Here is a 141,439-nt window from a genome sequence, read left to right on the forward strand (position 1 = left end):
GTCTGGCATTCTGAGCAACTCTCCCTTAGCACTATTATGTTTCGTATCAAGTCCTCTCAAGAATGCATGAACCCGCTCAAGTTCCTTCTCTTCCTGGTACCATGTAATATCATCCTGATTCTTGATCTTGTAAGGACGCTTCTGATCAATCTCAGCCCATACATTCTTCAGCTTGGTAAAAAACACTGACACTGGTTGCCCATTCTGTTGCATTCCTGCAGCTTTGCACATCAGCTCATGAACCTGTATAAAATCAGACTCATTTGTATAGAGATCTCCCAATGTCTTCCATATTGCCTCAGCAGTTTCACATTCCTCTACCATCTGTAGCACATCATCAGTCATGGCTCTAAATAAAATTGACATTACAAACCCATCATCATCTTCCCGCTTAGCATAGGCCTCCACGTCATCTTCACTAGGAACCTTGATTGTTCCGGTCACATGCCCCATCTTGTGTATCCCACGAAGATAAACGAACATAATCTTCTTCCATGTTAGGAAATTGGTACTAGTGAGTTTGGTACCTCCAAAAGAACCACCTTCTGAGCTCTTGACAGAGACCTCAACTTTCTGAACCTCATTGGCCTTAGAACCCTGACCTTCACTTTTCTCACCACCCATCACAACAATATAGTAGCAAAAATCACAGAGTATGCAGCGGAAAAAGAAAGGAAATTCCAATAATAAGAAAGGAAATTCCAACAGTTGTAGCGATTTTTTTTTTTTTTGGTAACCTGTTGGGATTGACCGAGTGAGGTGGGCTGACCGAGTTGACCGAGTTGCTCGACTTTGGCTGGTCTGACCAGTGAAAGGAGCGACCGGAAGCGGGGTGACGCCGGACTGACGAAGGCAGACGAAGAGATCAATCTAGGTTTCGTAGAGGACGGCGGTATCTGGTAATCAAGGAATGACGCCAGACTGGAGCGGACGACGCAGGACTGGTATGCAAGAGAGAGACGACGCCGGCCTGGATTGATGACGCACGAACTGATTGCTGGGGCTTGGATCAATTCGTGAAGACGACGTGACCGGAGATGAACGTGACCCGACCAGAGAAGACGACCTGAGCGAGGCAAGCGACCAATATGAACAAGGGCGATGCCGGAAACTGGGTAGCAGCACTACGAATCCGATCAGGAGCCTTGGACTAGTTACGACCTGGAGTTATGGAGGATTAAGGATGACGCCGAATCTGATCTAGAGCAGATGAAGGATGATGCTGCCGATCTTGAAGGATGAAGGCTGATGTCAAGTTGGAGATAACACCCAAACAGATGGGGTTTTAAAACTATTCTCCTCTAATTAAGAGAAAATTGGAGAAAAACAAAGAGACAAAGTCCTTTTCGGATCTTTGCTCTGATACCAAGTTAAATATAACGAGATTTAGAGAATGAATTGTCTGATATTTTATTCATCTCACAGTGGAGGTATATAAAGAAGATTACAGGAATACAATAGGTAAGCACTAACTATGCAATAATTACTATATATTCTATTCCTAACGTTAAGCCATGACTCACGCTAACACTAATAGCCTAATGGTGCCATGACAACCATCATCACCTAAAAAACTAATGTCAGATGTTAAATCAAATTTGGCACCATTCTTACGGTGTCAAAATGTGATTATTCTAAATTAGAAAAAATATTTATAAATAATGCCAAATTTGGCACCCTTCTTATCCACCTACATGCCATGCAATGCTTACAATCAATAGAAAGCTAGTGGAACCAATTCTCAAATAACTCGAATAGTATACATTCATTGCAAAACTGGTTTACATCTAGTTTCATTGTTACCGAATAACTGGAAAGACATCAATAAATTCCTATAGGAAAGGAAACAAACAAAAAAAATGAAACAAATGTGTGTTATCCAGCAACCTTTGCACAATTGCTTGATCACACAACTCTTGCTGTTCCGATTTCCAATATCTGCCAAGAAAACAAAGGGTGCAATTAATACAGAGGTCATCTTCACCATGTGTACTTAACTGTTCTAAATATGAAGTTACTAACAATATGGTCATTAAAATTAACACAATTTGTTAACAAATCAAAGATACAAAATCAATTACTCCATCTAAACCCACAAATCATTCTACATCTAAGCAAAACTACACCTCCCAAATAGAATGATTGATTATAATAGTTAAGATACCCAAATATTAGATCAATTCCAATCCCTTCTCACTACAAAAATTAGAAATATCACAATCTCTTATGCTTTTCATTTGGCAATGCAATCTGATCTGATTAAATATAGCATATCATAACATGATGCTTTGTTATCATCGATATTCTTATATATTGCAATTTCCAACCCATATGATCAAGTGAAAAGTGAAGCAAAATATTTTACTTATACAAAATATGAGAATAAAGTTAACTACCTGTATTTAGAGGCATGTCAGCGACAACCCATATATTTATATACACATCAGAATATTATATGCATACCCTTATGCATGCTTAACAAAATAGTGCTTCAAACTTGCTGTTATTATTTCTACCTGACAAGAAAAAATATGTGCACAATATAAGCATGATAAGAGCTTGTTGATAAGTTCTCCTAGTTTAGTTATCATTAACCAACCTACAAAATGAGTCTATGGTCAGTAAAATTACCGCACTTGTTTGCAGGCCTAAAGGTAACTCATGACACCATCTAAGAATGCAACTCATTCTACATGTAAGCAACCCTACAAAAGCAAAACAGAAAAATATAGTTGAAACTTGTCCAGACGATAGCTCAAAATTAGCACCCTAATACTTTATTTACTAAAAAATACAAAAGATTCAAATCTTTTCCTTTAAGCAATAAGTATAAAGTAAGTTAAGAGTAACAATTAGTATATACTTAATTTGTGGCAAATTCTTATCTGATCAACCAAATACATATATAGCAAAACAATTATAACATACTGACTCTTTATCTCCAAAATTATTCATTAGGTAGCCATATGTATTAACATTCTCAATCCATACAATAAATTAAATGAGGAGTTCATACCTTAGTTTGGGAAACCTGAGACATGATACAATATCAGAATATTTTTGATGAAAAATCTTGTACAAACATGATGCCCAAGACCTGTTAAGTCAAAAAAGTAAACTCAAAGTTAAGAGTGGCTTGAACTAATTAAACAAACTAAACTGCAGAGACGAATTAAACTGAGCTATATTCTAGTTCTAATTTTGATTGACAAATACACATAGGACCTGAACCTGATATAGGTTGGGGAACAAATTAGGCTGATAGCATAGTAGAGGAGTAGAACAATATGATGTGTATATCTCATTAATAATTGCACTAACCCTTAAAGATAGGAACTTTTAGAAAAGAAAGTCACATCTCCTCAGAATGAGAAATAAATATTTTGATGGATGTGATTGATTCAAGGAGATTGTTCAGAGCGTATCACACCTGTAAAGAAATCCATCAGAAGTTGGAGAAAATTTGCGAGGGCAAATTCAAATGTCAAGAAGCAACAAAACCCACTGTGAATCTGTGATATAGCTTTCTGAGATAAAGCAAGCTAGCTATTAAATAAGAATGGAGCCACTACAAATTATAGAAATAACAAAAAATTAAATGGGGACAATACTTCAAAAATATATTTTTCTTAAAGAGAGTTCACGAATGATCTCAAAAATCAAATTTGGCAAGAACTGCTATATTGAGTAGCAACCGGGGCAGCTTTTATTTCAAGTGCCACTAATTTGAAAATTCAATTCCTTTAACAAACTTCTTTGCAAGGTGCACTGGATTGCCAAAGAAGTTTATGTGACAAAAAAGTACCCAAATGGAAGTTCATATCAAACCCATTTTCTTAGCAATAAAAGCATGCTGATTTATTGAAACTCCACATAGGAACTAACCCATCTTGCAAGTGAAGTGGCAACCATGATTGAAGTTGCAATAGAAAGGAAACATGAACAGTTTTACTCATGCAGTCACACATTACAATTTCAGGGCTTGCCCAGAAAAAAAAAAAAGTAAATAAATCTCAACATTTGCAGCTAAAGAATTCTACCATGAATTAAAAATAAAAATTACCTAAATAGAAGCAAGCTTGATTGTGCTTCCCTGACCGATCACCACTGTCAATCAGACTCAGGACCAGTAGCACCTGCCTGCGTGTGAGTTTGTCATTTCTCTAACTTAGAGTTTGAGGGGTATAATAGATCGTAGCCTCCGAATTTTTCATAGAGCGAGAGAGAGATGAGAAAGACCTACTCCCCTTTGCTCAATATATTAAAAGTCTCCAATCACACCTTAAAATGGCGATGGTGGGTTGTGGCCCAATTCTATATTACAACAAAATTATGGAGACCGTTGTTCGGTGACTGGGCCATGAAAACTCACCAATCCAAGGCAACGGTGGCATACTACTGAGAATGGAGACCAAAATTAAATAGTTGCCCAGATCGGTGCTCTATGGCCCATATTGTAGTAGTGACGGTCGACAAAAGTCTTGAATCGATCATAGCTATAGCATCCTTTCTTGACAGTAATAAAATCTTCTGTGTTATCGAAGTTTAAATTGGGAACCGAGGTCCATGTGTCCTTCCATCTGGTGGACAAAATGGTAGTCCTCACAGCATATTTAGTTTGAAGGAATGAAAGTATATGACAAATAAGTGCATCCGGTAATGCACCGATCCTATCTTTTGCAACTACTTGACGCTTTGACTTCAAAACCATTTATCCCTGTACATTTCAGTTACGAAAACAAAAATACAATAAGCTCTTCTTCTTTTTTTTGAAGGGGTTTGGAACCCAGCCTTACTAGGAGGCTCAGCCCCACGCCCGAATATTATTGATAATAGAAGGATGATTGTACACCGAGGGGGAAATATAACCTTCATCTCTAGTACTAGTACAAGAATCCTCATAGAGTACATCCTGAATAATGACAGGTGCCCCCTTTAACCAATACTCATCTAAAACAGATAAACTAGCAAGGTGCGTCAATCTATGGGTTACACCATTTGCTTCACGGTAAATGGACTGTAAATGAAAAGGTGAAAGAGCCTGTATATAGGCCTTACAATCCTCTACAATACTGCCAATCACTGAAAGATCCTCCATCTCACCATTAAGTGCAGTAACAACAGCACCACAATCAGTTTCAATGTCAACATTAGTCATGCCCTGATGTATAGCCAATAGAAGTCCTGCTCTCATAGCCTCAATCTCCATATGCAAAGCAGAACGTACAAGAGAAAAGGGACGTGCAATAGTAGCTAAAAACGTACCATTTTCATCTCTGATAACTACCCCAATGCCTCCTTGTCCTGTGTCCGTATGGAAAGCTCCATCTACATCCAGTTTCAGTCTCCCACTTAGAGGGTGCTGCCATTGGGTCTTAGGCCTTGGCTGTCTCTTTTTCTCTTTGCCAGTATGCACTTTCCGGTAATCTTCTAGATGCTTGAAATATTGAAATAAGTATTTAAGCTGTGTTTGGTCACTCATTAGATCGAAACCCTAGAAAATGAAAATGCATTCGAATTCAAGCATATCGTAATTCAATATTTCAATTGAAGAAATTCTAAAACAACTTACACAAAAAGTAATATCTCTTCATTTATTCTTTTATTGCATCTAGATTCTAGACATAAAATTTCTACTTTCTCGAGAAAGTATTCAAAAAACAATATTCGATTTAGAAGTATAAACAATAATTAAGTATCATGTTTTCCCAGAAATAAAGAACAAAATGCCAAGACTTAAATATTTGAAAGATAATCAACTAGTTTGTTAAGAAGAGATCGAGATACGTACCCGTAACAGCTTCTAGATGACCCAAGGAAAAACTGGTGCCGCACAGCCAGAGAAGAATGAAAGCTCTTCTAGCTAGCTAGATTCTTAGGAATTGGGTGGGAAAATCTAAGAAAATAAGAACCATAAGAACACTTGGAGCGACAACGTTTATGCATCGTTTGGTTCATTGAAGAGAAATCAATTCTCTTGTCTTTCTCATGGGGATGAGAAATTAAAATTCCTATCTGGTTTCCTTTCCTATGTTTGGTAAATCGGGGAAAGCATTCAAGAAAGAATATTTCATTTTCCTTCTAGTGTTTGGTTGTTACGCAGGAAATAAAAGCAAAAATATATCACTGTTTCAATAATACCCTTGTATTTTAAAATAAAAATAACATCATGGTAATTCAAAAGTACACCAATCTTGGAGATACAACATTTGAGCAGGGATAGTGTTGTCCAAAATTTTTGTAATAAATGCAGGGAAATGAGAAGGGTAAATCAATCTCATGAGGTCTGAAAGGAATAATCTTATTCCCCCCTATTTTCCCCCTATCACGAAAATTAGGGGTGGGCATAAATGACCGAAAGACCGAAAAACCTAGAGGAACCTATCGGAACCGGCCGGTTCGGGTCGGGTTTTAGACTGAAAATAGTTACTTTCGGGCCGGTTCTGTCCCAAACTCATTCTTGCCGGTCCAGTCCCGGTCCCTGACTTTTGCTGACCTTTTGGACCGAAGAACCCGAACTTCACTACACAAGTAATATATTTTTTTATCTTTTGTACTTATCTTCTCCCTCTTTTGACGTATCCTTCTACTTTTCACTCTTCTCAAGACTACTTATCACTATCATTCTTCTTTATTCTCTCTCCTCTGCGTCTTCTTTATTCTTTCTCCTTCTTCTTCTTTTTTTATATTTCTTTTATTCTTCTTTATTCTCTCTCCTCTACGTCTTCTTTCTTCTTTCTCCTTCTTCTTCTTTTTTTATATTTCTTTTATCATTCTTCTCTCTCCTTCTTCTTCTTTCTTTCACGATTCGCCTCCTCTCCTCTGCTTCTTTCTTCTTCTCTCTTCTTCAGTTCTTCTTCTTCCTTAGCCAGTCAACCCCAAGCCCCCAACTTTGCTCCTCCTCCAAAAACTAGAGATCAGCCAGTCCATTATTCCTCATTTCCTCTACCTCTCGCTCTTCAAGTTCAACTCCGGCGCCGTCATCGTGCTACTTCTCTTCGTCCTCCTCCGTTGCCGTCGCCACAGTCACCGCAAGTCGTGCACGACATCAGGAACTAAAAGAACCCACGACCTTTCTTCTCTTTTCCCAGCAATCCAAATCTCTTCTCACTTCGATTTTTCAAAGCCAAAAACCTTTCTGGCTTTCTTTTCTTATCAATCTTTTTTTTTTTTTTTCAAAGACGGGTTGGGCCCGAAAGCCCGAAAAAACTGGCCCGCTTGTCCCGGTCCGGGTTTAGCCCGGTCCCCATTCTCTGGAACTGCAAGCCCGGCCCAAAAAAAAATAGCCGGTCCCGGTCCCAGCAAATCCAGTGCCTGTCTGGGATCGTGCCCAGCCCTAACGAAAATACTTCCAAAACTTGTGCCTACCAAACAAAGGAAATGAATACCTGATTCCTCAAATCCTTGAACCAAACATGGCCTTATAGTTTATGAAGTGTGATTGCATAGTCTTAAACGTACCGTCTTTAAAAGTTTGAAGTGTGACCGCATGGTCTTAAACGTACCGTCTCTTACACGTATTAGTATTAGAAAAGAACTAATTAAATAGCCCATGGTTTGTGCCATAAGCCCAAATAAGTCCATTCCAAAAGGAAGTGATTTCATATTTCTCTATAGTCTTCTTCTCAAAAAAAAAAAAAAAAAAACACAAAAACAACCCTCTATAGTCTACGTTCAGCTGCTGACGAATCGAATCTAAATTAAGCACCAAATCCTGCTACTGATGGTATCGAACATTTCATCTTTTTTTGGTTAAGCAGTTTATGTTGGGTTGGTGAGGTAAACCAATAGGTGTCTCTTTTCTTTGGTCCAAAATATAGGTGTCTAATTGGTATCATTGTTTAGTGGATGAAACCAATTGATGACTAATTCTGTACTTATTCTGACTACACACTGTTGTATCAGAAATTCAGGATGCACGATTCACCTCCTACAAAAGGCAATGAAAAACAATGAATCAGAATTGAAATATAGATCAAACAAAAGGAAGGCACAAAGACGACCAGAATGAAAATCTGATATAATTTGGAGTTTTGGATTGGAAGAGTCTACTGGCCACTACAAAGGCATGAAGTAATGAAGCTAGAAGGAATTCACTACTAGAAATTTCCCCATTTCACACTGATCTAAATTAGTCCCCTTTGTCCCTATAACACCCTGACCCCGAAGCCTCGTCTCTCTCTTTCTACATCTATCCTCTATAGATGGTTGGTACGGAGTTGGGTAGCCATCAGGACCAAGATGGATGGTTCTCCCCTCCTGTGGACAAAGATCCCTTTGATCACCCCCGTAATATATGTGAGAGAGAGAGAGAGAGAGTCAGTAACTCCCCCATCCTTCCTGCCCTCTCCTCTTTTCCTCTCTATCTTTCTCTTTTTGCCTCCTCGAAGTCTCTCGACTCTTCCCCTTTCCTCCAGATTTGCTATGTGGTAGCAAGAAATATACTACCACGTGTAGGCTTAGAGACCTACACATATATAGTTATAAAGATATAATTCCTTTCACTTTCTTTGAATACACACTGAGTGCTCAATTTCCTGATTTACTACCAGTAACTAATGTATATTTCACTTATATTTGATTTGTTTTAGTGAACTTCTCAATACTGGGTATTACAAATTCCCCCCATTTAAAAATTTCGTCCTCGAAATTAAAAAAACCTCATTGCAAACAATTAATTTGTCAAGTTCAGGACTTAACCTGGCTATTAAAAAAAATTATCCTAAATTTTCAGCATTGTGCACTTGCACATCAACCGTCAATTGCATATTCAATACTCGGTTTCTCCCCCATTTCCCCAATACAAATTTTAAACACTCTGGACGTGTGAACCCGATGTGAAATTTTGCGTAGCACTCTGTGAGCTTTGGCAAGGTGGGGAAGAAAAGGGAAAAGATAATTAAAAAGTGACACTCTCTTTTATGATAGCTCATAGATTAATTCGGAACTCATACCAGACGAGTATCTTCTTGTTGGTACCAGCAATAATGTACCCAGGAAACTCCAGTATGCCATTATCAAGAACAGGTAACCTCATATTCATGAAATCGTTAGCTCATGCAAAATAGTGTAGATTCAGTTCTACTTTAGTTTTGCTGATGCCCTTCCAACCATCATCCCAAACTATAAGTGGCCACAAAAATATGCAATGAGTTTGCATTTACGATTATCTTCTCGTATCAAAATTCCACTCTTTCTTGGACAATTTCATTGTCCTAAATCACAAACAATTCGTTCATCCACATTCTAAAAAGAGAAAAATTCAGCCACCGTCCCCAAACTATGCTGCCAAGGCCAAATTGATACCCAAACTCTCAAAAATATCAATGTGATACCCAAAGACATATTTTGACATCAACGTGATACTTCCGTCAAAAATTTCTAACGGCGCCGTCTGTTTGTTGACTTGTCAAGCACGTGGGCCCCAAAATAAAGTGAAATGACCAATTTACCCTCTTTTTTTTTTTTTTCTATTAATTCATTTTTTTTTCTTTTCATTTTTTTTTTCCTTCTTCTTCTAGGATTTTGTTCTAGTCAAACCACAGCAAGCTCCGCCACCACATTTCCTGGGCTATGGTCTCTACGGCGACAAGTCCACCGAGCTGCCTCCCTCTACCAAGAGTCCAAGACACAACCACAACCAATGCTATACCATACTCAACCACCCCCACCAATAGTGAACATTACACCACCATCGCCACCAACGGTGAACCATACACCACCACCACAAGAACTACCACCAACAACGAAAACAACATTCCATACACACACTATAATTCCAACAAGAACAGCAACTACTACAACAACTACGAGACCAACCAAAACAGGATGAGTGACACAAGATTTACAGTAGAGAGGCTACAACACTCCCACCACCACCCCAACCACCCAAAACAGCAACAGCTACTACAACATTGAGAGGCAAGGCATGAACGACACAAGGTTCTTGGAGAATGGTAGAACAACTACAATCAGAACCAATACAAGAACTCGTTTGCAACCTGCACCAAATTCTCCACCCTCATTCGCAACGTCTGCTGGACGACCAAGGGTCACAACGTCTTCCTCTCTGATCTCATCTTCGCCGCCTCCTCCGATCCCCCCGACGGCTGGTGACTCTCTCCCAAGAAATCAAAGAAAAATGGCTTCGGCTTCTTCTTCAACTTCACTCTCCTCCTCTCTCTCCTCTCCTTCTCCTCCTCCCAAACCATCACCAACGCCTCCAAGATCCTCTAAAATTCCTGCTACAAATCCATGTCCCATCAATCTTCTCAAGCGGCCCAACCACTTTGTACCCAATACCTGCCGCCTCCGCCTCTATCTCCTCCGCGGTGTACTCCTTTTTCAACCCACCACCTTTCGATAAACTCCCATCGTCACTATAATACCCAATTTCATCGTTGTCGCCGACGCCATCTTCTTCACTGTCGCCGATCATCTTCAGCACCAGCAGGTTCGATTGGGAGATTCAGCCCCAAGAATCTCGGCTACTTGGCGCCGGGAAACCCTTACCTTTGGCGGTCGAGATCATCTGGCAAAACCCAGCAAAATGAAAGACTATTGGGAGGCGGTGTTGGGAAGAAGAAGAAGAAGAAGAATCAGAGGGGAGGGGGGAGAAAGCAATCTATTCATGTATTTTTTTTTTTTTAATTTTTTAGTAGTGAAAGACTATTATGCCCTTGATAAAAATACCACATCTCTGACACGTGCTTGCCACGTCAGCAAACAAATGACACCGTCAGAGATTTTGAACGGAGATATCACGTTGATGTCAAAATATATCTTTGGGTATCACATTGATACTTTTGAGAGTTTGGGTATCAACTTAGCATTGGCAGCATAGTTTGAGGACGGTGACTAAATTTTTCTCTTCTAAAAATGCTTAAATCAGATAAGCAACATTCCACAACTTGACATTTGTAACATTCACTTCACCAAGTTACAAATTACTGGCAGTGACTAGGCCATCTGCATTTTCTAAATAATAACTTGATTGACAAGCTGCCTCGATATCAATGTATTCAAGCTTTGAGGCATTAATAGAAAAATTGCAGTTCCCATCAAGATCATGCACACCTATTCTCAACTTCTTCAATTCAGGCGCAAATACGTTGATATCACAAACAGCGCCAAACTCAATTGATCCAAATATAGCCAACTCTTCAAGCATAGGGCAGCGAGTAGACAAAATATTCAGTGAGTCCGGATCCGGATAATCAAATTCAACATGGAGGAACTTAAGGTTTGGAAAACACCCTGGAAGAGGAGGAGGCTACTTAATGGTCCTAAGATTTGAATACAATTTAAAAACCTTCAGAGTTTTACACATGAAATGGCTCTGGGGGAACTGAAAATCCTCTTCTTGACAAGGGAGACAAAGATCAATTTCAACAACATTACGCCAAACGGCTGTGCAAATCCAATCATTGATACGAGAAAAATCTTCAGAATACAATATTTTAAGACCAAGCTTTTTAATGTCGGATGAATCACAGTATAGAAAAACACGATCAACAAACGTTGTAAAAGTACTCTTGCCATTGGGACCTATCGGGACAGCAAATGAATCTTTTACGTCATCAAAGTCTAGATTGGGAAGAGAAGTCGACATGTTCCTCCATCTTACAGACAAAATGCTGGTCCTCACAGCACATGGTGTTGGCAGGAAAGAGAGAATGTGAGAAAGAAGTGCGTCTGGTAATACACTTATCCTATCTCTCATTCCTGCTCGAGGTTTTGACATTGAAACCATTTCTACCTTGATGCTTCAAACCTCAATATCTGTGCATGCATTTCAATGAAAAAAAAGAAAGAAAAAAAAGAAGAAAGAACAATCAGAATAAAATCTCCTTATATAAGGCTCTGTTTCGATAACTACTTGGTAAGGATATAAATGAAAGAAAGAGAGATACCTGCTAAGATCTAGCTTCTGAGTTGGTCCAGGAAACTAAGGAGCCTTGCTAATCAACGAGAGCATTACACCATGTCCGCAACTCTGCAAGAGTGAACTTTCAAGGGCACTGTCCACAAATTACACGAGTATTTTCTTTTATAAATAAAAGCAAATTGCACGGAAGCCAGAAAGACGATTGCATAATTAGTTTGTATCTGTGAATTGTGCCTAGCTAATAACGAAGGGACGCTCTAGCTGAAACCATACAATGAACCTAATACGAGTCAAGCTTAAGGGTCTGTTCAGCTGATTATAATTACTTGTTTACTAAATGCCATTTATGACCAAAATTGGACCTTTCCAAGCCTCTATAATTTTCTGGGTTACCATTTATGATTTCAATAAGCCATATTTAACCATGTGTATGCACTTTCATTTCAGTTATTTCTGTAAAATCTATAATCGGTAGGAGCATTCCATCATCTCAGCGACTCTATAATGAAAACTGAGTGACCTTCTAGGACTTTGAGAATTTGAACAGAGTATTTACTTTATAACTAAAAGCGGATAGTGCACAGAAGCCAAACAGACAATTGTTGGGTGTATTAAAATCTGGGTTTAGTAGATTGAGAAACCATTTATTCAGTTTACATTCTGATTTAGAGTGTAAAAAGAAAAAAAATGAAATTCTTGAACTTTTATGTGTCTTCAAGCAGAGGAAATACTGAAAGAAAAAAAAAATTACTGAATTTAATTGGCATTCCCTATCTTTGATTCTTGCTCGCGGGTTTGAAATCGAACCCATTTCTAGCAAACCCAAATTACCAGAATTGTTAACGATTAACACAGTAGTAAAATGGAAATCACTATTTTAACTTGGATTCCATGGTTAATAATAAATGTAGTGTATGTAGAATGCGATATTTGGAGCTGGTGTATGTAATTGTAGCATATATATACCTTATAATCGGATATCAGGCGTGCAAGGATTTCTCAACTATTGACTGCCGGAACGGTCCAATCAACTCGGAAACCCTAAACCCCTAAATTACAATGCCAGTGAAGAAGAAGACGGCAGCGTTTCAACACATTTGAACTTGGGCTGTGACTACAGTAATTAGTATTTACCCAAAAAAATCTAAACGCACATTCAGCCGTCGTTTTGGGTTTGGGACGACCTTTTTTTTTCTTCCCACTTCTTCATATACAAGGTCCTATTTGTTCATGTTCATTTTGCCCGATAATGAAGCACCTTCAATTGCATCAAAGTTATCAAAATGTGGCAGACAACAAGCCTAGATCAAACATAATGCGATAGAAATTGGAGATGGACTGCGGATGGACTCAACTTTTATCCCCAAAGAGGATATTTTTTACAACTTTTCTAGAAAAATCCTTCCAAAATCTTGAATTACAGTTGAACATAGAATCCTGTTAAAACCAAGAAGGGCATCCTAGTTATATATTTCAACTTGACAAGTCTTTGAACCCCGTTCGAACATTAAAAATTCTTTGTACAATGCCTTCTCTTCTGCATTCGGAAGACCTTCTGAAATGGTAAAAATCATCTTATTCAAAACTTCACTGTACTTTAGCAAATACTGAGCTACTCTCATATTATCCTGACTTCCCCTGAAGCTTGCTATGGTAATAGTCTTGAGATGTGACAACATACAAACAGGCACAAACTCTAGAGGAGTAAAGTCCTCATGCTTGAATCCGCAATCCTGACAATTAATAAAAAATAAATGAAAATCCTCAAAAGCTGCATGCCGGTAATAAGAAGTGAAAATACACCTTACATGTTTGATAACAAGATGTTCTAGATTCGGTGATCTCTTGAGAAACTCTATTAGATATCGCCAACAGGTAGAACCACCAAGAATCAGTTCCAAATGGTTCAGATTATCAAAAGCAGGTACACCACCCTTCATCAAAAGAAGTATTGATTAAATAGAAAATCATGAAGACACTGATAATTGTTCATGCATAATTCTACTGCAAACTGTGAAACACCCGAGATGAAAAAGATACAAGAAATGCAATCAATACTAATGGTAAAAGGAAAGAAAAACCAGAACCATCGGCAAGAAAGAAGAATGAAAAGTGGAGGTACGAAGGGATGTGTTGCACAAGTCCCTCAATACCGGTTTCGCACATAAAGGGGGTAATGGCAGATAAGGATTTTCTTACAAAAATGGAGCTATTTATTTTAGTGTTTCCTTCCCAAAAAAACAAAAAGAAGAAGAAGAAGAAGAAGAAGGAAAGAACAATCAATGTATCGTTTAACTTCTATGATTTCAATCTGTCCAACATCAAAGGCATTTAAAACTTAGGACCTACATGCATGCTTCAACCTTCGCACTTATTCAATAGAATCACTGCCAAACAGAAAGTCTAATGTCCTGCACTAGACACACTACACTAGCTATGAAGAAAATGAACCGACATGTATGTACGTAGATATGTGGTATATCTCACAAAATTGTTACTGAATCTCAGTGTATTAGAAGCTGTGCAAAGAAGAATCTACCAAACAGGAGATCGCGCGCCTATCTTTCAATCTAATCTTGAATTAGTAGTTTCTATAATCTTGTCTAACATATATAGTGTAAAAGAGTAAGTTGCAGACATGCTTACCTCCAAATTACGAGTTGAAAGAGACAACTGTTTGACATTGGAGATGGCTTCCAGAAGTCCATTTGTACTGTCAAAATGTATACAACAGCTAGAAAGATTGATATTGGCTTTGAAGAGGGATTTTGCATTGATCTCAAATGAAAACACTGACGAATCACCCGCAGGGAGGTTAAAGACTTCTAGTTTTGGAGCATTAATATAAAAATTATACTTCTCATCATCAAAACTGTCAATGTCCAATCCTATTGTTAATCTTTTCAGTTCAGGTGCAGAGATTTTGAAATCCAAAACATCACAACACTCCCCAAGAGATCCTTCAATTCTCAAATCCTCGAGCACAGGACAGTAAGCGAAAATCTGTTCTAATGACGAGTTATCAAGGTCAGGATAACGAACTAGAACTTCGAGTACCTTGAGACTTGGGAAACACCCAGATTTTGGAGGATTTGCAATAAAATTTGACTTCAGGCTCAACACCTCTAGTGTTTTGCAAGTGAAAAGACTTCGAGGCAATTCAAAAGTCTTATAGTCTGGATATAAATTGACAGAAAGATCAAGTTCAACAACATTCCGCCTAATGGCTGTACATATCCAACTTTCAATACGACAGAAATTTTCCTCCTTGGGTTCGTCGAAGTCAAGACAGAATTTTTTGATGTCTGAGGAGTCGCGAAAGAAAAGAACACGATCCACAAACGTCATGAAAGCATCATCATCAATGAAATAATCATTGCAAAAGCATAAGTTGGGAAGAGAGGTCCATAGGTTGTTCCATCTCGGGGACAAAACGGTGGTCCTCACAGCATATCGTATATCAAGGCAGGAAAGAACCTTACAAAGAACTTCATCAGGTAATGCACTAATCCTATCTTTAACTCTTGCTTTACTCTTTGACATTGAAACCCTGATTCAAAAATACAACACCATTCATTTAGTTGGTACTTAGTTACATAGAAACTTAATCGAAGTCCACATGAAACTTTATAAACCTCTGTCTCATGAAAAACGTAAAAACAAAGATAAAAAGGTTGAAATTCTTTACTGACTCTCACTCCTTTTGGTTACACATGCATGAAACTAAAGCTATATGAATCAGAATCAGGTCAATCCTGGAATGCCAATTTGCCTTAGCGGAATTCTATCTAACAGATTATACTTTCCAGAAAAGTTTTCGCAGGAAACTTACACAACCATGCTGAAAACGTTAAACAGAGTTTTTAAGGGTTCACCATATTCACTACAGACATAGAAATAAAAGTGAACATATACATTTTTCTGTAGAAGAGAACACAGAGCCAAAGACTTGAACTTTGAATTTTGAATTCCTTCTTTTAATTTCTTTAACTCTTACTTGACTCTTTGACATTGAAACCCTGATCCAAAATACAAAACCATTCATTTATATCTGACTTAGTTACACAGAAACTGAATCAAAGCCCCACTTGAAATGAAACATACAAAACAAAGAAAAAAAGTTGAATTCTTTACTGACTCTCACTTTTTTCGGTAAGAAAACAGATTGAGGTTTTACCTTCCAAAATCTGGAGACGACGCTGCTCTATCAACTGTATGATGAGGATGATTGATGCCTGAACCGTTCAATGATAGTAAAGAGGGAAGGAGGCGAAGACAATCAGAAATAGAGGTCCTCTCTCGAGTTTCTGATGAGAACGATGATACTCCTCATAGATAGAAGGAGGAGAAATAGAGGGCCCTCTCTCCCCATTTGTTCCGATGAGGATGAATGACGGCGAAGAGAGGAGGAGGAGGAGGAGGATGCTGTCTCCCTCGCCCCGATGAAGATAAAAACATGGAAAAAACTGGTCAGCAAGTGCAGCCCATGATTCCCTAATAACCAATTACAACTTTACACATAGGATACGATACCTTTTGTCTCTTCCTCTAAGTTCCCCATTACTTTTTTTGAAGTTAGCTGTTAGTAAATTCCCTATTACTTTCATGTTTTACTTACAGAAAAAAAGAAAATTGATAGAGCGTAGTGCATTCATATTACTGAATTTGTTTATTCATTACATGTTACAACTATAAACCTATCTTCCATACTCGAAGGTAAACAGTTAATTCATCAAAATTTATAATTACACATTTAGATCGTATTTTGTCCATATTAGATTTACTTGCCAATTGTCAAAAATTTAGTAAAGAGTTAGCAGAAGAGTAAGAAAATTTGAGAAAAGCAAAAGACTACCGAGCTAGACTCAGTAGAAAAACTCCAGAACACTGGGATAAAATTTTTCTAGTACAAAAAAACATTTATAGAATTGAGAAAAATAGCTTCCTCACTAGCTTCCCAAACTCAATTATGAGTAACTAAGTGAAGCTCTAGGTTTTTAGTTTGCATCTATGTTTGCATAAATAAATTCTATTGTGGGCCAAGTACACTGTCACAAAAAATTGTTTGTTTTAAAATTTCTGCTAAAATATCTGTTTATCCTATCATTTATCAAGCCAATAATACTTTCTAATCTTAGAACAGTAGTGATTCAGCCCTGTTAAGTAATCGTTTAGACAAGATGTCGTTAGGTGAATTTGTGGCATGTTGAAGACTAGATCTTTGCTTTAGAAAGTCATTTTTTGCTTGATATTTGAAAAAGAAAAAAGTAGAAGAACAAGAAGAGACACGTGTAAGTTTCCTAGAGGTTTATCCCAAAATCTGGTCAAGAGGTGCTAACCACACCTGGTCAGCCAAGTACTATCCTAAAAACATAAGGTTAACTGGTTCAATGTAATTTTTGGAAAAGAACAAGGATGGAATCGGTAATTTGAGAGAGCTCTTAACTAAGTAATGTGGATCATTAAAATGGGTACTTCCTAGACAACTAAACGTGAGACTCATTTTTCGATTACGTTACGGCAAATCAACGGTTATATATTTATGTATTTATGAGTAGATCAGTTCTGAAAAATTTCATCTGAATTGCTAATCTTTTTCTTTTAGAAGAGAAGAAAATTGCATTATACAATTGAGATAGTTACAACAGATATAAGTACGTGAGAAAAACCATTGTGGTTCTTCCTCTACCAAAACTTGAAATACAAGAAACAAAAGCGCGATGCTAACTAAAATATGCACTTCTTGAATACATTTTCTAGAGGTAATATGTACATATAACTAGGGTTGGATTCGGTACTAAACCGACCCAGTTTTTCCCAAACCGCTGCCGAACGGACCTCCGTCGGTATTAGGATTTTCAAACCACCACCGATCCAATATAGTCAGTCTACTGACTGTCGGCAAGCCTAATTTTTGGTTGGTCTTGTTCGGTTTTGGGTAGATTTTCCGAGAGAGATTCACTGATGTTGGAGATGAAGATGATCTGATGATGTTGATTCGATAATGGAATATGTTGTAATTAGAAGATCTAGTGATGGAATTTATTGTAACTAGATGATCTGATGTTGATCTGTGTTGATTTGGTGGGGACTGGGAGGAAGAAAAAAGAAAACAAGATGAGAGGAAGATCAGATGCACCAGAACTAAACGCAAAAGGAGAAGAAGAAGAAAGGTCGAAGCCCAGAAAAGAGAGAGAGAGAGAGAGAGAGAGAGAGAGAGAGAGAGAGAGAGAGAGAGAGAGAGAGAGAGAGAGAGAGAGAGAGAGAGAGAGAGAGAGAGGGAAAAGATTATGTTTTCTTTAATCTATTACCAAAGAATGTACAAATATAAAGTTTGTACACATTATATTGAGAGCAGCTTGTGCTCCAGTGGTGGGGAGTTGAGCTGTTGTGAAAGAGGTGCGCGGTTCGAATCTTACCTCTATCAAGGTTTTATACATTTTGTAATTTATATAATTATTCGGTATGAGGTATTGTATATGGTTGGCACGGTATACCAACAGAATGCAATATCTCATACTGTAGCCGAGTCAAAGACGAGCCATCGGTCTCAATCGAGCCGAATTGTCGATAAGCAGAGATTTTGGCCCAACTCAGTTCAGGTCGGTTCGAAACTCGGCCGTTTAAGCCCATTTGGCCCAAAATGCAGTCCTACATATAACTGTGAAGAAGAAGCGAAAATAAGGTCCTCACTTTCTCTATCAATGCACTTTCTACTAAACAAAATAGGTTTAACACTACATAACATTATAACTCATGCGAAGAAGAAGCGAAAATAAGGTCCTCACTTTCTCTATCAATGCACTTTCTACTAAACAAAATAGGTTTAACACTACGTAACATTATAACTCACACTGAGCATCCATCTCTAATTCAATTCTTCACCAGTTGAACTCTAACGAACAAAAAAACATGCTCAAAAACAAAATAGGTATAACACTATATAACATTATAACTCACACTGAGCATCCATCTCTAATTCAATTCTTCATGAGTTGAACTCCAACGAACAAAAAAACATGCCCAAAAAGTTCCACAGTCCGCCAAACACTTTAGTATCTCCGATATATCATTCTCATCAATGAGTCCATTTGAAGAGGTCTTGAAAGGGCACCCAACTAGTACCAACAATAATATATCTATAATTTTAAGTTCAAACACTTTAGTATCTCTGATATATCATTCCCATCAATGAGTCCATTTAAAGAGGTCTTGAAAGGGCACCCAACTAGTGCCAGCAATAATATATCTATAATAATAGTGACTAAATTACTTTTTGTTAAGGTTTCAAACTTAGACGCACATTTAGCCGTCGTTTTGGATCGGGGACCACTTTTTTTTTTTTAACTTCCCACATCTATATATACTAATGTCCTATTTGTTCAACTTCATTTGCCCGATAGTAATAATACAACCTTGAGCTCCATTCAGGGTCATCCGATAAAATTGGAATGATCTAGAGAATATTGCATGCTGTGCAAGGGTGACTTTCGATTTAGTAGTACAGCCTCGGGAAATCTTCTCTCCAAGCGCCCTCTACTCGAAAACTTCAAAAACAGGTGTTGAATCCCCTCATTTCTTCAAGGGGAGTGAAATTTGCACTCCCCTTTTTCAAACCACACTCTCATTTTTATTACACAACAACAAAATCAGTTTTTCACGGCACACATTTTACGGCGCACACTAAGTGTGAGCTTAGTGTGTGCCGTTAAAGACAGTCATTTACAACGCATTCAAATTTGTTTTTAGGTCAGAATGTGTTTATTTAGGTCATTCACGGCGTGCATCTCATGTGTGTCGTAAATTTAGTTATCTATTAACAGCGTGTATAAATATGTGTGCCGTAAATGAGATTTTTGCTAGTCTTGTAAATGAGATTTTTTTTTTTTTAATAAAAGTATACTAAATTTTTTTTATTGAAAAAAGAAAAGAAAAACGTTTTGATTTGAAACCCTCAGCTCATTTACTATATAATTATATTCCTTCTCTGAAGATTTGAGCTAATCTCTGAAAATTTCCAACTGTTGATTTCGGAGCAAAGTCCCCAAAATCCTCCGCATTGCAATCGATTTGGAGCCGACCATCCCTCGTTTCGCTCCATTTGGGGCAACGGTTTGCCTCCGGTAGAAGTTTCCGTTCACCTCCGATTTGGGGCACTGGTCACTCTTTCGCGCCATTTGGAGCACCGGTTTTACTCTCTCTCTCTCTCTCTCTCTCTCTCTCTCTCTCGCGTTTTTACTTCTCTGCATCTTCGATTTCCTTCTTTAAATTCTCACTAGCTCTTCTCTCCTGCATTTGATTGATTCACCTTTTCGTTTCACCTTTTCTTGTTGATTTTGCGTTTCGATTAGGGTTTGCGTGTGTGGAATGATTGGTAGAACTAAGTGAGAGCCAATTTATCGCTTCGGGTTTCAGTTTTCGGTTTCAGTTTTGCAGTTAATTGAGGAAATTTAATCTGAAAATTTATTTTCAAGTTGAAATTGATTTTGAGTGTGATGAAATTCATATTTGTGGTTATGTATTAAGAGTTCGGGAGTAGTTAGTTCATCAATGGTTAGAGTTTTGGACGAAGGTTCATGTATGTTGAAGATCATAAACCAAATGTTGGGTTTTAGCCTGATATTTTGGAGTTACATGGTTTTGCATTGTGAATTCTTAGAGTAACTATAAGCTTTTCGCCAAATTATTAGTTGATGTAACGAGCTTGTAATGGATGTGTGTTTCAGATTGAATGATTACAACAGTTCTTTAAAGGCACTAAAGAGTCGTCGAGATTCCTTGTATCTTCTGCCTCCCTTGGAAGGACTTTGGTTGCTCTTTCTTTTCTGCTGTTTCACTTCTTGTACATTGCACTGCAGTGGAATAGTATATTGAGGTAGAATCCTATGTGTTGAGTATATAAAATATGTCTTCCACAAGATACTATCAATTAATCTGTAATATAAAAGTTTGCAAATGGCTGTGGAATCTGACATGATTTGATAGTGTTTCAATGAGGTGTTAATTTTGATTGAAATTGACAGTGTTTCGCTGAGGAATATGGTTAGCACCATGAAATTATTACAATAGTGTTTATACATTCATTTTCATTTAATTGCTTTATCTTGAATGAATCTTTGATGACCAAGTATAGTAGTCTATGGTTATCGTTTTGGATTCAACACTCAACTATTTTGTAATTGGTTACTTTCATTTGCTGTTTAATCTTAGTAGCAGAGATGGTGGACTTGATCTTTCTGTAATTTGGTAAATTTGCTTTGTTTGTTAGCTATTGAAATTTTGAATTAGGCGATACCATGATGAACCCTAATCATATGCTTTGCAATTCTGCTTTAATTTAGTATGATTTGCTTGTGAAATACCAGTCAGCTAGTACAGTCCGATCTGTGTTAAGTTCTCGGCTAGATGATTGAAGCTATGATTAAATAAGGTTATGGATTTAATCACTGTTGGGGGAGTAAGCATTTCTATTAAACATTATGAAACATAGTTGGATGGAAATGTTTGCGGCATCTACTTGGAAATTTTTTACCCAGCAATGCTTCGAAACATAGTTTGAAATTTAGTAATAGTCGGTGCCTTGGGTGAATTTTTATTAGTTCATTGTCCATGACTTTATCATGTATATGTATGTATATAATTGCGAGTTCTATTTCTAGAAACCATATGGTGAGCTAATATTGGGATTTGCTTACATTGAAACAGGCAACATCTGGAACTGGTTCAATTTTGCTCAAATTTGAAAGTTGGTTTTGGGCTCGTTTGATGCAACATCTCTCTGTTCTCAGGTACTCCATTACTCATCTAGCTCTATTATTTCTGTTGAATTTCTTTCTTCTCAGTTTTGTTCTTGAGTTCTTCACTTGCTTCATGCTTGAAATTATAACAATTGGAATGAAAGAAAAACTAGAAATCAGATATCATGGTTGGAATTTGAAATTTTATTTGGCATACAAGATTAAGTTCCTCTGTTTCTGTTTTTTTTTTTTTTTTTTGTTGTTTTTTAAAGGATTAAATTCTGTTTACTACCCTGTACTTTCAAGGGTTCGTCAATTCAGTCCCTGCACTTTTAATTTAATCAGAAAAGTCCTTGCACTCTCCAATTTCATCAAATCGATCCATTCCGTCACTATTCCGTCAATTTTCTTTGTTAAGGTGCTGACGTGGCACTTTTTCACAGGGAAATTCCCAAAATACCCCTACAAGTATAAACACAAACTCTCCTTCTTCTTCCAACTCTTCTCCTTTGAGCTCACTTCCTCTTCTGACAAACCCTCTCTGCCACCCTCAGACCCAAGTCCCTCAAATCCCCCTCTCTGGATTCCTCACTTCCCTCCAAGCCCACCTCCCAATTAATTTCACAGTAAACATACTGAGACCAAGATAACAATATCACCTTCCAGCACAACAAGTTTTGCCTTTAATCAATTTGTTCTAACCTCTTTGCTATACAGAGTTCAAAGTCTAATTAACAAACTTGACCCGAACTCAAAGTTCAAATGTAAATCACCCACTTCAGTAGCAAAATTCAAGATTTCACTGCCAAGAACAATCATAACATATTTAGAATTCCAAAGCCAATTCAATGTAATTACATATCAGTCCGTACTCAATTTTCCAATCAGTTTCCATCCAACCAAACTTTCAACAAGAAATCTCTTGAAGAACAGTTTCATTCCAAGAACTTAGATTTACCTTTGACAATCAATTTGAATATCAATTCCTGTTCTGTGACTAAGCCAGCACCATAATCGAACCAAAAATCCGGAGATGCCGCCGTGAATAGTAACCTCGGAGGAGACCAACAATACCCAACTCCTCATTTCAGCAACTCTTCTCTTCTTCTTCTCCTTCTTCCAACTCTTCTCCTTCTTCACCTCCTTACTTCCTCTTCCAACAAATCCTCTCTGCCACCCTCAGACCTAATTCCCTCAAATCCTCCTCTCCGGATTTCTCACTTCCCTCCAAGCCCAACTCCTCATTTCGGCAACTCTTCTCCAAACCTCATCACACCCATCATCAACACACAATTACAATGAACCCAGAACCTTGTGAATCGGATTCTCCAACTTCGTCCGGTCCAACAACGCCAAACCCAAAACGGAGTCGGCGACAGAGTGCTCTAAGGTGGAGCAGCTCTCTGGAGCTCAGATTCGAACCCAAAATCGAGGCCAAGAAAGAAGATGATCCAATCCAGGGAGAAGCTGATCCGATCTAGGGAGAAGACAACGAACGAGCTCCGATGGGCTTGGGGATGTTCTTCGGTGGCGGCTGAGCGAAGACGACGTCGGCGGCGGTGGTGTTGTCAATGGCGGATTAGAAAAGGGCGCGGGAGGCTAAGTTGGAGAAATGAGTTTTGGAGAGAGAGGCGGTGGGCTTGTTCTGATTTGGGTGGTTACTAAGGGTGAGGGAAGGACGGAGAAGAAGTGGGAGAGAGAGGTAGAGAGAGGTGCTTCTGCAGGAAGAGGCTTTGAGTAAGGGTATTTTGGGAATTTCCCTGTGAAAAAGTGCCACGTCAGCACCTTAACAGAGAAAATTGACGGAATAGTGACGGAATGGATCGATTTGATGAAATTGGAGAGTGCGAGGATTTTTCTGATTAAATTAAAAGTGCAGGGACTGAATTGAGGAACCCTTGAAAGTACAGGGTAGTAAACAGAATTTAATCCTTTTTTAAATTCTGTTTTGCTAGTGAGATATGAGCTTTCTTGTCATGATTTGGTGCTAAACAATTCTGTGGACTCCTGCAGTATCTTACTTTACTTGAATAGTTCTGCAGTCTGCTGAACATTTCTTGGTAATTAAGGAATGCATGCCTCATTTTGGAATGTCTAGGATGGCTGAGAAGTTAATATAAGTGAGAATCACTTGGATGAGAATTAACTAGGTTATGACATTGCATGGATGCTAGGGTTTGTAGGTTTTGATTCTATAGTTCAAGAATGCGTTGTCCAAATGATTTTTTTGAAATTTGAGATGCTTGTTTGTTTTTGTTTGATTTTTTGTTTGTTCAAAGACCTTGAAAGTATTCTAGTGTGCCATGAACTTTTATGCATGAATGTAGTAGGAGTTATTTACTTGGCAGCTTGCTTATCAATGGTACTCATGTAAGCATTTTTTTTGTTTGGTTCTTTTGCCCGTGTGTGTAAGTTGCTTCTGTAGAAAATGACCCAGGTGGTGGAAGTGAGGTTGAAACATCAGGACCTGTACCCTCCTCCTTAAGCAAGGTTTTTCTTCCATGCTCAAACCTTGAGGTTGTGAATAGAGCATTACAGAGCAAGGATGATCTAGCTAGCATGTTTTATTTGAAAACCAGTTTAATTATACTATGATTTTGTAATATGAAATTATATAATTGATAAAATTTACTATATGAATGCTTTTGTTTACTGTGCTTGAATGAAAGGGTTTAATTGAAAGTACTGCCTATTAGAAAAGTGAATGATGACATCTTTTACAACATGCATAATGGTCTTTTACGACACTTAAAATGATCTTTTACTGCACACAATCAAAGTTGTAAAACATCTTTTAAGGCCCGCAAAAGAGTGTTTTACGACGCGCAAAAAATGTTTTTTATGGCGCACATTTTGTGTGCCAAACGTCTTTTACGACACGCTTCTTTGTGCCATAAAATTGTCTTGTGTGCCGTAAAAGATCAATTTTGTTGTAGTGTTATAATATAATTTTTTTCCACAATTACCCTTCTGACTAGTCTCCTCTCTTATTTGCATCTGGTTCTCGAGAACGTCTTCCATGCTCGGAGCTTTGCATGCTCGTCTTGTTTGGGCTCGGACACGTGCCGCTCACATGTCAAAATACAAAGGGCAAATGTTGATGAGAAAGGCTTAGCCTGTTCCCGGTTGACGTTGGGTGAAAAATTTTCTACGCACGACTGGACAACTCCATTCTCTTAAGCCGACTGTTACTCTGCTAGGTTCCTCTGAAATCTGAAGACCCATACTTCCGTTCATCTCCTCTTCCTTACAAGAGGAAGGACATGGCCTGTGGTAGATTAGGAATTCACCAGTAGCTCGATCTGGTTTCGAGGTCTGACCTGTGGCAATCGATTAGCTACTGGCGCAGGAAAGTGCTTGACTTCGTTTGGTGCAGCTGGATCAGATAGGCCTCATTGGAGGAACGCAAGCAACAATACCGAGAAATAGCTATCGGAGGCGAATCAAAAACTCCGGAATTGCTGCCTTAAACCGGAATCACAGTGAAATCCGATGTCACCCAAAAACATACTTTCGTCAGAACCCAATCGAATTCAAAAACTATTTATACTATCATGTAGAGCGTGACGAGAGGATTAAGTTTCATACCATATGCAGCTCAATCCGTAGTTGGAGTCGCCGGAAAACGTTGGAGAACCACCAGGGATGCCTTAAGCTGTCCAGCTTCGTACCTTCGCCATCCGTCTATGAATGGACAATTTGAGATCAGGAATGCGTCGGCGTCAAGGATTCAAAGCTAACGCCGGTAGATGGCCTGACGGCGAGAATACGACCTGGTCTCGCCCTCGGGTAATCGGGTCGCAATACCGAGTCAGAGACACTGGATCTCTCTCGATCCCTCTACATCGTTGATCTGATCGAAGGCTGATATATAGTCTCTCTTTAATTAATTTTGAACGGTCCTAATAAAGAGGTGGCATTTCAACGGTACAGATTGCCACCACGTGATTTTTGATTTTTTTAATAATTTCTCAAAATACTAAAACTTTGGAAAATCACAATAAATAGATCGGGTATCCGAAAAATTTCCCCAAAATACCGACGGACTCGTGACGTCGTGTACTTTATTACCAAACCCTTAAATTAAGGAATTCGCTGCATGAGAATTTTCAAAAAATATTTTCGAGCGCCTTTACAATTTCTAAGATCAATAAATAATTTTCGCACTATCTCACTTAAACTCAATAAATTTTTCGCAACTCACAGATTGGGAATCCTTGTTCCCATTCGCCCCCTCCCCTAAAAAAATTAAAATAAAGAAATGACTACAAAAATTGATCATTTTATAATATTTTCATAGAAAAAATGAAATCGCAACGAATTAATCTTTCCAACAAAAGGGCGATGAGAAATGTAGGCATATTTTTTCATATATTATGCAATTATGCAATCCAAAGAAAAAAGAAGTTAAAAGTCAATAAATTTTAAATTCTCTAAGTGTTTATTGTATGGTAATAGGTATACTATAAACAAATTGACCATCATTGAAAGTGTGATGCCCCGGAAATTCATAATTATTTTCCGAGGATTTTCCGGAATTAATTTTATAACTATTGGACGGTTTCGTGGCTCGTGGATGGAGCGGAAGTATTTCGGGCGAATAATTAATTGAAGAATATGGTTTTAGGGGGGTTGCCAAAGGTTGACTTTTTATTCGTTGGGATTCTCCGAAAACTTCCTTCACGAAAGTTGTAGTGCGCGTCGATACGAGTTCGTGGACATGTGGAACGCGAGAATCGGAGTTCGTATGAGAAAGTTATGGCCATTGGAAGGAATTTCCATTTTGGTATAAATAGAAGTTTCCCAAGTTGGAAACTTACTATTTTCATTATTTCCGTTTCCGGAAATCCTTTCTCTCTCTCTTCTCTCTCGTTCGCACCCTCAGAATCGAAGAAACCCGCCTGACCCGACCCGAACCCGGCCGATCCGACCCGGCTTTTCCGGCCAACTGCGGCGGTCTCCGGCCGTGAAACTTGGCCAGCAGGGTCGTCTCCTCCGTCTGGTCGTCCCTCTGGTGTTCTCTTACGGCGATTCTCCGTCTCGGTGGCAGTTCAAGGCGGTGCAGCCTTGTGTTTTCGGACCCGGCCGGAAAACACAACTCCGGCGACCTCATGACTTCAGGCTTCTTGGGTTGAGTTCAGAACAAGCTCGCTGATCGATCCTTGGTGTTTGTTTCAACCGGCTTACGTGAAAATTCGATCAACTCAGTTGGGATTACTGTTCACGGCTTGTGAGGTAGTTTTCGATCCCTTAAGCTTGTTTTCTGACTTCGAGCTAGTTATGAGAATTCACAAGCATGCTTAGATGAAGCTTTTTGATGTTGGGAGTTTTGTGAAATAATGAGTTTTTGGCCGGCGGCGGTGCACCACCGTCTGTGGCGGTGTTCCGGCCACTTAAGGAACTGTTTTTGGTATTATATATGTTCTACTCGTTGATACGAGCGTTTCGATATATAATATGCAAATTTTGGAGTTCGTATGGAATTGTTAGGATTTTTACCGTTTCATATCGGTGAATTTATTCGATCCGTGAGGATTTGAGCGTCCGATCGACTTGTGGTTTGGTCACATCGATCGTGGGCGTATTCCGGAGACTTTGGGAGGTCTCGGATGTGGTTTTGCCTCGATTGGCGCCACTTTGGGGATTTTAGTTCAAAACAAGGGTTTCGGACTTAAATCGTTTGTGAATTGTTACTGATTTGAGATCATTGGTGAATAGGTGCTTCTAAAAGGTGAATTGGACGAGTTGTTGGTGATAGTGTTAGTTCGGTTCTGTATTGAAGACGCAGCGGGATCCTGAGGTGAGTAATCTCACGAAGTTCATATCACGAACGGGTTCACCATACTGTTTTGAGAGTTATTTAGTTAACTGCAAACTATAGATGGTATTAGTGGCACTTTTGAGTAGATGATTACGTGTGTATATATGTATATTATGGGATGTATATATATACATACGTATTCATGTATTAGTAGATATATGTTTACGTGAAATATATATGTTTTGGGTGGTTTGTGGATTTGTGAAAACAATATGCATGAAATGATGCTTTTTATTGTTTTGGGGTGTGGCTTTTGGAAAACAAATGATTTGTGGAAATGATTGATTTCGATTTGTTTTGAAAAGCATTGAGATTTGAGAAAAGTGTTGAGATTTGGGTATGAAAACAATGGGCATGAATTGATGCTTTTTATTGTTTTGTGTTATGGCTTTTTCGGAAAACAATGATTATGGAAATGTTGATTTCGATTGTTTTCAAAAGCGTTGCGATTTGTGTAACATTTTGGGTCAGATGCGACTCCTTTAATGTTTTGCTCCAAGGGACATTGCGGCCCGAGGATCGAAGGTCTAAGACCTTGGGCAGAATCTCAGGTGACCACGTCTTTGGCCGGACGAGTGGTTACGTTTTTCAGTTAGAGCTCTAATCTGTCTGCCATATAGGTAATTCATGGGGTAACGGGAATTGGTTATTTACAACTCATGACATTACGTATTTTTAGGGAACAAGGTGTGAGTTGCTTCCTTATTAATGGTTTTTAAGGGGACAAGGTGTGAGTTGTTTTCCTTATTAACGTTTTGATAGAAATCAAGGTGTGAGTTGCTTTCTATGGTACGATAATGGTACATTTGATAGAAAACAAGGTGTGAGTTGTTTTCTATGTTTTACTGATAGAAATCAAGGAGTGAGTTGCTTTCTATGTTTTACTGATAGAAATCAAGGTGTGAGTTGCTTTCTATGGTACGCTTATGGTACAACTGATAGAATTCAAGGTGTGCGTTGTTTTCTATGTTTTATTGATAGAATTCAAGTGTGGGTTGTTTTCTATGTTTCGTTTTAAAAGGAAACAAGGTGTGAGTTGCTTTCTTTTATTTCGATTTGAAAGGAAATTAAAGTGTGAGTTATTCTCCTTTATTTCGTGTTTTAAGGAAATCAAAGCGTGAGTTGTTTTCCTTATTTTTGGCGTGAGTTGTGTGTGGTTTGAGTTACTCATACGGGCTTGCAAAAGCTTACCGGGGTGTTGTGTGGCAACCCGGTGCACCATTCCAACGGTGTAGGGGTTAATCCTGCAGGTTAGGATAATCGAGGTTGAGGCAGCGAGCTAGCAGCTTTACGGTAGGAAGCCAATTTTGTGACTTTACCGTTATTTGGACTTCCGTTGTAGTGAGCTCTGAGGAGCATTACGTTTATCTTGTTGTTGACAATTTAATTCGTAAGCTTATGTAATATATAACTCTTTGGAGTGAGTGTATATTAACTTTGAGGGTTCAGGGCATCAATAAGTGTGTAAGTTTAAGGGAAAAAGATTTCAGGTATTTTGTATTGATGACTGGACGTTCACGCATATATAATTATGGGGTTATATATATCGATTTTCATGTGTGTAAAATCAGGGGCGTGACAGTTTGGTATCAGAGCGTAAGGTGCATATTTGGTGACAATCAATACTCCTCGAGTGATGGCCCGTCTGCAGCGGATCCCCATCTGATGCTCTTCGGTATTGATATAGTCATTGGGTATGCAATGAGTGTTGGAATGTGAGTCTTCAGGGTAGTGTTGGCTCAGTGAATAAGTTGTAGGAGCTTAAGGTAGCTTCTAGGAGTTATAGTCTTTTGAGGAACGAGGACCTTTAGATTTAACTCTTGTTTACGTAGGGGATAGAATTGTATCTTCTAACGTAGTAAGGTGGTTGATGTAGTCTTGTAGTTGACTTATACTTGTGATTGGGAGAGTACCTTATGGTTACGCTATGTTCTTTAGGTAATGGATCTTCAGGGAGACAGTGCTAAGGATAGAGGCAGATTTTTCCCTCTGAAGGAGTCTTATCGGAAAGATGATGTGCAAGCACCGCTTTTGATGCAGCCTGTTCTGCCTGTTTTTGAGGGCATCAATACTACTCGCCTATCATGGTTGACTGGGGAAGTTACTAGATTGGGAGCAGTCGCATTTCATGGTGGTACAGATTACATGTTAGCCGAATGCTGGATCGAGAATATGGAGACCTATTTTAAGATGATTATCTGTACTGACGTTGAGAGGTGGATAGTAGCTACATTTCTCCTCCAGGATGAGGCAAAGCAGTGGTGGGATTTTGTAGTGAAGACAAAGGATGTGGCCACCTTGACCTGGAGATGTTTTGTTGGACTCTTTCGAGATATGTATTTTCCGGCTTCTGCTAGAGAGCAATTGGGGATCGACTTTATCTCACTAGTTCAAGGAACTATGAGTGTCAGAGACTATGAGGCTCGATTTTCACAACTGTATCGGTTTGTCTGGCCGATGGATGCAGAAAAGTTGGCTCGTAGGTTCGAACAAGGATTGAACTATGAGATCAGGGAGAGGATGATTATCCTTCGACTGCCTACTGTGGCAATGATATTGGATAGGGCTATAGCAATCGAGCGGGAACTCCAGGCTTCTCGTGAGGAGTCATCAATCGTAGGAGATTTCCGAGGAAAGGGAAAGGCAATTGCGGAAGGCAGTAATGCACCAGGTACTCAAGATGGGTCTCGGAAAAGACAGAAGACTTGTCAGCAGGCTCCTGTTGGTGTAGCCGCTGAACCTACTTGGATTGCACCTGTTGGGCAAGCTGTGCCTTTGAGATGTTTTAACTGCAACGAGTTGGGGCATGTGGCTAGGAATTGTGTGAAGCCGAAGTGCAGGAAATGTTACAAGTGTGGGCTGAAGGGACATGTTGTTCGGGAGTGTACCCAACCTAAAGTTATGAGAGAGAGGACTCATCAGCAGGCGCCAGCTAGGGCTGCAGCTGCACCTGTTAGGGTTGCACCTGTGGGGCAGGTGGCAAACCATAAGTGTTTCAATTGCAACGAGATGGGCCATGTTGCTCGAGTTTGCACGAAACCGAAGAATTTGGTATGTTTCACATGTGGCCAGACAGGGCATTTCTCAAGGGATTGTACCCAGCAGCAGGGTAGGGGACAAGGGAACCAGCAGAGGCAACTGCCTCAGGGGCAAACTAGGGTGTTTGCTATTGATCAACAGAATACCGAGGAAGAAGGTACTTTATCTATTTCTACTTGGGTTGTTAGAACGATGTGTGATAGTTGCGTACTTCTTTCCGTATGTTGTGTTGTGATAGGTTTTACTTGTTGATTTTAGTTTGACCTATGAGTGTGGCATGTTGAGATGCATAGGCTTTGGTCGAATTGGATTGAATTGACGGTTTCATTTTCAATTCTTGTAACGTAAGGGTTACATCGTCGTTGAGTGGTGCAGATACTGTTGTGATAACAGGATTCTGGACTTTTGTGTGATCTGTGTGTAGTGTTGCAGTCACAAGAGTTTTAGTGGGTAGGGTACGAGGACGGGAATTCATGAAATTATTGGGTTACCACCAAGTGGTGTGGTAACGATTCTTATTGTTGTGATACTAGGTGAGGTACCTATATCCACTATTGATCGAGGAAGTTGTACTTTGAAATGAAGGAATTCTTGCTGAGAATGAAAATTGGAATTGAGCTTGGTTTATGCGTACTTGTGGGATTGGTGCGTGTAAATTTCGGGACGAAATTTCTTTAAGGGGGGTAGAATGTGATGCCCCGGAAATTCATAATTATTTTCCGAGGATTTTCCGGAATTAATTTTATAACTATTGGACGGTTTCGTGGCTCGTGGATGGAGCGGAAGTATTTCGGGCGAATAATTAATTGAAGAATATGGTTTTAGGGGGGTTGCCAAAGGTTGACTTTTTATTCGTTGGGATTCTCCGAAAACTTCCTTCACGAAAGTTGTAGTGCGCGTCGATACGAGTTCGTGGACATGTGGAACGCGAGAATCGGAGTTCGTATGAGAAAGTTATGGCCATTGGAAGGAATTTCCATTTTGGTATAAATAGAAGTTTCCCAAGTTGGAAACTTACTATTTTCATTATTTCCGTTTCCGGAAATCCTTTCTCTCTCTCTTCTCTCTCGTTCGCACCCTCAGAATCGAAGAAACCCGCCTGACCCGACCCGAACCCGGCCGATCCGACCCGGCTTTTCCGGCCAACTGCGGCGGTCTCCGGCCGTGAAACTTGGCCAGCAGGGTCGTCTCCTCCGTCTGGTCGTCCCTCTGGTGTTCTCTTACGGCGATTCTCCGTCTCGGTGGCAGTTCAAGGCGGTGCAGCCTTGTGTTTTCGGACCCGGCCGGAAAACACAACTCCGGCGACCTCATGACTTCAGGCTTCTTGGGTTGAGTTCAGAACAAGCTCGCTGATCGATCCTTGGTGTTTGTTTCAACCGGCTTACGTGAAAATTCGATCAACTCAGTTGGGATTACTGTTCACGGCTTGTGAGGTAGTTTTCGATCCCTTAAGCTTGTTTTCTGACTTCGAGCTAGTTATGAGAATTCACAAGCATGCTTAGATGAAGCTTTTTGATGTTGGGAGTTTTGTGAAATAATGAGTTTTTGGCCGGCGGCGGTGCACCACCGTCTGTGGCGGTGTTCCGGCCACTTAAGGAACTGTTTTTGGTATTATATATGTTCTACTCGTTGATACGAGCGTTTCGATATATAATATGCAAATTTTGGAGTTCGTATGGAATTGTTAGGATTTTTACCGTTTCATATCGGTGAATTTATTCGATCCGTGAGGATTTGAGCGTCCGATCGACTTGTGGTTTGGTCACATCGATCGTGGGCGTATTCCGGAGACTTTGGGAGGTCTCGGATGTGGTTTTGCCTCGATTGGCGCCACTTTGGGGATTTTAGTTCAAAACAAGGGTTTCGGACTTAAATCGTTTGTGAATTGTTACTGATTTGAGATCATTGGTGAATAGGTGCTTCTAAAAGGTGAATTGGACGAGTTGTTGGTGATAGTGTTAGTTCGGTTCTGTATTGAAGACGCAGCGGGATCCTGAGGTGAGTAATCTCACGAAGTTCATATCACGAACGGGTTCACCATACTGTTTTGAGAGTTATTTAGTTAACTGCAAACTATAGATGGTATTAGTGGCACTTTTGAGTAGATGATTACGTGTGTATATATGTATATTATGGGATGTATATATATACATACGTATTCATGTATTAGTAGATATATGTTTACGTGAAATATATATGTTTTGGGTGGTTTGTGGATTTGTGAAAACAATATGCATGAAATGATGCTTTTTATTGTTTTGGGGTGTGGCTTTTGGAAAACAAATGATTTGTGGAAATGATTGATTTCGATTTGTTTTGAAAAGCATTGAGATTTGAGAAAAGTGTTGAGATTTGGGTATGAAAACAATGGGCATGAATTGATGCTTTTTATTGTTTTGTGTTATGGCTTTTTCGGAAAACAATGATTATGGAAATGTTGATTTCGATTGTTTTCAAAAGCGTTGCGATTTGTGTAACATTTTGGGTCAGATGCGACTCCTTTAATGTTTTGCTCCAAGGGACATTGCGGCCCGAGGATCGAAGGTCTAAGACCTTGGGCAGAATCTCAGGTGACCACGTCTTTGGCCGGACGAGTGGTTACGTTTTTCAGTTAGAGCTCTAATCTGTCTGCCATATAGGTAATTCATGGGGTAACGGGAATTGGTTATTTACAACTCATGACATTACGTATTTTTAGGGAACAAGGTGTGAGTTGCTTCCTTATTAATGGTTTTTAAGGGGACAAGGTGTGAGTTGTTTTCCTTATTAACGTTTTGATAGAAATCAAGGTGTGAGTTGCTTTCTATGGTACGATAATGGTACATTTGATAGAAAACAAGGTGTGAGTTGTTTTCTATGTTTTACTGATAGAAATCAAGGAGTGAGTTGCTTTCTATGTTTTACTGATAGAAATCAAGGTGTGAGTTGCTTTCTATGGTACGCTTATGGTACAACTGATAGAATTCAAGGTGTGCGTTGTTTTCTATGTTTTATTGATAGAATTCAAGTGTGGGTTGTTTTCTATGTTTCGTTTTAAAAGGAAACAAGGTGTGAGTTGCTTTCTTTTATTTCGATTTGAAAGGAAATTAAAGTGTGAGTTATTCTCCTTTATTTCGTGTTTTAAGGAAATCAAAGCGTGAGTTGTTTTCCTTATTTTTGGCGTGAGTTGTGTGTGGTTTGAGTTACTCATACGGGCTTGCAAAAGCTTACCGGGGTGTTGTGTGGCAACCCGGTGCACCATTCCAACGGTGTAGGGGTTAATCCTGCAGGTTAGGATAATCGAGGTTGAGGCAGCGAGCTAGCAGCTTTACGGTAGGAAGCCAATTTTGTGACTTTACCGTTATTTGGACTTCCGTTGTAGTGAGCTCTGAGGAGCATTACGTTTATCTTGTTGTTGACAATTTAATTCGTAAGCTTGTGTAATATATAACTCTTTGGAGTGAGTGTATATTAACTTTGAGGGTTCAGGGCATCAATAAGTGTGTAAGTTTAAGGGAAAAAGATTTCAGGTATTTTGTATTGATGACTGGACGTTCACGCATATATAATTATGGGGTTATATATATCGATTTTCATGTGTGTAAAATCAGGGGCGTGACAGAAAGCGGTCAACCTTATAAGCACTTATACTTCCATAAAAGGAGCCGAATCACAACGAGGTGAACGTCCAAAATTTTTTGGATCGCAACAAGTTTTTATATGCCTACTAGTGTGTTCTAACTTGTTCATTAATTATGAAAAAGTATACCTTCCATGAGCAACAATGTGTATGAAATAGACTTTATCACAATCGACCGTAGGATGTTATCATGATAAGAAGAAGTGGTGATCTTTAAAATTTCAGCTATTTTCGTCATCGTTTGGGCCTCGATCTAGTAGTTCAACCCTAAACCTTAAATACCACATAAAACTAATATGCTCATAACCGCTCACTCGTAATTTATTTTTTTTATCTGTCAGCTCTCACACTCTCGTGGGTAGGAGCTGTATCAACTAATGTAAAAATTTTGAGAATTTTATCTCCTCAAGGGTTAGCTCCCCTTAGCGAAGTAGAAGCTTTTAAAGGGTTGACCGGTTTATTTCATGTCAAAATGACGGCGGATCGGGTTAATTTTTTTTACACAGTACTTATCAATATGATATAAATTGATGGGTAATGTCAAATTTATCGATTTCTAATTTCAATTTTTTGGATCGCTCAAAATTCTTATATGTCTACTAATGTGGTATAACTAGTTTATTTGTAATGAAAAGTATACCTTCCATGAACAACAATGTGTAGGAAATAGACTTTATCAAAATTGACTGTAGGATGTTATCATGATATGGTCAAAATTTATGTTATTTTCATCTTCGTTTGGATCTCGATCTAGTAGGTCAACCCTAAACTTTAAATACCACATAAAACTAATATGCTCATAACCGCTCACTCGTAACTTATTTTTTCGATCTGTCAGCTCTCGTGCTCTCGTGGGTAGGAGCTGTATCAACTAATATAAAAATTTTGGGAATTTTATCTCCTCAAGGGTTGGCTTCCCTTAGGGATGTAGAAGATTTTAAAAGGTTGACCAATTTATTTCGCGTCGAAATGACGGCGGATCGGGTTAATTTTTTTACACAATACCTATCAATATGCTATAAATCGATGGGTAATGTCAAATTTATCGATATCTAATTTCGATTTTTTGGATTGCATAAAATCCTTATAAGTCTACTAATGTGGTATAACTAGTTTATTAGTTGTAATGAAAAGTATACCTTCCATGAACAACAATGTGTAGGAAATAGACTTTATCAAAATCGACCGTAGGATGTTATCATGATAAGAAGAAATGGTTATGATCAAAATTTACTATATACTAAAGCGCCTGCACTATTCATTTTACTGTTCATCTTGGGAGTGAGAAATGACTCCTTTGCCCTCTGTTTTCCCTTAACTTACGGCGTTGCCATCGTTTCACAAATATCTGTTTTCAGTTGTTCGGGAAGCCTCCACTTACACCGACTTCAACCTTCAACTCATCGACTGTATCTCTTGCTTTGGGAATCATCTGTTTACACCGACTTCAACTGAGTGAAAGTATTGTAACATGAGTGAAAGTATCGTTATCTTCATACTGAATGATTTTTTAAATTCTGCAATTTATCAAAATAAATACCTTTGTTCTCTCCTTCTTTTGTTAATTAAAGATCAATTCAATTCTTTGTATATGAAACTTGATTTCAAAGTCTGCAACTTTTCCTTTGAAACTTGATTTCAAAGTCTGCAAGTTTAGTCCTCCTCGGTTTCTATCTCTCCCTGCGCTAAATGAAGTCACTCCAAGTAACTCTTTGGTTTCTGCAATTTTTTTTTTGGCGTGGTTGCTTCATAGAACATAAGCTTTTTGTTGATTAAGTAAGCTTTTATTCAATGAGTGTATCTCTATTCTGCAAACAAATATTATTGACCGGTTGTTTTTGCGTTATCCTTTTTCTCTGTGATTCATGATTTACTGGGTCTGGGTAATTCAGAAACTTGGCAGTGCTTCATTATTGTGTGTTTATGAATTTTCATGTTAGATTGGATCTAATTTTTAGTTTTATTTATTTATTATTATTATTTTTTTAATTCTTTCCCTCCATATGCATGAGTGATTGGGAAGAAAAACAAACTAGAGGTGAAATCTTTAATTTGGTTTTAGTCTTTCGCATCGAATTGGTTGAAATGTTGAAAAATTTTAAGCTTGCAGTGGCTGCTCATGAAGATACTATGTGGCTGCTCTCTCTGGGTTATCTATGGTTTTGAGCCTCTTTGCTTGCATTTGATTTGGTTGGGTTAGGAAATTGGGGAGAAAAGACAGAGCTAAATTGGATGCTGTGTTGTTCTGGGTTCATATCGAATAGTCAAAACTATGAAGTGTTATTAGGTCTGTTCAATTGAACTGTTTCTGGGTTCAAAAGTGCATGCTTTTCCTCTGCCTATGTGGCTATGTTGCTCTCAGCATAGAGTTAACTTTTAGTCAAAACAAAACAAATACTTACTATATTGTTTCTATATGAAAAACATTTAGTCAAAAGATAAGTCAACCGAAAAAAAAAAAAAAACAAACCCGCATCAACGCGGTAACGTATGCTGTTTAATTTTCAGTTTGAATTCAGAACTAAATTCTGAATTCGAAGGCTATACAGTTTGAAAGAGATCTCTGTTTCTGACAGAAGTATGACTTCACCTTCTAGATCGTGTTTTCCAGATAGATCTAAAAATATCTGGTTTTGTCTTCTTTCTAAGATTCTAGATTTATCCGACTTTTCTGGCAATTTACTACGTGGTAGAAGTTTCTAATGCTATAATATCTGCAATTGACTTATTAGGTTGTTCGGGAAGTGTCTGTAAAGACCCAACACAGTTTCTCCACTGTTTTAAATATGCAATCAATATCAGTCACCACAAAAGATCGGTTAGGATCATCACTCATTATCATTCGCTTTTTCTTCTTTAACTGGTTGATTGGTTTAGTTCTGTCTGCATACATGATTGACACTTGCTTTATCACTGCAGTACTGTTCGACTAGAAGAACAAGAGGACTGATAGATTTGGGTTTGGTTTGGAGAGTAAACGATTGCAGGTTTGGAAATCCTATTTTCCTGCTGTGTTCTTCTTCTCTTAGTTTTGTTTGTGCTGAGGTTAGAGATGTAGGCATTTGATTTAGTCTCTGCTGATTGATATCCTCTTTTCAAAATTTCTACTTTGCTTTTGATTACTTTGAACAACCCTATATCTTCTATTGTGGTCATGGTTGATTATTGTTGGCATTTCAGTTTTCAATTGGGCATGCCTTCTCAGAGTTATTTTGGCCCTTTGGTTCCTTAGCATTGTGTGAGTTACCCGAACCATTGAATATATAAGAAGGATCTCCACCACTGTTTCAATTCCAGAAACCTCCAGCCTCCATCAAGGTCAACATCTGCTTTTAGCCGATAACAAGCTTAGACATGAAAGTCAACATCATGAAAGGCTTGGTGAGATTTCACTTTCATACATACTGATTTTGTTCACTTGATTATCACATCATTCAGCTTAGTAACTGCTAGATTACTTGATTTCAGTTTGAGTTAACGATCACGATTCTGTTTATTAGGCTATTGAGTTTTTATTCAATTCAATTGAATTCAAATCAGTAAACGTCTTCTTATCTTTCCATTTCTTAGTTGAAACAAATTCAATTAAATTGTTTCCTGGTTGAATTATGTACTCTATGATAACCTTTATTTTTATTTTTGAACAGCTCCGAAACTCAAGTTTTGGGAGAAATCTGAAAAAAGAAGGTTGTACTCATAGCTGAAACAGAGCAGGTTTGATCTTTAATAGAACTATCTTTTTGACTTTCCGATGCAAATGTGTTCCAGGTGAAGGGAGGGGAGCAGAAGGTTATGTCGTACATTCATCTTCAATGAAATTTCCTTGCGCATGATCCAAATGCACGTCACTGCCGTATCGTTTGATATCTATCTTTCCTTCAAACCACCCTTACCAATAAACAATTTGTCTTAAGTCTTAACTGTATAATATTAAGGGTCCTTCACCCATAGCCCCAAAATAGACTAAAATTAGCCCACTTACACCACCAACAAAATTTTGTTCCCACTAACCCCACTTGATAGCTAAATGACGATTTTGGGCTCCAAAAAATTAAAAATCACAGGTTGCGACCCTTATCTCTCTCGCCGACTCTCTCTCATCATCGATCTCTCTCTGCGAGGACGCCGTTGATGATCGATCTCTCTCTCTCTGCAAGGAAGAGGTCGACGACCCTCTCTCTCACTTTCTCTCTCATCACTGATCTCTTTCTCTGCAAGGACGTTGACGACGACCCAAGGATCCATCTCTCTCTCTCTGTCTCTCTCTCTCTCTCTCTCTCTCTATGCAAGGACGTCGTCGACGAGGAGGAGGAGGATTTTAATTACAAAAGCTCCGAGTCCGATCTGAACCTTCTTCCCCCACTAATCCCTCCGTCGGCCTTCTTCCCCGTTGTTTTCCAGCACCTACTTCATCTTCGGCATCACCGGCGTCGTCATCTCTAAGGCTATGATTGATTGAATGATCTACTTTGGACCAGCTCGACCAGATGCAACTACTTTGGAGTCGGAGCTCCGAACACCGACGAGAAACGTAACGAGGTCTCTTCTGGGCTCACCCAAAACCCATTTCAAGGTACTCTCTCTAGTAGTTCTTCATTTGATTTTCTTATTTGGCTAAATATTATTCCTTGTCTGGGAAATGGGTTAAGATTTAGGAGATGTAATGGGGAATAATGTTGTAAAGTCTTGATTTTTTTTTTTTCAGCTGTTTGAATTGTACATACAAAAATGGGTGTTGCTGCTCTAACCCAGAGACTATGCAACTTTGAAATCCGGAGACTGGTGTTGATAATCGGTGTGGCGGTTGTTATTGTAGTTGTGAATCAGTGTTTTGAGCTTCCCTTTGGTAAAAATGTTTACTTTTCACCTGCGGATACTGGTTCAGCTTCAGTGGTCACATTGTTGGGTAATGTTACTAGTTCAAATGATTCGGAGTCTGGGAAGTTTGATGTTGTTGGTGTAGTGGGGATAGTGGTTAATGATACTGGTGGTTTAGAGTTAGAGGAGTTTGAGTTGGAGAAAGATACAAGTAATGTAACTGTTGAGAAGAGTTTTTCAGCTTTTGACTTAGGTGCCTAAATCGTTTTTTTTTTTTTTGTAAAATGAGTGCAGAATTTAATTAATTAATTAATTTTGGTAAAGTGGGGCAGAAGGAAGGAAAGAACAAAGAAAAAAAAATTATCATGGGGCAATAGACGTCTATTGGGGGCAATAGACGTTTTGAATTGATGTAATCTCCTAGTTTTTTTTCTTTAATCAAAGTTTTATTTGTCTAATTTTAAAAAATAAATGGGTATTAGGGGGCAATAGACATCTATTGGGGGCAATAGGCGTCTATTGGGGGGCAATATAGGTTATTCAGGGGGCAATAAACCTCTCCGACCTCATATGAGATCTACAACAACCTCTTTGGAGATTTCCGGCGAGGTTTCATAAACCTCTATTGCCTCTCAATAGACGTCTATTGGGAGGCAATACATGGCTGATAGTCGTCTATTGGGGGGCAATACATGGCTGATAGTCATCTATTGGGGGTCAATAGACGTCTATTAGGGGGCAATAGATGTCTATTGGGGGCAAAAAAACTTTCCGGTGAGATATTCAACAAATTCCGGTGGGCGGCAGCCGGTGAAGGGATTTCGGCGGCCGGTGACCGGATTCCGGCGAAAGTTGGCCGGAATCCGGAGACCGGTGACAGGAATCCGGCGACCGGTGACAGGATTCCGGCGGTCGGTGACGGGCTCCGGCGAAGTCTCCTATAGTTTCTCTCTCTTCCATTTTTTTTCTCTCTCTCTCTCTCTAAGTAACAAAAGGGTGAGGGGTAAAATGGTATTAAAAAAAAGGATCTTAACCCATAGCACCAAAATGGGCTAAAATTAGCCCACTTACACCACCAAGAGAATTTTGTTCCCACTAACCCAATTTAACAGTTAAATGACGATTTTGGGCTCCAGAAATTTAAAAATTACATACTGCCATCTCTCTCTCCTCTCACACTCTCTATGCCGGCTATCTCTTCTCTCTCTCTCTCTCTCTCTCTCTCTCTCTCTCTCTCTCTCTCTCTCTCTCTCTCTCTCTCCTCCCTCACTCTCTGCCGGTGACTTGCTCTCTCTCTCTCTCTCTTCTCTCCCCTCTTTCTCTCTCTACCTGGTATGACGCCGGTATTCACCAACCACATCGCCACGGTCTCCGACGCCGTCACTCCCTCGCCGGGAAGAATCGACTCGAACCGCGAAGCAGCAAGATGACTCTGATTCGTCCAATTTCGCAGGAATGGACGCCCCGTTCAACTCAATCAACTCCGAGCCCTGTTCGATTCAATCAACTCAGAGCCTCTTCGATTCAATCAACTTCGAGGCTCGAGAACGTGAATTGCTGGCGGTGCTACTCCGAGCCCAATTCGATTCTGACGAGGCTCGAAAACTTGAACTGCTGGCTGTGCTCGGCGCTACGGGTTCTGGCAATCCGATGCAAAGCCTCGCCTGAAGACGGCGAAGCACTTAGGGTTCCGGTCCCAGGTCTGCAACGGGCGAAGGGGGGGGGAGAAGAAGATGTGTGGGGGTGCCCATATCAGTTTTTTTTTTTTTTTTTTTTTTTTTTTTTTTTTTTTTAAGTAACGGAACAGGAGGAAAGAAAATAAAGTTTTAAACGTCTATTGGAGGGCAATACGCGTCTATTGGAGTGCAATAGACGTTTTTACATTTATATAATCTCTTCGTTTTTTTCTTGAATCAAAGTTTTATTTGTGTAATTTTAGGAAGATTAGTTCACATTCCGGCAACTGAAAGTCCTATTGGGGGGCAATAAGCTTCTATTGGGGGGCAATACATGGCTGATAGTCGTCTATTGGGGGCAATACATGGCTGATAGTTGTCTATTGGGGGGCAATAGACGCCTATTAGGGTGCAATAGACCTCTATTGCCCATCTATTAGGGGGCAATAGATGTCTATTGGGGGTAAAACACTTTCCGGTGAGATTTTCAGCAAATTCCAGTGGGCGGCTACCAGTGACTGGAATCCGGGGAAAGTTGACCGGATTCCGGCGAAAGTTGACCGGATTCCGGCGCCGGTGACCGGATTCCGACAGCATGTGACGGGACTCCGGCGAAGTCTCCCATGGTTTCTCTCTCTTTCATTCTCTCTCTCTCTCTAAATAACAAAGGGGTGAGGGTAAAATAGTATTAAAAAAAATTAAAAAACAAAAAAAAAATCTTAATGGGGTATTAGGGAAGACCTCCTTAGAGTGTTTTAGGTAAGAGGGAATTAAAAAAACTTAATGGGGTTAGTGGGAAAAAAATCTCTAAAAATGGTGTAAATGGACAAAAACCCTTAAAAATTAAAAACAAAAAAAAAATCTTAATGGGGTATTAGGGAAGACTCCCTTAGAGTGTATTGGGTAAAAGGGAATTAAAAAAACTTAATGGGGTAAGTGGGAAAAAAATCCCTAGAAATGAGGTAAATGGACAAAACCCCTAATATTAATAGTCTATTTACAATGCATATTTTGCACATTTGCAGACCCCGTATCATGAAGTATGTGAAAGACCCTTAATAGTATGCTTATATAATTTCACGTTGCCCTGCATTACATAAAGAGGGGCAAAACTCCGAGGCTCTTATTCGGGTAAGCTTTAGTTGTCTGTGTGTACAAAATTGTTGACAAATGCAGTTCATTGATACATTGAATATCATGTGGTTTCTTTTTGTTGTAATGCATTGCTTAAATGACCACCCACAATATCTCAAGCTTCAAATTATTTGTTCGGGCTGATTCCAGAATTTTGGATACATTGCCTTTGGCCATTCCTCTACAAAAGTATCCAATACCTAGGAATATGTCCCGTGATCGACATACAATAACAGTTTTAAATCAATGACTACATCACATGATCGTGATTCATGAGGATATATGTCGATATATATTGGCCTGTATCTTCTTTCGAACAGTTTGCATATGCATGTTTTTAAATTTTAACACTAGCACGTAACTACAAAACATATTATAGTTGGTGCCAACTTATTAAAATGGTACCAACTTACTAAACAGAATCTTGGATTTCTGATAGTATTTTCATACAAATTGATGTATTTTCGTCTTTCCTCTACGGATACAAGTGCAAGTTTTAGATGCTTGATCTTTAGAATGCTTTTATTTTTTAATCTTTGACATAACTACTCATTTTTTAGAAATTTTTATTTAGATTTTTGGGATGTCAATAGCTATAGCTACTCACTATGAATATAATTGCTACTGTAAGCATCCACGTTAACGTTAGCGGCAAAAACTTTCTGTTCTATGTTGCATCAGCATCTCACAGAAGCATTCAGAATTTTGTACCACTTATATTAGGTTTGCATTAGTAATTACTATATTGATTCAAGGGGATTTTAATTTTGTAGTGATTCACTGAAGTTGCGTATATGTGTTTAAACTACCCATAAATCTTTATCTGGTGATACCTGTAAATTACTCTAACATGGTGGTTATGTTTTGATAAACTATCTCATTTTTTATCTTTTAATGATAATTATTGTATGTTTCCAGATTAAAAGCGTAGCTCAGTACCTTTATTTGAGAAGGAACCCATCCATGTTCAGAGATGAGAGTTCTCCGCCAGTCTACTAGTGATAACCATTTGGTATGCCTTACTTTCTCCAGTGTGTTGGCCAGTTGTTTTCATGTGCTCTTTGTGCTTGCAGTGTTAAAAGTTAGAACTGCGCCAAGCTTAAGTATTACAGTCTACTGAATGCAGATTCTGCACTTGGGAATAAATTTTCTGATAGCTGATGATATGCTTGGAATACTTGCTGTCAAGCTAAAGAAAGGATCGGCTTTGGAATTTGGGCGAAGTTGCATATTACCGGCATGCATGTTGAAGGGAAGGTATGAATTTGACTAACGTGAAATTGATAATATGATCTTTAGTCATTGGTTGGACAAAAGCTTATAGGAGTAAATTTGTATATAGAACAAACAGAACCATAACTAAAATTTTGCTTGATCAGGAGCGTATTGAAAGACGTTTGAGATATCTCAAAAGCCAAAAAGAGAATCTCGAATCCTCCATTATACATATCATCTTTTGATTTTCTATTGTTATACTTTTATTCTGATTTGCTTCCTGATCTGGACACCCTTTCTTCTTATAATTACTATACCTGTAATTCTGTCTTCCTCTTCATATTTGATATGAGTAACTTATATGTTTGTTTTTAGGCCATTAACTATAGTGCACAAAAGAAGGCTGTTTCAGAATTTAAAAGCACATTACTAATACAGCTCAAAGGTAATTATTATTAAATTTAGTTACTACCTTTGTTTACCCTACCAAGACTGCGATAAATCCTTTTTCTAACAATAATCTCTTTATCAAGCAGGTCAATCTCCACTTCACATTGATTGACAACTTCCACATTGCAAAGTATTGGTTGTGTTAGCTACAAAACTACATCCTTTGCTTCAGCAATTCAGTAAGTTGCATACATGCAGTTGCTTATCTTTCGTTAATAGAATATACTGAATTCTTTCTTGAGGTATCTACATAGTGATCTGAGGTTTGGTGCGTACTTTGACGTAAAATAGTTTATTCTAAGCCTAACTATTTTGTTTCAATATGTATGTCTTCAAATCTGTAACTGTAAGAAATACTTTGGTTACTTATAGCATGTTTCAAATTTTCATGTTTACTGTAGTTAAACATTGAACACCCCGCAGCAACGCTCGGGCGTCATTTCTAGTTTAAGCTATTTTAGTAGGTCAATCCTAAACCTTAAATACCACATAAAACTAATATGCTCATAACCGCTCACTCGTAACTTATTTTTTCGATCTGTCAGCTCTCACACTCTGGTGGGTAGGAGCTGTATCAACTAATGTAAAAAATTTGGGAATTTTATCTCCTCAAGGGTCTGCTCCCCTTAGGGACGTAGAAGCTTTTAAAAGGTTGACTAGTTTATTTCACGTCGAAATGACGGCGGATCGGGTTAATTTTTGTATACAATACCTATTAATATGCTATAAATAGATGGGTAATGTCAAATTTATTGATTCCCAATTTTGATTTTTTAGATCGCACAAAATTCTTTTATGTCTACTAATGTGGGATAACTAGTTCATTAGTTATAATGAGAAGTATATCTTCCATGAGCAACAATATGTAGGAAATAGACTTTATCAAAATCGACCGTAGGATGTTATCATGATAAGAAGAAATAGTTATGATCAAAATTTAAGCTATTTTCATCATCGTTTAGGTCTAGATCTAGTAGGTCAACCCTAAACCTTAAATACCACATAAAATTAATATGCTCATAACCGCTTACTCGTAACTTATTTTTTCGATCAGTCAGCTCTCATGTTCTTGTGGATAGGAGCTGTATCAATTAATGTAAAAATTTTGGGAATTTCATCTCCTCAAAGGTCGGCTCCTCTTAGGGACGTAGAAGCTTTTAAAGGGTTGACCGGTTTATTTCATGTCGAAATGACTACGGTTCAGGTTAATTTTTTCACACATTACCTATTAATATTCTATAAATAAATGGGTGATATCTAATTTCGATTATTTGGAATGCACAAAATTCTTATATGTCTACTAATGTAGTCTAACTTGTTTATTAGTTGTATAAAAAAGTATACATTCCATAAGCAACAATGTGAAGGAAATAGATTTTATCAAAATTGACCGTTGGATGTTGTCATGATTAGAAGAAATAGTTATGCCAAAATTTCAGCTATTTTCATCGTCGTTTGGTTCTCAATCCACTAGGTCAACTCTAAACCCTAAATACCACTTAAAACTAATATGCTCATAACCGCTCATTCGCAACTTAGTTTTTTAATCTGTCAACTCTCACACTCTCATGGGTATGAGCTATATCAACTAATGTAAAAATTAAAAAAAAATTATCTCATCCTGGTTCAGCTCCCCTTAGGGAGTATATGTGTATAAAGGGTTGATTGCATTATTTAATGTTGAAACGACGGTGGATCGGGTTAATTTTTTTTACACATTACCTATTAATTCGCTATAAATAGATGGGTACGTAATGTCAAATTTATTGATTTCCAATTTCGATTATTTGAACTCCACAAAATCCTTATATGTCTACTAATGTAGTCCAACTTTATTAATTGTATCAAAAGTATACCTTCCATGAGCAACAATGTGGAGGAAATAGAGTTTATCAAAATCAACCGTTAGATGTTGTCATGATTAGAAGAAATGGTTATGGTCAAAATTTCAGCTATTTTCGTCGTCGTTTAGGTCTCGATTTACTAGGTCAACTCTAAACCTTAAATACCACATAAAACTAATATGCTCATAACCGCTCATTCACAACTTATTTTTTTTATCTGTCAGCTCTCACACTCTCATGGGTATGAGCTATATCAACTAATATAAAAATTTCAGAAAGTTTATCTCCTCGTGATTTAGCTTTCCTTAGGGAAGTTTAGGTGTATAAAAGATTGACCGCTTCATTTGATGTTGAAACGAATGTGGATCAGATTAATTTTTTTACACAATACCTACTAATACGCTATAAATAACTGGATAATGTCAAATTTATTGATTTCTAATTTCGATTATTTGGATTGCATAAAATCTTTATATGTCTATTAATGTGGTCTAACTTATTTATTAGTTGTCTCAAAAAGTATAACTTCCATGAGCAACGATGTGGAGGAAATAGACTTTATCAAAATCGATCATTAGATGTTGTTTTGATAAGAAGAAATTATTATGGTCAAAATTTTAGTTTTTTTCGTCATCGTTTGGGTCTCGACTACTAGGTGAGATGTAAAATATATATGCCAAATTTATTAGCCGCTTTTCAAATTCAACTTTGTCTAAGTAATGCAGTTGTTTTTTTAATTTGAAAGATAAAATAGTTTGTTAAAGAAAAAAACAATTATAAGAAAATATAAATTAAAAACACTGAAAATGAGGAAATCGTGCTTTCTGTAAGGAATGCAAATTTTTTTTAATAATCCATTTTTAAAAAATTTATTTTAGTGCTGTAGTGGAAAGGAAAAAAAAAGAGTTTAGAAAGAAATAAGAAAAACAAAAAAGAGGTTGAGCTAGATATTCATTTTTTTAATTTTATTTTAGTAATGTAGTGGAAAGGGTAAAAAAAAAGACTATAAAAAGAAATAATTAAAATAAGAAAAACAAAAAAAACGAGGTTGAGCCAGATCGTACCCACACAGCCAAATAGCCTAATCTAGGGCTGGGCGTCCGGACCCGAAAGACCGAGGACCCGACCCGAACCGAGGAAAAAAGCTCGATTTGGTTCGGTTTTAGAATAGAAATTTCGGTTCGGTTCGGTCTCGGGTTCCATATTTTCAGGGCCCGAAAGCCCGAACCGACCCGAAAGTTTTCCTTACATAAGTTTTCCTTTCTTTTTTCTTTGCAGGATGACTTGTAAAACGTTCCAATGTACAACCTAGAAAGGTTCCCTTGTAGTTTTCATTAGGATAGTTATATTCTTGTGATACTTTACAATTTATATATTACAACACAGTGACACACCTTATATTAGGTTGCCAGAAAGAGACCCATCTAGGGGCCCCGTGGCTGCTGGTGGCCTTTAATTTTGTAGCTAAATGAAATCTTTATCTTGATCACATGTAACATATACAATGATGTGGTGTTGGGCATTAGAAAAGGAAAAAAAAATGTTTCGTTTTTGTTTTTCGGTGGAAAACTGAAAATAAATGTTTGGGCCCAAAAAAGCCCGAAAACCGAACCAGCCCGAATGGGTTCGGTTTCTGTCGGTTTTCAGTTTACAAAAAGACCGAACCGGCCCGAACCGACATTTTCGGGTTCGGTCTCGGTCTCACTAATTTTCGGGCCCGGCCCGACCCGAGCCCAGCCCTAGCCTAATCCACTGAGCTGAGCATTGTTCATGTTGGACTGTCCTTCGACCTTGTATAAGAACAGTAAGGAAAAAAAAAAAAAAAAAACTGTTTGTATAAATTTTTACGCACTGTTATTCTTTTCACCATTGCCTTTTATATAGTGGGACCCTGCATTTTTATTCAAATTAGAAAAGCTATGCAAGTCAGCCGGTTTTCCAAAGGAATGGCCATGATTGTCCAAATGAAATCAATGGACCAAAAATATGGTGACGTGCCCGAGCATGCCATGTTTGGAATTTTCGCTGGTTCTCCATTCTTTACTCATTTTTCCCTACTCTGTTCTCAGAGCCGCCAAAGATTGCTTCACCAATTCACCTTCCACTCCTCCGATTCATCGCCGATCTTCGATAGTTTAGCCTGATAGTCAAATGGTACGATGACTCCGTTTGGCTCCTCGAGTTCGATAAGCACTGCCACTTGAAAATTGAGTTGCCAGGCACGGGGTGGCGCGTGAAGAATTGCAAAGAAGTGGCAGAGAAACTAGATGAGGTCCACAACGCGAAACCATAAACCGATAAGGGTAGGAGAGGCCGAGATCTGTAACAGAGCTCCAAGACCCTTTTTTTTCTTTCGACGACGTTGAAGAAACGGGGTTGTGATCGATCAATTTGTGAAAGGAGATGAGCAATTGTTATCGAGCAACTCTTATGTCTATTGATAACTTGATCCGTTTCTGATAGACGGGTCTTAATCGGGTCAGGACAAGGCATCCTTGAATTCGAAAACCTTTCATCAAAATAGCAAATAATCTCTCGTCTATAAAGGCAAATGTGAAGCTCACTAAACCACTATGCTTATCATCAAGTTGTCGTATTAAATCTCAGGGGGTTGAAATTCAACCACTATGCTTATCAACCGTTGAATACATATAGAGAAGCTGGGTGCAGGGAGTTTGAATCAGAAAGCTCTCTGTTGGGAATTGATATTCGATTTCAATTGGGTTTTGTTCTGGAAACTTGCTTGAATTATCTAGTATGGAATGAGCACCGGCTAGTAAAAATTGAATTGAATTCTTGAAAGGTTAGTCGTACAAGATGAAGAGACAAATTTTGCACCCACATAAGACGTTTTTTTCCAGAGAAGATGGAAGGAGCTAGAAAGGGCGAAGACAAATAAGGAAGATGATCGAGAAGGTAAGGGGTAAATTGGGAATTTCAATAGAATGAGAGTGTGGTTTACAAAAATGGGAGTGAAATTGGCCGCGTTGGGTTTGCGGAAAAGAAAGGAAAGGAAAGGAAATCAATTCCTTGCTCTTTCCATAGGCATGGGAAATTGCAATTCCCAACAATTTTCCTTTCCAGTGTTTGGAAAGACTAGGAATGTAGTAGAATACACATTTTAGTTTTCATTACAGAGGTAGTGCAAAAATCGTACAAACAACAAGTACAGTTGGTTATAATAGTAAATAATGATTTTGAGCAGGGACAATTTAGTCATATAATTGTCCTTTGCAAGTGAGTGGGGCCGTGGGGGGGGGGGGGGGGGGGGGTTGTGGGAACCAGTTTCCTGAGGTGAGTGGGGGGAACCAGTTTCCTCCTCTTTTTCCTTTCCTTTAGGAATCATTTTCCCTTCCTTGGCTATCCCAAACAATGGAAAACACAAGAAAGGAAACACTTTCCTTTCTCAATACCCAGCTTCCGTGAAACAAACACAGCTAAGGGGAGTGCAAATTTCACTCCCTTTCTTGAATCATAAAAAAACTTCTTTTTTTTGGTCTAAAGTAAGATTTCATTGCACAAAGCCACTAGGGCGAGAACTACACTGGGAGAAGAGAGCGAACAATAAGAAAGCAAAAGCCTACATAAAAAAACGACTTGTGAAGAGTTATCAAAACGTGGCAGACAACAAGCCTTCTCTAGTACTGATCAAACATAATGCGATTGAAATTGGATCAGTTAGATTAGAATTCAAAAGCATCGTTTAGGACAAATAGAGATACATAAAAAGTATCCGTGAACTCAGGATGAAAGAACATTATCCTCTTCTACTGCTTTGGTGAAAAGACCAACAAATAATAATAAGAAACCAAAACCAGGCTACAAAAAGAGCTCAAACTTGTAATGTTGGACCACGAGCTAATTAGCAAAATCACTAAGGAAGCTAAGCAGCAAACACTTAGGGTGACATATACAGAACAAAGAGGAACAAATCATGAATACAGTAGTATAAGATTCATGGACGGTCAACTGCCAGAGATATATATGTATGTCATCCCCAAAAGTTGGGAAGCTTAATGCAAAAGAAAATATTCTACCAGAACCAAAGAACAGCAGATGGACTCAACTTTTTATCCCCAAAGAGGATGTTTTCACAACTTTTCAAGAAACATACTTCCAAAATCTTGAATTACAGTTGAACATAAAATCCTGGTAAAACCAAAGAAGGGCATCCTAGTTAAGGTGATGATGCAACTAGTTACATATTTCAACTTGACAAGTCTTTGAACCCCGTTCGAACATCAAAAATTCTTTGTACAATGCCTCCTCTTCTGCTCTTGGAAGACCTGAAATGGTAAAAATAGTCATCTTATTTAAAACTTCACTGTACTTTAGCACATACTGAGCAACTCTCATTTCATCCTGCCTTCCCTCAAAGCTTGCTATTGTGATAGTCTTGAGATGTGACAACATACAAACAGGCACAAACGCTGGAGGAGTAAAGTCCACATGCTGACCTTTGCAATGCTGACAATTGGTAAAAATTAAAAAATATATGAAAATCCTCAAAAGCTGCATGCTGGTAGTAAGAAGTGAAAATAAACGCTGCATGCTGGTAGTAAGAAGTGAAAATAAACCTTACATGTTTGATAACAAGATATTCTAGATTCCGTGATCTCTTGAGAAACTCTATTAGATATCGCCAGCAGGTGAAACCACAAAGAGACAGTTCCAAATGGTTCAGATTATCAAAAGCAGGTACACCACCCTTCATGAAAAGAATGATTAATTAAGTAGAAAATCATGAAGACACTGACAATTGTTCATGCATAATTCTACTACGTACGAACTGTGGAACACCAAGATGAAAAAGAAACAAGAAATTCAATCACTATTTATGATAAAAGAAAGAAAAATAAGAACCATTGGCAAGAAAGAAGAATGAATAGTGGAGGTACGAAGGGAATGTGTTGCACAACTCCCTCAATACCAGTTTTGCATATAAAAGGGGAATGGCAGATAAGGATTTTCTTACGTTTGACTTCTATGATTTCAATCTGTCCAACATCAAAGGGATTTAAAATTCTGGACCTACATGCATGATTCACCCTCCCCACTTATTCAATAGTCACTGCCAAACAAAAAGTTTTAATTCCCGTAACTTAGACTACAGTAGCTATGATGAAAATGAACCGACATGTATGTATGTAGATATGTGGTATATCTCACAAAATTGTTACTCAAACTCAGTGTATTAGAAGCTGTGCAGGGAAGAATTTACTAAACAGGAGATCGCGCACCTATCTTTCCATCCCTTCCTCAATGAAAAATCCTCTCTAAGAATATACTGTAAAAGAGTAAGTTACAGACAACTTACCTCCAAATAATGATTTGAAAGAGACAGCTGTTTGACATTGGAGATGGCTTCCAGAAGTCCATTTGTACTGTCAAAATGTACACGACAGCTAGAAAGATTGATATTGGCTTTGACAAGGGACTTTGCACTGATCTCAAATGAAAACACTGACGAATCACCCTCAGGGAGGTTCAAGACTTCAAGTTTTGGAGCATTAATATGAAAATTATACTCTTCATCCTCAAAATCGTCAATGTACAATCCTATTGTTAATCTCTTCAGTTCAGGTGCAGAGATGTTGAAATCCAAAACTTCATCATACGCCCCAAGAGGCCCATCAATTCTCAAATCCTCAAGCACAGGGCAGTTAGAGAAAATCTGTCCAAATGACGAGTTATTATGGTTAGGAAAATGAACCAGAACATCGAGGAACTTGAGATTCGGGAAACACCCAGATTTTGGAGGATTGGCAATAAAATTTGACGTCAGGTACAACACCTCTAGTGTTTTGCAAGTGAAAAGGCTTCGAGGCAATTCAAAAGTCTTGTCCGGATATAAATTGACACAAAGATAAAGTTCAACAACATTCCGCCTAATGGCGGTACAAATCCAACTTTCAATACGAGAGAAATCATCCTTTGGTTTCTCGAGGTCAAGAGAGAATTTTTTGATGTCTGACGAGTCACGAAAGAAAAGAACACGATCCACAAACGTCATAAAAGCATCATCATCACTAAAATCTTCATTGCAGAACCGTAGGTTGGGAAGAGAAGTCCATAAATTCTTCCATCTGGGGGACAAAACGGTGGTCCTCACAGCACATTGTAGTTCAAGGCAAGAAAGTATTTTGCAAAGAATTTCGTCAGGTAATGCACTAATCCTATCTTTTACTCTTGCTTGACTCTTTGACATTGAAACCCTGATTCAAAAATTCAACACCATTCATTTATTTCGTACTTAGTTACTTAGAAACTGAATCAAAGTCCACATGAAACTTTATAGACCTCTATGTCTCATGAAAAACAAAAAACAAAGATAAAAAGTTGAAATTCTTTACTGACTCTCACTCTTTTTGGTTACACATGAAACTAAAGCCATATACATCAGAATCAGGTTAGTCCTGGAATGCCAATTTGCCTTTGGCGGATTTCTATCCAGAATCTGACAACTTTAAAACGGATTTTAGGGTTCACCATATTCACTACAGAGATAGAATTATAGAAATAAAAGTGAAGATATATATCTTCTGTGTTGAAGAGAACGCAGAGCGAAAGACCTGAACGTACTTTGAATTTTGAATTCCTTATTTTAATTTTCTCAGTAGCCAAACAGATGGTAACAAACTAAGGATGTCTTTAAAACAAGAAGAAAAATACCTGATAACCGTAACAAGAGCACAGCAGCGTTTTCACCCTCTCTAAAACGGTAAAACCTTGAAGTCCGGACTATATATGAACTTTTTGGTTTTTGCCTATGTGAGTGTGGACTTAAACTCCCCGTTTAGGGTTGGATATACAATTACCAAACAATACAAAAGCCCAGTCCCGATTACGTATCTCTTGCGACTCGCAGTACATGTCCAAAAGAGTACGGGTAGCAAGACCGCATGGCTCAAAAATAGTTTTGAAAGACATTGTTAGGATCAAAGAACTCTAATGCTCCTTTCAAAAAATAAAAAGAAAATACTAAATTCCAGTGGTTGAGCACTATTACATGTACTAAACTCAGGGAGTCAGGGTTGCAATTAAACCGGGATATATGTCTTCTACGTTTTGGCTAATATATTGGTCATAAACCCATGGAGGACTGTTATGGATGGGAAGCAGCTTAAGAAGGTTGATTTGCATCACCTTATTTGGAAAGGTCAACCGAGCTGGTGGCTTTGCATGCAGTTAAAACTGATTTTCTGATCGAGATTCTGTATCCTCAATTACCTCTTCCAGAAGAGTATGTATAATGTGCCAAAGACAGTGTCACAAAGTCGAAGACACCGTCGACTACATTTGCCTTGAGTTCCAAAGAATGAGGACATAATTCTCAACTTAGTTCCGCTAGAAACTGGTATGACAAATTAATTGATGCATCTCCATCGATCAATTTCACCAAAAGAAAGATAAAAAAATCGTCTTGATCATAAGAGTGTCGACATTTATCGATCTACTAGGAACATATTTAAAAAGTAAATATGTTGTAACTCCTAGGTTTGCAGTCTGGGAACAAAGTACTCTTGTAGAACCTAAAATTACATCTCCATAAATTCAACTTGACAAATCATCGAAACCCGTTGAAACATTAAGAATTCCTTGTATAACTTCTTTTCTTCTATAAGAAAACAGTGCTCGTCCAAGAGAATACCGTGTACGAAGACAGTGTGACAAATATCGACACCGTCAGCTAGATTCTCAAGCTGTGCAGAGAAGAATCTACGAAACAGGTCATCGCCTATCTTCCCATCCCTTTCTTTCAGTAATTTTGTTTTACTCTCTTTAATAAATATAGTGTAAAAGAGCAAGTTAAAGATATACTTACCTTCAAATTACTAATTGAAATAGACAGGTTTTGACATGGGAAATTGCTTCCAGAACTCCAAATTGTACAGTCAGGCCGTTTTACATATAGAGAACGATATTGGCTTTCAAGAGGGAGTCTGCATTGACCTCAAATGAAAAGGCACTATGTTTTCTCTTTTGTTTGAATGAACTAAACTTGAGCCATTATTGTAACCCATGTATACTTTTTACTACTCTGAAGTCCAAAGCCTTCACTAATCTGAACAAGATGCAACTTAAATACGCAGATTTTCCCAGTCTTAAGTTCCTGCAAGTAAACAGTTAACGAAGTTGATTACCAGTGCAATTTTACATTTCAGATTGAGAGGTAAGTGTGAGACCATGGCATGAGAGTATAATGTAAACATTTGGTCCCCCAACATTCAGATACATGCACGTCACAAAAATTAACAAAACATTCACATAGTTAAAGCTGCTAACGAAATTTCAATCACTTAAGGGAAAATAGAATCCAACTAAATAATCAAAGATGATGGTTTCAAGATACAGAGTGCTTACTCAACCAAAAAGTTCATGTTCCTTCCACAACCTAGAAACAATGTTCCATCATAAAATGCTTGACAAACCAATCATTACATCTTGATAAATTCAACTTTACAAGTCATTGAACGCCTTTCAAACATCACAAATTTCTTGTATAACTCCTTCTCTTTCTTACACAGATGGCCTGTATAGATTGTCATGTTATTCAAAACGTGACCATTCTTTAACATGTACTGTGCTACATCCATCTCAACCTAATGACCCCTGAATCCCTTTATGGTAATGGTGCAGAGATTTCTCAGCAAACAAGCAGGAACAGACTCTGGTTGCTTCCATTGAGGCAATGAATATTCATCATCAGATTTAATTCTCTGAAGACCACAGAATAAATGAAATGAGAGTTCACTTTATAGGATCTGCATGTTGGTGAACATAACAGAGCTGTAAACATTTTAATTACTTACATGTTCCAAGGCAAGATCTACAAGCTTAGGTGATTTTGTGAGCAGCACTGCTAGTACTTCCGAGTAATAGCAATCATGAAGTACCAGCTTCATTTGGTTCACATTACCAAAATCATACCAAGCCTTCAAGAGAAAAAAGAAAAAGAAAACAATTATTGTACATACAAGACTTGGGTAGAAATAAATTGCAAGATGAAGAGTAATAAGAACAAAGAGAGAATTACAAGAATAATAAATAAGCTATGAAGAACATATATAATGATTGAATAGGCAAGGGATGCATGTGTCTTTTCCGCCATTCATGCCTCAGACCTCAACTCTTCATCAATTGTGTAAACAGAACACATGTATAGTTATATTTCAGACCCTTTTTCCCTCTATCCCTTTATTTCCTTCCCATTATCTTATTCTCCACTGTACATACTAGGAATAAAGAAAAGTATAGTTAGAAGAATTACCTGAAGACAATAATCATGGATTTCAAGAGAAAGATGATTGACATTTGTTGTTTGTGACAAAAACTCAGCTAACCGGCACAGTTGGTATTTATCATTATTATTAGAACAACGTTCTTCCAAAACAATACTGGCATTGACTAGGCCGTTTGAATTCATTAAGAAATAACTTGATAGAGCTGCTGATTTAATATCAATGTATTCAAGCTTTGGGGTATTAGTGAAAAAACAGCAATACTGATAAGGATCACACACTTCTATTCTCAACATGTTCAATTCAGGCGCACATTTGTAGATATCATAATCCCTAGCATATTCACAGTCAATGAATCCATGTACAGACAACTCCTTAAGCATAGGGCAGCGAGAAAACAGATTTTTCAATGTGTCCGGATCGAGGAAATCAAATTCAACATGGAGGAACTTAAGATTTGGAAAACACCCTGGCGGAGGAGGAGGATACTTAAGAGTCCATGAATTTGAATACAATTTCAAAACCTTCAGAGTTTTGCACATAAAAAGGCTCTGAGGGAACTGAAAACCAACTTCTTCTTCAATTTCACCAGAGAAGACATGAAGATCAACTTCCAAAACATTACGCCTAACGGCTGTGCAGATCCAATCATCGATACGAGAAAAATCTTCAGGATAACGGATTTTAAGACCAAGCTTTTTAATGTCAGATGAATCACGGTATAGAAATACACGATCAACAAACGTCGTGAAACGATCCTTGCCATAGGGACCTATCGTGACACCAAATGAATCTCTTTCGTTATCAAAGTCTAGATTGGGAAGAGTAGTCCACATGTTCCTCCATCTTGCAGACAAAATGCTGGTCCTCACAGCACCACAGTGTTGGCAGGAAAGAGAGTACGTGAGAAAGAAGTGCATCTGGTAATGCACTTATCCTATCTCTCACTCTTGCTTGAGGCTTTGACATTGAAACCATTTCTACCTTGATACTTCAAACTTCTATATCTCTGTACAAGCATTTCAATGAAAAAAGTAAGAAAGAACAATAAAAATAAAATCTCCTTATATAAAGGCTCAGTTTCGATAACTACTTGGTAAGTATACAAGTGAAGGTAAGAGAAATACATGGTAAGTTCTAGATTCTGAGTTGGTCCAGGAAACTAAGGAGCCTTGCTAATCAACGAGAGCATTACACCATGTCCGCAACTCTTCGAGAGTGAACTTTCTATGGCACTGTTTCCAAATTACACAAGAGTATTTTCTTTTATAAATAAAAGCAAATTGCACGGAAGCCAAACAGACGATTGCATAATTAATTTGTATCTGTGAATTGTGCCTAGCTAATAACGAAGGGACGCTCTAGCTGAAACCATACAATGAACCTAGTCAAGCTTAAGGGTCCGTTCAGCTAATTATTAATTACTTGTTTACTAAATGCCATTTATGACCAAAATTGGACCTTTCCAAGCCTCTATAATTCTGGGTTACCATCTATGATTTCAATCCAAATTTAACCATGTGTATGCCTTTCAAAAAAAAAAAAAATTTAACCATGTGTATGAACTTTCATTTCAGTTATTTCTATAAAAGCTCTAACCTGTAGGAGCATTCCTAATTACTGAGAGCGTTCCAGAGTCTGCATTCTCTATCTTGAAAAGTGAGTGACCTTTTAGGACTCTAGGCACTCTCTGAGTATTTGAACAGAGTATTTTCTTTATAACTAAAAGCAGAGACTGCACAGAAGCCAGACAGACGATTGTTGAGTGTATTTGTGCGTAATAATGAAGGGGCGCTCCAGTTGAATCCATGCAACCAACCAAATCAGCTGATTACTAAGGAAGGAGAATTCTTTAAATTTCATTACTTAGGTCACTGTGCCGTCAATGGCAGCAACTTATGATCAAGATTTGACCAGTTCCAAATGCCACGCCTGAAGCCTCTATATAGTTCGTTGTGTCAATTTAGCAATGTACATGCATTTTCATTCCATATTAAGATGTGCAAATCGTTGACCATAACATGAGTGCAGATTCTGCAGATGTATTTAAAATATGTCAGCATAATCTGAGTTTGCCTAAGTAAAGATAATGTCTCTACAAATTTGAAAACAGAATTGTTCGAAACAGAAACCTGCACTTTTGAAGATCAAATACTTGTGACAATCACTGACATGTGACACAAAATGATTCAATTAACATTTAAAATTTTCATGCCCCGGCTAAAAGAAAGTTAGCAATTGAATTGAAAATCAAAATGATGATTTTACAGGCATTAAGAGTTAACAACCTCCACTTCACAACAATTCAACTTGACAAGTCGCTGAACCCCTTTGGAATGTTACGAATTCCTGGTGCAACTCCTCTGGTTTTGTATGAGAGCACGTATGAATTGCCAGCTTATTCAAAACTTTACCATTCTTTAACAAATACTTGGCAACTTCTATCTCAACCGGCCGCCCCTTGAATCCTCTTATGGAGACACTCTTGAGGTGCAATGACAAACAAACAGGAACAAATTCTGGTGGATTCCATTGATGCTGTGAATATTTTTCATTCCATTCGTTTTTCTGACAATAATTTGCAAAATGAAATGAGTTTTTTGCTTTTGTTTTTTTGTTTATTGTGGTGCTGGTATCACATAAATAAAAATATAAACAACTTACATCTTCTGAAACTCCATTTTCCATATCAGGTGATTCCTTCTTTGGTAACCCTACTTCAGCACATGTGCACCGTAAATCTTGTAAGGCAAGGGCTTCCAGATTATGCAATGCTTCAAGAAACACCGGAAGCCATTCCCAGCAATAGCATTCATGAAGAGCCAACTGATTCATATCAAAATCTCCTTCCTTTTTCATGAAATACTAATTAAAATCATAATTACCCAAATGAAAAAAAAAAAAATCATTAGTAACCCAAAATAATGTAAAAAAGTAAATAGATCAGGAAATGTCAAATGTGGGGATGCAGAGGTGTCCCTTTTCTTCCATCCTTCAAACTCTGACAGGATTGAAAATGGTGAGACTGCATTCATGCCTCACACATCAACTCCTCCCTCTATATTAATAAACAGACTACTTATCTCGCTATCTCATTTCCCCTCACCCTTTATTTAACATGCATGTGTATCTGTGAGTGTGTATTATATATAATCTCCTCCACCCACACATATAAAGGAACAAGAGTCAGCTTATACTAACCTCCATACAATGCGCTGAGAGAGAGAGATATTTAACACTTGAAATAAGTGGCAGAAGCGCAGTTACACGGTTGGCAAAGGCAGGCTGTTGTTCTGCACCACAGGCTTCAAGATCAATATCAGCCTTAATTAGGGATTTTGCATCCTTTATATAATAGTTCGATAACTTATCCAGCTTGACATCAAGGTTTTCGAGCTTTGGGGCATCGATGAAAAGATTGTATGCGGGATCACCTGGATTGCCATCAATGTACAAATCTATTTTCAATGTCTTCAGATTGCGCGCGGATATGTTGAAATTCAAAACTCTTTCAAGTCCAACATTTCCATCTATGATCAATCCCTCAAGTAAAGGGCAGTGAGAGAAAATGTTTGCCACCCAATCACTCACAGGATAATAAACTGAAACACGAAGAAACTTGAGACTTGAGAAACACCCGGATGGAGGAGGGGCACAGGTAAGGCAATTTGATGCCAGCTTCAAGACCTCCAGTGTTTTGCACATGAAAACACATTGAGGCAACTCAAAAGTAATGTCATCATCAACACAAAGAAAAAAATCAAGTTCAACAACATTACGCCTAATGGCAGTGCATATCCAGCCATCAATACGAGAAAAAGCATCACAGTGGCGAAGTGAAAGACGTAACTTTCGGATGTCTGATGATTGGCGAAATAAAAGTACACGATCAACAAAATTCGTAAAAAGTTCTGAGCCATAGCCATCTGTCCGGAAAGTACGGAAATCTTGTTCGTCTTTGAAGTCCAGACTTGGAACATAAGTCCATAATTTGTTCCATCTTTTAGACAAAATGGTGGTCCTGACAGCATATTTCGTTCGAAGAAACGAAAGTATGTGACCCAGAACTGCATCTGGTAATGCACTGATCCTATCTTTAACTATTGCTTGATGCTTCGATACAGAACCCATTTGTACCCTGATGTTTTGTTAAAAACATGGTCAAATAACAACACCAATGTCATAACTTTGACGGCTTAACAAGCTTTTTATACGAAAATATTCATAGATTATTATGTTCTGTTTTAGCTATACAGAAAATGAAGCAGAGAAAGTACATGAATTTTTTTTCAACAAAAACAAAATTGGAACTCTGAACTGACCAGAGCTCTGTTGTGTTGCATAGAAACCAAAAGAAAATGCATGAATACCCATTTATCTTCACAGATATCAAATTTAACCAACAAATTCTACTATCAGGTATGCACCTCAGATAATAGTATCGAAGGTAAAGATTGCAAATTTTCCACAAAGAAATGGGAAGACTTGAAATTTCTATTACCTAATTCAATTTTCTCATGTTTCTTGGTACCAAATACAAGATAAGTAAGAGAAGTACCTGGAAAATACTGAAAGCTCGGATTGGCAGCTCAGAAACGGTGAAAAGCTAACAAACTCACACCCCACACTTCACACAACGGCGTTTTGGCTTTTCACCATATCTGCAACTACCAAGACTGAAGGTTTGAGGTTCCCTTTCCACAAAACGCACCGCTTTGCTTGTTTTGCTCTTAAAGATACGTCCATTATTGCTTTTGTTTCGTATTGTTTTATTATTTTTTCTACTCCTTGGGTTTGACAATGTCAAAATTGAAACACTAGTAAAATCCCTTTGTAAAATAGGGTTTTCAAAACAGAGAGGGCTACACACGGATTGGATTGGGTTGGCTTGGCTTTCACAATGAGTAGTTTAGACATTTGAATAACCAGTAATCAAGAAAAATAACCTTAATTCGATTCAATCTAGTTCAATTAAATGTATTTTGGTTTGGTTAGTTGGGCGGTTTTCACCTATATAATGTTAACCTGCTGTTTATTAAAAATTCATGATAAAATGTCAAAACTTTGGTTGATATCAAAGTTTGTGTTAGAGGCATGATTAGGGCTGTCAATTCCGACACGACTTGATAACATGACTCGAAACCCGCACGAAATAAAGCGGGTTGAACCCGCACGATTAAAAAGCGGGTCGGTGGTGGGTCAACCCGCCATGACCCATTTAATAAATGGGTCGGCCACGGGTCAACCCGCCAACACGAAGTGAACCCGTATAACCCGATTGTGCTATATTTCTTCTTAAAATTTTGGACGTTCGGAGTATTTGATCATAGAATTAGACAATTTGAAATATTTTGCTTTTTAATATTTGGATTTAATTATTTATGAATTATATATAATTATTTATATTTTACGTCTTGTGGAGTTTTTAGTCAATTTAATCAATTTATGCATTTTTTTTAATTAAATGGGTCCCATTGTTAACATTTAAATTGGTCATTTTGTTTAAAAAGACACAACCTATTTATTAAATGGGTTAAGCGGGTTGGAAATGGGTAACCTGTTTAATAAATAGGTTGGGTTTAGGTTTAAATTTTTTACACGATTATTAAATGGGTTGGGTTTGGGTTTATATCTTGCGACACTATAAATACCTTGACCCGACACTAACCCAACCCGACACGACCCATTGACAGCCCTAGGCATGATGCCGCATGCATTATACTTTGAGGGCTGAAAATGAGAGATGTAATGTGAGAGGATTAACGCAATTCCAGAGATTATACTAGGGTTCTAGGATTTTGGGCCTTGAATTAAATATGATAGTATATCTTTCGAGAATAAGATTATAATTGGAGATAATTTGGGGCTTGATGCAGATGTATTTCTAAAGTTGCTAGCTAAAATGACTTTTTAGCTATTTTGGCTAAAATTTGACTAAAAAATGACTAGCATTGCTAAAGATGCTCTTAAATTCAATTTTATTTTATTTTTTTACTATTTATCCTCCATTGCAATTATAAATTTTTGTTTTAAGGAAAAAATCACAAAAAGTGCGTGAATTATACGTTTATCTTATCGATGGTACTTGAACTTTACTTTTTGTCACAACGAGTACATGAATTCTTCGATTTATTTTGAAGTGGTACCTAAAGCCACCTTCACTCACATGTCTCATTTATTAGGCACATGTTTGGTATTTGGGTTCATTAATTGTTTGATTTGAGATAAGAATTTTGAGTTTTTGCTTCATAGATCGAAGATTGATCGAGAAGAAGAAGAAGATAGTGGCTTGGGCCATGATGCAGTTCATGATTAGTACAAATTGTCATCTTTATCCATGATAAATAAGACATGTACTCCTCAATTGTCATTTTTGACTAGATTTTTAACCAAATGTGGCCTTAGGTACCACTTCAAAAGAACTCGAATAGTTCAAGTCCTGATTGTGACAAAAATAAAGTTCAGATACCATTGATAATATAGAAGTATAGTTCATGTACTATTTCTGATTTATACCCTTTTTTTTCTTTTTTCTTTTTTCATTTTTCTATTTGACAAATCAATCATCCTACCCTTTTTTCTCATCTTCAACGTGGGCTCGGTCCCAAACTCCATCATGTACCTCAAACTAACCCTCGTCTACTTCATACACTCCCATTTATGCACCTCATCAATCAAATTCTTCGAGAAGGATTTGCACGCCTTCTTAACCGCCATGGCTAACGATCCGACACCAAAATGAAGGAATAGATCGCTCACATGCAAATCCTCCTCACTTTGGAAAACAATGTCACACTGATGACATAGAAATCAAGGTCGTGAATTAAAGGATGACAACGACGAATTGGGGGACCTCAAGGATTTCAAGCCTTAGGGTTAGATTTTAATCAAAGGAGGATCCATGACTAAGTCACCACCCAATTGCAATTTCCAAACTTTGTTTTTGTGGCTTTATTTGCTTCTTTCTGCTAGTTTTGGTTTTTCAATTTTTCTTATACGGGTGGTGAGGTGGGCTTGAGAGGCGACACATGACAGAGAGGCACCATCCCCAATTGGAAATTTTGCAGGTTGCGTTGGATGATTGATTTGACGGAAAAAAAAAATTGCAAGAGAGGGTAATTAGAGTAATTTGTCAAAAAACAGAAGAGAATTAAAGTAATAAAAAAATAAAGAGGGTTAAAAATGATGTGTCAATAACACCACCCTTCATAAATAATTAAAATTATCTAACACAAAGCGTGCAGATGCTCAACATATGACTTTGATTCTTGATATATTTATCAGGGATAATTTTAAGTTTCTATATTTGAAATTGAAACTTAATTTTAAGGCTAACTAATTTGAGCAGCGAAATTTAACAGAAGATGGCCGGAGTAGCCTCAGACAACTGATCATCATTTGACACACATCTTTCTCAGTCATCACTCATCAGGTGGTTCTCTATATCTTCTAAGCTCATTTTATGTGAATCTTTATGATCTTTCCTTTTCACAGCCTGGTCAGCAGTCTGTTTCTTTAGGTATACCTCAAACTCCATCGCATATTTTCGAAGTTCGTCTGGTTTTTGAGTTGTAGTGGTTTCTTCTTCAACGAACTCAGGTTCAGGAAGGTCTCCATCTTGTTGATCATCCCCACCGTCCCAACTCATCTCATCTTCTTCTTGACCCTCTTGTCCTTCTGAATTCTTTTTCACCGATCTGTTATTCTTTCTAAGAATACAAAGAACATGGTCCTTCGCTTTGCGTTTGTTTCGCAGTAAAGTTGTATCAAGTTCAAACTCGTGCATGAGCCAGCGACCGTTTTGCGTCGAGCCATCGTTCTTGTAATGGAATCTTTTTCTCCTGCCAATAACCCTTCGAGAAGCCGAAAGTACTTTCCCTGGGGCGTCATCTCCTTTCCAGGTGCCGCTGCCGACTGTTCGGCTTATGCGCTTTCCCTTTGGGGTCTTCGTCTTGTGTTGGGTAATGAAGTAGAGGTCTGTTCTTCCTTGGTCTTTCTCACATAATTCTTTGAAAGCATCCCATATCTGCCATGGTTCTTGTTCTCCATAGAGATCGCAGAAAGGGACAAGCCCTTGGGGAAAGTCTTCTCCGTCTAGTATGGGACGAAGATAATGAACAAGTAGTTGTTCTGTGTCAGGCCTAAACCTGTACCCCGGAGGAGGATCATCGTGAACTGCCATGGAATTATTTTTAAGTACCGATACGAAGAGTGCCTGCTTTATTTCTTGTCTTCTTGAATAGTTTCTAATTTCTGCTGCGCTGAGGATGGTAAAGTGATAGCTAGTGCACTTAACAGAAGAACTCGTTCATATTTATAGTACGGGATCTTCAGCTACAAGAAACCTAGCTAAACCTAAACCAGGTGAGAGAAGAATTAATAGATACGCACACATTTCGGAGCTGCACACGTACGGAAATAATCAACACTATCTAATGTGGAACTAGCTTAATCATGTGGGCGTGATCGATCTGCTTTGGCATGCATGCATTGGGATCAATTAGGGGAGTCACATGCAGTGCATCAAATGCCACACATTCCAATCGTATATCTAGCTTGCATCCACCACTACGTACTATATCAAATTCTTAAGTGGTTGGAAATGCAACAATACTCTGATGTAAAATTAAAAAAGACACGATTTAGTGATTTACAATACACATTAAAGCATAAAATCATTAATCACCGTATATTGATATAAGGAAAATATTGATTAATTCATCAACCTCTTAAAAAAAAATCCAATTTGACCTAATTAAAAAAAGGCAAGCAAATTTATTTTGTAATACTTTTTAATTAATATTACGGTATTACCACTGACCAGTTACCAAATTTTATAAGGAAAAAAATACAATTTTAGTCACTCAACTTTTACTTAATCGACACTTTGGTCACTCATGTTTATAAACTTTCACTTTAGTTACTCAACTTTAACTCCGACTATCACTTTATTCTGTTGGTAAATTTTTTCGATAAAAAAGATCAAGTGACGCCTCACATGCTATTTTTTAAGAGTTATTTTTTACCTTCAAATTCAGAAAATTTCAACCTATATTCAAATCTAAAGTCTCATGCACGTCTCTTCAACATCTTAGAAAAGATCTCACGCTTTTGAAAAGATAAAGACAAAAGCTTCGGCTTTAGAATCTTAGAAAGGGAGAGGTTAGATCACGAATCTCTGAATGTGGTATGAGTTAGTGATGGTGAACTATTGGAGCTATTTCAAAATCGATGGAGAGGCAGAACCAAATAATGGTAAGCATATTTAAACATGGTCCCTTGTATGTAGGCATTGTGCAGAATGAGTTTTCTCACTATTAATGGATTAAGTACATGAGTGGTTCAGAAATTAGGTCTAGATTTGTTATTGACATTTGATATAAGGTTTTGTAATTAAGAAATTGGGTTTGGGTTTGATTATTGATATTGGATTTAGGGAAAATGTTTGATGTGTATAAAGAATTTAATAAGAGAGATGCAATGGCAGGTCGAAGGAAAATGGGAAGGGAGGAAAATTAGAGGGAAGCTATAGATTTTGGAGGAAATTGTGAAGAGTTAGAGGAAAATGGCGGGTAAAAGATGAGGGACGAAAATAACCCTTAATAAGTAGCATGTGAGGCGTCATGTGACCTTTTTATCAGAAAAATTTACCAACGGACTAAAGTGATAGTCAGAGTTAAAGTTGAGTGACTAAAGTGAAATTTATAAACATGGGTGACCAAAGTGTCGTTCAAGTGAAAATTGAGTGATTAAAACTGTATTTTTTTCATTTTATAAATTTGTTGATTTTGTTCATCAGCACTTCAGCTTAGGTATTCATAAATATTTTGGTCGGCATTCTTGGGCTTCTTATATGGGTTAGGATATTTAGGCCCATTGTTTAGCTTGGGTTATGCAACGCCTGATGAGCTGGGTTATGTAGGCCTGACAATTCAGCTCATGATCCGTTAACCGCCCATTAACCGGCCTCTAAAAACCTATTTTTTTCCGCCTGATAACTTAACGTGTTAATGGGCTGCCAACCCATTAACAACCTGTTAGTTAACGAGTGGAAACGGGTTGCACACCGGAACCCATCGAACCTGGTTAGAAGAGAAAAAAAAAAAAGACTTTTTTTTTTTTTTGGAATTGTGAGCCCAATATGTATTAACTTTTGATAGTTCGATTTAATGAAAATCAACAATGAAAAAGAGTTTTAATGGGTAATGGGTTGGAATTAAAAAAAATAAAAATAAAAACATTTTTATTTTTTTTTATTTTTGAGAAGGGTTTTAATAGATAATGGGTGTGAAAAAGAGTTTAAAAAAATGCAAAAAATAAAATAAAATAATAAATTCATTTTTATGTTGGCGGGTCTTAACAGGTTTCAATGGCCAATTTATTGTTAACATGTATTAACGGGTTTTAGTGGGTAATTGATTAGAAAAGAATTTTAAAATTTAATAAAAAAAAAAAAAAAAACCTTAGCAGTCTTAACGGGTTCCAACGGGTAACCCGCGAGTCCATCGGACTCAACCCGTTATAACCCGTTAAGATAACGGGTTATAACGGGTTGAGCCCGTTAATACCACCAACCCGTTAAGTCCGCCCATGACCGCACTGTTGCCAGGCCTAGGGTTATGCACTTATGCTATGCCACCCTTGTACTCTTTTGCCGTCCCACCTTCCGATACCAATGAAGCGAAGTTATGCCTAATAAGTAATAACTATAGAAAATGTTAGCAAACACGACCCTTTAGAAAATATTAACAAATACAGCGTTCGAATATAAATGACTTGTACATCTTTCATTTCTTCCATTTCTGATCTCTTTCCACTCCAATTTCAGGTGCCATGAGGGCGAAACCTTTCAACTTCCCACTATATTGATTTCATTATTATTGTCTTGTAATGATACCAACTGAGATCTCAAACTTTGAAGTTGCCATACCTGAACTTTAATCAAGGGTAAAACCGTAAAACAAAATCCACCAACCACGAATAACATGCTCCTAGCCATTATCAATTTCATGCAATGAAAAAGTGATCAGTGCAAAGCTTTTCTCTCTTAAAGTTTGCAACTTTTGACCTTTATTGTTCACATTACTTGCTGCCTTTGCATTCCTTAATGCTTTTAGGAGCTTTTGGGTTGTCTTCTTGTCTTGTTTTGGGTTTTGCTTAGCCTCTTTGTTGGAAGCCAACTAATACTAGATGGGTTAACAATGCTTATCTGAGCCTATGATACATGACTTTCAGCGATTATATATATTACTTTTTTTAATACTTTCAGTGATTAGAAGTTATATATAATTCTTTTTTTTGAGGAGATCGAGTTATATATAATTCTTGCATGTAAAGGAAATCGTAGCAATCACAAGTGGGCAGTGATCTTGGCTGCTTTTCATTTCTTTTAATTTTTCTAATAAAATCCATGCTGCTTTTCTGAAAGATGCTTATGAACAGAGTAATTACCTTTGATTCTGAATCAATGTCTTGCCCTTAAATATGATATTAATACCACCCTCCATACGCAATCATGTATCAAAAGAGTGATTTGTTGGTTGTGGAGAGGTCTATGGGTAGTAATAATTTTGGTTGTGTTTTTGTGCATTTTGCAGACCAGTCATCAACATTTTTTCCTTCATATATATCACCTGTTTTTGTAGAAACATCTTTTTTTTTTTTTTTTTTTTTTTTTTTTTGCCGACGAGAGGAAGTAAAAATATCTTTGGTTAGAAGCATATAAAAATTATGGGAAAAGTACAATTTCTTCCTCAAGTTATAGTTTTTTTAGGGGAATGAAAGACTAATTCATTGATTGAGAATTATTACAATCAGAGATTAATATAGCCTCCACAGACGGAGGAAGATATGAAAAGAAATCTATTTGAAAATCAACATTCTTAGCCTCCTGAGCCAAGACATGAGCCACACCATTGGCCTGTCTTCCAACCTTGAGGACACAAGCTCCCAACGCCTCATGCAACAAAACCCGCAGATCTTCCAACAAAAAGCCGAGGTCCGACCCATCTAGTGCAGCAGACGCTAATCCGGACACCAAATCCAAACAATTTGTTTCCACAATCAAGGGCGTAAGATTATTCTCAATAGCCAACTGCACTCCTAGAACTAGAGCGAGCAGCTCCGCATGTCGAGCTGATTGAGCCAATGTGATAGAGTGCCTAAACCCATGAAGAAAAGCTCCCTCATGGTCCCTAAACACCCCACCTAATCTCGAGCGACCTGAGCCTTGATCAAAGGCAGCATCAACATTCAGTTTAACGAAGCCCAAAGGAGGTTTCGTCCACCTATTAACCAGCCTAGCAGCCAAACCCGACTGGTTAGAAGAACGAGCAGCTTTAAATTCTTCCTTGTTTAAAATCACCCTCCCAAACTTTAGCGTTTCTATGTCTCCAAATAGCCCACAAAATCATCAAATAATAGTCAAAAGACCGAGGACTCGACGAAGAGGCCAACAACAGCCAGTTTGCAACACTTGTAGGGGTCGTGTATAATGGGAGGTTGGCCCCCTGAAACAAACTAGTGGCATGGGGACAATCTCGAACCGCATGCAAAGGAGTCTCTATTTCTTCATCACAGAGAGGGCATTGGGTATCTAAATCAATACCACAATCACGAAGCCTACTCCGAGTAGGAAGAACATTGGAGGCTGCTTTCCATGCACAGATCTTTACACTACCTGGGACTGGCACTTTCCACAGCTGACGCCAAAGTACAACACTTGGGTTAGGTGTGGATGAATCCTCCAGAATCTGATCCCGAGCAATATGATAGGCTGATTTAACCGTGAACCGACCTCTTTTATCACCACCCCAAGTCCACCTATCCTTATGATTCAGGGGACTAAGGGGAATAGAAAGGATTTTCTGAACAATATGAAGAGGAAACAGTTCTGATAAGAGGGTGGCATTCCACATACCCGGGGAGCTAAGAAGATCAGCTATAGTAGTCACTCTGTCCGAGAAGAAAGCACTCAAGTCCTCTCCCATTAGCCACGGGTCCAGCCATATATTAGTAGTGAAACCATTACCAACATGTCGTTTAATACCAGCTTTAAGAATGTCACGACCCTGTAAAATACTCCGCCAAGCGTATGAAGGCTGTGTGCCTAGATTAGCTTCCCAAAAAGTACTATGGGGAAAATATAGAGCTTTGAAAAGTTGGCCAATCAAAGAATCATGATTTTGAAGTAGCCGCCACCCTTGCTTAGCTAACATCGCCAAATTGAAGGCAAAAAGATGTCGAAAACCCATACCTCCCAAACTTTTAGGTTTACAAAGCTCATCCCAAGCCCTCCAATGCATAGTCTTCTTCTCTTCCATACTTCCCCACCAAAATTGAGCACACAGTTGGTGAAGCTCCTGAATAAGATTCTGAGGTAGCAAGTAACAATTCATTGTGTATAACGGTACTGCTTGAGCTACCGCTTTGATTAGAATTTCTCTACCTGCAGCACTGAGTAATTTAGATCTCCAACCTGTCAATTTTTTGGACAAGTTATCTTTAATATAGGCAAATGTATCAGATCTAGACCTGCCAACAAGGGTCGGGATCCCTAAATACTTCTCATGCTTATCCACCACCTGAACTCCCAGAATCTGGGCCATACTGTCCCTCATATGTGGCAAAACACTTCCACTGAAGACAACATTACTCTTCTGTAGATTCACTTGTTGCCCAGAAGCTCTTTCATAAATATTGAGCAAATTTCGTACCATATTCCTCAAGTTATATTTGGATGAACTTTATGAGGATTTATGCTTTAACAAAATGTATTAAAGAGTATTCTTGTGATTGAGAGAATGTGTGAAACTATTTTTGTTAGACTATTGAAAGAACTTTTTTATGTCCACAGCTATTTGGTTTAGTAAAATAAAACTCCTATTTGAAATTGGAATGTCTTGAGATCGTATAAGTTTTCTTTATCCTTTCAAATTTAACTAAATGTGTAACATCTAGTTTTGAGTGGCATAAAACATCCTCAATTAACTTACGACCCTACGAGCGTGAATACAATGAGATTGTAGTCTACAAGAGCTCATCGGCCACTAGTTAACTTGACGATCAAAATTATGGAAGTATATATTATGAACGAGTACGTCGCAGTGTTTGGAACGAAGGATAGAAAGTAAAATGGAAATCACCTCAAACTCAAAGTGAAACTTGCAAGAGTTCCACAATCATTTGTCACTCATTCCCCACATGCGCGCGCGCGCGCACGCGTGTGGGTGAAGACTCGCGCGTTGGTTCGTAAATTAAGAGTTCCAAACTCAGGGAAGTCTCTGGCTCTCTCTGTTTTCAGGAAAAGCAGTGAGACGAAAAAAGAGAAAGCAGAGAAACAGAGACACACCCCCAAAAGCAAAAGCAACAAAGATCACAAACCTATTTTCAATCAAATCAAATATGAAAAGCAAAAAGACAACCCAAGCCAAGGCCGACCGCGTTAACTCCATTAAGCAACTCATGGAGAAGATCCCACTTACATGCTCTGAACCCAACACACATTCTCTCTTGTTCACAGTCCCGTCATTCTTCTCTTTGAGCTCACAGTGCCAATGTCTGAGATTGTGGTTGCAGAGCCCATCTATGATGATCGAGCAGAGGAAAAAAGACCCATTACCAGGTATCTCACCATGGGCAGTGGGAGTGATCATAATCATCCTCCTGAGCCATTTGAGAGCGAGAGATTGCCTGCCACTTTGGCCTCAAAAATCCGGAGCTTTCTTCGGGTTGCAAACTTGATCGAAAGCGAGGAGCCTCGGATTGCTTATCTGTGTAAGTTGTTGATTTTTTTTTTTTTTTTTTATTCTTTTGTTGAATATAGTTTGTGTTATAAGGTGTTAAAGATGTGAAAAAATTTTCAATTCATTTGAAGGTTTAGAGAGTTAAGTGGCAAGTATTGGAATTTGAGGTAAAGGGCAGTATGGAAGTCATAGGATAAACACAAGGTGACCGACTGGAAGACCTTTTCATAGGGGTTATTGGAGGTTCTGTTGATAATTACTGGTTAGATTGAGCTTTATTGTCAATGATAGGATGAAGTCCCAGGATTTGACAAAGTTTCACGTAAGCTAATGCTAGGGTAAATAGCTTGTTTAACGATCACATTTTTGGTGCATTAAGCAGTAAGAGAGATGTGGCTTGGCTTATTTAAACAATTGAGAGGTTGTTATTAATTTTGAAGCGGCTTGCTGACAAAATCCATGTCCATAGGCAGGTGCAAATATATTTTCTTTGAACTAATGAACTGTTTTGTCAGAGAGCTGAGAGAAAAAAATTGAAGGAAAATTTGATTATACCAACCAAAACCTGAAACTAAGGCCAGAAAATTTTCGTGGTAGGTAGTTGAGTAGAAAATTTTGTTCTTTTGGCTATTAAAGATCTAATTTAGGTTGCACAAGGTCAGTTTTTTAAATTACTTTACCTTCCTCAACAACAGAAGAAGGTAAAATAACACGCTTAACCATCCACCTTAATTTTAAGGAAACTGCTTTCCCCTTTTCTTTTCTTTGAATTTACTCATGGAAGATATTTGAACACTTGTTTTTAAGATGAAGAACCCAAACCTACAAGTATCTTGATTTAACATCCATGCATGGGGCAATAACATTGTCTAAGTGAACTTTTTGGGCAGGCCGCTTTCATGCCTTTGAAATAGCACATAACATGGACCGTCGTTCGAATGGGAGGGGTGTTCGACAATTCAAAACTACCCTTCTGCAGCGACTTGAACAGGTGGTTCTCCACATTGACTTGTACTACATGCAGTTGCTTATGGAATAATTGCATAACTTGTATGCATGTAGTAACATTAGGTCAAAATGGCAGTTAGAACCTTAGTAAACAGATATGCTGCACAGGTATTTTAGTTACCGATTGTCTGATAAATTGAACTAGTCTCAACAATGTTTTTAAACGTAACATACAATTTTGAAGTTCACGTGCTAGGTTAAAGACAAAACTCTTACTTAGCATGATATTACTATTCTTTCATCATTATCTGTGAGATACCAGCTGATTGATTTGAGATGGCATCACATTAATGTGCAGTGTATACAAACCAATTGTAATAATTTTGTCTCAGTTAAGTAGTGTAACTGGTGATTATGTTTCCTCTCATTATATCATTAGCTAGAGTTCTATGTTTTTAAACAGTGATCTTTTCCATCTCTTGTATATCCTTCTGTTGGTTGGATGTATACTTTATGTTTCTTGTGTCTGTTAAGTTCTCTGACGCAAATAGTATTTGTGGAAGCAAAAAGTTGATTTCTTCTTCTGGTGTGGAATAATAATTCTTCCCAACTCTGTACTGTTGGTTTTAATGGGTTATAGGATGAAGAAACTACAATTAGGAAACGGAAGGAAAAGAGTGATCTACGCGAGTTAAGACGCGTTTATCATTCTTACAAGGAGTACATCATCAAACATGAAGGAGCATTTAGCATAGAAAATAGGTAAATACATCCATGCACACTTCTGTGTATATTATATATATTGAGATATCCTTCTTCGTTTCTAATCACCTCAAAGAATTTATTAGATTTCTCTACTGTCAAAATTGATTCCTGGGAATTTATCTGAATCAGTCACAGAGAGAAGTTGATAAATGCGCGTATAATTGGTTCTGTATTGTTTGAAGTCTTAAAGACAGTTTCAAATACAGCCGGTCCTCAGGTAATTTTCCTTTTTTTGATTTCCATTTCATTGCATGCATTCTTCATTTTCTCATGTAGTATATGATGACAAAGGTAATGCTTTTGTTTGTATTATCTGAAATATATTTCTCTACATGGCATTCCATGTCATTTTTCTTAATGTTTATATATAGGCCCTGGCTAATAGAGGTGGTATCCAGACAAAACCTTATGATATATATAATATTCTACCACTTGATCAAGGAGGTATTCAGCAACCAATCATGCAGCTACCTGAGGTAAGGTGCTGACTGTCAATACAAGTGTTTTGTTTTCGTCTTTCATTCCTTTTTCTGTAACTTGTGGTCATAGCAGTACGTACATGATAGTGCAGCAAGCCTATGAATTGTAAAATGGGGATTTCAGTTTTAATAAATAAATAAATGAAATACTACAGATTAAGGCGGCAGTAGCAGCAATACGGTATATTCGTGGCATACCTTCCAATGAAGATCTTCAGAAACATGGGACTTTCATTGATTTGTTTGATTTTCTTCAGTACTGCTTTGGATTTCAGGTAATGTATTCCAAATTTCGATTTAATTTCCTCTTGCCTCCCCTGCTCCTCCTTCTATAAATTATAGCTGCTTTCATAACATGTAGTGAATAATGGGCCAATTGGAGATGCATTACATAGTTTACTTTGCTTTTGTTCCTTTCAGAATTGATTCATTTTATATTTTATGTCAGGAAGGGAATGTAGCCAATCAGAGAGAGCATCTGCTTCTACTCCTTGCTAATATTCACAAACGGAAAACTCATAAACAGACATCTGTCTCAAAAGTGATTTTCTTTGGCGTTTATACATATTGGTTTAGTATTATACTGTTTCTGCTTTTGTGTTGATACAATTTAATCTTATAATATCAGTTAGGAGATGCTGCAGTGGACGAGTTAATGCGGAGAATTTTTAAAAATTATACAAACTGGTGCAAGTTTTTGGGAAGGAAAAGCAACATCCGGTAAGATATTTATGATCTGGAAATGGAACTTTCTTAAGGATTACTATTCTGACCCAATGAATTTAATTCCTATAGGACTTAAGTCATCTGCTTTTTATATCGATTTGTCCATAAGATGATTGTATGATACACAAGTTTTTTTTTTTTCCTTTTGCGACCTCTTAAATCTTAGTACTTAAACTTGTCTGAGTTTTTCTTACCTCATTAAATCATTATAATTCAAATATTTATCTGTACAGGTTACCTTATGTGAAACAAGAAGCCCAACAATATAAACTTCTATTTCTGGGGCTTTACCTTCTTATATGGGGCGAGGCTGCAAACTTGCGATTCATGCCAGAGTGTCTCTGTTATATTTTTCACCATGTAAGCTCACCATCTATTGCTGTCTGGCATAATACTGGTTCAAACTTGTTGTTCATAGCTTCATATTGCCCTTTCAAACCCATTTTAACATTTAAATCTTGTTAAATCTAGCAAGATTCATTCTCACTTGAATATATAAATGTGTGTTCATGTTTCTATGATATGTGTGATTTAGTTTGTGCTGCCTTTTCGGTTCTGGAGTTTTGTAATACTTGAAATCCCTGATTGACTTTGGTGCATTGAACCTATATTTATTTTATATTTCATGATTTACCTCATGTACTATGCACAATAATCATTAGTAATCATAATGGTTCTTTCCTCTATGAACACATGAATTGCAAGAGCTCCATTTCGTAGGTCATGCATGAAATTTGTATGCCATTACTAATAGTTTCTTTTTATTTATTTATTTATTTTAAGATGGCATATGAGCTACATGGCATGTTAACTGGTGCTGTTAGCTTGACAACATGGGAGAAGGTCATGCCAGCATATGGAGGGCAGTCTGAGTCTTTCCTTAACAATGTTGTTGCCCCCATATATGGGGTTATAAGAGAGGTACTTTATGAGTTCAACCTATGCTTTCAGTTGAACCAGTTTTTTGTAGCGAATCCGTTATTCATTTTTTGTAATGTAACTGAAGGAAGCCGAGAAAAGCAAGTGTGGGACAGCTGACCATTCCACATGGAGAAACTATGATGATCTGAATGAGTATTTTTGGTTAGCATTCTTGAATTATATATGCATAGATATGTATTGCATCCTGTATTCCAATGTCCTGCCTATGATCTTGAGACTCTGAAATCTGCTATCTTTTGGCAGGTCTTCTGATTGTTTTGAAATCGGTTGGCCCATGCGTCTAGATCACGATTTCTTCTTTACAGACTCTCCAACAAAATCCAATGCTAAGAATGCTTCAGCATCCACTGCTCCTGTAGAAGAAAGAAGGAAGGAAGATGAGGAGGAAGATGAAGTTGGGGTATGTTATATTGCATCATATTACTGAATTGGCACCTTTTCATGATTGCAGTTAACTGATTATAAATTGCATTGTAAAAGGTCTTCTTCTACTGGAATAGCTTTCTAATGGCTATATGCCTATATATAGTTGAAGAAACTATAAAGCATGTTTTTATTAAGAGCTCTAGTCTAGGCATTTATATATAAACTTGTCATTTTTTTTTTCTGCAACACATTTTCATAACTCAGTTTAGATTACTTTTTTATTTGATACTACGTTGTGTCAGGAACCAGTGGTTTTGGGTAATACTTCTATCCTGATTTACACTATTTGGAATTGGATTTGGGTATAAGTTGGAAAGAGAAATAAGAAAAGCAGATCACCCCTCAGTCAAACTGCTATATTCTCTAATAGCTTAAAAGAAGGACCGTTAGTTTACAATAGTATATCCATGTTTAATTTATTTTGATATTTCTTCTATGTCTCACATGATTTTCTGTTCTAACAGGTTAGTAAAGAAGAAGTCCGTGAACCCAAATGGTTGGGCAAAACAAATTTCGTAGAAGTACGTTCGTTTTGGCAAATTTTTAGAAGCTTTGACAGAATGTGGAGCTTTTTTATTGTTTCACTTCAGGTAAACTTAAATTAGTCTAACAGCTTGAACAATACATCCTTTACGCTATAATTTCCTTTGTTGCTTAATTTTTTCTTTTTCTTGTAGGCATTAATAATTATGGCATGCCATGAATTGGAATCTCCACTTCAGTTGTTTGACAAAGTTATATTTGAGGATATCATGAGCATCTTCATTACATCTGCATTTCTTAAATTCATACAAGGTACAATTAAGAATTTTTTTCTTTTACTCTCACAGTATTGAATGCACCTTAAAAATTACTCAAGCCTTATCATGTTTCTACATAGTCTTGGTATGTTTTATTAACTTTTCAGGCAGAAGAAGCTTTAGTTTGTCTTACGAGATATATCAATCCATTAGTCTATATTAGCAGTGTAATGTCTATCTCATCATGTCTTTTATGTCATAGACTAAAGCACAATATTTGTTAGTCTCTGTTTCTGCTTCACAAGTTATTCTAGTGTATGTGGAGATCCAATATGAGTTCTATGCTGGGTTGGTCTTTTTTATTCAAGTGATTACACAGAGCCTTATTTGTGACTGATTCTTTTGGGATATCAATAAGCATACTGGCATGAGGAGCACTTCCGAGACTCATGCAACAATGATTTAAAAGCCAACCCAATAATGCCTCATAGGCTCAGGGTTATTGCAGTAGTTGACTCCAATGGGCCCTAAGTTTCTAACCATGGCACTCAGGATTATTGTTGATGTGAACAGTAGTCATATATCTTGATGGCTGATTTGTTAATTCATTTAGCCTAAATCAAACCTCCTAGTTAAATTAATGTCTATATAGCTTAAGTGACTGCCTAATTGGCTCATCGAAGGTCTCTTGAAAGAAATTTATGTCTTTCTATCCTGTAGACATCCATGTATTCTATTGATAAGTAATGGAATACACAGATGCTCTGTCATTTATCTAAATTTTCTTTCCTTCATCGGTTAAGACAAGGGAGTACCCTAATTTTGCATGTGTGTTTGCTGTTGTGCAAGTGTGTATTGACTTGAGTCTGACATCATTGTGTATTTGGTCATGTAATTCTTCTATGGAATCACCTTATACAGCCAGCACATCCTCCATTTAACACACATGCAAAACTTGGTTGAAGAATTCTTATAGCTCCAACATACCTATGTTTTTTATCTTAGAAAAGATTATACTGTTGCCATTTAAAGTACCTGTCCAGAAGTAAACTGAGTAATTGTTCTTTTTCATTACTGTCTAACATTTGCTTACTTGGATTTTTGAGTGATCACCTCCTACTATTATATATGATTATATGATATCTGATTGAGGTCTGGGATTGCAGCAATACTCGACATTGCCTTTACATGGAAAGTGAGACAAACACTGGACTTCTCTGCAAAAGTAAAACATGTTATGAAGCTCGGTGTTGCAATGATATGGACTATAGTTCTTCCTGTATATTATGCTAATTCTAGAAGAAAATATACTTGTTATCCCACAACATACGGAAGCTGGGTTCAAGAATGGTGTTTCTCTTCCTTTATGGTTGCAGTTGCAATTTATTTGATGACTAATGCAGTTGAGATGGTGTTATTTTTGGTCCCTTCTATTCGCAAATACATTGAGGTCTCAAATTACCAAATATGCACCATTCTGTCTTGGTGGACACAGGTATTCTCATCACGTCGCTTGTCAATAGTTTAAATCTTGATATTGTTTTTTTGTGGATTTCAAATCTAATCTTGCATGGAATGTTTTTTATTTATTTATTTTTTTTAACTGAATTCTCCAGTTTAAATGAATAACTATTGGATATGAAACTATGAACTTCAAGACAGCAATCCAGTTTACTACTTTTCTCCTAGAACATGTCAAAGTTTTGAGCTTTAACAGTGGCACAGTCACTGATTGCAAAAAAAAGAAAAGAAAAAGAACATTGGTATAGATTGCATAGTCAGAATTGTATGCCATAAATGCCTTTCAGAAGATATTGATGTAATGATGGAGGTAGTTCCATGCACACAACATAACCAACAAAGAATGGTTGTTATTCCAAACATACCACATGCGATGTAATCTGTTTATTGAGTAAATATATTGATGCACCTCTTAGTTTGACTTTTGGTTTTGAATTTTGTGGATACTAATTGGAACTTTTGATTTGATAATGTAGCCTAGGTTATATGTTGCGCGTGGATTGCAAGAAAGCCAGCTTTCAGTGTTGAAGTAAATACTGCACCTTATAATGAATTTTTATTAGTTGACCTTGTTCTTTTATATATTGTTCCCTAATACATTTTTTTTCCTTATTCCATAGGTATACATTGTTTTGGGTACTTGTACTATTGAGCAAATTTTCTTTCAGCTACTTTTTTGAGGTGGGTGCTAACACTGTAGAATTTATTATCCCAAAATGGCAATAGATTTATCTTTCAAATTCTCCATCCAGCACTCTATAGTGTCCAAAAGATTTAACAATTATGTTCTGAGACTGAGTTTGCTGAAGAATTTAGAATCCTAAATCTGGAAGTCTTAGCCTTTGCATAATAGTAAATAAGATATTGGCCTTCTCCCTTCATTGTCAAGGGTTGAATGCTATAATTCTAACAAAAGTATACTGAACCACTGTATTGGTATTTGAAAGATAAGAGGCATTTTTGTGGAAGGAAAAAAAAAAGAATATAGATTTAGCGTAAAGATGATAAAATGGTTTACATGCAGTGTCGAATTTCCAATTAATATGAAACATATGTAGATGTGAGCTAGACCTACTTGGAACCACTGTATTGGTGTTTGAATGATAAGAGGCATTTTTGTGGGGAAAAAAAAAAGAATATAGATTTAGCATAAAGATGGAAAAATGGTTTGTCTGCTCCTTTGGTTCAAAATAATGCTCAAATATTATGTTACTGTCTCACAATCTTGGCATTTGAAATAATTGTGTTCCTAATTCTTGAAGTATCCTTGGATCATGATTGAAAATGTGAATGTTTGATAAACTACATTGGTTACAATGTTCAATTGAAAAACTGCAGATAAAACCCCTTATAGAGCCAACAAAGCAGATCATGAAAATTGGTGTGCCAATGTATGATTGGCATGAGCTTTTTCCGAAAGGTATTTACCAATGTGTTTTTTGTTGTTTGTACGTATGATTGTAGGGATTTGAATTCCACTATTATATATAATTTTTTAAAAATTGTTCTCTCACAGTTAAGAGTAATGCTGGTGCGATTGCTGCTATATGGGCTCCAATTATAGTTGTGAGTTTCTCATTTCCTCTAAAGTATTTAAAGTAGTTCCTTTTCATGTTGATCTTTCTGGCTTTCCAGATGGATGGTAGCGAATTTTAATAATTTTATCGTTTGTTAACATCATATTGATTACTAGACTCCATCCCAGCAGAGGTCAATTACAATCATCATTTACTGAGAAACTACAAGTGAAGCTGATATAATTTATGCTGTAAAACAACTCTATGAGCAGCTTTACTTTTAAGTTGTATACTCGTTGATAAGGCGGTCGTCTTCATATGTACTCATTCCATTTTTTATTTATTAGGTGTACTTTATGGACACTCAGATATGGTATTCTGTTTTTTGCACAATCTTTGGTGGAGTCTATGGCATTTTGCATCACCTTGGTGAGGTAAGCTAGCAATACCTCTTTTTTTTGGTTCCCTTGGAAAGCATTTCTGTTTTCTGTCTTACTCCTCTGTTCTATTATAGATTCGAACTTTGGGAATGTTGAGGAGTAGATTTCACTCCTTGCCTTCTGCATTCAATATTTCTCTTATTCCACCCTCATTGAGGAATGACCAAAAGAGAAGAAAAGGTTTCTTTTACAATAAATTCAGAAAGGTATGAGGTTTCAGTTTATCTGTAATTGAATTTCTTGAAGAATCTTGTGCTAAATGTCAAATCCTATCTTTCCAGGTATCAAAGAGTGAAAAAAATGGTCTTGCCAAGTTTGTCTTGGTTTGGAACCAAATTATCAATAGTTTTCGATTGGAGGACTTGATAAACAACAGGTGTTTTTCTTTCTGGCACATATTTACTCTCTTTTTTTTTTTCCCACAAAAAAATCTAAGAAAATACCTTACAGAATTTTGTTCCTAAATAGGGAGCTGGATTTAATGACAATGCCAATGTCTTCAGAATTATTTTCCGGCATAGTTCGTTGGCCAGTTTTTCTTCTTGCAAATAAGGTATCTTCTATATTCAAAATTCTTCGATCATTGTTCTTTTCTGGTTCTCCTATCTAAATATATCTTCTTCAGACCAAAAAATATATATATATCTGAAATTATAAATATGTCTCCTATACATCCTAGTTTTCAACTGCCCTGAGTATTGCAAAGGATTTTGTGGGGAGGGATGAAAGTCTTGTCAGAAGACTTAAAAAAGATGAGTACATGTACTGTGCTGTGAAGGAGTGCTACGAATCATTGAAGTACATCCTTGAAATCCTCATTATTGGGGATCTCGAAAAGAGGTACAGAGACATTGACAACTAACTTCTTCTTCTTCTTCCTTTTTTTTTTTCCTTTCTATTAGGAAAATATAGTCATGGACATTGCAATTATATCCCACTTATATAAAGAAAAAAAAATTATATCTTTTGATATATACAGTTTTTCTGGATTGCTTTACAGGATTGTATCTGCCATACTGACTGAAATTGAAGAAAGCATCACAAGATCAAGTCTTCTTCAGGACTTTAGGATGATTAAAGTTCCAGATCTTTTGGCTAAATGTATCGAGCTAATTGAACTTTTGGTGAGTGTTCCATTTCCTGCAAAGCCATTATACTATTGTTGATCATATAGTTTTTATAATTAATTAAGTATTTTATAAGTAAGTATTCTAAGGTTCCTCATTTCTTATGTGAAATGTTGTAAGGTTGAGGGAAATGAAGACCATCGTGGCAAAGTTGTGAAAGTTCTCCAAGATATATTTGAGCTTGTAATCAATGATATGATGACGACTGGCTTCAGGTAGTTGTATTCAGACTATACCATCTGCAGATCAATCATGCAGTGTACATCATAGCTGTTCATGTAATCATGCAGGATATTAGAGTTGCTGGATTCATCCCAACAGACTGAAACAGATGCTGCTTATTTTTCTGGAAGCATTGAATCCCCATTATTTGGATCTGCTGGTGGCAAGAATTCTATCCATTTCCCTTTGCCAGACAGTGCTGCTCTGAATGAGCAGGTGATTTTCCATCAACTCCTTTTCTTTCCTGTTTATCGAGTCTACTTACCATTCTCCCTGTTAACTTTCGTTCACTTACTACAGTTCACAAGAACTTTAGCTGTTGGAATTATGAGAATCTATTTAGTTGAAAACTCTTGTAGTTTTGAGGTTTGATCGTCAACGTGTGTTATAATGATGAATCCCTGCTATATTTAACTTGCAACATGACTTCCACATTTAATTTGGAAATATTTCTACGGAAAAGATTGCTAAATATATATAAAGTACATGTATAACTAGATTACATAAATTTACATACCAATCAATAGGAAAAGATATATACTCTTGCATGTAAGCATCTTGTGAATAATAATTACAATGATTTAAATTGCAGATCAAGCGTTTTCTTCTGTTGCTTACTGTCCAAGATACAGCAATGGACATTCCAACTAACTTAGAGGCTCGGAGACGCATATCATTCTTTGCCACTTCTCTCTTTATGAATATGCCACATGCACCCACAGTGTCCAATATGGTGCCATTCAGGTCTAGTTTCTTCTCTTCTGTATTATGTTCTTGTTTGAATTTCTCTGTGTTTTTTATTTCATTTAGCCACGTATTTAGTTCATCTAGTTAAATTTATGGTCGCTTAAATCATTAGACAACTTTTTCGATGCCATAAAGGTTTGTTAAACAAGTTGAAGGTAGATGAAATGACTGAAATTCATGCTTGCGCAACTGCTTTTACATGTAGTTGGTGTCCAAATTCTACCTGAGAATAAAAGCTGTTGCATTTCAGCATACACATTGTTGGTGTGCTTCTTTTGCTAAAGCTGTTCATTTAAAATAGCACTAGATACTTGTTTGATTATGAGTATTAGGTACAATGTTGACATTCCTTTCCCTGCAGGTAACTTATTTCATTGTGACACGAACAAGGAGGTGTTTGTTTGTGGCTTCTCCTCTTTGTGTACCTTACTTCTTGTGATGTAACTTATTCTTTTGTTGTCATTTGTTTTAGTTGAATGCATTATATATTCATCAGAAAAAAAAATCTGATCTATATAGTTAGCATTGATAAACTCATTACATTAGATTTGACTGTGGTTTATAAAGTTTACTCATAGTAAATAGTGGTGACCTTTTTACATTAAGAAGCAATTGGAGCTGAACAACAATCATATTGATTATAAATCTTCTAAACTATTATGTTTTGAAGACATGGTGCATATTGATCTTCTTATACATAAAGACAACTGCAATTCTATGATTTGCATCTGATAGAACAATTTTTTCTTGGTACAGTGTTATGACACCACATTACCTGGAGGATATTAATTTTTCAATGGAGGAGCTGCATTCAAGCCAGCAAGAAGTTTCTATCATCTTTTACATGCAAAAGATATTTCCAGGTTAATACAATAATATTTAGTGGCGTTGTAGGCTATCCGTCTGTGTTTATCTCTTGGCAACTGACCCTAGTTTTTCTTAGATGAGTGGAAAAACTTCCTGGAGCGCATGGGTTATGAAAATTTGGATGGGTTGGAGAAGGACAAAAAGGAAGAGCTTAGAAATTGGGCTTCTTTCCGGGGCCAAACACTGAGCAGAACAGGTGATTGATAAGATTTGATATTAGAGTAAACTGTAAACCCAGCAGACCAATTTGTCATTTCAGTAACCTCCAGTATGTTTTATATGTTTTTAACAGTTAGAGGAATGATGTACTATAGAGAAGCCTTAAAACTGCAAGCATTTCTTGACATGGCTGAAGATGAAGGTTTGCAATCTTGAAATTTTAAATTATTAGTATTTGTTGATTTTTCATTAAATTATTGCCCTTAATGATGCCCAATGACATTACTGAAGTTTTTAATCAAATTTTTTAGAAACATCTATTTAAGTGGCTGAATCTGTTTGTGCAGATATTCTTGAAGGTTATGATGCTGTTGAAAGTAGAAATCATGCATTATCTGCTCAGCTAGATGCATTAGCAGACATGAAATTCACTTATGTTGTTACCTGCCAATTATTTGGATCACAAAAAGCTGCTGGAGACCCACATGCACAGGACCTAATTGACTTGATGAAAAGGTAACTTCTACCAAGAAAAGAAAGAATTATGGCACAAGTAAAAAAGTGTTTTTTTTTTTTTTTAAAAGAAACTTTGAAGTCATATGACTAGAATAATTCATTGCTTGAAGATACCCAACTCTCCGTGTTGCTTATGTTGAGGAGAAAGAAGAGATAGTGGAGAACAAGCCTTGCAAAGTTTATTCTTCAGTATTGGTTAAAGCTATCCCCAAGTATGGTGATCAGGTAATGTTATTTAAATTATGTGACATAATTGGGACTTACTATTGATTTATGTGAGACAGCTTAGATGCAGTATTGTTCTGTAATTTCATTAACTTCTGACAAAAAATGCTAAGCTTTAATTTCTCAATGAAAAATGAATAAATAATTGGGATTTGATAGTTTTATTTTTATATACGAAATCCCGAAATGCTAATGTTAATCCCTCTCATCCTCTTTTGTAATCAATTATGCATCTCAGAACTTACACCATATGTATCATTGTCCTTCATAGGAAATATATCGCATAAAGCTTCCTGGTGCACCAACTATTGGAGAAGGGAAGCCCGAAAACCAGAACCATGGAATAATCTTCACTCGTGGTGAAGCTCTCCAAACCATTGATATGAACCAAGTGAGTTTCTTGTCCACTACCATAAGATTAGTCATTTTCATGTTTGTTGCTTTTAAAGTATGTGGCTTTATAGGACAGTTATTTGGAGGAAGCCTTCAAAATGAGAAATCTTCTGCAAGAATTTCTTCAGAACCGAGGACGGCGACCTCCTATACTGCTTGGTTTGAGGGAACACATATTTACAGGAAGGTTAGATCCTATAATCCTAAAAACTGAGATTAAAAATCATATGAGATGCTTGCACAGAGTGCATTATGATGCAAAATTTGAGTTGAGACTTGTTCACTCACACAAGCTACAATGAGAAGTATTATGCTTTGAGTAACTTGAAATATGTCTTGGATGAATGATCCCAATGCTTATCTCATAGAGCTGAAATGCTCTTAACTCGTGGCAATTCCTCCACCCCATTAGTAACTTTTCATCTACACCTGTTTACATGGCCAAACACTGAAATTACTAACTTTAGTATTTGTCCGAGGTTGACTTACTTAATGTGACCTTTAACTATATAGTTCATGAAAAATATTTACAGAAAGTGTCTTAGTTGGCTTGCTGAAGTTTGATTATCATGGTTCCTTCTTATATTTTCTTGCACACTGTGCAGTGTTTCTTCTCTTGCATGGTTCATGTCTTATCAAGAGACCAGCTTTGTCACCATTGGTCAAAGGCTTCTTGCCAATCCTCTCAGGTAATAGACGCCCGTGTGCTGAGATCATTTTTTAAATTACATTGAGTTCTTGCCTATGAATGAACACGTGTTGATGCTTTGTTTTTGAAATTTTAGCTTGGTGTGCTTAACTTTCCCTAGTCTAAACAACATAGGGACCTAGTTAAAGTTTGGCTTGGTAACTCCTGCTAGTCGTTTGCAGTTGTATACATTTCACTTGGTTGGGTGCTTTTTTTTATTTTTTATTTTTATTTTTTTTATGGCATTGGTTAGTTGGGTGTTTATGAACCATCTAAGTATTTATTTCATTATGTCAGTCCACTAAAAATATTTTGTTATCCAACTTATTTGTATGTGCTTCTATGTAAATTCTTATACCTACAATACTATTCTTAATGCACAGGGTACGATTCCACTATGGACATCCAGATGTATTTGACAGGTTATTCCACATCACAAGAGGTGGATTAAGCAAAGCATCAAAAACAATTAACCTGAGCGAGGATGTTTTTGCTGGTAATCTTTAGTGATGTTCAAAACCATATAGTTATCTTGTTATTTTATTCAAACTGCTTACATCAAATACCATGTAGGGTATAATTCTACCTTACGACGGGGATGGATCACGTATCATGAATACATGCAAGTTGGCAAGGGTCGTGATGTAGGTCTAAACCAGATCTCAAAGTTTGAAGCTAAGGTTGCTAATGGTAACAGTGAACAAACTTTAAGCCGTGACATATACCGCCTTGGACGTCAGTTTGATTTCTTCAGGATGCTGTCTTGTTATTTCACAACCATTGGGTTTTACTTTAGCAGCCTGGTAATTTCTTAAATTTCTTCTTGCTACTAAGATAAAGTTCTCTAGTTTTATGCATGATGTCGTAGCAATTATTGAAAATGATCTGCGAATTGTACTAAATCAATGCAAAATATCGCTTCATGCTCAATGCCAATCTGTATTTCTTAATCAGTAGTCAGTACATACTTTACATTTATGGTAGATATTCTCTAATCTAATTGTCACATATGGAGTTCTTATGATGACATGCCTTGTATGCTTTGCTGTTTACCTCTAACTGAATGTCATATTTGGCATATAGCCACCATTGGATGTGATTTAATCTAAACTCTGCCATAAACTTCTCAGATATCAGTTATTGGAATCTATGTGTTCCTTTACGGACAGCTATACCTAGTTCTCAGTGGCTTGGAAAAAGCTCTCATAATTGAGGCTAGACTGCAGAACATACAATCCTTGGAAACAGCTCTTGCCTCCCAGTCATTTATACAGCTTGGGCTATTAACAGGAATGCCAATGGTGATGGAAATTGGACTTGAGAAAGGGTTCCTCAATGCACTAAAAGATTTTGTCCTGATGCAATTGCAGCTGGCTTCTGTTTTTTTCACGTTCTCATTTGGAACAAAAATCCATTATTACGGCCGAACAATTCTGCATGGTGGTGCTAAATACAGACCCACTGGGCGTAAGGTTGTTGTGTTTCATACTAGCTTCACTGAAAACTACAGGTTGTATTCAAGAAGCCACTTCGTCAAAGGATTTGAGTTACTGCTCCTGTTGATTGTTTATAACTTGTTTAGACGGTCCTATGAGAGCGACATGGCGTATGTATTAGTCACTTATTCGATTTGGTTCATGTCAATCACTTGGTTGTTCGCTCCATTTCTTTTTAATCCGTCTGGATTCAGTTGGGACAAGATAGTAGATGACTGGAAAGATTGGAATAAGTGGATCAGGCAGCAGGGTGGTATTGGAGTTCACCAAGATAAAAGTTGGCAGTCTTGGTGGATAGATGAGCAGGACCATCTTCGTCATTCTGGGATGAGTTCTAGGTTGTTTGAAATACTCCTTTCTGTTCGGTTTTTCCTGTATCAGTATGGTCTGGTCTACCACCTTGACATTTCCCAGAATAGCAGGAATTTTCTGGTTTATTTGCTTTCATGGATAGTGATCCTCGTTGTTTTCTTGTTAGTAAAGGTAAACCTTACCATCGCTTCTATTAGAAACTATGCTCATATCTAAAATGCAATTATGGGGAAGAAATCTGTCTTCTTCTTCTTTTTTAATTTTTAATTTTAATTTTAATTTTTTTATTTTAACAACTTTTCTCAGAAGTATGGATTAGAGGAAGGTCTTTCAATTTGTGATTTCTCAAATTATCTACTTGGCTTCACTCCATGCAGGCAGTGAACCTCGGAAGGCAAAAGTTCAGTGCTAGATATCACCTTGTGTTTAGGCTATTCAAAGCAACCCTTTTCTTGGGTGTTCTTTCCATCATAATAACTCTTTCTCATGTGTGTCATCTATCTTGGATGGACTTGGTTGTGTGCTGCCTAGCATTTTTGCCAACAGGGTGGGGTTTGATATTGGTAAGTTTATAATGACCGATATTATCTTTTGCTTTCGCCATTTGCTTTTCTTTCCTACTTTCCACTAATTTGCTTTGTTCATCCAGTTTGCACAAGCTGTGAGGCCCCTGATAGAGAATACTGGATTGTGGGAATTCACCAGAGTACTTGCTAAAACATATGACTACGGAATGGGGGTTGTTCTCTTTACACCTATTGCTGTCTTGGCATGGCTTCCGATTATATCAGCATTCCAGACTCGATTCCTGTTTAATGAGGCCTTCAATAGGCACTTGCAGATCCAACCAATTCTTCAGGGGAAGAAGAAGAACAGATAGATCATAATGTAGTGATGATTTCCTAGTACATAATGTACAGTCATTATATTTGCAATTATTTATAGATCGTGGAATTGCTACATCTGTACAGCAGGAAGCAGGATCACGTTATTGGTGAATAAAAATACAGATTTCATTCGCCAATGAAACGAAGTAGCCTATGAGATTTAGTGTTTTTGGTGAATTAACTAGCCTAACCAAGCGAGAAGCAATGCAACACCACGAATCTGAACAATCAGACAATTTTTCAGTAAACAATTATAATAATCTAATCACACCAAAAAATACTTTGTGAAATTTCAAAGTTCAAAATCCTATATTTTGTCACAAACCTCTAGATATATTTTACTCTTGTTTGTAAATTCGGAATTGGTTCGTTAATAGTGGTTGACTATAGAATATTCCCAAAGGTGTTGGATGGTTGCCCAAAGAACGTTTAGTAGACAACCACCGAATATTGCAAACAACGTTTATTAATCATTCACAAAACACTAAAAGGACCGCACATTTGTTACCTAATCACGAAACTCTTTGAAGAGCATTAACGAACAGAGAACACTATGAAGATCATTCGATAGTCAATCACCCCGAACACGTTTCTGTAGCCGACATCAAACATTTCCGGGGGAAACTCGGAATTAATTTGGGGACAACCACGTGAGTCACGTGACCGCCCTCCTCCAAGCATAAAACAAGTCCCCTATTTGTCACCGGGAGTGAATCCAAGTTAGAACTGTTGAAGAACAAACCCTCTCTTACCTTTTCTTCCACAAAACAAACATGATTTCACGTTCTACCAAATTTGTCACCCACCCAATCCTTCAATCGCTAACCCAAACCCCATCTTTCTCCACACTCCCATCTTCCTTCTCCCAAATCCCAAAAAAGCTCCACCACAAAGACTGGCTATCCCCAAACGAAGTTCTCCAAGTCTTCACAGCCCTCCAAGACCCCAACTCAGTCCTCACAGCCCTCGACCACTACTCCAAGCGCAAGGACTACAAGCCCAATGAAGCCCTCTACACCTTGATCATCGACAAGCTCGCCCGAGCCCACCTCTTCGACGCCGTGGACAATGTCATGAACAGAATCAAATCCGAAAGGAAATGCCGGCTATCCGATGACTTCTTCCGCGGTGTTATCAAGAATTACGGCAATGTGGGTGGTCATATCAAGAAGGCGATACAGACCCTTTACGATATGCCCCGTTTCGGGTGCTGGCCCAGTGTGAAGACCTTCAATTTAGTTCTGCATTTGCTGGTCTCGACCAAGATGTTTGATGTTGTTCATCAGGTTTATTTGATGTCGCCGCAATTGGGTGTCGAGATTGATGCTTGCTGTTTGAATATAATCATCAAAGGGCTGTGCGAAAGTGGGAAGCTGGATAGCGCACTCCAGGTGCTCGACGAATTTCCCCAGCAGAAATGTGAGCCGAATGCGCTGACGTTTTCGACGCTGATGCATGGGCTCTGTGTCAATGGGAAAGTGGATGAGGCTTTTGGGTTGCTCAAGAGGATGGAAAATGAGGGCATTGAGCCGGATTCGGTCACGTTTAATATATTGATAGCAGGGCTTAGGAAACAGAAGAGATATGATGAGGGCATTGAGCTTTTGGAGCAAATGAAGCTCAAGGGGTGTGCTCCAAATCCAGCTTCCTATCAGGAGGTTTTGTATTGTTTGCTTGATGCACAGAGGTTCGCTGAGGCGAAACAGTTCATGATTCGGATGGTTTCAAAGCGTGTTGGTCCGAGTTTCGTGTCGTACAAGCAACTGATTCAGGGGTTGTGTAAAGAAAATAGGGTGGAGGATCTGGATTGGGTTTTGAGGCAGATGATGCGACAAGGTTTTGTGCCAAAGATGGGTATGTGGAGGCAGATTATCAGAAGTGTGTTTTCAAAGAAGAGCAACCATTATTGTGTTTCTTGTGAAGAGACTATAGATGATTTGATCACTTGAAATGGATCAGTCTGTATTTTAGTCATAAGCTGAAATCACTTTGTTATCCAAGACCTTCCTGAGATTCAGAAAATGGAAGCTATAGATTGAGTTATCTGATAAACACGAAAGTTGTGGGTAAAAGTGCTCCCATAACAAAGCAAGAAGGTAAACACTATTTCATTGGCAAACAAAGATTTACCGACGAAAGCAAAAGTCTCCCACAGAAAATAAAATAGAAAGCGTTAAAAACATCATCGGATAAAGGCCCATAATGAGAGAAATAGAAAGTGATGAAATTTCATTGGCAAATAAATTTTGTCAATAACCTCCCATGAAAAAATTTTGTCGGTAAACAATCTTTCACGGACAAGAATTCATCCGCATAAGCCTAAAATAAAATGTAAAACAGAAATCGACGAAGTGTCGATGACAAACAAACTTTTATGGATAAAAAATCATTAGCACAAGTCTCCCAAAAAAAAAAACCAAATTTCAGAGGCAAACAAACTATTACCTTTGAAAGGTCGTCAGTGAAAACTTTAGTACGCAACAAATTTCATGGAAAACAATGATTTACAATGAAATTTCGCATACTTTTTATTACATATTAATTTTTTCTTTAATATACAAAAAATAAATTAGAAATGGACAAACATTCACCATTAAAGCAGTTATCAGTGTGTCAATATGGACTTGAAAGTTAGTCAACCTTTTCTTTGATTAGAATCGGGACCTCTTTAGGTCCATTAATGTGTGTTTTTTTTAACAAATTACATTTAAGTTATTGATAAAAGATGACTTAACAAATACATCATCTGAAGATTGAATTAAACATATAAGGACTAAAACTTACAAATAAGGACAATGTGCTCTCCACTTGCCACATATCATGAGTTAATTTAATTTTTTACCCTTAACTACTTCTTTTGACTTCTAATCCTTTTATAAGGATCAAATATTATAAATAAGGACAATCTGCTATCTACTTGCCACATGTCATGAGTTAATTTACTTTTTTACCTTTACCTACTTCTTTTGACTTCTAATTCCCTTATGTTACTCTTTTTTTTTTCTTTTTCTTTTTCCTGAGAATAATTCTTTATGTTACTTTTTTTTTTTTTAGAATAATCCGTTTATGTTACTTTTTTTTTTCCTCTTGAGAATAATCTCTGTATGTTACTTCACAAAACCTCACTCTCCTACTACTCTAATCTCATCATCTAATCCTGCTACTGCACCCGTCCAATCCTGCTACTGCAATCATACTCGTCCAGTTCTGCTACTGCACTCGTCATCCCCTAATCATGCTATTGCACTAATCCAATCCTGCTACTGCACTCATACTCGTGAAGTTCTGCTATTGCACTCATACTCTTCCTTTTACACGTTGCTAAGAGAGAGAATCTTAGATCTCTTCGTCAAACTTCTTTTTCTTCATTGTTGCTAAATATGTTCTTGGTTCAGTAGCAGTTTCATTTGCAGTAGCAGTAGCAGTAGCAAGAGCATGAGTAGGAGTAGTAGCAATAGCAGTAGCAAGAGCAATTAGATCTATCAATCCATGAATGAAATTAAAGCCTCCGGTTGAATCTCGGGTTACTAAAATTTCTTTTTGTATCACCAACTTGTTCACATACCGTCAAAACAGCCACCAAAATCCTACAACTCGAGAAGAAAAGAAGATTAAAAGATACATTAATTAGGAACCATCAGAGACTATTTCAGAAAAAAGTAGCAGTTCATATAACTATACCAATACTGACACCAAAAGCGAAGTTGTTCATTCTCTGGCTTGTTCTTTTCAACATTTCTATAGCACTTACAGGCTGGATAAGCATAGCAAGGATCATCCTGCAAATGCTTCAATATGGGGCATTAAGTATCTGAAGATAGTCACATGTACGTTTCAAGCAATTAAATAGGGAGAGTCATTTGATGACATACACAAGTCCTCTTGTAAGAAATGATCTACTACTTCATGCTGTAGTTTGTTAACTATAACAGATTCCTATCCACTACTTCATGCTTTTGTCTCTTAGTTAATTAAGTTTGCTATTAACTCAAGCCTTATATTTTAAGTGAGGTTAACCTTAGTTGAGAAGGCCTATAGAGAGAGTTTTATTCCTATTCAAAAGATGTCCCCTGCTTCAGATATGCAGCTCCTTAAAGTAATGGTTCACTAAGTTCATGTTCTGACTATACAGATGTTCCTGCATCACAAGGTCTTGTGAACTCAATCAAAGCATCTTAACAACAAAATACACCAAAAATTGTATACATTACCTCAAGAACTGCCTTCAATATCCACAAAAACGCCAGCAGTAGCACCCCACTAACAGACAACCCCACCTGCATCAACAATTTAGCTATAGAAATCCACTCGAAAACTCATAGTTAATTAATGTTATAGAATCCACTCGAAAACTCAATAGTATACGGTAGTGTTCTTAGACCATTAAGTTTAATTAAGCTAATTTGATCTGAAATATTAGCCTATAATCCAGAAAGCCTTGGAATTTGATCAAATAAAATGCCCAAATTGAAATGAGACTCATAATTCAAACAGAGCAGTACATAAAGAATATTACTTGAATATATCAGGCGAGCATCCCTCAACTGATTCACATCAGTATAAACGTGGTCAGTCTCGCCGTCCTCCGCAGCCGGCGACGGTTTGATGAAGTAGCCCTTGGTCTTCAACCCGTCGACGAAGGCCACCCACTCCAGTCATGTGTGATGCACAGGGGCTTCGGTGCTACTGGCAGTGACGGTATCGACGGAGGAGACTGCGGCGGCGGATGAGCAGTGGCGGGAGAAGAGGAGAGACTGTGAGGCAGTGAAGGGTTTGAGAGAGAGGAAGGAGGAGTTTGAGGGCGTGGATGCTGGCGTGTTTTGGGGTGTTGATATTGGGTCAGTGGCATACGTGTAAATATCTCATCAAACCGAGTATTTTGGTCATTTTTCATTAAAATTGGAAGTTAGGCTTTCATTATTTGGCTTTTGGGCCTGGGTTCATGTCCTTATTTGTATAAATCTTTTTGAAGGTGGGTTTTCTATGTTTACATCTTTGGTCATGTGCTACTATGTAATTTTTTTTTTTTTTTGTCAATGATTGTATTAGAAGATTCAAAAGGATCAAGCAAAATATGTAACCCCAGCAAAAGAGATAGAGGCCCAGATAAAGAGGCATATAGGCCCAGCAAACATAAAATAGCTTAAAGCCCACAATGGTTCAAACTTAGAGACAAGCTAAAAGCCCAAAGAACAATTACAAACCCTAATCCTATCAAACAGCCACCAAATATGCTGCCGCAAAGAAATACTGCCGCCGAATTAATGACGCTCCATGAACAGAAACCACCACCATCGAACCATATCGTGCCACCTTCTCCACCAGTTGAAACACACACAAGGCTCAAGAAGGCCCAAGAGAAACAAAGTAACCGTAGAGGGTGTGATTGCCGAAGCAATCAAGACAACCTCTTTAAAGTGAACAAAAATCCGCCAACAGGCGAAAGTTTGCCTAGATGCGGTGGAGAAGAGAACAGATCTGAAAGCAACCATAGTCAATCTCGTCCAAAGAAAGCATAATCAAAGTTAGAGGTAGAACTCAGAGAGAAAAATTTGGTGACTTGAGAGGAAATTTGGTTTGTGAAGAAGGGGAAATCAAGGGATGGAGAGGAGGTGAAGGTGGTGGTGAACAGAGAGTTTTCCATCGCTAGAAATCTCACTTGAGGAATGGGAGGAAGTTGGTTGATGATGAAGTGGGCAGATCTGGTCGAAAAAGGAAGTTGGGTGAAGGTGGAGATGGATGTGAAAGTGACAGGGGCAGTGGTGGAGGTGGTGGTGGGTGGGGTCCACAAAATAATGTTGGATCTCGAGAAGATTTCTAGCGAGAAGGAGGACCCTCTCTCTAGAAATTCTCTCTCACAGGTTTCCTAAAAATGTATTATCCCATTAGTGTGTCAATATGGACTTTTAGTGTGAAGTCTAATATGGACATTATTAATCAAACATTGTAGAATGATGTTTCATTACTCATTGTAATTGATTCATTCTTAATGAAGTTATTTTCTAATAAAAAAAAAAGGTGATCATCAGAAAAATCTCTGTTAAAAGAAATAAAATGAAAGATATCGAAACTTTGTGTGAGAAAACCTCCTTGAAAAATAAAATAAAAATGGCCAAAACTCTCTGATGAAAAATTCATTGACTTGTCTCATATAAGAAAGATAAAAAGGAAGGAGAAAACATTTAGCTTACACAATTGTCTTCCTCTCAGTGTGGTCCGTTCAGCTCATATATGTCATTAATTGTGACAAACCCGTAACTATATAGAAAGTGTGGCATATGATTTCATTGCTTATATGCCGAACATAAGTTACATAACAAAAATGAGTAATGGACATACAATATGGCTCCGATTACCATAGTATCCTACAATCTTTTTCAGCTTGAAAATGAATGCTTTGTTTTCTTTGTTCTGTGTGCATATTTACGTGAATTTACTAGTTTTCTTCTCCGGAACAACAGCAATACAGCATTAGTATTACATAACAGAATCACCTCACAAGAGGTAGAGGATGGCTATCTATGAAAAAAAGAGAATCCTACACATATTACTACCTTGTCAACTGCACAATTAGCAAACCCCTTAATCCTAGAGCTAAACAAGGATGCATGCAAGTGAAAACTGGCTGAGCCACTTGCTCCTTCGAATTTAATGCATCAGTACTGGAAACAACCGGTATCATTTCAACCGTTTTGGAGGAGCATCATCCTCATCAGTAGAGTTAAATTCTTCTAATGTTTTTCTTTCCCTCCCTTTGTAAGAATCACTTTGACACTTCCTAAAATCTCGAGAAGATTTTTTTGCTGGTTTAAGGAAACTCTTTGCCTTGTCTAAACCCTTGCCCTTGCCCTTTCCCTTTGAACCACTCCCTCCAGAAGTGACAACCCCTTCTTCCTTCAAACCCTTGCCCTCTTGAGGGTTGGAAAGATCATCCTCCACAATAAATCTTACCGCAATATCTTTTTCACTAATTTCCTGAATATTAGCATGTCCAGATCCAACAGTCTCTCTAAAGCTGCTTGAATCATTCTCCTTTTTGGAATTCTTGTGGAATACCGAGCAGATCCTGTTTAGACCCTTGCGAACTGCTCTCATCCTGTGTTTATCCTCGTGATTCTTTTCAGTGCCACTGTCCTCATTAGTTGGGGAGACAGAGGTGACTGAACTATGGCCACCAGTATCATTTTGAATCTCATTATCAAGGAGCCGACTCTTTCCTTTTCTACTCTCCCAAGTTTGTGAAACTTCACTTCCTGGGTGATGTACCCATATTCCAGTCTCTCTTTGCCCATCAACATCAATTGGCTCAAAGTTATCTGCCACTTTGTCAAACTTTTCTGATGATGCAGATGAGAAGGAACTTTTATTACTAGTGTCATTGGCAAACCTTTTTCTTTCATCTTCCACATTTGGTGTTTCCTCAACATTTGGATTATCACCCCCCTGCATATACGTAACACATTCAAGTCCAAGACGGAGTGCACACTTGATCAGCCTGTGGTTAAATTCTTATTTATCCAGAAACGAGACCTATGAATTCTTTAGATTGCATTACCTTATTAGTAGAGCGTAAGTGATTAAGAGGAAGTCAAAAATACCTTGGGATTATCTTCAACCACAGTTACTGCAAGATGGATCCTTCCTGTTTTAATATTCTGAAGAGGCAACCACATGTCATGCCTCTGGCCATCTCTATATTCACCAATGTTAATGCAGCAGAATCTGGATACAGAATAAGGTACGTTAGACCGGCAAACAAAAACTGACTTGGGAAAAAACTTAGTCAGGCAAAACAAAAGTAACACACAAAAATTCATTAACATTGGTTAAAGCGATGATTCAAGACTCAACAAAATAATATGAAAAGATTTGTAGTTACAGCAACTAAATCTACAGCCTGCCCATATTCTGGTATCCCTAAGTCATTCAATTCATCAACTTCTGAATATTGATCAATTAAATAACCTCTAAATAAGTTCAGAAACAAACCCAAGGCAATCATCAACAAATCGGTCCTTGTCACGAACTTCAATAGATAGCACAGTAGATGAATCCCATGTAATAATGGGCATCTTGAATTCTTCATGCCATTTTGGAGCCAGTGTTTTCTTTTGTGTCTTCGTCCTGAACCGGTAAAGGCCCAATTGACCCTTAACATAAGGGTCAGATAATCCTGACAACATATTGAATATTATATAACTTAAAAGAAACTACACTCTGGAAATTTAAAGAGCATGAGTGTATTATCAAATAAACCACTAACCATTTAGATCTGCAGCTTTGATGTCAGATGCTTCAATAACTTCTACTCTGACATGTCCAAGAGATTCCTTTTCATTCACAGAGAACCAACTCTCTGTCAGTCAAAAAAGCAGAATCATTAAAAAGAAAGATTTCCTCAGGTAAGAAATCGGAAAAGCTTTTTATCTGGTCTGCAAGTGAAATAGAAGCTAATCATAATCTCCCAAGGAACATGAAATTTATTATTCATTCCAAAAGGAAGATTATGGAGAACAAAGCTGTTATGACATTTATCTCAAGTAACTCACACTTGCTCCAGCCTCTGGGTTTGTGAATTAGGTTGATACTGACATGTATCTTAATATTACTGATTTTGATAGGAGTTTCACAATGGGAATATAATTAACAGTTAGTAGTTCTTGCAACAAAGAATTGGGTTTAAATATTCTAAATTTTAAAGTTAGTAGGCATTCAGAAATATATTTCTCCTGTTACCTTGCTGTGGTGAGGCGAATTTCTCCATGTCAACAACCAGCATATTTGGCTGCAAGAATAGTTAATAATTATATTTAAAACACTTTACCAATAGTGTAGATGAAATATGAAACTGCATCAACCAAAAAAACCCCATTGTTTGCTTATTCTCTAAGAAATCATGAATTAAATTTATACATTTTACTGCATCGCTAGAAACTTAACCTAACTTCCTATATATGAAATGTATCATGAATGAACAGAGAACTTAACAGACAAAGGTCTGAAAAAGTAAAAGAGGCATCCCAAGTCTTTCATTCAAAACCAGACATGATATAAAGGCTGTGTACAGAACATCCATTGGAAAAGAATTTACAGATAGGAGTCTCAAAGTCCAAAAGTCATGCCTCAACAAGGGTCTGCTCAAAGGCAATGGAAAGAAGCTTTTCCTGTGAGAGAGAACAAACAAACGAGCAAGTCAGAGAGAGACGAAAGACCGTGTACAGAGATTAGTCAAAATTAACTTTGCTTCAAACATGATAAAATATTACCAGCCACCCAGCAATTCCTGGAAGAACTGTAACATCAAGGCCATGTGTAAAAATAGGCTTGACGGTCATCTGAAAATATGGAGGCTCAATGAAGCATATCCGCAAACGGCCAAGGAAAGGCCACCTACGAAGAAACTTAACCCCAATCAACAGCTGCAAAAGAAAGGATAAAAGCTGCCTGATCAGAACATATAAACAGTTCATGATTTTATTTCCCCAGCAACTAAGGAGTGAAAATTCCACATATTGTCAAGTTACATCTATTGAACAGATTCAATAGGTAACATAGAACATCTAACTTGAGTTTTTCTTTTTCTTCATCTTTCTCCCTGAAAATAATCCTTTACATTTACAGACCCAAATGCTATTGCAGTAAAACAAAATACAGTAAACATCATCATTTGCAATGTTTCCCAAAGGCACAAAAAATGTTCTTAGAATTTCCAAATCAAATAAGAAATATAATAAAAATAATAGTATATTATCGAAATGACAAAGTCATCTAAACACATTTCCATGGTTTTTGTGCAATGAATCATTTTATCATACAAATGACAACTCAGTCCTTCCTTCAATTACAGTGAAGGAGAAGGTTGCCATATAATATAAACAATGGGATTGAATGAAATGGTGACACACTTTCAATAACTTAAGGAGAGTGGAAGTTTTAGAAAGAATGCAGTAGAAGGGTAGGTGTACACCAGATGAATAAGTACTTCTGTACTTCAGAAGAAAGCAACATAATTTTTACAAAAAAGCAGGACACATATAAGCAACATATTTGAGACATAAAAGCGCAAACAAACAAAGAATAATGTCAAGATTCTACACAAACAATAGTTCCACATGATTTAAATGCTCAGAAATCCACTAACATTTCATTCCTATACCTTAGCTAAGCTTATAAGTAAGTAATTACGCTAACTAACCAGACCTAGGGAGTTACAATTATCAATCAAAAGTTAAATTGCATGGAGGTGCCACCTGGAAAAAAGCATATGCATTCTTCTATGTATATGTAATGCTTAGCATATTTACTCACACAAAATACATCCTTGCTCAATTTAAAATGACCTTAAGATCACATCTCAAATTACATGTTAGTCAAACACATACCTTCCCCTCAACATGCATGCCTGTAATATGCAACTTTGCCCACATCCCGAAACCCAGTCTTTTCCTCAACTTCACAGCAAGTATTGCAATCATATCATCAGCTGTCAGAAAATTCAGTCCCAACTCCAAAACCTGCATTCAGTACACTGTAATACTTAGCCACAAAGAGGACATTAAACTATTGATTCACTATGGATAAAGAAAAGCATACCAAGTGGTCATCATCATTAGACTCGCGAACAACTCTAATATCTGTGAGCATAGGTGCATTTCTTCCTAAGTAAAGGTGCTGAACCACTGCTTCCTTCTGCAATTGTATATTCAATTGTTGTTAATAATGGAAAAAGTGTATCAAAACAACTAGATAACAAGTCATAATGACCATATACATGAAGCTGAAGCTAACCATCTACTCAAGACAGTGATCAAAATCACACTATTGAATTCACAACAAACCTTGATTCTGTTTCCCCAAAATTTTTCCCTTAAAAGCGCCATAAGAAATCCAAAACATTTAAAAAGAGCACCATGGACCAAGTGATCAATCTAAACCAATAATACAATGGAAAAGATAAAATCCAACTTATATAACTCAGAAGGTAAGGTCATACGGCAGTCCATGGTTTGTACTTCTCCAAAAACCAAGGTATAATAGGGAGGAGAATCTTCTGTGAAGCAATCTGTTCTATACATATAGGCCATATCTTTTCAAGTGCATGGTTCAACCATCGCACTGTTTCAGAATCAGAAAGTACCTGAAGCATTGGAAAAGGCAACAAGTAACAATGAAATTTAACCAAAAGTGGAATATGCAGACTATTTAGCACAACCAGGAATGGCCCAATAGGGAAAATTAATACTTAACCCTTCTCTGATTAGACTGTTTCCTTTCCTCGAATTGTAGTTTCTTTCGCAATCTCATAACATAGCGCTCATGAACCTTGCAAAAGTACAAGAAACAGTTCTTATTAAGGACTCCAATTGCAAATACCTTGTAGCATATACCCAATTATCAAATCAAACAACTTATCGACGATAAAGAGCAAAGAGTAAAGACAAGGTTGAAGCTGATACCAGCAACCAAAAATTTGTACCCTTTGAGAAGACAGATAGCACACTATAATGTGCGTGATTCTAATCCATAGCGTAAAGAAACAGTTAAACTTCCTCTAATCCTATAGAACAGGATTTTTTTTTAAACTATAAATGAATAAATACACTTAATGAAAGAGAAGTGATCCATACCAGGTAGAGATAAATCAAAGAGACAAAGTAGGCAACTGGGTAGCAGCAATTGTGCTGAGCAAGCAACCAAAGCACAAATAACACAAATCCCACATGGTGTAAGATTGAAACCTCTGTAATGTCCATTTCTTCTTCTTCGACCAGAAAGTCACACCTTCTAGTAGCTCATACAAACAGAGGAAATTCCTAATCGCTTTCTCTCCTTATTTTGTTTTTTGTTTTTTTGCTGGGTTTACACTTTACAACCACCCCTAACCGCCCTCACAAAAAGGGTAAAAGAAAATTGAACAGAAAAATATCTCACACATTCACAACATCAAATGGATTAAGAAAACTAAAAAAGGGAAATCCCAAGATTGAATCTTTAAGCTGAAGACATCATCAAACGCCATAAATGAACCGAACCCAGAAAAAGGAAAATCACCACAAATTTATTTCGAGACTTTCCTTTCCCCCAGAAGAACATATACACATTTCAAACATTTACAACAACAAATGAAAGACCTAATGTCTCACACCAGAACAAGACCCAGAAAACCAAAATTGTAAAACAAAAACAGAGGGATGGAAAATATCAATGTACGTACAAACAAGAAAACCAAGATGAGAAGAGAATTGGGTTATGGTTTGCGTTTCAGGAGGTGACCACCGTATGGGTGACCAATGAAGTAACCGGCGGGAAGTAACGTGGCAGAAGAAGGGGGGAGAGGGCCAATTTTGAAGCAGGAAGACATGAATTCATGATGAGGCAGCGTTTGCGTTTCTGAAGTTTTGCCTACTTTTGCCACTTTTTTTAAAACTGGGATTTGCGCGCCACGTGTGTAGGACACTCCATGCACGCGTGTACGTTAAGGTCGGTCACATTTTAACCAACTGATGGGTACCCATACGCTTCTGCTCGGCCTTCACAGATTAGGAATAAATTCTGTCCTCAACACTTTATTAATGAAAATGCCAAATATAAGGAGAAAGAATCATAGTTTACAATAAGTATAAAGAGAAAATTCTGAAATAATATCAAGATTGCAAAAACTAAATCCTTACATATGCAAAGCTTACACCATATGTAAACTTATGATTACCGAGCTTCAAATATGCATGATTGAATAACAACTTCGTATAATAAACTGCATAGATTATGCTGTTATTTCATGTTGAAGTTGGATGTATTAGAGATTTTGCAATTGAGTATTGGATATCACCATGGATTACTCAAGATTAGAATTTCAACTTGTTCTGGATTGTGCATTTTTGTTCTTGAAATCTTGTTCTAGGTTTTGCTTCTTACCGCAACGACCTTACATAATCCTACCTCTCCAAACATGACTCATATTAGTATTGTGTAGGAGTGTAGGACTACTCATGGGAAGCCCACTTAAGTATTAACAATAGATCGAGTTACCCAGAATAATGCTGGATACCAAACGACCCCAAATACTCTTACACTTTTTAAGTTGCACATATAGCCGAGATGCTATTAGGCAGTCGGACAATTACTTTGTGCAGACTTGCTCCGACACTAGAGGCGTAATTACGTGCATTAACAAATAAATATAGATTAATTTGCAATTTTTAATCATTTAAATTTGTTTACTTTCGACGATAAAAGTATCTGATTACAAGTTTTTTTTTTCGTTTTCTTTTGGGCTAAAAAGGAAAAATTATGAGTGGAGAAATGTAAAAACAAACTAAGGATAATATCGACTCAGATCATAACTAAAAGACAATTGAAAAGAATGCTTGCAAAAAGGTGCATGAATTCATTCATGATCAAGACAATCATGAAGGATGTGGGAGGGCCCAATGATTTCGAGGAATTAAGGTAGAATTGGGAAAAAGCTTGAGCAACAATTGGTAAAATTTAAGCGGGATTGTTATCGTGTTTGGGTGTGAACAAAACTTGACCTAATCAATCACATCTATATAAATGTGTAATCAATTCTTATTAACAATTATCAAATGCAATGTCGTATAAAAAAAAATTATCAAATGTAATGTCACTCCACTTATTGGCCTGAATATATGCCAAGCAGGATCGGTATGCTTCAGCAATTGGATGGTGTTGATTTTCCTGTGAGATCGAAGGAATTATTGAATTTCGCAAAAGGGTGAGGCTATTGCCACCCTATAATTTTCTTTGTTCACCTACATTTTAATTTTAATGATTAGATTTACTTATCCAACCCATTTCTCTTTCCAGAATTATCCTCCATCATATGACATATCAAATTAAAAAAGAAATTTTGTTTAACAAAAATTTTTCATTTAATTTATATCAATTAAAAAGACGTCCTAAATTATATTAAAGTTTCCTAATAAAATCATAATTTGATTTACTTCCATTTTTTTATTTTTTCCATTCAGTTTCAATGTTCATTTATTTCAATCCATATTAAAAAATTAGTATGTGTTACTATGAGCAATGAAAAAAAGATTGATTTTTTTTTCATGTTTTAAATTTTTTACTTTCAGTGTTTATAAAGGTTTCGGTTTTTATAAAGGTATTATAAAGATTTTGATGAAGTTAACACTAATGGTTTTGTGAATTGAATAACGAATTAACGATAGAGACGCAACAAAAAGATAAAAAAGAAAATCGTAATAAATTGAAATTTAGATGGAGAAGATGAAGATTAATGTTAACATAAGAGAAATTAAGTAGTTTTGTATTTAATTAGTTATGAATTTAGTTTTCCTTAAAGATTTAAATTTTAGAAAATTATTATACTTATTAGTTATTTTGCATTTGGGTAATATAGTCTTTCAATAATTCAAATATTTGTAGGGTGAATAAAGAAAATGGTAGGGTGGCAATAGCCGCACCCTTTGCAAAATTACTTACGTGTGGATCAATTCTTCTTCCATGTGGATTAGGTTTAGGTTTCTTGCATCTGAAAATTCTATAAATTATATGAACGATCGACTTCTCCCAAGTGCACACCAGAAATTAGAAACTAAAAAGAAGACGAGAAACAAAGCTAGCACGTACGCTTCGTACTCGTGCGTACAAAAACATGGCAGCTCACGATGATCCTCCTCCGGGCTACAGATTTAGACCTGACACAGAACAACTTCTTGTTCATTATCTTCGTCCCAAACTCGACGGAGAAGGCTTTCCCCAAGGGCTTGTTCCTTTCTGCGATCTTTATGGAGATCAAGAACCATGGCAGATATGGGAAGCTTTCAAAGAAACATCAGAGAAAGACCGAAAAAGAAAAGACCTTTATTTTCTTACCCAACACAAGAAGAAGACTCCAAATGGAAAGCGCAAAAGCCGAACAGTCGGCACGGGTACCTGGAAAGGCGAAGACGCCGCCAAGAAAGTACTTGCGGCTTCTCAAAGAGTTATTGGCAAGAGAAAAAGATTTCGTTACGATAACAAGGTCTCGGCGCAAAACGGTCGCTGGCTCATGCACGAGTTTGAACTTGATGCATCTTTATTGCGAAACAAACGTAAAGCAAAGGAGTATGTTCTTTGTATTCTTAGAAAGAACGATAAATCGGAGAAAGATCGGAAACAAGAAGGACAAGAGTATCAAGAAGAACAAGTGATGAGTTGCGACTATGGTAATCAAAAGGGTGGAAACCTTCATGAACCTGAGTTCGTTGAAGAAGAGACCAGTACTACTCAACAACGTACCAGATGAACTTCGTAAACATGCAATGGCCTTGCAGTATACCTAAAGAAACAGATCGATTACTGAGCAGGCTATGAAAAATAAATTAGAAGAAAGGGGCAGTTGATGAGTGATGACTGGAGCGCGCTGATGATGGTTATTTTCTCGAGCAACTACTATAGGAGTATTATTATCAGGTGTTAGAGCTGAGTTACCCCATTTAAAGTTGAATCTCTGCTGAAAGCCTGAAATTAATATGAGACTCTTTGGTTTTTTTGGACAGGGACTTCTATAAAGATCTATCCATGAAGTTCCATCTACAGAGGCACAAGTAGCATCTAAGCATGCGCAGAGGCATGTACGCCCCATGATGGCGGCAAAGTCAGAGCAAGTTTATTAGGGTGGGTGGGAACAAGAAGCCAACCGCGGGAGAACAAGACAGAATGACAGACGGGGCGGAGAAAGACTCGTGGGGGTCTGGACCCCTACAAAAGAGGAGGGAGTCGACTGAACATCTCAGCCATTGGCAGGAATTTCACCCGCATCCGATCCCCAATTCTTGTTCACCCTGGATGATCGCCTTGTCTAGTTGGAGAGAGAGAAACGAACCTCGGCTCACTCTAAGGGAGTTAGAGGAGGTAGCGAAGCAAAGGTGACGAAGTAAAGCCGCGGTTTATGATATCAAATGGATGCAGTTCTATATATATATATATAAAATTGCATTATTAAGTCTTTTTCAAGACATATAGATGTGACTCATGCGAGTATGATTTGATGAAAAATGACCAATAAATGTATAATTCTTAGTTACAATATTATATCAATAAAGCCATAATAATCATGTTCACCTTTACTAATACACTACGTAGTGGTGGATGCAAGCTAGATATACGATTGGAATGTGTGGCATTTGATGCACTGCATGTGACTCCCCTAATTGATCCCAATGCATGCATGCCAAAGCAGATCGATCACGCCCACATGATTAAGCTAGTTCCACATTAGATAGTGTTGATTATTTCCGTACGTGTGCAGCTCCGAAATGTGTGCGTATCTATTAATTCTTCTCTCACCTGGTTTAGGTTTAGCTAGGTTTCTTGTAGCTGAAGATCCCGTACTATAAAGATGAACGAGTTCTTCTGTTAAGTGCACTAGCTATCACTTTACCATCCTCAGCGCAGCAGAAATTAGAAACTATTCAAGAAGACAAGAAATAAAGCAGGCACTCATCGTATCGGTACTTAAAAATAATTCCATGGCAGTTCACGATGATCCTCCTCCGGGGTACAGGTTTAGGCCTGACACAGAACAACTACTTGTTCATTATCTTCGTCCCATACTAGACGGAGAAGACTTTCCCCAAGGGCTTGTCCCTTTCTGCGATCTCTATGGAGAACAAGAACCATGGCAGATATGGGATGCTTTCAAAGAATTATGTGAGAAAGACCAAGGAAGAACAGACCTCTACTTCATTACCCAACACAAGACGAAGACCCCAAAGGGAAAGCGCATAAGCCGAACAGTCGGCAGCGGCACCTGGAAAGGAGATGACGCCCCAGGGAAAGTACTTTCGGCTTCTCGAAGGGTTATTGGCAGGAGAAAAAGATTCCATTACAAGAACGATGGCTCGACGCAAAACGGTCGCTGGCTCATGCACGAGTTTGAACTTGATACAACTTTACTGCGAAACAAACGTAAAGCGAAGGACTATGTTCTTTGTATTCTTAGAAAGAATAATAGATCGGTGAAAAAGAATTCAGAAGGACAAGAGGGTCAAGAAGAAGATGAGATGAGTTGGGACGGTGGGGATGATCAGCAAGATGGAGACCTTCCTGAACCTGAGTTCGTTGAAGAAGAAACCACTACAACTCAAAAACCAGACGAACTTCGAAAATATGCGATGGAGTTTGAGGTATACCTAAAGAAACAGACTGCTGACCAGGCTGTGAAAAGGAAAGATCATAAAGATTCACATAAAATGAGCTTAGAAGATATAGAGAACCACCTGATGAGTGATGACTGAGGAAGATGTGTGTCAAATGATGATCAGTTGTCTGAGGCTACTCCGGCCATCTTCTGTTAAATTTCGCTGCTCAAATTAGTTAGCCTTAAAATTAAGTTTCAATTTCAAATATAGAAACTTAAAATTATCCCTGATAAATATAACAAGAATCAAAGTCATATGTTGAGCATCTGCATGCTTTGTTTTAGATAATTTTAATTATTTATGAAAGGTGGTGTTATTGACACATCATTTTTAACCCTCTTTATTTTTTATTACTTTAATTCTTTTTTTTTTTTGACAAATTACTCTAACTACCCTCTCTTGCAATTTTTTTTTTCCGTCGAATCAATCATCCAATGCAACCTGCAAAGTTTCCAATTGGGGATGGTGCCTCTCTGTCATGTGTCGCCTCTCCAGCCCACCTCACCACCCGTATAAGAAAAATTGAAAAACCAAAACTAGCAGAAAGAAGCAAATAAAGCCACAAAAACAAAGTTTGGAAATTTCAATTGGGTGGTGACTTAGTCATGGATCCTCCTTTGATTAAAATCTAACCCTAAGGCTTGAAATCCCTGAGGTCCCCCAATTCGTCATTGTCATCCTTTAATTCACGACCTTGATTTCTATGTCATCAGTGTGACATTGTTTTCCAAAGTGAGGAGGATTTGCATGTGAGCGATCTATTCCTTCATTTTGGTGTCGGATCGTTAGCCATGGCGGTTAAGAAGGCGTGCAAATCCTTCTCGAAGAATTTGATTGATGAGGTGCAGAAATGGGAGTGTATGAAGTAGACGAGGGTTAGTTTGAGGTACATGATGGAGTTTGGGACCGAGCCCACATTGAAGATGAGAAAAAAGGGTAGGATGATTGATTTGTCAAATAGAAAATAGAAAAAAGAAAAAAGAAAAAAGAAAAAAGAAAAAAGAAAAAAGAAAAAAGAAAAAAGAAAAAAGAAAAAAGAAAAAAGAAAAAAGAAAAAAGAAAAAGAAAAAAGAAAAAAGAAAAAAGAAAGAAAGAAAAAAATAACTCAAAATATATTGCTTGTAGTATATTATTGTGAGATTAATCTTTATTAATATAATGATAAAGATTTAGTATCATATTATTCTTTTCTTCATTCTATAGTCGTATAATTATGAGATTAGAAAAAATACTTTATGTCAAAACAAGGATATAATGTTTTATTTCACTATTTTGACAATATAAAGAAATAACATTAGTGGAATTGTCATGAGATTTTAAATAAAGAGGTCTAATATTCAAATCTCATCATTGTGGTTTTTAAATATTTTTAAAAACAAAATGAAATTTTGTGTTTGTAACGGGCCGGCCCACAATATGTCGTACTCGGGCCGGGTCGGGCCAATGGGCCAATATTCCTAGGCCCAACCCGGCCCGTTATTCTAACGTGCTCAGGTCGTGCCGGGCCACTAACGGGCTTGGGCCGTGCTGGGCCTCTTTTAAACGTGTCGGGCCCGTGCCGTGCTCGTGCTTAGCGGCCCATTTGCCACCTCTATAACATGAAGTTCTCATTTGTGGTGTACGTGTTTTTGAAAGTAAATTTTTTTCTTTTTAAGAATAAGTTGTTCATTATCATTGATAATCCAAAAGTTGAAAATATGCATACATCAGTGTTAATAGCTTCTATGGCTGTTGCTGTTACTAATCCATGCTCATGGGCAGCTGGGAGTTCGGAGCCACCAAGCGGAGCTCGAACGCCAGGCTCGGCAGTGTCAGCGACTACTGTGTGCACCACTGCGTCTGTCCGGTCATAGTCATTAGGTTTTCTGATGACAAGAAGGAGATGGAGATGACGTTGTACAGTCGGCGAGGTTTGACTATTCACGAGGAAGAGTCGGAGTTCCATGACGCTTTGGGTAAAGGTCAGCATTGTGCTCTTTGATTCTCGCTTTTATTTTCAATTTTCGGCTTATGATACTTGGAATGTGGATAGTATTTGACTCTGTTAATGTGGTCGCGGGCACCGGGATATCGATCCACTACGAGTTCAACAGCCTCAACTCGCCGCTCTACCCGAGGACCCGAGGATTCGATTCCGGCTCCTCCGATTCCAGTTCTGACTCTCTCTCTGTAGGGATTGTCGCTGTTTTTGATGGGCATAATGGCGATGAAGTAAGCGATATGGCTTCAAAGCTTTTATTGGAGTATTTCGTTTTGCATTCCTATTTTCTTCTTATTCTTCTTATGCTCTGTGAGGGTTCTTTTGAATTAAGCAAGACTAGGCCAAAATTAACTCAATAACTTGATGTTAATGAGAGAATCTTGTGCATGATTCAGATATTGAGCGAGGCTTGACAGCGTGAGGATGGTGTGGGAGCTAGAAACACACTGCGGTGAGAGAATTTGGGGATCTTGAATTTAGGTTTCTAGAAAATGAGTTTGAAGGGGGGTTTTTGGGAGGATAATGGCTAAGAGCTGGGTTCTGTGCTTAAAGGTTTGGAAGCTTGAAGAGTTGGAGACTTTTGGATGTTGCTAAGTTTTTTGGGTTATTGCTTAATGATTTCAGTTCTAAATCTCTCCTTTTATACGCTCAATTGGAGGGGTGTTATGGTGGCTCAGGGCCTTTGGTTTTCTGGGTAAAATGCTTATCTTTTAGCTCATACAGGATCTCTGCCTTAAAGTCTGGGAAATCAGATCTTACTTGAGAAATGGAGTTTTGGGACAAGTAGAAGATCAATGTAGCCATGGGTGGAGGTTGCAGTAGAGACAGCTGCAATGGCATGAAACCTGGAACGAGGTTGACAGGGAGGCTTGGGAGGTGTGAGCTCATCGTTTAAGGGGGAAGGAGATGTCCATCCACCGGTCGGGAAATTTCCTTCTTGCTAACTGATAGGGAAGATCGATGTTTCTCCTGAATCTTTGGGTCGACTGGTATATTAGGAGCTGCAGGGAAAAGGAAAAGAACATAGAAGAAAGACGGTGAAAGCTGGGCTATCCTATTTCTTTTGGGTTTGGGCTTTGGGTTTTGAGGAAAAAAGGTTGACCCAAATTCTACATTCACCAATTCGCTATTGATTTAAATTACCGGGCTTGGATCTCGAGCCCAAGATCGAGATCACCGATGATGCTAAATCAATAGACGAGCGTAGTGTGTTTCCGTAACCTTCCACACCGCACCCACTTCTGCAAGCCCCAAAAATGCATGGATGTGGCTTGGGTCCACATCTAGGGTGCGTTTGCTTGGCGGGTTAAAATTGAGAGACGGGTATAAAATTCTATAATCTTACAGAATTTTATACAAATTGCGTGTTTATGCTAAAATATGTCACGATGACATATTTATTTGACTTGTGATTTTTCGAGTACCAACAACATCAAATAAGTATTCAAGAACAGCAATATTGCATATTGGTAGAGAACTTTATACTCACCGGACGTTGGTGAAGTTGACCTAGTCTAGTTTCTATCTTCTTTGGGGTGGTTTTGATTAAACCCTGATTAATCATTCTTTTATTCTTTCTTTTTTTGGTAAAATGAGGGTAGAAGGCTCAGGAGGGAATAAAGAAAGAAAAAAAATGTTTTAGGCCCCCAATAGACATTTATTGGGGCAATAAACATGTATTGGCCCCTAATAAATGTTTTGAATTGATGTAATCTCCTCGTTTTTTCCTTAATCAAAGTTTTATTTGTCTAAATTTAGGGGGATTAATTTCCATTCCGGCGACCTAAAGGTTTATTAGAGGGCAATAAATGTCTATTGGTGAGCAATAAACCTCTCCAGCGACCTATGAGATCTTCGACAACCTCTTTGGAAATCTCCGGCGAGGTTTCATAAACTTTTATTGTCTCCAATAAATGTCTATTGGGGGCAATATAGGTTTATTGGGGGGTGCCAATAAACCTCTCCGGCGACTTATGAGATCTCTGATGACCTATTTGGAGACCTCTGGCTAGGTTTTCAGATAAGTCCGGTGTCCGGCAGTGGGTGACCGGATTCTGGAGACTAGTTGCTGGGTTCAGGCCTTTAATAACCGGATTCCGACGACAGGTGACGAGACTCCGGCGAAGTCCCCTATGGCTTCTCTCTCTTCCACTCTGTCTCTCTCTCTCTCTCTCTCTATGTAACAAAGGGGTGAGGCCAAAATAGTCTCAAAGATTTAAAAAAGGGTTTTTGTCCATTTATCCAATTTTTAGGGATTTTTTTCCTACTTAACCCATTAAGTTTTTTTAATTCATTCTTACCCAAAACACTCTAAGGAGGTCTTCCCTAATACCCCATTAAGATTTTTTTTTTTTTTTTAATTTTTTTTAATACCAATACATTTTTTTTTTTGAATAACATCACCCCTTTGTTATTTAGAGAGAGAGAGAGAGAGAGAGAGAGTATAGGAGACTTCGCCGGAGCCCGGTCACTGATCGCCGGATTCCAGCAAATTTTCACCTGATTCCGGCCAACTTTCGCCGGATTCTGGTCACCGGCCGCCTGAATCCGATCACCGGTCGTTGGATTCTAATCACCGGCCGCTGCCCACCTGAATGATTTACTGCCCCAATAGACGTCTATTGCCTCCCAATAAACATCTATTGCCCCCCAATAGACGTCTATTATTCTCCAATAGAACTTTTGATTGCCAGAATATGAACTAATCTCCTAAAATTTAGATAATAAAACTTTGCTTAAACAAAAAAATGAAGAGATTATACCAATTTAAAAACGTCTATTGCCCCCAATAGACATTCAAAACTGTGTTTTTTTTTCTTTTGTCCTAGTATTTAAAAAAAAAAAAAAAAAAAAAGGAGAAACATGACCAAAACAACAACAAATCTTGGTGACTGTGATTCGATTGCCTAGGAATGTGTAGAGAAGGTCACCACCAGAAAACAAAAAACTGCAATAGCCATATGGCCCGTGGTCAACAACTGACCTTTCCCTATTTGGTCCGCCATCCAGCCCAACTCCGGCAGCCTCGTCCTCGAAAATTACGGTTCGCCCTCCCCAGCCTCACCCACCACTCCTTCTGACAGGACCCGCCCCGAATTTCACCCTGAAATCCGAGGTGGCCCTGTGGGGCCCACCTTAGGGATAACTCTACCAAAAATTCGGCAAAGTCACCTCTAAAATGGACTACCCAAAAACCTGTAAAACACACAAAACACTTCAAGCAAACCAACCTTATACTCCTGGAGCCACCCTGCTCCCAATTACCAACAACTCAACTTTCACAAAACACAAAACTCAAAAATACTAATCCCAAAGGTTATCAGAACAATACTACTATACACAGGGATATAAAAAGAAGAATAAAGGATCAAGCGATCCTACACTGCGGAAGTAGTGACAACTATGCCTCAAATGTCATGTACGCCCGACCTCCACTAATTCGCCTGCAAACTGGGCATCAGAAACCGAAAGGCCCAGGGGAAAGTAGACGAAAAACATTAGCGTGAGTGGACAAAAATAAATAAGTAAGAAATTCAAATGAAAGTAAAGCTTTAATACTTTCCCACATTTATTCATTTAAAAACTCGATGCATGCAACGATTAGAAAAATACACTTTAGCTTTAAATCCAAGAATTCCAAAACGATAAATCGACTAGCCTCGCTAGTCACCACATTCGAAAGCTATATCGTAAAACCGAAATCTCGTTTCTCAAGAAGATAAGACCAGCCCCGCTGGCTACAGTGAAAATCGGACTAGTCCCGCTAGTCAAGCAACGATAAAATATGGGGAAGAAGTTTCACCATACGAAAGAAGGGAGCCTCCCAGGCTCGGGTCGGAGTGTCCCACACTCTGCTCTTACTCACTCACGAACACATAGTAAGCAGGGAGGAGTACTAATAGGCTAGCTAGCAATAAATATGACGACCCAGGTATGGTGGGTTAAAATCATACGAAAATCGAAAAACATACGAAAATAAAAAAACAGTAAGGTTTCCCCATAAGTCCTGCGAATAAAGAAAACACAGGTATGATTCCAAACCGTACTCGGAAATTCTCGTAGAAAGTCACATAAATCGACAGCGTGTCCCACACGCTAAAAGAATAATTAGATCATCATCAAGGCATTCCCAATGCCAAAACCGAAAGTCGATAGATAAATAAGAAATAACTTCATCGAAATCCCATTTCGAAAACCTTTCCAGAAATCTCAAAACAACGAATAGAAATATAATATAAGTAGTATAATTCCGGAAATCACCTCGGAATAATTCGTCGAAAATCATGCTTGCAAATAAAAGTCATATATCGGAGATACTTATCGAAGGCTTAAAATCCATTTCTGAAATTAAATCATAAATCCAAATCCGAGCATAATAAATTCATATCCAAAACTCAAGAAAAATCAATGTCAAATTATAATCCAAGACAAAATATCATGCTCGATAAAAAAAATGATAATTAAATTAATCAATAATTTCAAGATAAATGCATGCATCATTATTTAAAACAAAAGTCCACTCACAGTACTATTGGGTAACCACGCAAACGAGTTCCTTCATCTAGCCGTAGCTCGCAACATTGCCCTGTACACAATTATATTTCCGTAAATGGCAATCTGATAAAATAAATACGAACCTAAACGAAACCCGAAAATCCCTATCTCCATTACTTCTCAAATTCCACCCAAATCTCTTCCACAACACCAATGCCTCAATTTACATATTCCACAATGAAAACGAGGGAAATTTGACGGCCGGATTTCCCACAATTCCATCACAAAACTTCACACTTCGGAAATTCTCAAACAATTCCAAACTCCTCCAAAAATCACCAAACTTCACATACAAGCTCTACAACATAATTACAATTTAATGGGCTAAAAACCGAAATTAAAACATTGCCCTACACGCCTCCATGCGCCACCAACAGTGGCAGCGCGTGGGCCCCACGCGCCGGCGGCTACCACCTCCGATGACCACCAAATTTTGGCAGCACCACCTACACAACAGAGCCAACATTTTTCACAACTATAACAAGTTCCAATTTTACCTTTAAGGGCTCCAATTTGGCTGGTGAAATTTTTCCAGAAAACTCCAAGAACCCTAGAAATTGCAATTGTTAATTCGACCTCCACACTGCAAATTGAAATGACAGACCTTCGGGAAAATGATCATTGACAAAAACCGAACCTTCGACGCCGGTTTGGTGGCCGGAGACTGCCGGAATCGCTGGAAATCGATGAAAACTCCAAACTGCTACAGTAACCTTCACAGCTCAAAATCGAGCTCTTCCGGCCAAATCGCTGCAAAGCACCACCACAGACGTGACCAGGGTGAAGAGGCGAGCCAGCTGATGTCTTGATTCCATCGTGGGGTGGCCGGAGGATGAAGAAATCAGAGGGAGAAGAAATCGGGCCGAAGAGGAGAAGAATCGGGGGAGAAGAGAGAGAAAAGCTGGGTAAGTTTCCAAAAATGGAAACTTACCACAGTAAGTTGGCTATTTATAGAAACTTACTATATGAACAGTAACTTTAGTATTTTACTTATAACTTTTGCATACGAGCTCCGATTTTTACGTACCACATATGAACGGGCTCGGTTTAACGTCCCCTACAACTTTCATGAAGAACATTTTCTCAGATTTTGACCTGAACAAAAAGTCAACTTTTAGGGCCACTAAAAGTACTTAAACGACAGTAAAAGTGAAAGTAAAGGTCGTTTACTGTCCAAATAACTAGTAAACCGGTAAATTCATGTTCGGAACGTTACACCTTCCTTGCTCCGACCCAGACCTGGTCAGGCCGGATCTTGGCCCGTACAGGCAGCTCCCACTTGACCAACCACTTCTCCTGCTTCACGGGTGATTGCGGCAGCAAGCTAGAGTGCAACGGCGCCGGCGCAGCCCCCGCAACTCTTGCCCAGTTCATCCTCCACCACTGCCCCAACGACAATGGTTTACGGCGTCAGAGAGAGAGAGAGAAGTTGAAAAAGCTCTGGCTGCTTGACGCATCCATGAACCGACTGACAGGGCCGATTCCCTGACGAGTTGACTCGGTTGGAAGGCCTGAATCTTTATGAGAACAACTTGAGGGGAGCTTGCTGGCGCGTATTGCAGACTTGCTGAAGCTGTACGAGCTCGATGAGAGAGAGAGAGAGAGAGAGAGAGAGGAGACAGATCGATCTGCCGGAGGGAATGAGAGAGACAGATAGTGGCAGGATGTAATTTCTTAATTAGATTGAGGGCAAAATGGTCATTTGGTGTTAAATTGGGTAGATGGAAACAAAAATCTGTTGTTGGGGTAAGTGGGATAACTTTGGCTTATTTTGGTGCTCTGGGTCAAGGACCCTTTAAAAAATAAAAACTTAATTGGTTATTAGGAAAGATCTTATTAGAGTCTTTATGGGTAAGTAGGAAAAAAAAAGTGGGTGATGTAACCGGGAAAAAAGTCTCTAGAACTAAGATAAATGGTCAAAACCTCAAAAAAGAAACTGTTACGTGTTGACTACAGGCCTAAGAGCATTGGTACGTACGGTGCATCTGCCTCTTCCTGCCGCCTGAGTCCCAAATTTACGCACTTCACCAGATTGACGTTACAGGTATAGCCTCCTGGATACCCCACCAACTCAGAAAGAATTCAGAACAAAGATTAGGAGAGTTGGAGGCCTATGCGGTTTACATAATCATAAACTTACCATTTTATACAATCAGGAGACTTGTTGCATTGGTGCGAAATACCTTTTGTTATATATTTAGGGGGAATCATTTATTTCATTGGCTTAGATTTGGCCTGAATGATTCCAACCTTTATTTCGCTGGCCTAATTAATTCTTTACTTAAAGTGCCTTGACAATATCCCGTTTATAACAACTTATATGCAAAGTCTACAATGGTTAGACTTAAATCTTTGATCATATCCAGAAAACTTGAAATGAGAATAAAAGATTTAGGGAAAACGGAAAAAAGAAAATTGTGAGTCTATTCAGACCTCTCAATTTACTATTTGGACTTCTCTTCATTTTTTTTGCCATTGAACTTCCTGATTTACCCCTATTTTTATCTATTTACATCTTTGTTCTATATGTGATGTTCCAATAATAAAAGAAGAAAAAAAATTGCACTTCCAAACTCCACTTAGCTTTCATGATCAACTAAAAGCACACCCAAAAAAAAAAAAAATTTCTTTTAAGATTAACGATTTCTCTGTTTTTGGTAATTACGATCGACTAATTTGAACTCTTAATTTCAAACCCCATTTTGTGTTCTTCTTCAAACAATTTGGCATTACTTGATGCAGTTGAAGTTGGATTTCCATTGGAGCAATTTAAAGAACCTTATAATTCTTGATTGCCCAGCCAGGTTTGATGAATCTTGGTCAATCCTCTTTAGGTTGAAAGAAAATTTAGTGAAAGTAAGTCTTGACCCTATTTTTGTTTTCTGATTTCAAAGATATATTGACGTTGAAATTGCATAAATTTAAATTCAAAGATTTCAAATATTATCTAATCTATAATTTATAGAATCTAATAATAAACTTGAGATGAAACAATGAAGACGTCTCAAGCTCTTGGAGCCAGTGACAACCAATTAGGAGATGGGTACAAGAAGAGAGAGAGGGAATGAGAAAGAGGGAAAGGAGAATAAAGAGAGGATTACAATAGAGAGTTGAGAGAAAGAGAGATGTCTACTGCTTAGATCATATGATACATGTTTTTCTTTTTTTATTTTCCAATTTTGATCAAAACGTATTTCTTCCTCTTCTTAATCTTTGATTAGATGGTGATTTCAAATAAATAAGATGGAGTAGTTATTTCAAAGTTTGAATTTAAACTTTCTAAATTTTGTGGATAGGGATAGAATTGGAGAGAGAACTGCAAGATGTAAGCAATGAGCTGCAGCTCCCACGATGTAGATGCAGGTTTTTTTTTTTATTTGTAGAGGGGTAAAATTGATTTTAAAATTGTGCAAAAAATGAAGGAGGTCTAAATAGCAAATTAGGAGGTCTGAATAAAATCACCCAAAAGAAAAACCATAGCAGTATTTATTTGCTAAATTTTTGTTACACTGAAAAACATAGTTGAACCGAGACAGCTAGCAGTAACAAAACATCATCTAAGAAACACAATATCGAGAGGCCTTTTTGCTCTAGGCACTAACTATATGACAGTTGGATTCAAAGAAGCATATGCAAGCAGCTTCTCATTTTTTTCAAATATGGCCATGTCTTCTTCTTTTAAAGTCAACTGTGCTTCTATGCCACGTCCATCACTGGTATCCCTCAACGCAACCAAATTCTTGATTTCTACCATTGTAGGATTACACATCAATGGCTTTCCCCATCCAAAATTGGTTTCATAAAACGGCAACCAGCACCAACTGGTGGAGCAATAGCACTCTATATCATCCTTTTGCAAAAACTCTTACATGGTCGGGTTTCTCCAAAGCCCTTGATATAGGACAGTTGACCTGAGCTTCAAGAAACATAGCTCCTTGTCATTGCAAGAGACTGAAGAATGATCGTGGATTCTTCCTGCGAAGGGGTAGAAGCGACTTAGGGTTTCGGATAGTGATCTTTCAGAAGCTTGGTTCTTTCAACAACCAAACATTGGGGATCATCAATAATATCTCATGAATATTTACTATATACTAATTCTCAGTTAACTGTTCATCGGCTTAGTAACAGTGTCAGCTCGAGCCTAGCCGGTACTGTGAAATGACCATTTTGCCCTCCATTCTTTGCTTAATTACGGTATTCTGTTTGACCTAGATATAAAAGGTGTTGAGGGTGATAAACGCGATCTGTTTCCTCTCTCTTTCTCTCTTCGTTCTTAGCTCGGCTCTGCGCATCTGAAGGGGCTTGATCAGGTTTCGGTGTCGCTTGGTTTTGAATAATCGTGCTAGACCAATCGGTGAGGGGTTTTGTGTTCTGATTGAGATTTGTGCATGGGTTTGTCTTCATTAGTGGTTGGATTTCTCTTTTGCTATAGTAATTTTGCATTGTGTTTGACTTCAGGATAATTATGTCTTCAGTTGGTGATCTGCTACAAGTAAATCAATCGTACCTGGGTTTAGAAGATAAACGTGTTAGATCAATCAGGTGATGGGTTTATGCTTTGATTGTTGCATGTTCTTCAATTATAAATTTTTTTTTCTTGGCTGATTGCCACAAGCCTTGGTAGATCTTTAAGATTCAAGAGAATCATATTAGAGAAGTTGATGTAGGTGTTTCTGATTTGTCATCTAGATGATTAATGATTTCTGATGCAATTTTTTTGATCTACATGTTTCTACCTTATCAAGGTTTGGCTTTGATTTTGCTCTCTGTTGCGCCTATTGCTTTCTGTTTCTAGATGCTGGATACCAATAGAGTTGATCATCGCTAAATTCACTATACCTATTCAAATGTAAAAAACAGGAGTGATGGGGGATATACGGCAGGTACGAGGGATGCCCACAATGCTACAAACAACTGACGGTGCAGAAAAATAGTGACCTGCAAGTCTGTCTAGACCACAGCATGCAAATACCTCTTCCATGGTAAAATCCAAATTTCTAATATCCACTTTTCTGTTAACGATTCGTGAAAATGTATACTGCTGCTGTTTGAATTGATTCTGGGAACACTCAAATCACACAAGTGAGTTGGGTTTGATTGGTTTGCCACTTTTGAAGTTTTAATAATGTTGTTTGAATACTGTGAATCAAATATACTGATCATTGTGTTTACAAACACAAAAAAGTTTTACTGAAAGGTGATTACAATTCAAGGAAAAAACACGTCTAAACTCAAAATTTATGTTCTTTTTATTACAATTGGGTGATTACTGAAAGAAACCCAATTGGTATTGGGTTTCTTTTATTGGGCGATTCTTTTCCAAATGTGTCTTTTCTGGTGGCAAGTTTGTACCTTTTCCATATATAGATTTAAGTTTTGGAGAGTGTTTAAATCAGTCAGGTCCAGCTCTGAATAAAAGCAAGGTTTCTACACAATGCAAGGCTGGAGTTTAAACTTGGTTATATCTGATTCTTTATGATTTTGTGCAGCCTTATGTCGCTTAATATTTGAACAAAAATTTGACATTTATACTTCACGTCAACATTCTATAATTCAATTGGATTTCCTTTGAACCAAATTAATAGTATTAAGATTGCTAAAGTCCAAAAAGTGTGTCTTAAAGGTATGAAAGAACTGTGTACGTATCTTTCATCATCAAAGGTCACAAGGAAGCAAGTAGGCATATGTCATATGTCATTGTTCTAAATTTATTGCTGTGCACTCTATTAAAAGTTCATATCTGTAACGAATGCCTCTGTTATTCAATAGAGAAACACAATGCAGACAGAGAAACTTACTTTCTACTCTCATATTAATAACCTCATATTTCAATTTACTTTCTCTGTACCTTCTCTTCTAACTTTTCAACATAAAACTGCTCACAAAATTAGCAACCAAATTTATTACTTACTAATAATGATGCATACTTTTACAGTTATAGAGTCCATGCCACCATTGAAGATCCAAACAGTGAAGCCACAATCAAGCTTAGAGGAAAACCAGTTGAACAATTGTTTGGAATAACTTGCAGAGACCTCATAGACAGGTACCCTTATGCTCACAGGAAACATTACCCCAGGAAATATTGCAAACAAAAGGGCAAATTCACATTTTCCAAATCCAAATCAATGACGCAAATGACTTCATAGTGAAAGGTATCTTTCCAAGCACAAAGAATCAACCAAGTGCCAGCACACCAGCTCATCCAATGTATGACAAAAAAAGATCTGTCGATAAAGGAAGAAGACAACTATTTGCTACCAATCCAGACAAAAAGGCCCGCAGGTAACAACTACATGCATGTCAATTTCATTTGTTCACCTATCAATTCTCTGACTTCTTTCCTATAACTTCTTACTTTCACAATAACAGGGAAGGAAGCACTGAATTAGCAACATCATCCACAAACACTCTGAACAAGGAAAAAATGGACTGAAATATCATGTCACTGTTTGTGTAAATAGAAATGGAGGCAGCAACTTTTTGGACAACCTCCACAGCTAATCATCGCTAAGCTAACAAGCTCTCAGTAACTGATGTTACTTTTGATATAGTCACTACATTAGTCTATAAGTAGTCACTGTATTTTGGAGAAGCTGTTTTAACAGCATTTGTAATATATATTTCAACATTACCAGAACATCTATATTAATGGTAATGTTAGCTCCTGATATGAAATATCTATATTCATGGTAATGCTAGCTACTGTTTTAACAGCAGTTGTATTATATATATGAACTAAATTTGCTGTCTTTCAAATCTTGCACAGTCCGTTCCAAAACCCGCAGCAACGCGCGGGCATGTATGCTAGTATATCCCTATTGTTGGGATAGAAGAGAATTAGAGGGAAATAGATTGTAGGAGAAAACTGATCAAAAACTGAGAGGCTGAAATTTCTAAGGTGGTGAGGAGTTGGAGAGGATGGTGTAATTCTTTCTTTGTGAAAAACTTCAATCTTCCCCTCTTAAGTCCATCTCTTAGCTCCACCACCTCTGTTTCATAACGAAGAACACTCAGTGCAAACGATATAAGCCACAGTGCCAATGATGGCCGAGACCCTCTGACTCGTTTACAGATAGGCTGTAGATTTATCAAATGCAAAGTTAGGGATTATGAATGAGAAAGTAAGAATTTTATATTTGTTTAGATGTCCCTCTGCCTAATTTTATAGCATGAAGTCAAAAGCAAAGGCTAAACCAGAGGCCAATAGAAGGAGGAGTTAGTGGCTTTTCGTTCTCAGCATCTCCAGGCCGGCGAAACTTTTTTGTCACCTGCTCTGTCCAACTTATCACTATTTATTAATTTGCCTTCAGTTTATTAGGTGGGAGTAGGATGATGATGATATTTTTGCGAGGTTACAGTAATACCACTCAAATGTCATGCTTCTCTGTCCAACTGATCAGGAATGTTTTAAAATTTGCAAAAGTAGTATGTTATTTAATAAGCACTTGAGCGTGGGAGTATAATTTTGGGGCCTCGACGGATAGCCCCATTTTAAGATAGGAAAATGATTTGTGGCCTCAATTTTAGGTGTCATGCTATGTCATTCACACACATCACCTATTTGTTAAATCATGCTATGTAATTTTTGAGAAAAAGACAATTTTATCATTTCAAAATCTAATAACTCTAAATTATTTTGGATTTTTTCTAAAGAGTAAAAAAATTGGTTTTTTTTTTTTTCGTTTCATTACACTCATTCTTAGATTTAAACAACATCAATCGAGAGTGCAAAAAAATTCATGTAATTCAGTCAATAGATTTGCACGTACGTTCGATTAATAGATTTGCATAACACATGTATATGAATTCAACCTTCGTTGAGTTCCTGCAAATTTTAGAATTATAATGTGAAAAATACATATTCATATGATTGTATATATTCTTTTGTTCATTGTTTTCTCTTTATGTAGGTAGGGTTTAAAAGTTAGATTTGAATTCATTATTTTTTGTTTGTTTTTCCCTTATATCTAGATTGTAGATATTAATTCAGCTAATGTGGGAATTTTTTCTTACCTCTTAATTTAGACATAAGTATTTTTCAAATTCAATTTATTAATGCTATTTTTTTTTTGGGATGAAATTAATCAATATTTGGAAAGAAAAGTTAAACGTCTATTTCTTGGCACATAATTCAATATATTAATACCATTTGGAAAGAAAAATTAAAGGAAAAAAATTTAACTAAATGAAGAAAAATACTGGTCAAAGAATCTATAGACATATCTCTTAAATTAATACATAATTAATAGCTGATATTTTTTTCGTCATCTAATTAAATTCATTAATGTAATTGATTCACCCCCTAACATCTACAAGGAAATGTAAAAGGGTAAAGTTGGTGTTGTCATAGTATGATGTGTCAAGATATATTATGTGGAATTGAAAATAAAATTTGTGTTTACTTACATAGCATGACACCTAGGATTTGAGCATATCATTGCCCTTTTAAGATAAAACAGTCCCAATCACCTCACCAACAAATTAATATTCTCATTCACCATATTTAAAGACGAAATGTCAATTTTGGACTTCAATAATTAAGAAATTACAAAACATGCCACTCATCACTCTCTCTCTCTCTCTCTCTCTCGAAACTTTGAAAGTACTCTCTGACCCGAAGCAAAGCCCGAGAACTAACTTGTTAATCCATCTCCGTCACCGGAAAGCTGAAGCTCGCCACGAAGAAGGGACCGCTCCGGTGCAGTCAGCGCCGGGAAGTAGGGGCAGCCTGAAGGACCCTTTCACCCGGGCTTCCAGGCGCACGATACCACCAGCCCTGCCGTCTCTGTCAACCCGCACCCATGGCTTCCACGCATCATGCACCTCCTCAATTCCTCTGCTGGAGGTCACCGTCGCAGACGACGAGAATAAGGAGTTTTTCGATGTGCGAAGGTCCGGCAATTCCGAGGCTGGAACCAAGGTCAGTCATTCCCTTTTCAATTTGAGGGAGGCATGCACCTAGAACTTTGCTCTCTCACGAATAAGAGCGAGGCCCGGTTCTGAGACGAAAACCCAACGAAATTTTCTGAGATGATTATTGACATTTCTGAGACGAAACCAGAGTCAGTAAGGAAAAGAAAGCGTGAAGGTTTAAGCTTTTTGGTTTGGCTGATGTGTTTGTGCATGGTTTCACTTTCACATGATTAGATTGTAATGTAATATATTATTGAATTACAATGGCCGGTGATTTGCCGAGTCACATGGCAATCATTCTAAGGAAAAACATTATCAATAGTCACTGAGTTATGACTTATTCGACACTTAACTCACTGTATTTTCAACAATATCACTTAACTCACTCAGTTTTACATCCGTCTTTCACTTAACTCACTGTCGTTAATTTTGCCATTAAAAACTAATAAAATTGAGGGTATATTTGTCTAAACACTAAAAAAATGCATTTCTTATTATTATTATTTTTTTAAAAGACAAATTTTTTTTTTCAAATTATATTTAATTTAAAAAAAATCATTTTTTATTATAAATCTCAGAAATTTAAAAAATTGAAAAAAGTCTAATAAATGTAAATTGAGGATATATTTGTCTAAACGCTAAAAAAATGCATTTCTAATTTTTTTTTTAAAAGACAATTTTTTTTTTCAAATTATATGTAAGTTAAAAAAAAATCATTTTTTATTAGAAATTTCATAAATTTAAAAAAATTGAAAAAAAGTCTAATAAATGTAGTTTTTTTTTAAGTTAAAAATGATTTTTAAGTGTTTTGACAAATATACCCTCAATTTTAACGGCTTCTAACGGTAGAATTAACGGCAGTGAGTTAAGTGAAAGACGGATATAAAACTGAGTGAGTTAAGTGATATTGTTGAAAATACAGTGAGTTAAGTGTCGAATAAGTCATAATTCAGTGACCATTGGTGATATTTCCCCTTCTAATGCTTGAGAAAGTGAATTACAATGGCTGGTGATTTGCCGAGTCACATGGCAATCATTCTAATGCTGGAGAAACGAACGAGGTGATCCTCCCCTAACCTCCTTATTTAGCTTCCTAAGCTTTCTACCACAAACTGACACGTGTCACTACTACAATAACATGATTTAAGGACACCTAAACCGTGTCCTTAAATACATACAAGGACTCTTTAAAAAAGAGTCCTCTATCCGGGTGTCATCGTAAGTCCCAAACAAGGACACTGAAAATGTGTCCTCTTATCTATACGAGGACACAGTTTATGTGTCCTAATAGCCCTGGACATGGTGTCCTTAAATCCATAAGAGGACACCTAAACAATGTCCTAAAAGCTCTAGAAACTGTGTCCTCTTTTCTATACTAGGACACACAAATTATGTCCTAAAAGCTCTAGAAATGGTGTCCTTAAATCCTTAAGAGGACACAAAAAAATTACTCATATGTGTCCTTAAAACTAAAACAGGACACTTAATAAAGGTAATAGAGGACGTTAAAAAAGTGTCCTTAAAACTTGTAAAGAATCCAAAAAAAATTAATAAAAGAAATCTTCCTCCAATTATACACAGCTCAAAATACACCACCAAATGCATTAACTTAACCAGAATATCATATCCATACATATACCCAAAAAATTTCTAAAGTGTAAAGTCTGAACACACATTATATGTCAATCATGAACTGAAGAGTAATTACAGTTTACATGAAAATGCTAAACTTAGATTTGCCAGAAGCAAATGCCAAAATGAAAGTACCATCCTACAAGACTTGTTGAAAATGATGAGACCTTGCTGCCTGTACTGCCATCAGTACTAACAAACTTTGAACCTGCACAAGTATATGCATAATTAAAGAATAAGGAGCAGACTGATTAATAGTAGGATTCTTGTGATTAATACTAAGATAATTGAACAAAAGGTTCTTGTGAATGCCATTTAAAATACCATTCCCTTCCCAGACTTGGTGATGAGTGTTCTGTTCTTAAGTTTATATGAATAATATGTTTGACTCATCAAGTTATATGCTTTATGCAGAAGACGTAGGCATGAAAACACTATGTTTAGAGAGACATTTTATAAGCATTCTTTTCTGGATAAACAGGGTGTCACTTATTGAAATTTGAACTTCACTTTTTGTCTACATTGACTAAATGGAAACATCATTTACTGGAAAAAGGGTTGCAGCACATCCACATTTGAAGTAGAGAAAGAGCAAGATAACATACTGATCCATCCCACAGACCATGGTATACAGTTCCACATGAACCTGCAGAGGAAAGTAAAATGGCAAAAGAATATCAGAATGAAATTCAACAAAGCAAACAGTAAAGTGGCAAAAAAATATCAGAATGAAATTCAACAAAGCAAAAAAATCAAAACAGTTAAGCAAGAGGAGAAGAAACATAAGTACAAAAAGAAAACTTTGTTTTGTAGCAGGCAGTGGGCAGTTGGAAGATCATTACCTTGCCCAATCCTCTCTCCAATTATCATGTCTTCCCATAAGACTTCATAGTCCAAGCAATCAATATCCACATCCTCCTTTTTCGCAGAACTATTGATACTTCCAGAGCTGCTACCACTGCTTGTGCAATTTACATTAAACAAAGAGGTCCAGGCTCCTGAAGCTTCATTAGTTGCAGGTCGATTACTTTCATTCACCTAATTTTCTGGTTTTAAAGCACAATTACCCTCCTAAGGTATTGAATCATTTCCTTGATCATTATGAAACCAGGTCCAATTTGTAGGAGCATATCTTGTTGAAATAAGAAAGTCTGGAGTCCTTACCTAATCATTTCCCTTTGTGCCTCTCGGAGCCACAGGAAGCTCCAATAACATCCTTCTTCTCTAATATATTGGACTTCGCCATTCATGAGCTGTTTATCTTCCTCCACATGCTCCAGGCTTGGCCCTCCTGAGCTGAGTCCTCTGTCAACTGCTATAGAACTAGTTGAGGATAAGAGATTCACCGGGGCATACCAACACTCATACCACGTTAATTAAATATCAAAAGAATAATAACATTAATGACATGCACAAAATAAGAAATTAAGAAGGACAGAGTTGCACTAAGCTAAGTGATCTTTGTATGGAAGAAGATGGCAGATAGAGGAATTTAGAATTGTTCTACAGAAAGCGCATTATCTTTCGAGATAGACTGCTAAGAAAATAAACAATAATAATTACCAATAACACTTTCCAATACCAAGTGGAAGTATCTGAGAGTGGCTGCTTCCTCTACCAATGTAGTGAATGAAATAATGAAACCCAATGAACAAAAACATGGCCAGGTGGAAGTATCTGAGAGCAGTTCTAGAAATGTTGGCCGGTTAGCTGGATCACTGATGAGAAGGAAAAATAAATCCTTGCAATCGGACACCACAGCATAATAAACTGAAGTTGACAATAAAATGCCATCGTGTCCATTGGATCCAATGAACACATCTAAAACTACCTTAAATGGAAAATGAAAAAAAGTTCAGGGTGTTGCCTGATGACCTCGAACACAAAAAAAAAAAAAAAAAAAAGAGTCCTACAGCATATTTAGGAACAAAATTAGGAAGTAAAAGTTGAGCCTGTCCTGGAGCTGGTGTAGCTATACCTAAGAAAACTAGGCAAATCATAATCTTATACATGAATTATATCCAACTGCAGAAACAATTTAGGTGACTTCCACATGTGGTACCATGCTCTATGATCAGTTGATAACACATGTCAAAAAGAGAATTAAACCTTACAGGGATAAATCCTTTGGAACAAAGAGAATGATCTGAACACACCAAATTGAATTGCAAGTTCTCTAACATCCAATCCACTCCAATAATAAACAAACTACTTGGGGAAAAAGAAGAGGAACAGACCTCAGCATCTTACGAGCATCTTATGATAATCATCGTGCTTGGGAGGAAGAAGCTCCTGATATAAGTTTTCGATACTCTTACACTAAGAGAACTCTTGTAACAATGATCACGGTGTGCACGTGGTAGCACAATTTTACTCCAAATTGGGCCTAAGAAAAACCACAAGAAGGATGCTCTGTCATAAGCTATACAAAATTTTAAATATTGAACTTCACCAAAATCTGGAGGATGGGAAAGAAAAACTTACTGGAACCCAAACGAAGAAGGACCTAGAAAAGAAAAGTTAATGACTATTTGGAAACATAGGTACCAGAAAAATTTCAATCTATTTCTTTCTACTCATTGCAACTTTGAGACAGTAATTACATCATATGGGTATCTAGAAGTAGGAGAAAGAACCCACATAATTGCATTATGCTGTCCAAAAATTTCTGCAGACACAAGAGGCATATTACTTACATGTGAGTCGCATTGGGGGGTAAGACATATGGAATTTCACCACCAATGCAATTGGAAGTAATATGCCTTAAAGAAGAAAGAGGAAGAGATTTAGCAACAGGTATGCTTACACAACTATAGTAAGCTGTAAAAACAGTAGAACCAATTACAGTTGCTTCAAACTGTAGAGATAATAGATGTTTCTGTTCCAGCAATTCCATATAGTAAGCTATATATGTTTATGTTCCAGCAATTCCATATAATTAATGATTCAGATAATGCTACTTAATTTTCATGACATGCATACACACACCAATAAAAAATATAAAAAATAAAAAAACAATTTGCTAGATATAACATCAACAGTAAGCTAGATCGAAGGAATTAATAACAGGTAAATCCATCAATTGAAGTATTGCTAACCTTATTTATAATTGAGCTGCTTGGAGTTTCAAGAATATCTTGAGCTGTCCATCCATTGAATTCCTGCAAGCTTACGACTGAGTTCTTGTAGATAAGAAAAAGAAACAAGAAACTTTCTATCATTACTAACTTTTTTATGAAATCATTCAAGCAGGAAGCATCAAAAGTAATCTAAGTAAATTTGAAATAACAAATAGAGAAAGACCCATAAGGGCTTCAATTAATGCATTGGTACACACTAAGGAGAAGGGGAGAGAGAGAGAGAGAGAGAGAGAGGTGGAACCAGACTTCAGGGCTTTAATCTAATCATCTGCTACTCAAAAGCCTTGATCTATCATTTTCTGCAAGCACATATGTAAACGAAGCATGAAAATGCTTTCAACATTCATACTTGGTTCAACTATTATAAAACAGTACATAATCAAATAAAGAAGTTAATTTGCATAAGAAGTTTATCTTTTAGCTCAAATAAAGAAGATAGTACCTCAAGATAGTTGTCATTATCAATCTTCTTAAGGCAAATGATAAGTACCCTGACAGCTTTATTGAAATTTTTAAGTCCCTGAGGCATTCATCAGTTAACATAGAAAATTTTACTTTCATGTACATTTAAGCATTAATAGGCCAAAAAAATTTATGATAATCATAAAACCATGCAACAAACTACTTGTGAAGATTATCATAGCTTGCGACATAGCTTCTAGTGTTTGTTATGCTTTTCTAACATTGCTTGCGACATGAGTAAATTGACCCATCTCTATGCTGACCAGAATGGAACACATGCACATATGAACAGTATGCTTTGGTGTAGGACAATAATCAGGAGTACAAACATAGCTCTTAAAAGCATCCCCAAGTTGCCATGAGAATAATGGAAATCTCCAAAATCATTGTAGCCCATTCTTATGCTTTCTTTGATCAGATTTGTCTGCAGAAAAGCATTAGAAGACAGTGAGACATCATAGAAAGAGCTAATGGGAACTGCACAAATAAGTTCAAAATATAAAGCTGCATTTGGCAACTTCCCTGAAGTTGATTTTTTCAGCTTGTTTGACGACACCAAAGAACAGTGAAAGATACTTCAATTGAACAAAAATCATGAATCCATGATCCAGGATGCATGTTCTAGCATAAAAGCAAAGGCTACCACCTCCTTATCAACCATAAAATAAAGAAAAGAATTCATTCGAACCCTTTTATATCTTTCCACTCTCATCCACCAAAACATGTGCAAATAAGCTAAAATCAAGGAGTGCTGACCAACATTGCCTTTTAGACAAACAATAGCGTATAACTCTCTTGTACCTGATTAGAATAGCTTATTAATAACCATAGTTGTAGATACGGAATAACCCAAAAACAAAAAATTCTAGCAATAAGACAAACAATGGACCTGATTAGAATAGCTCATCCATAACCATAGTTGTAGATACAACATAACCCTAAAACAAAAAATTCTAGCAAACACATTTCAGTAAATTCTTCTCTCATATAAACCTCGATCTCTCTGCACTGTCCACACAGACATAGGATGCGAAACCAAGAACACCATAAGCAATACAAATATAATTAGGCCACGCATCACAATCAACCCAGCAAAAGCCAAAACCCAAAGCAATAAAAAAAAAAACAAAGTAAACATAACCAGAGGCAAAACCTACAAATTAACACAACAATTATACCCCAAATTTGAGGGGACGGTTGTCAAGAGTCAAGACCAGAAGAAGTTACATACAATATTCATCAGAATGAGCGATAGAGGTGGAAGGGAACATGTTGCTACTGCTCCTTCGATCAAGTGCCTTCGCATGCCGCTCGGACGAGCCTCACACAAATGACCCGGCCATCGAATCTGAATCATCGGGTTCGACAAGAGAGGAGACTTAAATTGAGATTACCCAAAAAGAATAATCCCTGAATCCAATTCAACCCAAGGGCCATGAAGTTCTTCGAAGTTCAATTTGGTGGGTGACATCAAGATCGGAGAAAAAGAGCAAGAGGGGCTGTGGAGAAAACGAGGGTTTGAGGGAAACCAGATTCAGCAAAAGAATGTAGAGGCAGATCGAGAAGGTGAGAGAATCACCCATCCGTGGTGAGTGAATTTGTTTCATTCGACGAGGAAGTGATGCAGATGAGAGAGAGTGAGAGAGCAGTCCACTAAGACGTGTGTGGGAAAACAAAAATTGGGAATTTGAACTTTTGGCCAAAAAAAAGGGCTGGGCAGCGCCTGTTTTCTCGAGGTCGTCCTTGAAAGGTTACTAGGACACCTCAATGAAAATGTGTCCTTATAGGGTGTCCTAATAGCTAGTAATTGTAGTAGTGTGTATACAATTACATTTAATGGTTCATATTGATTCCCACAATTTTCAATCCTTGCGGCTAAAAAAGTCTCGAGTCTCTCTACCTCATCTTTTCTCTGGAACTCCTTCCAGCTACTTTGATTCCTCATGCTTCTCTTTACAAACTTCACCCTCATCGCTCCGTGCAGCCACAAGAATTGGTAGCGAATTTTTCTTGTGTTTCGGTAGAATTTGAAGCTTCTTGGCAGATAAGAGAGAGAGAGAGCTACGGTGGAGAACTATGATGGTATTTGCGATTGATTTGATTTGATTAGTTCATTCCATGATCAGATTTGCTGCTCAAAGTCTCTTTCAAAGAAAATTTCATGTTCACTCGACATCAAAAGAAGGGTCTACATAGATTGAAATCCATTTTGCAAAGAAGGACAGATAAGAGAGAGAACTATCAATTTACCAGATTTTCTGCACTGTATACAATCTCTTTGGGATTACAATAATTTAAGTAGTAGTACTCGTATGGGTGTTGTGTCTTGTCAAGAAACTCAACAAATTAAATTGCCTAATCAGCCCACCACATAGATAACATTCCATAGACTCTGTTTTGGGTTTCAAAAGTTCAATCATTTCGATGTTTCAGAAAGTGAGTTCCTTCAACTACAACAGCTACGACAAGCACAAATGAAAACCATTCACCTTCAACTAAGAATCAGAATACTATATAACAGGTTGGATGGAAGTTTAGGATTTATATGATCCTGCCACTCAACGACCGGAGATCCGCCGACCCATCTTCATCTTCTTCTTGTGGTTCGATTTTAGAGAAGGAGAGATGTGAGGTGTTTATTGAGATAAAACTCAAATGAGTATCAGAGCTTTTTTATTTCCACTTCTTTTTTGATCGACTAATGAAGGAGCATCTGACCAAAGAAAGACTGACGAAGGAGCTGTACTTAGTCAGAGGAAGGATTAAAAACATAAAACATTAGAACCGTTAGATGCATCTTGTAGTGTGGGAGTCAATATGAACCATTAGATGTAATTATATACATGTGTCAGTTTGTGGTAAAAAGCTTAGGAAGCTTAGCTAGATAATGAGTGGGAGATTTAAGTTGATATTTAATCATTTTTGATTTTCAGGTGAAGGGTGTGAATTTCCATACAAATAATAAGGAGACATTAGTTGATGACATTATTGTAGCCTTTTGCGGTATCAAAAAAAAAAAAAAAGCCATGTCCTTCAGCTGCAACCAAATGCCTACCCCCCCCCCCCCCCCCCCCCCCCCCCCCCCCTCTCTCTCTAATAGGGATAGAAGGCCCATAAGGAAAGAAAAAAGAAGGAAAAAAAAAGTTTTAGCCAGGGGGTTGGGGGGCAATATAAGTCTGTTAAATGTCTATTGGAGGACAATAGACGTCTCCTATGGCCGTATTTCGACTATCATTGGCCGGATTCTGACGGTCGGTAACTAGAATCTGGCGCAGTCTCCTATGACTTCTCTCTCTTCTATTATCTCTCTCTCTCTCTCTCTCTCTCTCTCTCTCTCTATGTAACAAAGGGGTGAGGGTAAAATAGTCTCAAAAATAAACAAAAAAAAGAAAGAAAGCATAATTGGGTATTAGGAAATACCTTATTAGAGCTTTCATAAACAAAGGGGAATTAAATAAAAAAAATTTAATGGGGTAAGTGGGAAAAAAATCTCTAGAATTAGGGTAAATGGACAAAAACACTTAGTTGAAATGCCTTCACAGTATCAGGTATATAAAAATTTATATGCAAAGTCGACAATGATTAGGCTTAAATCTTTGATCATGTATATCCGGAAAACTTGAAATGAGAATAAAAGATTAAGGGAAAACGGAAAAAAGAAAAAGCATAGCAGTATGTATTTCTTACACTTCTTTTACATTGAGAAACATAGTTGAAACAGACAGCTAGTAGTAACAAAACATCATATAAGATAACAAGAAGCACAGGAGAGGCCTTTTTGTTCTAGGCACTAACTATATGACGGTGGGATTTAGAGAAGCATATGCAAGCAGCTCCTCATTTTTTTCAAATATGGCCATGTCTTCTTCTTTCAAAGTCAAGCGTGCTTCAATGCCACGTCCATCACTCGTATCCATCAGCGTAGTTAAATTCTTGATTTCTTCAATTGCCGGACTACTCATCAATGGCTTTCCCCATCCAAAATTGGTTTCATAAAAAGGCAACCTGCACCAACTGGTGGAGCAATAACACTCTATGTCATCCCTTTGCAACACCTCACCATACTCTTTCAGGAGTTTACTTACATCGTCCACACCAACTCCATTAGCACCATACTTCATCTTAAGTTCTTTATACCCCTTCCTCATTGCAGCAACCAAGCCTTGAAGATCAGCCTCACCTTCGCCTTTCATAGATATTACTGCAAAGAAACCCAAAAGGTTCCCCATCAAGTTCTCCGCAGATGGTTGCCCCAATATTTTCCGCATGTTCACAGTTTGCAACCATGCTGTTGATGGTGGTCTTGCAGAATCCGAGTTTGCAGTGGATGCTTTCATCGCACATTTCCAAATCAGTGCTGACACGACTTCGACTCTCGAAGGATTTTGCACGGCAGCACTGGCAGCTTCCGCCTTCAGAGATTCAATCTTAGAGGATTCAAACAAGAACCTCGTTGTTGTACACCTCTCTCTAGCAATCTTCACAAACGGTGGCGGTGGCTTGAACAAATCAAGTGATGGGAAACGAGAAGCTGCAGCAACATATTGATGTGGAGGAAGTTGCAGACCACGGGAAGTTGCAGACCAACTATTGAGGAATGTACTAAGTGTGAAGGCATCGATGATCTTATGTGAAACGTTGAATCCGATTGCGATTCCACCACATTCAAAGAAGTTGGCCTGGACTAGTAGAAGATCATGGCCGATGTCTCCTTCAGTAGATTGTTGTAAATTAGGAACCAACTCCTTAACAAAACCAGGATCGGGTTTGTCCAAAGCCCTTGATATGGGACAGTTGACCTGAGCTTCAAGAAACATTGCTCCCTTGTCATTGCAACAGACTGAAGCATGATCATGGATTCTTCCTGCAAAGGGGTAGAAGCGACTTAAGGTTTCGGATAGTGATCTTTTCAGAAGCTTGGTTCTTTCAACAACCAAACATTGGGGATCAATATTATTGACCTCATGAATATCACTATTGTTGGGATAGAAGAGGATTAGAGGGAAATAAAGTGCAGGAGAAAACTGATCAAAAGTTGAGAGGCTGAAAATTCTAAGGTGGTGAGGAGTTGGAGAGGATGGTGTAATTCTTTCTTTGTGAAGAACCTCAATCTTCACCGCTAATGCCATCTCTTAGCTCTACCACCTCTGTTTCATAACAAAGAACACTCCATATAAAGACAGTGCAAACGATAATTATTGCCAATGATGGCCAGGACCCTCCGAATCGTTTACAGATAGGCTCTAGATTTAACAAACGCAAAGTTATGGGTTATGATTAAGAAAGGAAATTTTTTTGATTTGTTTAAATGCCCCCCGGCCTAATTTTATAGCATGAAGTCAAAAGCAATGGCTGCACCAGAGGCCAATAGAAGGAGGAGTTCAGCTTTAATTAGTGGCTGTTCGTTTTCACCGGCTCCAGGCCGGCGAGACTGGTTCTGTCCAACTGACATTACTTTTTATTCGTTCGTCCAACTAATTCATGTTAGTTTATTAGGTGGGGTGCGAAGATGACAGTTTTGCGAGGTTATAATAACACCCGCTCAAATTAGTCAAATGTTACATGCTATTAAATTTGTAAAAATAGTATGTTATTTAATAAGCACTTGAGGTGGGGTTACATTTAGTGTTATATGCATGTACGTATATAGAGCATATATTCTTAATCCTTTCAGCTTTTGGGGGCCCTAAGATAAGACCTTCAACGACCTTCACTAACCTCTTCTTCCAAAAACAACATGACGTAAAACAAAAAAATCAAAAAAACAAAAAACAAATAAATTAAGCACTACACGTCGGTAGTAATTAATGTTGGTCCACACCGTTGAAAATAGTGACTACGAGTTCGTCAATACGTTAATGGCACCGAGTTTACTCTTTTGAGATGTTACCTTATCCAAAATATGTATGAAAATAATTGGATTTAATCGATCCTCAGAAAATCTAAAATATCAGGTGACTTAACTTTTACATATTTTATTTGATCGGTAACTTTTTAAATATATCACTTTAGTCACTCAATTTTAACTTTATTATTTACTCAATTCACTCTGTTAATTTTTCATTGAAAAAAAAAGGAATTATTTGCCACAATATCAAAGATATTTTCGTTAAACCAATCGTGGAAAATTGAGAAGTTTGAATTAGAATGATTGGGAGAAGTGACTAAAGTGAGACAAAATGATCATTCACTGACTAAAGTAATTGACAGAGTAATAGTTGAGTGACCAAAGTAACATATTTGAAAATTGAGTGACCAAAGTAACATATTTGAAAATTGAGTGACCAAAGTATTGAATGAGTCATAGTTTTTTTTTTTTTTTTTTGAGAGAATGAATGAGTCATAGTTGAGTGACTATTTGTGAAATTCTCCCTAAAATTTATTTCACCATTTTAGATAAGATAAGCATTTAAAATTTAACAATAATATATAATTATTATCGAGTAGAATTTGTTAGGTTGATATGACCAGCTATAATTGGCTGAAAGACTTATTTAAACTGTTGATTGAAATTAGAGTCTCATTCTCCAAAAGAGATGCGACATTTTCATTACAAATTAGGGATGGACCGTCTTTTTTTTTTTTTTTTTTTTTTAAAGAGGATCAAAGAATTTCACTCTTATCCCCATGGTGACTCGAACCCATGATCTCGATCTTAGGTAGTGGGTGCTCTAACCACTGAGCTAACACCACTTACTTCCTCCTTCAACTCAAATGTCTCATCTGCTCTAAATTTCTTTTTGTTCATGCGCAAGCTCTTGAGAAATTGAGCATAAACCGGCACTTGACGAATGAGGTCCACCAATGGGATATTGACATCAACTTTCTTAAATATTTCATGTCTCTCTCATCAAGTCACTCTTCTTCTTACCCCTCTTTGAATTATCTCTTCTTGCGGCATTAGGGTAAGGAAGTGGTGGTTCTGGTGTATTCAAATCAAGAGGCGGATCAAATGTGAGACTTCCGGTGGTGCCCCTAAGGGTAGTCACGGTCCCACTCCAAATGGTATGGATAATGAAAGTGGTTTGTGAAATTTGATTGGGAAAAAAAAATAAAATTGACAATTAAAAATTAAAATTGACAAATTAAAATTAAAATTGTAACTAAAAATTAAAATAATAGGTACTAATCAAGATATGGAAATTTGGTCACTAGGATATCCTCCTAACCAAATTTAATACACAAATATATTCCGACAATGGTCATTCAATTCATAATGGCATCAAGAATAGTACCCAAGGCTTTTCAAGGCTCATGGGTCATTAGATTCCTTAAAAGGTATTCCTACTTCGGATCAAGGGTCGTAGAAACTTAATTGGGATAATCTAGAGCCTTGTTAGGGCCTCTAGTTGCACCAAAAGGTGAAGAGTCCTAGAATCAAGATTCCCAAGCTAGTCAAAATAGCAATCAAAATTGGTATTATAACTAACCATGTTCTAAACAAGTGTCCTAGCCATAAATTAAAGAAGTGATTAGGTCCCCTAATTTGTTCTAGATATGCTCATCTACACATTCAAGAGTTAATCAAGGTCCTAAGCATGCATCTAAGCCAAATATTATAGAATAGAACATATGCCAAACATGAAATTAAAAACCATTAAATCAAAATATATTTAGTACATTAAATCCATGCTGGGGCTCAAACCCTAACTTCCTAAATAGACTACTCACAACCCATCCACAAATCAACAACAATATACATCAATTAAAGAGGTAAAGGTGAAGAGGAGTGAAAAGTAAAAAGAACAAGTCACAAATTGCTATGGAGAAATTATGACAAGCTTTGATTTATGGCTTTCCACTATACCCAATCTCAAGTCTTTATTTTCCCATCCTCATCCCTAGAAGTGTTCTTTCTCAACATGGCCCTTTCTCAAGTCTTGATTTAAGGCTTTCCACTAAACCCATATCAAACCTTATTTGCTAGCATCATTCTTGAATGACAAGAAACCATAACTTTTACCAAGAATAGCTCTTCCGGATGGTACATTTTCTTCCCCTCCGGCTACCTTATCCACCCCCTTATTTCTTCCTTTCGCATTCAAAGTCACATCACCCACTCCATATTTACCTGAATGTACATTTTTTTCCCTTCCGGTCTCATCCTCCTTGTAATATAAAGAATTATGATGCATATGTAATTGATCATCAACAACATGGCCAAGAGGTACGTTTTCTTCCCTCTTGGCCCCATATGAATGCAAGTCAACATCATCATTAAATAAAGGATTTGAATGAAAAGTAGAAGATGAGGGCATGTAAACTTGATTATCATATACCTTCCTCGAACATAGAGTGGTAATGGCATTGCATTCAAGGATTTGGCCTCTTGGATTTGGCTTCGGTTGTGAAGGTAAGGCTCTTTTTGGTCTCTCACTCATGTTGGTGGCCATTTGGCCCACTTGTATCTCTAGTTTAGCCATGCCTTATTGTAGAGTTTGATACCTTTGAACTAGTGAAGAGATGCTTTGCTTGGTCTTTGCATTAGTAGAAGTTTGAACCTTGAGAAACTTTCCCATCAAATCTTTGAAATTAGGCTTCTTTGGTTCACTTGGAGCTTGAATAGGAATGCCTTGAAGAGCAGGAGGGGAATTGTAGTTCTCACCTTGGTGGGAGCCTTGAAATGAGCTAGGATTGCCTTGAAACTTGCTACCACTATGCCAACACCTTGTGTAAACCCGGGAGGGGTGTTTTGACCATGAAATCCATGACTTGAGGTTGATTGACCTTGCTAATTAGGCCCATATGCTTGCTGTCCATGTTGACCATGTTGTGAAAAATGAGTGCTTCCTTGGTGTGCATTGCCATAATGAGCAACATTTAATGAGTCCTGACCTTGGCCACCTCTAAAGCTTCGCTTTCCACCTTGAAACGCGCTAGATGAACCTCCTTGGTCTCTCTAAGGAAATTGGGATGAATCCTCCAACCTGGGTTATGAGTGTTAGAGTAAGGATCATTTCTTTGGTTCCTTGATTGGTATACTCCAACTTGATTAACATGCTCCTCCATAAACTCTGAAAATTTAGATGATACTCTTGAGTGGAATGTGCTAGACTCTCACAAAGCAAACATGATGTAGAAGTTGCCATCTTGACTTGGGCTTGAGGTGGATTTCGGTTCACTTGGTTTAGAAATTGGTCAATCTTGCTTTCTAGCCTTTTGAACTCATGCATAGAAGGCCTGGATGATGTTCCTTGAACCTCATAGATATCACCTCGGTTGGGTGTACTCTCCTTGTTATGCACTTGACGTCTTCTTGTATCAAGATGATGTCATTGAAGTGAGTTGAGAGAAAACTCTTCATATGTGTCCCAAGCGGCATCGGGAAGCTTGCTTGCAATAGTTCCACCATTAAAAGTGTCAACCCTTTGTCTTTGGTCCACCATCAATCCTCTACAGAACTTGTCCATAAGAAACCACTTCTCTAACCCATGGTGAGAATATGACATCTCAAGATCCTTAAAGCGCTCCCAACACTCATGGAAACTTTCTTGTAGGAGTTGTCAGAATGCAACAAGCTCATCTCTAACATTGGAAGTTCTTGAAGGAGGAAAATATTTTCCTAAGAAAGTTTCTTGCATCTCAACCCATGTGCATGTGGATCTAGGAGGCAACTTACTTAACCACTTCCTTACATGGTCTTTGAGTGTGAAAGGGAACAATCTAAGCTTCAAGCCATCGGGATTGAGACCATGTAGTTGAACGGTGGTACGCACTTCTTCGAACTCCGCAATATGATCATAGGGATTATTTGGGGGCATACCATAGAATGTGGGTAGAATGCTCAAGGTAATGGGCTTGATCTCAAAATGATGCTCACATGGAGGGAGTACAATGCAAGAAGAGTGATTAACAATAGTGGGGCTAGTATACTCTCTCATAGTCTTGCCTTGGGGAGGATTTTGTGCGTCTGCCATGTTGACTTCTCTTTGTAAATGTCTTAGAGGTACTCTCTCTTGATCAAGAACTTGAGGTGGAGCACTCTCGGTCACTAATGACCTTCGAATCCTCCTTCTTGGTCTCCCTCTAATGTCCTCACTCAATACCCTTCCGCTTATATGAGTGATCGGTTGATATGAAGAAAATTGAATGAAGCTACACCTTGGAACAAAAATGAGACCACGTAATGAGTACTCAAAAATTCACAAAATAGGCAATGAGAATCAAATTTCACTTTTTACAATGAATGCGAGGGGTTAAGAAGAGAAAGTAAGATAACAATTAAACAAGAAAATAAAATAACCAAAGAAAATAAATGGTGAAAACCAACAACTCAAGAAATTAACGACTAAGTAGGAAATCTAATAAAAAGCCAGCAAACAAGTAAACACAAGTGACGGTCACTATCGATGCTCATGTCTTACATATACTACAAAGTAATACAAGGCCCATCACTTCGATAGAAATAATCACAATGTCTCAACAAACGAACACACAAATATGAAATAATCAAAATAATAAAAGTAAAATAAAGAAACACTTCTTTTTTTTTTAAAAAAAAAAAATCTAAACAAACAAAGAAAAATTAACTAAAATTAAGAAAATAATGCAAGTGACCTAACAACCGAAAACTAAGGGATTAAAGCTATTACACTTTAATCCCCGGCAACGGCGCCATTTGATTTGGTGAAGGGTAATGAAGCCAAGAGTGAGCGGATCTTTGAACCCTTGAATCCTTCCAAGCCTACAATCCATGCACAAGATCATTTCTCACCTATTTTGGGGCTATGAGCATGAACCACCATTGAAGCATGATGATGTAGTTCCTACTTCTACTTTGGAGCCTACTATTGAGCTTGAAAAGCAAACAACCCCTACTCTTGAGACTTATGAGCAACACAAGAAGAAGAGTCCACATTAAGTGAAGCACAAAAGGAGTCCATCAAGAAATTAAGGGAGACTTGTGGAGTTGTAAAGAAGAAGGAAACGCTAAAGAGGAATGTTTGGCCTCCACTTCCAAGCTACAAGCTCGCTTCTTCAATTGCTAGATGTCTTGGAAATGATAGTGAGGCTAGCACAATTGTTGTGGGTGGTAAGAAAACATTCTTTGAGCCACCTTGAGGAAGAAAAGTGAAGAAGACCGGCTTGGGGTCTTTAAAAACAAGCTCTTCTAGGGAGGCAACCCTAGGTAGTTTTGAAATTTACTTGTTTATTTTGCATCAATAAGGCTATTAGCCATCTTTTTGGGAGGATGGGAGGTGTCTAGAGTTTGAAATGTGGAGAGAAAGAATGAATTTGGCTGTGAGCAATTTCTGTCCAGAAAGTTCAGTTGAATTTGGTTGACTATAGCTTCCAATTCACATATGAATTTCAGCAAAAAAATTCTAGAGATATATCCCTGTGTGTCTACTATGTACTGCCAAAATTTCAGCTCCTTTGAGTAACTGGAACTCAAGTTACTTGGTGGTCAATGCAAGAAGATCAGAACAAAGACAAGTACTGTAGAGTGACTTTGAGAAGCTACACCCCTTACATATCAAGCTATTTGGAGCTAAACTTTCTCAGAGATGTATCTTCACATATCTTCTATATGCTGGTACAAAAAGTTTTACTTTGAACCTTCCTAGCTTCATATTTTATGTTCCAAGTGACAGAGGTCAGAAACAGGGCACAGCAGAAAACTGCAAAACAGATTAGTGAGTTTGGAGGCCAACTATTTTTGACTCAGAATGTATATTTTAGTTAAATTTTACCATCATGTAGAGTCTAGTTTCATATCCCATTAGTCTCACCCTTTTTGCACCTCTGGAGCTTCAGATATTACAATTTTGGTGACTGAGGGTCAGCAGTAGACTTCATGACAGCCCGGCAACTTTGACCAGCTATAGTTTTCATCTCAGTTGGAGATAGGTGGATCACTTTACATAGATAGAAAGTTCTTTGAGACTACTTTCTATTCCAAGTAGCTTTACTTACTTATGTCTTTCTGAGTATGATATATGGGCATTTGAAGACAAAAAGGTCATTGCTGGAAGTTATCTGCACTCACTAGTTTTGTTCACTTGGGGTGGTTGGACTTCTTGCACTTCAATTCTTCAATTGAGGCCATTATAGGGCTATCGTGAGGTGTGTTGGAGGTGGCCAAGCCTATAATTTTAATGGAGGATCTTTGTCCTTATTCCTTGATGGGCTATTTGTGACGCATTGCGCTTTGGACATTATATCTTTCTCGATGGAGTTGATCTTTGCATGAGCACGTAGAGCGATTATGGAGCATACGTTAAGGAAGTCAAGGCCTTGTGCCTTGAGGTTGGTGTCTTATATTCTTCTTCCCTGAAGGTCGTGAGCAATTCTGATGTATCAATTTCTTTCTTTACTTTTGATTTCAAAGAATTTCATGATTTCTAAATCACCATCTAACTTCTTGAAAAATGTGTTATTATTACAGGTCAACTATTGGATGGAGTGGCATCTCGTACATTGCATGCCACATGCCCCATCTCATATGGGATGAAATTAGCCGTCCCCCATTACACTATTCTCATTTTGTCCTCATGCATTCATTGCTCCACAAAGAATAAAAAAATTGAATAAAATATTAAGAAAATATTTTCTTAATCTTTGTAGACCAATGAATGCATGAGGACAGAATAGAAATAGTGTATTAGAGACAGTTGATTTCATCCCATCTCATATCTATTTGCATGCCTATATGCCCCACTACTGCTCGGTACTAGCTAGATCACATCCTTAATAATGAACTAATTAAGCTAGGTAAGCCAATCATAATTCATTCAACCATAATATCTATGTATCGATGAGCTACCTACAACAGTGTTCCTCAAATTATCATTCGCTCATCTAAATTCTCTAATTGGTAGATATTTTTGGTCTGACTTTTTGCATACCATGTAAGAAAATAATTACATTCACTTGTTCTATATGATAAAGGAATGAAATATGTATCTCCCAAATATTCTCAATGTATGCCAAGCAGATCGATCCCATCTACAAGCTAGCTCCAAATTGGATATATCGTACGTATGCAGGGTAATACTCACTATCAATCTTCAGAGCCGAAAATAGAAACTATTCAAGAAAGACAAGAAACAAAGCACGCACGCGCCGTATCCTTACGTACAAAAAAATCCATGGCGGTTCACGATGATCCTACTCCGGGCTATAGGTTTAGGCCTGATGCAGAACAACTACTTGTTCATTATCTTCGTCCCAAACTCAATGGAGAAGGCTTTCCCCAAGGGCTTGTTCCTTTCTGCGATCTCTATGGAGATCAAGAACCATGGCAGATATAGGAAGCTTTCAAAGAATCATCAGTGAAAGACCAAGAAAGAGAAGACCTCTACTTCATCACCCAACACAATAAGAAGTCTCCAAAGGACTCACGCAAAAGCTGAACAATCGGCAGTGGCACCTGGAAAGGCGACAACGGCACCAAGAAAGTACTTGCTACTTCTCGAAAGGTTATTGGCATCACTACTAAAAAAAATTGCTTTTGCGACGCCTATTTTGCGAAGGCAAATTGGGTTTTTGCGATGGAAAAAACTTTTCGCTACGGAAAATTGAGCCTTTTGCGACGGAAATGTTGGCATTGCAATAGGTGGCGTCACAAAATCCATTTGCGACGGTAAAATGCCGTCGCAAAAAGTATTTGCGTCGGAAAACTGTTGCCGTCGCAATGGCTAAACTATTTGCGACGGATACTTTGCCGTCGCAAAAAGATATTTCATTTTTTAAAAAATTGGGGTGAATTTGTTGCGACAGATACTTTGCCGTCGCAAAAGAATATTTCATTTATTAAAAAAAAAAAAATGGTGTGAATTGCACACCAAAGCTAGTACCATCTGCAACAAATATCATAAATTGAAAAATATTATGAAACCCATCATCTATAACCAACCAACAATCACAATTCTAAGACCAACCAAAGGTTATTAAAAAAAAAGATCAGCCAAAGCTTTCTCAACTTTCTTTCAACTTCTAGCTCATCTTGCTTCATCAAGTCATCCATTTCTTGCCTATCCAATTGCTTTTCATACACCAACTCTTTAATTATAGCCTGAGAATGATCCATCTGTACTTGCTCAGCTCTTTAAATAGATACTCATAAGAGTCCTGCACACAAAAGCCACAACAAAAAATTTAACAATTTGGGTTAAAATCAAGGGGTTTCCATCTTGCAGAAAGAATTATGCGAGCATATAGAAATATAGAGCATATTCGAAGTAGTCTAGAACTGTAGAAAAAGACTAAACCTTTAGCAAAGAGCTTGCATCACAAAAAGTAACAGAAATATAGAGCATATTAAAATATAAGTTTTGCAGAAAACACTATCAATCAAAAAGAATATCCTACTATCATGTAGAGGAAAAAACTTATAAAGCTGAAACCCTTATAATTAATTCCTTGTCTTATATTTTAAGGAAGCATGAAATAATTTAAGAAGATAAAATCTATTGTAAAATGTGGTGTTAATGTTGAAACTCATAAAAGTGGAAGGAAACAAACACAATAAGTTGATAACAGCAAAGGAAATAAAGAGATCAATACCAACCAATCTGATTGAACAGAACATGACAAAATATATATCTATGAAATCAAGCAAGCCACCATCTAATGAAAATTGTCAAATTACCAAACATCAGAAACAAACCTTGAAACCTTTCCAATCAATCACCGAAATCCCAAATCCAAAGATAAACAAAAGCCCTAAAACGTTAAAACCCATAACAATTCAAGACCAACAACCCAGCTAACAAAAAGGAAAAGCAGAAGAAAATGGCCAAACCACAAAGGTTAATCTAACCAGAAACCAAAGGAAAATCTCCAATAATGTTGCAGCCATTACTGAAAAGGACATTCAAAGATTTTGACATCATTTTACCATAACATGATCGAGTTGATTTAATTGAATTTCCAAGTTTGGAACTGGAATTGGGAAGGCAGCTTTCAACCAGTGAAAGAACCACTCTTAAACAGGATTGTAGTTCAATAGTCCATACATGCAGACTGGCCTTAGAGAAGTCCAATTTAAATCCCTTGATTCGAGCAAGCAAACATCGAATGATGAAAGATTAACTTAAAATGTTTGAAGTTAATTTCATGCAGAAAACAAAGTAGATACATGCAGCAATTAAAAAGTGATCATAAAGACTGATCTGAACAAAACAAACAAAAAGATCAAACTCAAAAAACAAATTGTATTGAAAGAACTCAAATAAATACAGTTCATTTTCTTTTTTGTTGCTTAATTTCCTGATTTTCACATTGCTATTTTACCAAAAGAGCTGACCATAACGTACCTACTCAAATAGCCCATTAACCCAGTTAACCCAATGGGATACCCTTTTACTGTAAAACAATATACATGGCCACAATTGCAGCAAAAGAAAAACGCAGGAAAAGGAAGAAGAGGTAAAGAAACTCACCCAAAATGCAGAAACCAAGAAACAGAAAATTTCAGATACATACGTTGCACCTGGCATAACCTGCTACAATCTCTATAGTCTTCCCTACCTAGATCTCTCATTTCCCTTAATTGATCGAGCTCTATATACATTAATATGTAATTAATTAGCCGCCTAAGTAGACCACCTAAACTCATCCCTTTACATAAACTACAAATTGCTGCAGAATTTTGATCAAAAATTAATACCAACCAATACAACCAAAACTCACAAAACAAATCCATGAAATCAAGTGAACCACCATGTAACAATAAAACTACAACCTGAAACCCTCTCAATCAATTACACAGATTCCAAATCCAAAGACGAAGAAAACCCCCAAGACATAAAAACTCATATTAATCCAAAACCAACAACACTGAAAACACCCAATCAACGGAAACGACAACTAACAAAAACCATTGCAAAAAAAAAGTTCCATACCTGCAATCCTTACTTCTCTTTATAATTGAAACCAAACACTCTTACTTCTCTTTATATCAAAACATCACAATCTTGGATTAATATGGATCCAAATTCGATCCAAATCTTGCTATGGATCTCTACTTCTCTCTCAGTGTTTCTGTCTCTCCCTCTCGATCAACTGAAATCAGACCTCTTCCAAAACAAACCCAAATCTCTATTATTTTTTCGCTCTCAGAGTTGCTCTCTCTCTCTCTCTTGATCACTGTTAAGAGTATGAAATAACCCCATTTTAGCTTTTGTGATTCTTGAATTGTTGCCAACTATGTTTTAATAATCAAACACCAATGTTTTCTGCAAAAAGAATGTTTTGGAAACAAACTGTTAATCCTTAGATGATGTAGTTATGTCTAGTTGACTTCTGTACTAAAACTATGGGATAATCTGTATAACCATGTAGAATTCCAATTCCATAAAACAGACTGACACCAAAGGTGAAAGAAATTAAAAACCAAACCTTCTTTCTTTGATTCCAGTCCAAACCTCTGCCTCTAAGAGTACCAAAAAATCTGGCCTTCCCAGCTTCTTGAATACATGCAACCTCGAAGCACCAACTACACAGAAAACAAAAGATCAGATTTTCAATGCCTAAAGGCATAAAGAAAAGTAAACACTGACAACACAATAATCAATTAAGAGATAAAAGTCCCACCATATCTGAGAAAAATAAAACAAACACACAGACCTCAAATAAGGAGAAAGGAAGACCTTGCAAAACTAAGTCTGTTCAAATGTGAAGACCATTTTTCATACATTTCTTAACAATATTATTGGATCACAATGGAAATTACACACCAATCTCAATCGCAACTTAGACATAAGCAGCATTAAGAACAACAACAACAAACAAAAGAGAAAGAAGCCATGCATACTTCGCTTAAACAAAATATGTCACTTAGCCACTCCTAATTGCTCATACAAACCCATTCTCTTTGTATCACTTATCTAGGATATCAAACAGAAACAAACTAAGCTAAAGAAAGCAAAAACAGGGGGAAAAATAACAAAGAAAGAAAGAAGGGGGAGCAAGTTTCGTCACCCTATCAGTTTGTGCTCCTTTTTGGTCCTCATTTCCTCCGTTCCCTCATAATCTGCATAGGAATAACCAAAAGCTCTTTAAAGATCAAGAACCAAGAGCCAAAACCTCACTTACTAAATAGTGAATAGAATATGTATCTTATTTTTCGTGTCTTAATAACAACCACATTAGCAAAACACATCTAGCTAGAGGCACAAACTAATACGTAATAACAGCAAAATTAAGAGAGAGAGAGAAAAGACATACTGTATGAATTTATTTCCTTCTTTTTGTTTTCCTTGCTGAAATGATAGAGACACTATATCTCCACCCACACAAAATGCCTTGCCACTGCCCTTCAAAATTTAAACCACTTTTTATAAGTTACCACTTGTGTAATCAAAACCAAGCAATATCACCTATAGCATGGGACAAAAGAGTAGTAGGCTAGTAGCTCATGTTAATGAACCAAACTAGTGGCAACAGGGAGAAAAAGAAACACAATTACCTTGAATGCAATAAACCGACATCCGGATTATCTTCCCAACTTCTGTACAACTTCTGCCAATCTAGCCCCTTATAAAATCACCACAAAATACTCAATAATGGGTGTTGTCCAAAATCCCAAACCAAACAATAGAAACTAAATGCAGCAAAATACTAAGATGATCAAAGGTCAAACGAACAAATTGGAATCAAATAACAACTACACTACAAAGTTCTTTGTATTTTCACTAATAGATTGGAAACAACAAACTCTGTAATAGATATACTTCTTTGTATTTTCAGTGATGTCACTAATAGATATACTTCTCAATAGATTCACTACTGCATATATCCATTCATTTCAATCCCAATTAAGTTTTAGCAAGTCAGTTGTGCAAATTTCAAACTTAACAAATCGATTAGAACTACAGGAGTCAAAATCCCTATCATCAAGATGAAAAGGACTTGGGCTTTGAGACAGAAAGAAGTAAATCTTAATGGGCAGACCTTTCTTGGAGAAAAGCGAGGGCTGGGTGAGATAGGGCTACACATCTTCTACAAACTCCTGGTATTCCTCTTCGCTCTGTTACCCTAACCCAAATTTACACTGCTGTAGATTAGGCAAATCCAATTCCTGGATCAGCTTCTCCGATTTCTAGGCACAGCGGAAACAGCTTATAAATAATTTCCAAGGAACCAACCCAAAAGCTAAACGGCAGACCAATCCAAGACGCAGATCTTCTTCCTCCTCACAGCAAAACGGAATCACCACTCTCTCTTTCACGCGCTCTCTCTCTCTCTCTCTCTCTCTGTGTGTTTTGAC

General features: G+C 37.5%; 13 protein-coding genes and 4 long non-coding RNA genes across 21 annotated transcripts; 8 read left to right on the top strand and 9 right to left on the bottom strand.

Annotated features, from left to right (window-relative positions):
* Positions 1-13,234: 13,234 nt before the first annotated feature.
* LOC112165381 (F-box/FBD/LRR-repeat protein At1g78750) lies at positions 13,235-16,354 on the bottom strand. Its single transcript, XM_024301876.2, has 4 exons — positions 16,065-16,354; positions 14,534-15,437; positions 13,696-13,821; positions 13,235-13,620 (listed from the first exon to the last, which is right to left on the bottom strand). The coding sequence occupies exons 2-4, from the start codon at positions 15,428-15,430 to the stop codon at positions 13,348-13,350; spliced, it is 1,296 nt and encodes a 431-aa protein (XP_024157644.1). The 5' UTR covers positions 15,431-15,437; positions 16,065-16,354; the 3' UTR covers positions 13,235-13,347.
* A 3,517-nt stretch (positions 16,355-19,871) lies between these two features.
* On the top strand, positions 19,872-24,306 carry LOC112165383. The gene is made up of 4 exons (XR_002922825.2): positions 19,872-20,075; positions 20,614-20,762; positions 21,593-21,675; positions 24,038-24,306. It is a non-coding gene; the product is annotated as an uncharacterized LOC112165383 (long non-coding RNA).
* A 5,080-nt stretch (positions 24,307-29,386) lies between these two features.
* LOC112203432 lies at positions 29,387-30,931 on the top strand. Its single transcript, XM_024344398.1, has 2 exons — positions 29,387-30,329; positions 30,909-30,931. The coding sequence occupies exons 1-2, from the start codon at positions 29,387-29,389 to the stop codon at positions 30,929-30,931; spliced, it is 966 nt and encodes a 321-aa protein (XP_024200166.1).
* A 6,097-nt stretch (positions 30,932-37,028) lies between these two features.
* LOC112165382 lies at positions 37,029-42,750 on the top strand. Its single transcript, XR_002922823.2, has 5 exons — positions 37,029-37,090; positions 37,284-37,484; positions 37,751-37,817; positions 41,623-41,728; positions 42,650-42,750. It is a non-coding gene; the product is annotated as an uncharacterized LOC112165382 (long non-coding RNA).
* A 72-nt stretch (positions 42,751-42,822) lies between these two features.
* On the top strand, positions 42,823-43,788 carry LOC121049407. The gene is made up of 3 exons (XR_005800043.1): positions 42,823-42,988; positions 43,322-43,391; positions 43,483-43,788. It is a non-coding gene; the product is annotated as an uncharacterized LOC121049407 (long non-coding RNA).
* Positions 43,789-49,447: 5,659 nt separating this feature from the next.
* LOC112203433 (FBD-associated F-box protein At4g10400-like) lies at positions 49,448-51,253 on the bottom strand. Its single transcript, XM_024344399.1, has 4 exons — positions 50,558-51,253; positions 49,823-49,948; positions 49,583-49,707; positions 49,448-49,526 (listed from the first exon to the last, which is right to left on the bottom strand). Exons 1-4 carry the CDS (start codon positions 51,251-51,253, stop codon positions 49,448-49,450), a joined length of 1,026 nt encoding a protein of 341 aa, XP_024200167.1.
* Positions 51,254-53,843: 2,590 nt separating this feature from the next.
* LOC112203434 (putative F-box/FBD/LRR-repeat protein At5g62970) lies at positions 53,844-55,318 on the bottom strand. The gene is made up of 3 exons (XM_024344401.1): positions 54,512-55,318; positions 54,054-54,176; positions 53,844-53,960 (listed from the first exon to the last, which is right to left on the bottom strand). Exons 1-3 carry the CDS (start codon positions 55,316-55,318, stop codon positions 53,844-53,846), a joined length of 1,047 nt encoding a protein of 348 aa, XP_024200169.1.
* Positions 55,319-56,655: 1,337 nt separating this feature from the next.
* LOC112166449 (F-box/LRR-repeat protein At3g26922) lies at positions 56,656-59,192 on the bottom strand. Its single transcript, XM_024303292.2, has 4 exons — positions 59,041-59,192; positions 57,684-58,620; positions 57,147-57,347; positions 56,656-57,050 (listed from the first exon to the last, which is right to left on the bottom strand). The coding sequence occupies exons 2-4, from the start codon at positions 58,611-58,613 to the stop codon at positions 56,778-56,780; spliced, it is 1,404 nt and encodes a 467-aa protein (XP_024159060.1). The 5' UTR covers positions 58,614-58,620; positions 59,041-59,192; the 3' UTR covers positions 56,656-56,777.
* Positions 59,193-61,896: 2,704 nt separating this feature from the next.
* On the bottom strand, positions 61,897-62,664 carry LOC112203435 (NAC domain-containing protein 41-like). Its single transcript, XM_024344402.1, has one exon. The coding sequence runs from the start codon at positions 62,662-62,664 to the stop codon at positions 61,897-61,899; it is 768 nt and encodes a 255-aa protein (XP_024200170.1).
* A 6,129-nt stretch (positions 62,665-68,793) lies between these two features.
* On the top strand, positions 68,794-85,526 carry LOC112165203 (putative callose synthase 8). Of its 4 annotated transcripts, XM_024301648.2 has the most exons (41): positions 68,798-69,257; positions 70,117-70,217; positions 70,815-70,936; positions 71,069-71,156; positions 71,311-71,415; positions 71,574-71,693; positions 71,867-71,959; positions 72,047-72,138; positions 72,378-72,504; positions 72,928-73,065; positions 73,151-73,227; positions 73,330-73,486; positions 73,977-74,102; positions 74,190-74,307; positions 75,419-75,747; positions 76,250-76,302; positions 76,394-76,454; positions 77,112-77,193; positions 77,290-77,339; positions 77,638-77,724; positions 77,805-77,936; positions 78,012-78,106; positions 78,199-78,283; positions 78,410-78,570; positions 78,731-78,854; positions 78,978-79,072; positions 79,148-79,295; positions 79,672-79,823; positions 80,583-80,689; positions 80,770-80,889; positions 80,986-81,054; positions 81,200-81,368; positions 81,479-81,593; positions 81,865-81,984; positions 82,058-82,173; positions 82,592-82,675; positions 83,058-83,170; positions 83,248-83,477; positions 83,805-84,653; positions 84,860-85,045; positions 85,132-85,526. In XM_024301648.2, the coding sequence occupies exons 1-41, from the start codon at positions 69,038-69,040 to the stop codon at positions 85,360-85,362; spliced, it is 5,847 nt and encodes a 1,948-aa protein (XP_024157416.1). In that variant the 5' UTR covers positions 68,798-69,037; the 3' UTR covers positions 85,363-85,526. The 4 variants fall into 4 exon arrangements, 3 of the variants coding, with proteins under 3 accessions (XP_024157416.1, XP_040362694.1, XP_024157421.1); XM_040506760.1 differs by lacking the exon at positions 77,805-77,936; XR_002922704.2 differs by lacking the exons at positions 83,805-84,653; positions 84,860-85,045; positions 85,132-85,526 and having other exon boundaries at positions 68,794-69,257; positions 82,063-82,173; positions 83,248-83,389.
* A 230-nt stretch (positions 85,527-85,756) lies between these two features.
* Positions 85,757-87,364, top strand: LOC112167249 (pentatricopeptide repeat-containing protein At3g14580, mitochondrial). Its single transcript, XM_024304252.2, has one exon. The coding sequence runs from the start codon at positions 86,143-86,145 to the stop codon at positions 87,316-87,318; it is 1,176 nt and encodes a 391-aa protein (XP_024160020.1). The 5' UTR covers positions 85,757-86,142; the 3' UTR covers positions 87,319-87,364.
* Positions 87,365-88,617: 1,253 nt separating this feature from the next.
* On the bottom strand, positions 88,618-90,179 carry LOC121049507 (HVA22-like protein i). Its single transcript, XM_040507069.1, has 3 exons — positions 89,581-90,179; positions 89,051-89,148; positions 88,618-88,956 (listed from the first exon to the last, which is right to left on the bottom strand). The coding sequence occupies exons 1-3, from the start codon at positions 89,650-89,652 to the stop codon at positions 88,869-88,871; spliced, it is 258 nt and encodes an 85-aa protein (XP_040363003.1). The 5' UTR covers positions 89,653-90,179; the 3' UTR covers positions 88,618-88,868.
* Positions 90,180-91,745: 1,566 nt separating this feature from the next.
* LOC112167208 (C2 domain-containing protein At1g53590) lies at positions 91,746-97,754 on the bottom strand. Of its 2 annotated transcripts, XM_024304183.2 has the most exons (12): positions 96,997-97,754; positions 96,617-96,691; positions 96,363-96,506; positions 95,963-96,058; positions 95,752-95,883; positions 94,636-94,788; positions 94,492-94,533; positions 94,106-94,154; positions 93,633-93,725; positions 93,359-93,542; positions 92,968-93,091; positions 91,746-92,812 (listed from the first exon to the last, which is right to left on the bottom strand). In XM_024304183.2, the coding sequence occupies exons 1-12, from the start codon at positions 97,120-97,122 to the stop codon at positions 92,048-92,050; spliced, it is 1,983 nt and encodes a 660-aa protein (XP_024159951.1). In that variant the 5' UTR covers positions 97,123-97,754; the 3' UTR covers positions 91,746-92,047. The 2 variants fall into 2 exon arrangements, with proteins under 2 accessions (XP_024159951.1, XP_040362948.1); XM_040507014.1 differs by lacking the exons at positions 96,363-96,506; positions 96,617-96,691; positions 96,997-97,754 and adding an exon at positions 96,208-96,281.
* A 2,256-nt stretch (positions 97,755-100,010) lies between these two features.
* LOC112203436 (NAC domain-containing protein JA2-like) lies at positions 100,011-100,643 on the top strand. Its single transcript, XM_024344403.1, has one exon. The coding sequence runs from the start codon at positions 100,011-100,013 to the stop codon at positions 100,641-100,643; it is 633 nt and encodes a 210-aa protein (XP_024200171.1).
* Positions 100,644-101,868: 1,225 nt separating this feature from the next.
* Positions 101,869-102,636, top strand: LOC112203437 (NAC domain-containing protein JA2L-like). The gene has a single exon (XM_024344404.1). The coding sequence runs from the start codon at positions 101,869-101,871 to the stop codon at positions 102,634-102,636; it is 768 nt and encodes a 255-aa protein (XP_024200172.1).
* A 16,938-nt stretch (positions 102,637-119,574) lies between these two features.
* Positions 119,575-120,706, bottom strand: LOC121049069. Its single transcript, XR_005799246.1, has 3 exons — positions 120,466-120,706; positions 120,229-120,269; positions 119,575-119,831 (listed from the first exon to the last, which is right to left on the bottom strand). It is a non-coding gene; the product is annotated as an uncharacterized LOC121049069 (long non-coding RNA).
* A 6,313-nt stretch (positions 120,707-127,019) lies between these two features.
* Positions 127,020-128,354, bottom strand: LOC112166014 (stemmadenine O-acetyltransferase). The gene has a single exon (XM_024302767.2). The coding sequence runs from the start codon at positions 128,352-128,354 to the stop codon at positions 127,020-127,022; it is 1,335 nt and encodes a 444-aa protein (XP_024158535.1).
* Between the last annotated feature and the right edge of the window lie 13,085 nt (positions 128,355-141,439).

Source organism: Rosa chinensis, chromosome 5 (genome assembly GCF_002994745.2).
Source record: "Rosa chinensis cultivar Old Blush chromosome 5, RchiOBHm-V2, whole genome shotgun sequence".
Lineage (NCBI taxonomy): Eukaryota > Viridiplantae > Streptophyta > Magnoliopsida > Rosales > Rosaceae > Rosa > Rosa chinensis.

Excerpts from the sequence above, each read along its gene's own strand:
- LOC112203435 (XM_024344402.1), bottom strand. The coding sequence starts at position 62,664 with ATGGCAGTTCACGATGATCCTCCTCCGGGGTACAGGTTTAGGCCTGAC.
- LOC112166449 (XM_024303292.2), bottom strand. The coding sequence starts at position 58,613 with ATGGGTTCTGTATCGAAGCATCAAGCAATAGTTAAAGATAGGATCAGT. Across the intron at positions 57,348-57,683 it reads TCTCAGCGCATTGTATGGAG|TATTTCATGAAAAAGGAAGG; the intron begins GTTAGTATAAGC and ends GATTTTAATTAG. Across the intron at positions 57,051-57,146 it reads AAAATGGAGTTTCAGAAGAT|AAAAACGAATGGAATGAAAA; the intron begins GTAAGTTGTTTA and ends AATTATTGTCAG.
- LOC121049507 (XM_040507069.1), bottom strand. The coding sequence starts at position 89,652 with ATGCAGGTGGGGTTGTCTGTTAGTGGGGTGCTACTGCTGGCGTTTTTG. Across the intron at positions 89,149-89,580 it reads TATTGAAGGCAGTTCTTGAG|GATGATCCTTGCTATGCTTA; the intron begins GTAATGTATACA and ends AAGCATTTGCAG. Across the intron at positions 88,957-89,050 it reads CGCTTTTGGTGTCAGTATTG|GATTTTGGTGGCTGTTTTGA; the intron begins GTATAGTTATAT and ends CTCGAGTTGTAG.
- LOC112167208 (XM_024304183.2), bottom strand. The coding sequence starts at position 97,122 with ATGGACATTACAGAGGTTTCAATCTTACACCATGTGGGATTTGTGTTA. Across the intron at positions 94,789-95,751 it reads GCATGCATGTTGAGGGGAAG|CTGTTGATTGGGGTTAAGTT; the intron begins GTATGTGTTTGA and ends TTTCTTTTGCAG. Across the intron at positions 94,534-94,635 it reads CAGGAATTGCTGGGTGGCTG|GAAAAGCTTCTTTCCATTGC; the intron begins GTAATATTTTAT and ends TCTCTCTCACAG.
- LOC112167249 (XM_024304252.2), top strand. The coding sequence starts at position 86,143 with ATGATTTCACGTTCTACCAAATTTGTCACCCACCCAATCCTTCAATCG.
- LOC112203432 (XM_024344398.1), top strand. The coding sequence starts at position 29,387 with ATGGATCTTCAGGGAGACAGTGCTAAGGATAGAGGCAGATTTTTCCCT. Across the intron at positions 30,330-30,908 it reads GGGACATGTTGTTCGGGAGT|TGTTGCAGTCACAAGAGTTT; the intron begins GTACCCAACCTA and ends ATCTGTGTGTAG.
- LOC112165381 (XM_024301876.2), bottom strand. The coding sequence starts at position 15,430 with ATGTCAAAGAGTAAAGCAAGAGTTAAAGATAGGATTAGTGCATTACCT. Across the intron at positions 13,822-14,533 it reads TTTCAACTCGTAATTTGGAG|GGTGGTGTACCTGCTTTTGA; the intron begins GTAAGCATGTCT and ends CTTTTGATGAAG. Across the intron at positions 13,621-13,695 it reads AACATCTTGTTATCAAACAT|GATTGCGGATTCAAGCATGA; the intron begins GTAAGGTGTATT and ends ATTAATTGTCAG.
- LOC112203437 (XM_024344404.1), top strand. The coding sequence starts at position 101,869 with ATGGCAGTTCACGATGATCCTCCTCCGGGGTACAGGTTTAGGCCTGAC.
- LOC112166014 (XM_024302767.2), bottom strand. The coding sequence starts at position 128,354 with ATGGCATTAGCGGTGAAGATTGAGGTTCTTCACAAAGAAAGAATTACA.
- LOC112203434 (XM_024344401.1), bottom strand. The coding sequence starts at position 55,318 with ATGTGGACTACTCTTCCCAATCTAGACTTTGATAACGAAAGAGATTCA. Across the intron at positions 54,177-54,511 it reads TCCATGATTATTGTCTTCAG|GCTTGGTATGATTTTGGTAA; the intron begins GTAATTCTTCTA and ends TTTCTCTTGAAG. Across the intron at positions 53,961-54,053 it reads TAGATCTTGCCTTGGAACAT|AGAATTAAATCTGATGATGA; the intron begins GTAAGTAATTAA and ends TGTGGTCTTCAG.
- LOC112203436 (XM_024344403.1), top strand. The coding sequence starts at position 100,011 with ATGGCAGCTCACGATGATCCTCCTCCGGGCTACAGATTTAGACCTGAC.
- LOC112203433 (XM_024344399.1), bottom strand. The coding sequence starts at position 51,253 with ATGACGTTTGTGGATCGTGTTCTTTTCTTTCGTGACTCGTCAGACATC. Across the intron at positions 49,949-50,557 it reads TTTCAAATCATTATTTGGAG|GGTGGTGTACCTGCTTTTGA; the intron begins GTAAGTTGTCTG and ends CTTTTCATGAAG. Across the intron at positions 49,527-49,582 it reads GATGAAATGAGAGTTGCTCA|GTCTTCCAAGAGCAGAAGAG; the intron begins GTATGTGCTAAA and ends TTACCATTTCAG.
- LOC112165203 (XM_024301648.2), top strand. The coding sequence starts at position 69,038 with ATGTCTGAGATTGTGGTTGCAGAGCCCATCTATGATGATCGAGCAGAG. Across the intron at positions 73,487-73,976 it reads AGGAGGAAGATGAAGTTGGG|GTTAGTAAAGAAGAAGTCCG; the intron begins GTATGTTATATT and ends CTGTTCTAACAG. Across the intron at positions 79,296-79,671 it reads GTGCTGCTCTGAATGAGCAG|ATCAAGCGTTTTCTTCTGTT; the intron begins GTGATTTTCCAT and ends TTTAAATTGCAG.